The following is a 144,179-nucleotide window of genomic DNA, read 5'->3' as shown; positions in this document are numbered from 1 at the left end:
TTACAATTGCCTATAGACTTAATAATGATTATTTTGCATGAAGTAACAATTATTTTACATACTTCCCATATACTGTAACTGTTATTTCTGAATTCTCTTGGTTCCCTGTATGGACTGGATTGAACACTTTAGCTGGACCATGCTGCTGTATTTTTTGGTCTATTTAAAATCTGAAATGCTGTGGGCTATATTTGTATTACATCTCAGTGATTCTTACTAGTGTAATTTTTTATTTTATATTTGCTTCATGAAAAATTTAGAAATCACAGATATACCCAATATATCGTTATTTAATCGATTCGGCCCCGGAAGATTTGGCTGCTGAATGACCAGGCCATTTTTGCGATACGGCACTGCGTCGCTTTAACTGACAATTGCACGGTCGCGCGAGGTCGTTCCCAAACAAAATTGACGTCCTTTTTTCCCACAAATAGAGCTTTCTTTTGGTGGTATTTGATCACCTCTGCGGTTTTTATTTTTTTGTGCTATAAACAAAAAAAGAGCGATAATTTTGAAAAAAGACACAATATTTTGTACTTTTTGCTATAATAAATATCCCCATTTTTTTTAAAAAAAAAGCTAATTTTTTCTCAGTTTAGGCTGATAAGTATTCTTCTACATATTTCTGGTAATAAAAATCAAAATAAGCGTATATTGATTGGTTTGCGCAAAAGTTATAGCGTATACAAAATTTGGGGATAGATTTATAGCATTTCTATTATTATTTTTTTTTACTATTAGTGGCGGCGATCTGCGATTTTTATCGAGACTGTGACATTATGGCGGACACATCGGACACTTTTGACACATTTTTGGGACCATTGGCATTTATACAGCGATCAGTGCTATAAAAATGCATTGATTGCTGTAAAAATGTCACTGGCAGTGAAGGGGTTAACACTAGGGGGCGATCAAGGGGTTAACTGTGTTCTCTGCTACGTGTTCTAACTGAAGGAGGGATGGGACCTGCTAGGGAAATAGATAGATTGGTGTTCATACTTTGTATGAACACAAGATCTGTCTCTTCTTCCCTCAGAGAAATGGTTCTCGCCATGTCACCAGCGATCACGAAAGCCCAGCGGTCATCGCGACCGCCGGGCACTCACATCGGCTCCGGGGGCAAGCAGCGGGCACGTGCACATGCTCCTAGTGGCCACAGGGTGAAGCGACATAAGGTAACGTCGTTTCGCCCAGCCGTGCCATCCTGCCACAGTACAACTGCGGCGGCTGGTAGGCAAGTGGTTAATTTAATTTATTGTTATTACATGTATGCACACCACTCAAAAGCACTATAAAGCTTAATATCGAAACTAAAAAATGTCCAACGAAAGACCAAACTATTTATGTATCCATCGATCTTAAAGCAGTAATAAGCCCAAAAGGAAACAATTTTTTTTTATATTGTAGCTTACCAATTCTTCCATGTGATGGCTGCATTCCTTTTCTTTTTTAGGTCTTCTTTCTTTTATTTGGCGATCCGACCAGTAAGTCTGTTGTTTTTCAACAGAACAAGCTTTCCTGCAGATCTAGCAGTTAGAGGGTTGAGGCAAACCACGGCCCAGGGGGATTACAACAATCAGCTGTTTTTATTTATGTAAAACTTTTATCTCCAAAGGAACAAAACCGTTTGCTGTAACTGCCTATAAAGTGTTAGCTGGGTTTGGCTTCAATTTGTTAGTGTATTTAAATATGAGCTAACATCTAACAAATGCCCCCCCCCCCCAGGACTGACAATGCTGTCCAAAGGTCCCTCTGTTGCTCCAGAGTGGGGGAGCTCTAATACAGGAGGTGTGTTACTGCTCACATCACCAGGTAAAAACAGAGGGGAAAAAAGCCCAAAAAAGAAAATGAATGCAGCCACCGCATCTAATGATTGGTAAGCTGCAATATATTACACTTTTCGTTTTGGGTTTAATACCACTTTAACCTGTTTCCGCCCGGCCTATGGGTAGATGATGCCTGAACCGGGTGGACGTCATATGACATCCTCCGAGATCGCACCCCATGCGCCGCCGTGGGCCCATGCAGCAGCAGCACGTTTTTTCACTGGCTGCGTCCACCAGGCGATAACTAATCACTGTACCGGCCCGCTGCGGGTACCATGTGACTGCTGTAACCAATCAAAGCAGGTCACATGATAGTTGTAAATAATGGATGGCTTACCGTCAAGCCATCCATTGTATACAATTGTGTTGCTAGCTGTGATTGGTCATGGTGATCACATGGCTCAAAATGGGCCATTTACGGCCCATCTGTGCCATGTGATTAGCCAATCACAGCTAATCACAACAAACAAACTAAATCATTCAGTAAAATGCTTGCATATAGCAATGAAATTCATTGCTACAGATATATGCAAACATAATGTGTGAAAAAAATACCGATCACTTCCCCAGAGTAGTATGGTAACATTATATTGCGTTGGTCAAAATGTGTTTAAAAAAAAAATCGTAAAAAAAAAAGAAAATATATAATAATTTTTTTTTTTTTTTAAACGTAATGTCACCAGTCAGTGTCCTTGATCCCCGCCACACCAGTTATATGACAACACTGAACTGCACTGGTGACACTAAGTAAAATAAAAAAATTTAATTTCTTAATTTTTCAAAAATTATGACAAAAAATGACAACTTCAAAAAACCCGCCATGCCTCTTACTAAATACCTTGGTCTACTTTCCAAAAATGGGTCATTTGGGGGTATCTGTACTGTCCTGGCATTTTTGGGTCTCAAGAAATGAGATCGGCTGTCAGTACATAAGGATTGATCGATTTTCAGATATACAGTGCCTTGAGTAAAGATCAGCAATACAGCGTTGAGTACAGAGCAGTAAAACAAAAAGAAAAGTTTACATTTGAGTGCAGTAATATGCTCGTGTGTTTACTCATTCAATGTTTTTTATTTTTTTATTTGAGCGTAAATTGTTTTCACTCATATGTTATTAAGGTTTTCGGATGTAGAAAAGACAGAGCTTAAAGTAAAACAACTCATTCACTTGAAAAGAGAAATGAAAATAGAAATGCCACAGATTCTCAATTGGATTTAGGTCTGGACTGTGACTGGGCCATTCTAACACATGAATATTCTTTGATCTAAACCATTCCATTGTAGCTCTGGCTGTATTTTTAGGGTCGTTGTCCTGCTGGAAGGTGAACCTCCACCCCAGTCTCAAGTCTTTTGCAGACTCTAATGCCGCGTACACACGGCCGGACTTCCCGACAGAAAGAGTCAGATGGGAGCAGGGGCGGACTGACCATTCGGGCATATCGGGCACTGTCCGAGGGCCCTGAGGCCAGCAGGGGGCCCGCCCCTGACTGTCACCAAACATCCGGAGCAGACACAGAGAGAGAGCTCTGCTGTCTGTCAGCATATATCCCCGATCTGCAGGTTTCCCGGATACTGCATGCACACTGCTGACATTTCACTCCCTCCAGCACTACTTTGGGCAGAACTACAAGAGCTGTGAGTACCCCCGCTCTCACACCAATTCAGCCTGTCACTGTCTCTTGTAGCCCTGCAGCCGCAGCACAGATGCCTCTGTGATCTTTCCTGCACACTCACCCTCCTCTCCCTGTGATTGATGAAGGAGGTGAAGCCCATTTTGGCCAGCTACTGTCTCTTCTGGTCTCCCGGGAGTCCCAGTCACTGCACGTTTCTCTGTGTTCCTTCCCGTGCTCTCCCCCTCCTCTTCTCAGGCTTGATAAGAGGTCACTGCACTGGCTCCTTCTCAGCATTCCAGCCAGCACATCTCCCACCCCTGCGTTCTGTGAATCTCCCTGAGCTCCCTCAAACACCACAATAGGATTGGGGTGGGGGGTCATTTAGGGGTGAGCAGCAGGTACATCTGGCTCCCTTGCTGGCCTGGCCACATGAGGAAAGGAGAGGAGAGCTGATAACCAGGTTCTGTAAAAGGGACATCTACACTGATATGTGCAGTTCCAACAGTGCCCACCAATGCTGCCAATCAGTGCCACCTACCAGTGCCTCCTCATCAGTGGAGCCTATCAGTGCCACCCATAAATGGCTTTTGCTATTTATTTTTCAAGTGCCCATGAGCTCATCAGTGACGCCTATCAGTGCAGGTTCATCAGCAGACAGCAGTGAAAGAGAAAAATTACCTGTTTGCTAAATTTTTTTGTGTGAAAAGAATGTAAAAAAAATATTAAGAGTGCGCATGCGCGCGGGCACGGGAGCGGACATGTTCTGACCTGCTCCGCACGCCGCCGGCCTTTCATAGCTAAAACGAGCCGGAGGGAAGCCGTAAAACCCGCCGCCGGTCAGCGGATCAAGCGATGAATCGCAGAGGAGGGGGCACAGCTAAGAAAAAGCCCCCACAAACAAGCTACTCGTTCCGTTCTGGGAACACAGCAGCACGGACCCCCCCATCCAAGATGGCGACCGGCAGGAGGACAGATACACACTCAGTAAAGCAGGTGAGCGGGGCCCAGAACACTCAATCCCCCCCTGCAAGAACCTCCTTTCAAACTACTGCAGCTGCAGACATGGATGGTGCACGGGACCCCTTCTCCTCCCAATCACAGGAAGACACGATAAGACCACAGAAGGGTGAGTCCCCACACTTCTCTCTTTCCCCCTCCCATACCTATCAGGGAGAGGGAATAGACGGTGCAATCTCCCCAGCGTCCTCCATGGAGAGGAATATGGCTGAAATAGCTGAACTTGCCCTAAGCCAAAACAGCACAGCAAGTGAACAACCTCCCCCACCTCCAGCACCATACTCAGGAGATTCTGTCCTCCTTGCTCGCTTTTCAGCACTATTGCAACAAGAACTGACCAAAGCCTGTCAATCAATCACTGCCGAAATGAAGCATGATTTTAATGATATAGGAGAAAGGCTGGATCATATTGAATCTAAAATGGATGGCACAGTTTGGAGAGTTAACCAGAACTCAAGCATGATATCCTCACTGCAGGAGGAGTTAGATGAAGCCAACGCCAAAATCGAAGATCAAGAAAACAGATCCAGGCGCTACAACTTCCGCATACGCGGACTACCAGAAACAGTAACAGATTTGGAAGAAGTAGTGCATACATTAATGCAAGATTTGATTCCAGACATCACGTCACAGCATATGGAAATTGACAGAGTGCATAGAGCACTAACAGCCCCAAGACAAGATGGCCCCCCGAGGGATGTGATAGTCAATCCACACTTTTACAGAATAAAGGAGCAAATAATGACCGCAGCCCGCGGTAAGAAGGAAATCAACCTCATGGGTCACCCAATATAAGATTTTCGCGGACATTTCACAAATGACTATCCAAAAAAGACGGGCCCTGAAGCCGTTATTGGCGCAGCTTACTAACCGCCAAATCAAGTATCGATGGTCATTCCCTTTTCGTCTGTCATTTACTTTTAAGGGAAAGACACATTCCTTTACCAACTTTCCGGATGGAGAAGACATCCTTATGGGCCTAGGCATAATCTCCAGAGAACCATCATCCCCAAAATCTCGATCAGAATTAGATCGCCCAGTCTCACCTATATGGGAACAACATCGCCCACGATACTCCTCAAGAAAATGACACCCAGCAACAGGACCAGACGGTTGACGGAACAGAACATCCTGATGATCAGCTTTTTTCCCTTTCTGCTCCTGCGGTGACAAATACTATCACTGCACGGACCCCCCTGAGGGACTTGGAACTCATACGGTTGGCTACGTTTGAGCCAGTTCAATATGTCACCATGACATTAATGAGACTTCCTTATGTTTGGAGGAACATAGTCTCCTCCACTTTTTGAGAGATTAGTTTAAAATTCCTCTATCAATATCTGCTAGTTTAAAATGCAGGCGTTATAAATTTTTTGCAAATGATTCCTCAGTTTTGATTGGTTGAGCTTAGTGAGATTTCAGCTAATAACGAATATTAGCCTATTAGTTTAGATAGGATTCCCTCCTTACAGGAACAATATTTTACACTGAAGGAGCCGGGGCGGAACCGCATGCCACTTTCTAGCGAGCTTGCCGTCACCGGTTGGGTGGCGATAACCTCGCTCCACTAGACGGAGATTATGATCTCCAGGACCTTGAACTATATGCCCTTAATTTTATATCAGATGCTTATGTACTTATTTTCTAGGGGGACGGGTGGACAGTGGTCCAGTTCATCTTACCCCAACATTGTTTTCTCATCTCCTCTCTCTTTTTCTTTTCTCTTTTTTCTCTCCCGGAGTGCACCCCGAGATCCGAATAATGATGAAGAATCATATCGAGACATCCCCAGGCGGACGGAGATGGCAAACAACTACAACGGGCAAGTGCAGACTGTCGAACCATAATGTTAAGTTCACTAGTACACACATCCCATACTCGCATTTTAACACATAATGTCCAAGGATTAAATTCCCCTACAAAACGTGCCAAGGCCTTTCAAAATTACCACAATTTGAAAGTAGATTTCCTACTCCTCCAGGAGACACATTTCTCGCGCACTTCAGCTCCCCGTTACCTAAATTCTAGATATCCCACTTTTTACTTGTCAAATGGTCCAGATAAAAAGAGAGGGGTGGCAATTTGTATCGCCAAGAGAGTACCATTTACCCCTAACATGGTCATTAAAGACAAGGAAGGAAGATATATCATGGTTGTGGGCATAGTTAATGAAAGTGCTCTCACACTTATATCATACTACGCGCCTAATACGGGTCAAGTAACATTCTTCGAAAATATGCTGAAAATCCTACTCCCGCATATACAAGGCAAAGTAATACTGGGAGGAGATAGTAATGTCTCCCTGGACCAAATTTTGGATAGATCTAATGTAAACAAACCCATTGTGAAACATATTCCCAAACAAGGCGTTAAACTAGCTCGGATACTACATTCCCATGATCTAGTAGATGTATGGAGAGACTTTCATCCCACAACTAGAGATTTTACACATTACTCCCAAGTCCACAAAACATATTCCCGCATAGATCATTTATTCATACAATCCGCATTACTGCCATCGATTATTTCCGCTGAAATAGTTCCCAACTCATGGTCAGACCACTCACCAGTTTTAATGTCACTATCCGATCTCTGGATGAGACCACAACCCTCAACCTGGCGGCTCAATGCTTCACTACTAAATGACCCCATAATATATGCTGAACTAGAGAAAGAACTCAGACAATATTTCATTGATAACCATCCTAGCGCCACTTCCCCCGGCATTAATTGGGCAGCACATAAAGCCACTATTCGTGGTAAACTGATCCAAATAGCCTCTAGAAATAAGCGAAACAATATGCAGAAGATACAGCAACAGGAAGAAGAATTACATAAAATAGTCCAGGAACAAAAAGCTAACCCTCAACTAGATTTACGACATAAAATAGATATAGCACGGTCAGCACTAAATTATAGTCTCACAACCAAGGCTGAAAAATACCTCCGCTGGGCTAGACATCGCTTCTATACCAGGGGAGATAAACCTACGACCCTTTTAGCAAGAAAACTTACCCCCCGTCCATTTAACTCTGCCTTGCCGAGAATTCGCACGAGAGAAGGGAAACATACCCAAAACCCCCAATTGATAACACAAGAATTCTCAAGGTTCTTCACCAAATTATATAACAAACCTAACCCATTTCCCAAAACCAGAGCAGACGAATTTTTCCATGATATCTCATTACCACAAGTTGCACGAGAACATATAGAGCTAATGGAAGCAGATTTTACTGAGGGGGAAATTTTAGCAGCTATTAAGTGTCTGAACCCTTCAAAAGCACCTGGCCCGGATGGCTTTACGGGCCACTATTATAGAAAATACGCAGCCATATTGACCCCGCACCTATGTTCATTTTTTAACGCAATAAGGAAAGGTGACACATTAGGTACATACGAAAATGAAGCCCTCATACAAGTAATCCCTAAACCGGGGAAGGATCATGGAGACCCGGCCAATTACCGCCCTATATCGCTAATTAACACGGATCTCAAATTGATGACTAAAGTGTTAGCGACCAGAATGAACACCTTCTTAGCTAATTATATTCACCCAGACCAGGTGGGCTTCGTCCCCGGCCGACAGGCCCCAGACCAAACCCGTCGGGCGATAGATATTATAGTTGCGCTTAATTCCAACTGGGATAATTTTGGAACACGGAAAGGTATGCTACTTTCATTAGATCTTTGTAAAGCGTTCGACTCGGTCACATGGGAATATATATATTACGTATTAAGGAAGTACGGATTCGGACCCCATTTTCTAACAACATTACAGACATTATATAATACACCTACAGCTAGAATTCAGATAAAAGGCTATAAATCACACACAATAAACATACACAGAGGAACAAGGCAGGGATGCCCTTTATCACCTATACTATTTATTTTAGCATTAGAACCCCTAGCGATCAAAATAAGATGCAATAAAGATGTAAGAGGCATACATTGCGGAAATGGCGAGCAGAAATGTGCTCTGTTCGCCGATGATGTCTTGATGTTCATCTCCTCTCCGATTACTTCTCTTCCCAACCTATTTCAAATCCTACGACGCTTTTCGGTGTTTTCGGGTCTTACCATTAATCATTCCAAATCTGAGGCCTTGAATCTTACATTAGAACAGCAGACAGTCCAACAACTACAAACGTCATTACAATTTAAATGGCAGAAAGATAAACTCCCATACCTAGGTATATTTCTAACCCCCACCTTACAGACCCTCTATAAAGCCAACTACCCTCCTCTGTATGGAAAGTTAACAACAGACTTATCAAGATGGGCTGTCAGCCCTCCATCATGGTTCGGCAGACTGTACTCCATAAAAATGAATCTTTTACCAAGATTGTTGTATTTGTTTAGGACTCTCCCGATTGCTATCAACAGATCTGATCTAGAGGTGTTTCAGAAAAAAATAATGAAGTTCATTTGGGGGAACACAAGACCTAGGGTGAACAAACTAACTCTCAATGCCCCCAAAATTAATGGAGGCTTGGGAGCCCCTAATTTGATAAAATACTTCGAAGCAGCCCAATTGGCTCAATTAATCCGCTCTCACTCGGGAGCACCTGTACCGTCTTGGATGAAAATGGAATCAGCCCCTTTCCCCACAAAACCCATCAGCCACTTGATGTGGCTTAACATGAAAGACAGACCAACCTTTATGTGCCCCACACTATCCTTCTCAATGAGTCTGTGGGATAGATTACAAAAACCTTTTGCTTTCCGCTCCATACATTCTCCCATGGCCCCCTTGGCGGGGAACCCAGATTTCACCCCGGGTCTTAATCCCCAAAGCCTATCATGGTGGACTAATAAAGGCCTGATACGCATAGCCGATATATGTGACCATAAAGGTATATTACCGAAACAAGCACTAATAGAAAAGTATCAATTACCTAACACAGAGTCTTATCGTTATCTCCAGATAGTTCATTTCCTGCATACTCTACAGCGTAAGACTGACATTCTATCTTCCACCCCAATGGAATACCTATGCAAGTCTTATGATAAACACAAAGGCCACATATCACTAATCTATAGCATTCTGACTTCCAAAACGGGGAAATTACCCTACATGCTAAGGTGGGAACAAGATTTGGAGATAACGATGGAAACTGACAAATGGTATAAAATGGCACAGATGGCTTCAAAAGGCTATATTAATACATCCCTGATAGAAGCGAACTACAAAGTTATATTAAGGTGGTACATGGTCCCGGCCAGAATCGCGACATATATTGCCGACGCCTCTCCTTTGTGTTTCAGAGGATGCGGCAAAGAAGGTACAATGTACCACACTTGGTGGACCTGTCCTAAGGTCAAACAATTCTGGATACGGATTTATAACTTCATATATTCACTGACCCAGGTTAACCTTACCAAATCCCCACAACAAGCTTTATTGGGAGATCAAGTAGAAGGAATACCTAGTCATACCAGGAAACTCATATCTTTTATATTTACAGCATCTAGAATAGCGGTGGCGGGAGCCTGGAGAAAGCCTCTGATTCCTTTTGAAATGGTTAAAGCAAAACTGACATGGATCATGATTAATGAACGCCTATCGGCAATTCTCTTAGATAAACAGAGGGCTTTCGACAGGATTTGGGAACCATGGTTGTCCTATTTATCAACAGGTTTTGAAAACTAACGGATCCTGAGAGGGATCCCTTGGGGTGCACTCCACCCGAACTTCTCCCTCACTCTTCTCTCTCTCTCTTCTACTTTTCTCTCTATTATTCCTATCCCTTTTCTTTTACTGCTCTACTTCTTTAATAATCTATGCAGGACCTCCTACCCAAGACGTTACCATGGGAACAGAAATGAAAAATCTGACATATGAGTGACAAGGGGAGGGTGGTGTGGGGCGGGGGCCCCTGGCCCACAGTAAAGACCCCAATTGGGGTGGGCAGTCGGGTCCCGGCGGCACACTTCCCCTCCACATAATGCAATAAAGTGGGAGATAAGTGCTTGAACTGATGAATAAATATAATAAATAAAACATATACCCAAATGTATTATGTTAGGTATTTAGCCAGGATACACATGTAAGTTGGAAACATCTGACTGAGTGGGTACAGATGAATAGATATCCCTGTGATAAAAAGAAATAATGCATAATATGGAATGTTTATAGGAGTCCTGTAGACCATATAGGTCGAAATATGTAACCCCCCCCATTCTTTCCCCCTCCCCTTTCTTTTTTCCCATACAATTTTAAACTGTATGTGTTGTGCAATTTGTACATGTTATTCTATATATTTTTTCAATAAAAATCATTGAAAGAGAAAAAAAATATTAAAATGAATTAAACATTAGAATAAAAAAACTGTAGAAAATCAGACTAAAATTTCTAATTAGATTAGACTGATTTTAGTCACACTAAATACATGGCATAGTTTAGCCACACATACTGTGTGCCACAGCACGCTATGCACACTGCAGGTCACTTTAATGTTGCGTTATAAAGATGGCTGCTGCGTGGTGGCCATCTTTAACCACTTCAGATCCGCGATATAGCCGAATGACGGCTACAGCACAGACCTACTTTGCCAGGAGGACGTCTATTGTGCTCGAGCGGCCTGCACACCCCCTGCAGGGCGTGCGCGGCACACTCTGTGATCAGCGAGTCTATGAGATCCCGACCCCTTACTACGTGATCAGCTGTCAGCCAATGACAGCTGATCATGTGATGTAAACAAAGCCAGTAATCAGCTATTTTTTATCCTCATGCTGACAGCCTGAGGAGAAAAAAAGCCGATCACCGACGGCTGTCAGAGGGACATAGGTCCCGATCAAGGAGAGCAGCCCCCAGGTCATCTGTGCCCACCTGTGCCACCTACCAGTGCACAACAGTGCTGCCTACCAGTGCCCACTAGACATGTGCACATTGAAATATTTCGTTTCGGAATTTTGTTTTCGTCCGAAAAATAAATTTATTTAGTTACTCCCAAAATTCGTTTTTCTTTATTTCGTTTTTCGTTAAAAACTTGCATTCGTCCGAAAATCCAAATTAATTAAGGTTGAATCTGACATTGAAGGCTTATGGTGTCTGTCGAATGTTCAAAGAAGATTCGACGGAGCAGCTAAACTGTACGACGCCGTATAGTTTAGTGGCTCTGTCGAATCTTCTTAGAACTTTCAACAGACACCATAAGCCATAATCCTCTTTGGTTATAATCAGCCAATAACATTCATCATCATCATTATTTTTATTTTTATTTTACTTCCCCCACCCAATTCCAGCAGCGATCTTTTCTCCCCTATGTCAAATCTTTTCTCTCTATGTCGAAACTTTTCTCTCTATGTCAAATCTTTTCTCTCTATGTAGAATAATCTTGGACTAATAGAGTTAAGGTTAGGCACATTCGACCACAGGTTTGATGGGCACAGATTGTTATTGTCAGCATCATGTCGAATCTCCTATCTATATCGAACTGTTGTAGCAACGAAAACGAAAATAAAGCATTCGTTTATGTCGGATCTTTCGTTTTTCGGATTCTGCATTTCTGAAATTCGGACGAAAATGCATTCGGATGAAAACTAATGCACATGTCTAGTGCCCACCAGCGCCACCCATCAGTGCCCACAGTGCCACCCATCAGTGCCCACAGTGCCACCTATCTATGTCACCAATCAGTGCTTCATCAACAGTGCTTCCCATCAGTGCCACCTAGCAGTGCCATCCATCAGTTACTTATCAGTAACACCTATCAGTGCCACCCATCAGGGCCCATCAGTGCCATCTTATCAGTGGCCATCAGTGCCGCCTTCTCTTTGCCCATCAGTACCGCGTTATCTGTGCAAATTAGTGCTGCCTTATCTGTGCATATCAGTGCCGCCTTATCTGTGTCTATCAGTGCCCATCAGTGCAGCCTATTAGTGCCCACCAGTGCAGCCTATCAGTGCCCATCAGTGATGCCTCATCAGTGCATATCAATGAGGGAGAAAAATTACCTGTTTGCAAAATTGTATAACAAACTATGAAACTTTTTTTTTCAAAATTTTCCATCTTTTTTTGTTTGTTTAGCAAAAAGTAACCCCAGTGGTGATTAAATACCACCAAAAGAAAGCTCTATTTGTGTGAAGAAAATGATAAAAATTTCATTTGGGTACAGTGTTGTATGACCGCGCTATTGTCATTCAAAGAGTGACAGCGCTGAAAGCTGAAAATTGGTCTGGGCAGGAGGGGGGTTTAAGTGCCCAGTAATCAAGTGGTTAAACCTGGGGGCCCCACGATCTCCTATTGCCCGGGGGCCCCATGAGTTGTCAGTCCGCCCCTGGATGGGAGCTTTCGGTCGGACATTCCGACTGTGTGTATGCCCCATTGGGCTTTTTCTGTCGGCATTTCCGGAGGACTCAGATATAGAACATGTTCTAAATCTCTCCGTCGGAAATGCCGACAGAGTTTAGCTCGTTGGCAAGTCCGGCCGTGTGTACGCGGCATTACAGGTTTTCTTCTAAAATTGCTTTGTATTTGGCTCCTTACATCTTCCCATAATTTCTGACCAGCTTCCCTGTCCCTGCTGAACAAAAGCATCCTCACAACATGATGCTGCCACCACCATGTTTCACAGTGGGGATGGTGTGCTCAGGGTGATGTGCAGTGTTAATTTTCCGTCACACATAACGTTTTGCTTTTAGTTCAAGTTTAGTTCAAGTTCAAAGTTCAATTTTGGTGTCATCTGACCAGAGCACCTTCTTCCACATGTTTGCTGTGTCCCCCACATGGCTTCTCGCAAACTGCAAACGGGACTTCTTATGGCTTTCTTTCAACAATAGCTTTCTTCTTGCCACTCTTCCATAAAGGGCAGATTTGTGGAGAACACGACTAATAGTTGTCCTGTGGACAGATTCTCCCACCTGAGCTGTGGATCTCTGCAGCTCCTCCAGAGTTACCATGGACCTCTTGGCTCTTCTCTGATGAATGTTCTCCTTGCCCGGCCTGTCAGTTTAGGTGGACAGCCATGTCTTGGTAGGTTTGCAGTTGTGTCATACTCTTTTCAGATGATGGATTGAACAGAGCTCTGTGAGATGTTCAAAGTTTGGGATATTTTTTTATAACCTAACCCTGCTTTAAACTTATCCACAACTTTATCCCTTACCTGTCGGGTGTGTTCCTTGGACTTCATGATGCTGTTTGTTCACTAAGATTCTCTAACAAACCACTGAGGGCTTCACAGAACAGCTGTATTTATACTGAGATTAAATTACACACAGGTGGACTCTATTTACTAATTTGTTGACTTTTGAAGGCAAATAGTTCCACTAGATCTTAGTTAGGGTTATTGAAGTAAAGGGGGATGAATACAAATGCATGCCACACTTTTCACATATTTATTTGTAAAAAAAAATTGAAGACTATTTATCACTTTCCTTCCACTTCACAATTATGTTCCACTTTGTGTTGGTCTATTACATAAAATCCCAATAAAATACATTTACATTTTTGGTTGTAACATGACAAAATGTGGATAATTTCAAGGGGTATGAATACTTTTTCAAGGCACTGTATACTCATACCATAGTTTGAGGTCTGTATAACTTCCCTACAAACTTGGGTTATTTTCACCAAAGAAATGTAGTAGAATACATTTTGGCCTAAATTAAGGAAGAAAGATTATTTATTTGCAAAATGTTATAACAGAAACAAAAAAAATCATTTTTATTTTTTTTTTGGTCTTTTTTCATTTATTTAGCAAAAAATAAAAAATACCACCAAAGCAAGCTATATTTGTGTGAACAAAATGATAAAAATGTAGTTTGGATATAGTGTTGCATTCAAAGAGTGAGAGCCCTGAAAGCTAAAAATTGGCCTGGGCAGGAAGGGGGTAAAAGTGGGCGGTATTGAAGTGGTTAATTACTACTTACTGCTGACCAGTCTTTATTACATTCAACAGTCAAGAAAGAATATAAGGCTCTATTCACACTAATGCGTTTTTTGATGCATTTTGCAGAAATGCATGGGAATTTTTTAACATGGGTTCCTATGGAACATGTTCACATCAATGCATTTATGTGCCTCTGCGTTTTTGGAAAGGGTTGGGGGCTTTTTTTTCATGCAAAATGCAGCGTTTTGCATGTAATATAAGGCTGGATTCACACTTATGCATTTTTAGTGCTTTTTGCATTTTGCAGATTTGCACTACAGAACGTGTTCCATAGGAAACCATGGTAGATGGACTGTAGTGAAAATCTGCAAAATGCAAAAAGCACTAAAAATGCATAGGTGTGAATCCAGCCTAATTCAATGGATCTGCATTCAAAAATGCAAGTAACGCGTTTTTGAAGCATTTTGCATTTTTTTTCTTTCTTTTTTTTAAATAGTGTATACACTATTAAAAAAAAAGAAACACTGTAAAAAAAAAAAAACCTGCAAAACGCGGCAAAAACGCATGTTCAAAAACGCGGCAAGCACCGCAAAAAGCACTGTAGAAACGCTCAAAAGCAACATGGATAGATGTGAATCGAGAATAAGAAGGGAGACCGGAACACAGAAAAACTAAAGACTTACCAATCTAAGCTGTTCATGATTGTTAACGTGTATCAAAACCCAAAGGGAAATGTAATATATTGCAGATTACCAATATTTAGATGTGATGGCTGGTAAGTTGCAAAATTTTTTTTTGTTTGTTTTTGAATTTATTATTATTATTATTATTATACAGGATTTAGATTTACAATTTACAGGAAACCTCTCATGAAAGAAAATTATTACAGAGTGTAGAAAGATTTCTGTATTTCTTATTAAAGCAATAAAGATAATGGTGTAATGGTAACTGTCGCTCAATTAACATTTTTAGAAGGAGTTCAGCTGTGGCAGCTCCTGTATAATTTTTAATCAGAGGTTTACTTTGTACGATTGATGATTTACCCGGGGTAGGAGGATTCAGCGGAGAAAAAATTAATTCATCAAGCCCAGATGTAAGATTTCATGACGGTCTGATGACTGAAAGTCTTCCTCTCGTGGTTTAGCGGTGGATAAGGCGAAGCCAAATAAATGATCTGTACGATTAATATTTCTCGGTGCTTCAAAAAACACAGACAGGAGGGCACAGAGCCAGTTCTTTAAATGTATGACTGTTTGTTTCTGACTGTAGATTAAATAATATGTTGGTGGTTTGGGAACAAATCCCTATCAGGACATAAAGACTCAGAGGATCCCTGGTTTAACTGGGTAATGTCTGTCGGAAAAATAAATCTATTATCTAAGAACAGCCTAATTAAGATTCAGTTCACACCACATGCAGTCCAGTGCATTTTTTTTTAATCAAAGACGCATGGAAAGTAGGTTATATGGTTTTCAGTGGCATAGTTCACACCAGTGTGGTCAGTTCCAGTGTGTTACAGTTCCAGAAAAAAAAGTAGAACATGATGTATTTTTTCTTCACTGAACTGTACTGGAATGCTGTAAAATGCATCAAAAATGCACCGGAACGCACCTAAATGCACCAAAAACGCACTGCAACACACTTGTCCTTACTTAAGGTTAAGAAAAAAGAGAGGGGAAAAAAAGCACTGTACTACATCAAAAACGCACCAAAAACGCACTGGAACGCATCAAAAACACGCAAGCAGAAAAGCACCTGGAATGCATCCGGACTGCTTTTCTATGGTGTGACCTGGCCTTAAGGGCCAGGTCACACCATAGAAATGTAGTCCGTATGCGTTTTTAATGCTTTTTTGCATGTGTGTTTTTGATGCTTTCCGGTGCATTTTTGATGCAGTCCTGTACATTTTTTCCTCCTCTTTTTTCTTAAAGTGGAGTTCCACCCACTTTTACAACTCTTCAGCATCCCTCACTAAACTGTGCACTGTAAACGAATTGGATATTTAAAAAAAAAAAAATTCAGCACCTACTGTATATCTGCTGTATTCATTTTTCACTTCCTCCTCCCTGGCCGTGGCTCATCGCATCATTTCCTGTTTGCAATGCCTTCTGGGAAGGGGCGGCAACTTCCTCTGACACTGCCGTTGCTATGGAAACCTGACCTGAAACCTATTACACTGCTTGTGCTGCACTGAGCATGTGCGAGATCTGCAAGGATGAGATCCAGGAAGAAATACAGTCTGGCTTCAGATGCCCACACTTAAAATGGCCACGGCCTGCTGTAAGTTTATAAAATTACAAACTACTGCTATAAGCTAACAAAACAGACTTTAGTCTACAGACTAACTTTACTAGAATACGTTAAGCTTGTGTATTATAGGGGTATTTTTATTTAAAAAGTATAATTTCGTCTGGAACACCACTTTAACCTTACATAAGGACACGTGTGTTTCAGTGCATCTTTTGATATGTTTTACAGCGTTCCAGTCCAGTCCAGTGCATGTTGTACTTTTTTTTCCCTGGAAGTAGAATGCACTGGAACTGCAAGCACTGGTGTGGACTGTGAGATCCGGAAATAGGGAGTGGCGCTGTGTTGTGCAGAGGGAGTATTGGTATAAAATGATTCTACTCTCTAAAGTGACAAGTGCACCAGTGCGGTGGTTCAATCTCTTCACAAATGTGAATAGACAGGTGTAATAGTAAATTAAAATAAAAAGAACCAAAAATGCAATAGTGTATATTGTAAATATAAAGTGATAAGTGCTTAGTTTAGTGCAAGAGAAAATTGTAAACTGTATTTACATACATTAACACAATTCCATATAGTGGGAAAAAACAGAAAAAATTACTCAATATAAATACTGTAAACCATGTGCTGGTAAAACTTATATAGATTCGTTCCCCTGTTTGGGAATACAAAGTGACAAGTGACAAGTTATACTAAATAAATGCCGTGGTGTTCAAACCACTGTGCAATAATGTGCAAAAAACTAAAAATATATATAATAATTTGTTATAACAAATCCTCAGTTGACTATGTATCAAGAAAAAGTCCCATATGATGTGCAGCAAAAAAATGTTCATAAAGGTGATATAACGTGTCTTCCAAGAAATCTCTCCTTTATAATAGAAAAACTGTGCAGTAGTTATTAACAATCTCCCCCTGATGTGATTGCACTCACCGGAGCGCTCTGCCCCTGCAGGGGTATGAGCGTGGGATGTTAATCCTCAGGTGTTACTATCCTTCTGATTCCTCAGGTACCGATGTCCTTCCAAGTAGCCCAATCCGGGTCATCCACTCACAAGGGGGAGGGGGGGGGGGGGGCGGACTCGCTATCCCCTGTTGAAATGCAGTTCCCAGCCGGACATCCACTTTAGTGTTTTGTATAAAAAATAAAAAATTTTCCACATAGCGTGACTCTGTTTTGATTAATTTATTTATAAATATGCTAGACAGTCCGAGCAGTACGACTGAATAAACTTGAAATTGATATTTAAAAAGAGGAGAGGGAGCTCGCAGGCTCACTGTCTCTCCACGCGATCCGGGGAAGCAGCGCTGCCTAGGACCGCCGCTTGCGTTCCACCCATGAATGAAGAGATTGAACCACCACACTGGTGCACTTGTCACTTTAGAGAGTAGAATCATTTTATACCAATACTCCCTCTGCACAACACAGCGCCACTCCCTATTTCCGGATCTCATTATCTCGGGGTTTCACTGAGGTGTTCCCTATTTACATAGGGGGGCAGCAGTTGTTAAAATATCCTGAAGCGTGGATCCATTGGTATATCACTGGTGTGAACTGTGCCATTGAAAACCATTAGGGGGCAGCTCACACCATAGAAACTCAGTCTGGATGCATTCCGGACCCTTTTCGGCATGCTCATTTTTTAAACGTTCCAGTGCATTTTTTGCCCCTTTTTTTTCTTCACTTTAAGTGCTAGTTCACACCAGACACAGTTCCGTTCAGTTCCGTGTGTTTTTTTCTGCACAAAATGCATGCACAGCGTTTTCCATGTATTCCAATGGCTCTAGTTTACACCATGAAGTCAGTTTCCGGTCAGTTTCTGCACCGAAAACTGACCGGAAACTGACTACATGGTGTGAACTAGAGCCATTGGAATACATGGAAAACACTGTGCATGCATTTTTAGTGCAGAAAAAAAAAAGCGCACGGAACTGCATCTGGTGTGAACTGGCCCTAAATAAGGACATGTGTGTTCCAGTGTGTTTTTGGTGCAGTTAGGTGCGTTCCGGTACCTTTTTGATGCGTTTTACCACGTTCCAGTACAGTTCAGAGCGGAAAAAATGCAGCATGTTCTACTTTTTTTTCTGGAACTGGAGCGTCCTGGAACTGACTGCACTGGTGTGAACTATGCCATTGAAAACCATATAACCTACTATCTATGTGTTTTTGATGCAGAAAAAAATGCACCGGACTGCATGTGGTGTGAACTGGCCCTAAAGAATATTTAGCAATAACTCTTTCAGGGCCAGTTCACACCACATGCAGTCCAATGCGTTTTTTTCTGCAACAAAAACGCATGTAAAGTAGGTTATATGGTTTTCAATGGCATAGTTCACACCAGTTCTTGCAGTTCCAGTGTGTTCCAATTCCAGAAAAAATGTAGAACATGCTGCACTTTTCTTGCATTTATCTGTACTGGAACTCTGTAAAACACTTACTAAATGCACTGGTATGCACCTAAACGCACCAAAAATGCACTGTAACACATTATTTACAGTTGAGAAAAAAGAGGGGGAAAAATGCATTGGACTGCATCACAAACCCACTGGAACGCATCAAAAATGTGTGGCCAACCACAAGCAATGGACTTTATCCCCCTGATGATGTCACATATGATGAAACGAGTTGGGTGGCGCTAACGCACTTGATGTTGCTACACTTACTTGAATGGGTAATTTTTGTGAAGCATTGTTTGGAACCTCTATCATGCATCTTGTAATGCACTGTAATGCATACAAAGCACATATTGTTTTTATCCATATGAGTAGTATTCATACTTTGAAGTGCAATGAAATCTTTTAGGCCAGGTTCACATATGCGCGTCCTTGGTTCCCAGCATGGGGTCTGGTGCGTCCTTGTTCACTGGTTCAGATGCAAATCAGGTCCGAATTTTTGCCTGAAATCTCACCTGCACCAGACCTAATGAAGCACAGGGCCCTTTTGGAATGCGGACTGCAGCCGCCCCGGACCTGTGTGAACCGGCCCTATTGAGAGCCGGTCACACTCGCCTGTCATGTGAATTGGATGCAGGGAACCCAGCCGTAGTTTTACAATGTGGATTATTCTATTTTGATTATATGTGGAATGTCATCCTTTTATGGTTGCTATTAGAGATGAGCTCGATGTTCGGGTCGAACATGAGTTTGACTCGAACATCAGGTGGAAACGGGTGGCCCCGCCCCCTCTGATGCCACGGGGAAGCCATTGGGAAGTCCCTGTGCGTCAGAGGGGGGCGGGGTCACCCGGGTACGTAAACGGGTGGCCCCGCCCCCTCTGACACCACGTGGAAGCCATTGGGAAGTCCCCGTGCGTCAGAGAACTGTTACCTGAGAGGATGTTCATTACGGCGGATGCCTCCCATGGAGGCGGATCGGTGGCGGCGTGCTGGGTTTTTTTTTAGGTCGGAGTTTGGAGCGAGAGAAGAAGATGAATGGACTTCGTGGGACATTTTTACATTTTTATTTTTTTATTTTTTAATAAAGGACTTGTCCTAAGATGTGTCTTGTGGTTTTTTAACATTTTGACACTTTTTTGTGAAACGGTAGGGGTACATTTGTACCCCGTTACCATTTCAAACAGGGGGGGGGCGGAATCTCTGGGTCCCCTTGTTAAAGGGGGCTTCCAGATTCCAATAAGCCCCCCCGCCCGCAGACCCTCACAACCACCGGGCATGGGTTGTGGGGATGAGGCCCTTGTCCCCATCAACATGGGGAAAATGTGCCACTTTACAGGCATACTAAAGACACCTCCCCAGGTATGAAATTTAAAGGAATATTTCACTTTTATTGTTTCACTTTAAGCATTAAAATTTACTGCTCCCGAAAAAAACGGCCTTTCTTAAAACTTTTTTTGAATTGATACATGTCCCCTGGGGCAGGACCCAGGTCCCCAAACACTTTTTATGACAATACCAAGCATATAAGCCTTTAAAATTAGCACTTTAGATTTCTCCCATAGACTTTTAAAAGGTGTTCCGCGGCTTTCAAATTTGCCGCGAACACCCTAAATTTTTCGCTATTCGGCGAACATCGCTTTCATCCCTATTAGATTAGACTTTCAACTACTGTGTTAAAGCTTTCACTCATGGTCAAAGAACTCTCATTTAACCCAAATCATATCTGAGATATTACATCTCAAATATAGTATACGTGAAACAAACTGCATGGGAGGTCGTCATATGTCTGGTCAAGCATGTAGTGCCCAAGCGGATGCTGTTGTGGTCACGCTTGATACGCTTCAGACATAGGTTGCAAACAGCAACGGTGCGATCTGCTGTACACGTGTCCAAAAAGGCCCACACCAAGGAACTTTTCAAAATCAGTGGGGAGTCAGCAGTGCCCTGCACCTGCGGAGCTCTGCAGTGTGATGCAATAGGGAGGCTGCCCTTAAGCTGCCCCCTAGAGGACATCCTGCCTCGGAGTTGTGCCTCCTCCTCCTCCCTTCTATCAGGCACCCAAGTAGAGTCAGTGACCTCATCATCACCTCCCTCCTCTTCACTGGAGAAAACTTGGCAGTATGCTGCAGCTGGGGGGAACACGACTGCCAGTTTCTTGTCCTTCTTGGGCACCCCCTCTCTCTAGGCTCATGTTACTCCCTTCCTCAAGATGGGAACCAACATCGGAGCCTTCAAATCGCTGCGCATCCTCCAGCAGCATGTACCAGACACTTTGGTCGAATAGTTTGTGGGACTCCTCCGTGTATGATGGTGGGGCTACGGAAGGAGTGACTGTGGACAAGGAGCCAGTAGAATAGGCCGCTTTGGCAGCTGCATAGGAAGACAAACTACTCTGAGCCTGGGTGACAGAGGATGAGAACGGCTTTGTTATCCACTCCACCAACTGGTCTGCATGATCTAGTTGCAATCTTGAAACACCCAATACGAGGACAATATGCGACCGGTCTAAACTATGTGGCATGTTCACCAATGCCAGGAGCATGGCGGACAAGATGGGTGAACTAGAGATACTGTTGTACAAGGAGGATTTGGATTTTGTGGGAATTTCAGAGACCTGGTTCAACAGCTCTCATGATTGACTGGCAAACATTCAAGGGTATACCCTATACCGCAAGGATAGAGAGGGTAAAAAAGGGGGAGGGGTATGCCTATATATCAAGAATAATGTACAAGTGAATGTGAGAGATGACATCACTGAGGGAGCTAGTGAGGAGGTGGAATCCTTATGGGTAGAGCTCCAAAGGGATGAAGCTAAGGGGAAAATAATACTGGGAGTATGCTATAGGCCCCCTAACCTGAGGGAGGAAGTGGAGAAGGATCTCCTATCACAATTTGATTAGCAGCAAGGATGGGAAGTGTTATCATAATGGGGGATTTTAATTATCAAGACATAGACTGGGCGGAGGGAACCGCGCATTCATTTAAGGCTCGCCAGTTCCTTAATGTCTTGCAGGACAATTTTATGGGTCAGATGGTAGACGCACCAACTAGAAATAAAACATTACTGGATCTACTGATTACCAACAATACAGACCTGATCACAGATGTGGAAATACGGGGCAATTTAGTTAACAGCGATCACAGGTCAATTAGTTTCAGTATAAATCACACAAATAGGAAACATGAAGGGAACACAAAGACACTGAATTTCAAAAGAGCCAACTTCCCTAAACTACAAACCTTGCTAAAAGGCATAAATTGGGATAAAATATTAGGAACAAAGAATACGGAGGAGAGATGGGTTTGCTTTAAGAGCATATTAAATAAGGGCATTAGCCAATGTATCCCATTGGGTAATAAATTTAAAAGAGCGAACAAAAATCCTGGATGGCTTAACTCCAATGTAAAACTGCATATAAAAGCAAAGGAGAAGGCCTTCAAAAAATACAAGGTTGAGGGATCATCCTCAGCATTCAGACTTTATAAAGAATGCAATAAGAAATGTAAGGGTACAATTAGGACGGCTAAGCTAGAACATGAAAGACACATAGCGGAGGAGAGCAAAAAAAATCCCAAGAAATTCTTTAAGTATGTAAACAGTAAAAAAGGCAGGACAGACCATATTGGCCCCATAAAGAATGAGGAAGGACATCTGGTTACAAAGGATGGGGAGATGGCAAAGGTATTGAATTTATTCTTCTCCTCAGTATTCACGAGTGAATCGGGGGGCTTCAGTAACCAAAACTGCAGTGTTTATCCTCATGACACAACACAGGAAGCACCTACATGGTTAACAGAGGACGGAATTAAAATTAGACTTGAGAAACTTAACATTAATAAATCACCGGGACCAGATGGCTTGCATCCGAGGGTACTTAGGGAACTCAGTCAGGTGATTGCCAGACCGTTGTTCCTAATTTTTACAGACAGTCTATTGACTGGAATGGTACCAGCTGATTGGAGAAAAGCCAATGTAGCACCAATATTTAAAAAGGGCCCAAAAAACATCCCTGGGAATTACAGACCAGTTAGCCTAACATCAATAGTATGTAAACTCTTGGAGGGGATGATAAGGGACTATATACAAGATTTTAGTAATAAGAATGATATCATTAGCAGTAATCAGCATGGATTCATGAAGAATCGTTCTTGCCAAACCAATCTATTAACCTTCTATGAGGAGGTGAGTTGCCATCTAGATAAAGGAAGGCCCGTAGACGTGGTGTATCTGGATTTTGCAAAAGCATTTGACACAGTTCCCCATAAACGTTTACTGTACAAAATAAGGTTTGTTGGCATGGACCATAGGGTGAGTACATGGATTGAAAACTGGCTACAAGGGCGTGTTCAGAGGGTGGTGATAAATGGGGAGTACTCAGAATGGTCAGGGGTGGGTAGTGGGGTTCCCCAGGGTTCTGTGCTGGGACCAATCCTATTTAATTTGTTCATAAACGACCTGGAGGATGGGATATACAGGTCAATCTCTGTATTTGCAGACGATACTAAGCTAAGCAGGGCAATAACTTCTCCGCAGGATGTGGAAATCTTGCAAAAAGACCTGAACAAATTAATGGGGTGGGCGACTACATGGCAAATGAGGTTCAATGTAGAAAAATGTAAAATAATGCATTTGGGTGGCAAAAATATGAATGCAATCTATACACTGGGGGGAGAACCTCTGGGGGAATCTAGGATGGAAAAGGACCTGGGGGTCCTAGTAGATGATAGGCTCAGCAATGGCATGCAATGCCAAGCTGCTGCTAATAAAGCAAACAGAATATTGGCATGCATTAAAAGGGGGATCAACTCCAGAGATAAAACGATAATTCTCCCGCTCTACAAGACTCTGGTCCGGCCGCACCTGGAGTATGCTGTCCAGTTCTGGGCACCAGTCCTCAGGAGGGATGTACTGGAAATGGAGCGAGTACAAAGAAGGGCAACAAAGCTAATAAAGGGTCTGGAGGATCTTAGTTATGAGGAAAGGTTGCGAGCACTCAACTTATTCTCTCAGGAGAAGAGACGCTTGAGAGGGGATATGATTTCAATTTACAAATACTGTACTGGTGACCCCACAATAGGGATAAAACTTTTTCTCAGAAGAGAGTTTAATAAGACTCGTGGCCACTCATTACAATTAGAAGAAAAGAGGTTTAACCTTAAACTACGTAGAGGGTTCTTTACTGTAGAAGCAGCAAGGATGTGGAATTCCCTTCCACAGGCGGTGGTCTCAGCGGGGAGCATTGATAGCTTCAAGAAACTAGTAGATAATCACCTGAATGACCGCAACATACAGGGATATACAATGTAATACTGACACATAATCACACACATAGGTTGGACTTGATGGACTTGTGTCTTTTTTCAACCTCACCTACTATGTAACTATATGTAACTATCTGGCTCAATAACACAGCCAGCAGCAGAGAAATAGGACCACCTGCAGAGGATGCACCATGTCCGCGACCAGCACGAACAGCTTGTGAGCATCTGCCTCTCCTTGGTGGCCTTCCGGACATGATGTATATGTTGTTTTGCTACACCACACTACACTATATTGTGTACTGTGTACACCACCAGAAAAGTAGTAGCAACTGCACTACAGCTGCACTGTATTGTAATTACAATTTTTATCTAATATTTCACAGCAGGGCCCATTCCTGCGCCCAACAAGAGTATCTGTGAGGGGCTACAGTGTTGTGGCACCACCACCACCACCCAAGGCCCAATTTTTCTGCCCCTGTTTAACAGGGGCATGTAATTACAATTGTTGATATAATATTTAACAGCAGGGCCCGTTCCTGCACCCAACAAGAGTATCTGTGAGGGGTTAGTGTTGTGGCACCACCACCGACACCGAAGGCCCAATTTTTCTGCCCCTGTTTAACAGGGGTATGTAATTACAATTTTTGATATAATATTTAACAGCAGGGCCCGTTCCTGTGCCCACCAAGAGTATCTGTGAGGGGTTACAGTGTTGTGGCACCACCACCCAAGGCCAAATTTTTCTGCCCCTGTTTAACAGGGACATGTAATTACAATTTTTGAAATAATATTTAACAGCAGGGCCTGTTCCTGCGCCCAACACGTGTAACTGTGAGGGGTTACAGTGTTCTGGCACCACCAACACCACCAAGGCCCAATTTTCTGCAGAGTATATAGGGCAGGCCATATAGTATATATACTTCTGTTCAGAGTATAGTGCCTGGGGCCCCCCACGCCATTTTTTTAAACATTTGGGTGCAGGGTTCCCCTTAATATCCATACCAGAACCAAAGAGCCTTGTAATGGGCTGGGGGGGACCCATGTTGTTTTTCTCAATGATTTTCATCTGTATTGCCAGGACCAGACAATACATTACAGCCGCAAGAAGTTTTAAATGACTTTTTTCCCTTTAGAAATGTCATTTTGCTGTGGTATTGTTCTAAACATGGGAGAACTGTGCCACTTGAAAGGCTACTACCCAGGCACGATATTTAAAGGAATATTTCATTTTTTTGTTTCACTTTCTTAAACTCACTGCTCCCGAAAAAACGTCCATTTGTAAAACTTTTTTTGCATTGATACATGTCCCCTGGGGCAGGACCCGGGTCCCCAAATACTTTTTAGTGGAAAAACTTGCATATAAGCCTTTAAAATTAGCACTTTTGATTTTTCACGTTCGTGTCCCATAAACTTTATTGATGTTCGCGTGTTCGAACAAACTTTTTTTTATGTTCGGATGTTCTGGTGCGAACAGAACAGGGGGGTGTTCGGGTCATCCCTAGTTGCCATTGATGTTACCATTGATTGAATTCACAATATAATATATGCTGATATAATAATATAATATATAATATAATGCTGAACTCCAGCCAAACAATATGAACCAGATCTCTGCTTAATGGGATTGTTATATTTATGCTGATTTGACTCTGTAGTGGAGTCCTCATGTTCTGTTAAGAGTCCATTGCTTGTGGTTGGTGAGGGCTAAATTAGTGTTTGTCAAAGTGGATTGAACACTCCCATTATGAAGCCTTCCACCAGATGCACTTACCATTATAAAGTCTTCCACCAGTTGAAGCTTGTCACTTACCATTATAAAGTCTTCCACCAGATGCAGCTTGTCACTTGCCATTAGGGATGGGCTGAACGGACCCCTGTTCGGTTCCCACCACAACTTTTGAACACCGCAAAAGTTTGGACCCCCATCAATGGGACCCGAACGTCAAGAATCAAAAGTGCCCATTTTGAAGGTCTAAATGCAAGTAATTGGGCATGCAATGGTTATAGGTGTCCTGGTCCTGCCCTGGGGGACATGTATAAATAAAAAAAGTTTGTGAAAAACATAATTTTTAAATGAGTAGTGATTTTTTGATTTTTAAAGTGAAAGCATAAAAATGAAAAATTCCTTCCAATATAGTGCCTGGGGGGTCCCCTTAGTCTACCTGTAAAGTGGCAGATCTGTACCATGTCTACAATCTGCTGCAGCAATAATTGCATTTATAAAGCCAAAAAAACGACAATTCCCTGCAAGCTGCCTTTATTTTGCTCAGCAACAGCTGGGGAGCCAGTGTGTATGATGAAGCCACAATGTACTGCACTGGGAACAAGATTAGAGATTTTTTGGATACATTCTGGTGTCATTTTGACTTTGGATAGAAGTAACGGGTGCGTAAAAATTGGTCTTTGGGTGTCGGTGGCGCCTTCCCACCGTAACCCTATAAATTAGAGGTCTGTTTTGCAAGCGGTTGCCATGACACCGCATCAACATCTCCTGGCAAAATGGACTATAAAAACCACTGCAAATATGGCCACAGCTATTGCCCGATGAAGGAGCATGCATGCGCAGAATGAGCACTCCTCCTCACTCCCTCTTCATCCGGCAGTGATGTGTCCAGCCGCCCCTGAGCCGATTCTGAGAACCAGGAAGTGTTGGAAGCCACCAGTGCAGCTGGGAACATCAGCTGTCTCTTCACATATGAGCCTACCGCCTTCCCCTAAGAGTGGATGAACCTCTTAAACCTCTTATACCTTCCTACATGCGCTGTGATCTCTTGTGAGTTCCAAATTGTCTCTCCTATATTAAAAATGTTTTAACATTGCTGCACTTAGATGGCGCCGCTCTCTTTTGTGTTTATTTGTGTTTCACCTCTGGGCCTGTCCCTGCAGAGCTACAAGAATCTCTACTCCGGTGTGGTTCCTGTCCCCTAAACACACCAGCTGAAGCACTGCATGGCACCTTTTAGCCTGACTCATGGAATAGTATCAGGAACCATGAATCAGACCGAGACAGAAGTATAGTTAAATCACACTTGTTTAATAATAATAATAAAAAGGTAAACAGAGTAAGCGTGGTCAAAACAAGCCAGAGTTAATTAACTGGATCGGGTAGTCATCCAAGCCAATGTCAGAGAGCCAGAGATGAACGTAGTAGTACAGCAAGCAGGATCAGGAGCCAGAAGGGACGTCAGCCAAGCAAGTCTTCAATAGGAACGCAGGAGAAAGTCTCTGTGATGTTGACAAAGGTGAAGGCAGAGATCAAGTGAGCTGGATGGCTTTAAGTAGGCAGGACTGACGAGCAGAATCAACAACAGCAGGGTAACTGTGGAGAGAGATGGGAGCTGGCAATTAGCCGACAGCTGCGCGGCCAGCTCAGAGAAGGAAGGCCTGAGCCCAGCCCTGACAAATAGCCCTTTGAACGCTTAGAGGGTACCTGATATTCATAGGACAATTTTGCAGAGGAGGGCATGGAGGTGGTGGAGGAGGGGGTAGAGTTCACAGGTCTGGCATCATCACCACCAGCTGTATGGAGACGTGGGGGCACAACAAGCTGCAGCACCAAGCCCTGTCCTGCATCCTTTTGAGTTGCAAGCAGAATTATCCAGTGTGCTATGAACAAAATATATTGTCCCTGCCCATGCTTGCGGGACCACATGTCAGCAGTAAGGTGGATTTTTACGGCTGACTGACTTGCCCAACAATGCCAGAACATTCCCTTTCAAAAGATGGTAGAGAGGTGGAACGGCCTTATGTGAAAAGTAGTAGCGACTGGGAATCTGCCATTGTGGTACAGCACATTGTGCAAAATCATGTAAGGGAGCAGAATCCACCAGGCTGAAAGGCAGAAGTTGGAGAGCCAACAGCTTTGACAAGCTTGCATTAAGACACTGGGCATGTGGCTGGCAGGGACTGTATTTTTCTTTTCCGCTGCAGCAGATGGGGCAGAGAAATTTGCTGGCTACAGTCTACAGCTAGTGGTGTGCTGCTGGCAGATGTGCTGCTAGGATCTTGGACACCCTGTGCTATACCATCATCCCTGTCATTGGAGGCTGCTGAAACTTAATGACTAGGGATGACCTGAACACTCCCCGGTTCAGTTCACACCAGAACCTGCGAACAGACCGAAAATTTGCACGAACGTTAGAACCCCATTGACGTCTATGGGACCCGAACGTTCGAAATCAAAAGTGCTAATTTTAAAGGCTAATTTGCATGGTATTGTCCTAAAAAGGGTTTGGGGACCCGGGTCCTGCCCCAGGGGAAATTTATCAATGCAAAAAAAAGTTTTAAAAATGGCAGTTTTTTTGGGAGCAGTGATTTTAATAATGCTTAAAGTAAAAAAATAAAAGGGAAATATTCCTTTAAATATCATACCTGGGGGGTGTCTATAGTATGCCTATAAAGTGGCACGTGCTTCCTGTGCTTAGAACAGTCCCTGCACCAAATGACATTTTTAAAGGAATAAAAGTCATTTAAAACTGCTTGCGGCTTTAATGTAATCCTGTCATCCTGGCAATATGGATGAAAATCAGTGAGACAAACGGCATGGGTACCCCCCAGTCCATTACCAGGCCCTTTGGGTCTTGTATGGATATTAAGGGGAACCCCGCACCCACATTAAAAAAAGGAAAGGTGTGGGGCCACCAGGCCCTATATACTCTGAACAGCAGTATACAGGCGGTGCAAACAAGACAGGGACTGTAGGTTTGTTGTTAAGTAGAATCTGTTTGTAACTTTGAACTGGTACATTTTTAACGTGTTTAGCTCAAGCCAAAAAATCTATTTTAAGCTTTTTAGAAAACATAGGGAAGGGTTATCACCCCTGTGACATTTGTTTTGCTGTCTGTGCTCCTCTTCATAAGATTTCACCTCACTTTCTGTCCCAATAACAAATGTTTTTAGAAAATTTGGGGGTTTTAGTGAAACAAGGATTGGTGATAAAGCATCAGTGGAAAGGAGAAACGTTTTTCCCATATTAACTCTTACAGGAGAGATTTTCCCTTCCTAGGGGTAGACTTCATCTCACTTCCTGTTGTCTCCTTCCGTTTGCAAGTAGGAGTCATTTGTAAGTTGGATGTTTAAAAGTAGGGGCCTGTCCTATATACTCTGCAGAAATTTGGGCCTTAGGTGTTGGTGTTGCCACAACACTGTAAGCCCTCACAGGGCCCTGCTGTGAAATATTAGATCAAGAATTGTAATTACATACCCTAGTTGAACAGGCGCAGAAAAATTGGGCCTTTGGTGATGGTGGTACAATAGAACATTGTTTTCCTCTAAATGGGACTTTATAAGGCAAGAGGCTTCAAACAGTATATCAAAATCACATATATAATTTTATTATCAAAAATGTTTAAAATCATGACAGGGGACATGAAAAAGACTTGATAAAAGAATGAGGATGCTTGACAATACAAATGGTGATCACAATGATAGTAGCATATAAAGGTACAATGATTATCACAGGACACCACACCGACTAATGCGGCTGGGGTCTGCACATACAAAGAGTCCGACGCGTTTCAAGGTTTTAATTGGGTTGGAGCCTCTTCTTCAGGGGAAGATGATGAGATAGGTGGTTATCTGTACATTTACAAAAAGAAGGGCAAGACATCTTAAAGAACGTTCATGGTATGAGAAACGGCATATAGTAAAAACAATCAAAAATATTTAATATATTATTAGATAATATTCTCACCATGTAGTTTTTTGAACACACATTAGAGAGCATCCAACTTTAAAGGGAAAAACAATGGGTACGGTAGCCTGCCAGCAGGAAGCGGACACGTGGATCAACCCTAGCACCAAGGACACGGTATAGGCATGCAGCCCAGAAACAGGACACAAAGGGCGTCCTCCCACCCGCAAAATAACGTCACTGAAGACAGCTGTGGTGAATAATGTATGTCACCTAGGACAAAGGGAAGAAACAGTCTAATAGGATCCAATCCATAGATATAAAAGGAAGAGAGTAATCAATATCAAAAACAAAAACAAAGAAGATGAACCTTATATCTAGTGTATATGGATATTAACAAAACCAACCCCATTCGGATTATAACTAGGTATTCCAACCAACACAGGACCGTAAAAAACATTGTTGAAAGATATTGGCATGTCTTAAAACTAGATCCCACTATTGGCTCCTTTGTGCAGGACAAACCATCCTTCACTTTTAAGCGGGCCAAGTCCATCAGGGACAATTTAATATCCAGTGAATTCTCAGGGGGAGGTGTCGGTAAACGGGACCCCTGCAAACGCCCTGGCACCTTTCGGTGTGGCGGATGCCCATACTGTCAGTTCATGAACATCAAACCTAGTATTAAACTACCGAATGGAAACAAGTATGCTCCCAAACACTTCGCAAATTGCAAAACAATAGGTGTGGTATACCTGCTGATTTACGAGTGTGCATGCTACTATGTGCTATGTGGGCAAAACTAATCAGGAGTTCTGGTGGCGGGCATACCGCCATATAGCCGCTATGAAATCCTGCAATCCCAGCTTACCACTGGGAAGACATGTCTCGGCGTTTCACGCAGGCAACATCCCCAAAGTGTCCTTTTTGATTTTGGATCGTGTTCATCCAGGGTTACGTGGCGGGGATTGGAATAAAATCCTGTTGCAGAAAGAACAGAAATAGATCTATCGCCTACAGGCTACCAAGCCCCCTGGCTTGAATGATACCATCTCATTCTGACCCTTTTTGGAGGGTTTTACCTCCGGGGGCCCCGAGTGGGACCCCTCTGAGGTAAATACACCTCTGTTTTTGTAAAACTAGTACCAATCACGATTCAATACTATATGCATGTCTTTCCCTGCAAGCCATATAATTCCTATTCGCTTTTCAGCGAATCGGGCAGGCTGGTCATCATTAGACTTTATATCAATACAGGCCAATTAGGTTAAATTTATGCTGGATTTTCCAATTTAATTATGTGCATATGCTTTAATTGGATTACATGCCCGCTATATATAGATATATATATATATATATCTATATATATATATATATATGTTGGCATCAGCCTACATTTTGGCGATTAATCTTTTGTTATTTTGTATATAACAATTTTTTCATATATGCTGTTATTGACATTATTTTGTCTGTCTGTTTGCTCCTTGTAGGTTTTCCTGTGTCCTTTCTGGTATGCTTTTTCAACTGTCGTGGATTCTTATTATACATTCTTTCTTCCCTCACATAGTCCTGGGTACAATTGCTCTGCTATGTTGTGGATCTGGCTCCCGGACTAACACCGCACTCGAGGGACCGTCGGCATGCGCCTTAGCGGTCCACTCAGCACACGGGGGCCAATGTGCCATTTTTCCCTTTTGGCGCTCTTTGGCCTCCCGTTCCAGTGATCGCACATGATTGGGACAATGTGTCTGTCCCATCACCATGGCGATCAACGCGCCGTGGGTCCCCGACGTGGACGCCGGTCCCCTCCCAGCACGTGTCAGCTGTTGCCAGAGTTGGATGGCCCCTCCCTCTGTGCTCTGATACGTGGGTGGGACCAAGGAGGCGGGCCTGTGCACCGGGGATTCGGAGGGCGATCCCTCCCCCCTCCCCACCCACTGTCCATGACGTTCACCAGCTCATCGGCTGTTGCTGATATTTACACTAATGAGCCGCATTATAAAAGCCTTATGCCTTGAATGGCCAGTCTCATGCCTGTATAGGCGTCGGACCGGCCGCTCATCCTGACCACCCTTCAAGGTAACCAGCTCATCCCTATCCTTATAGATTGTAGGCTCTGTCTAGAGACAGGGGTTAGGTGAGACCAGCACACGCAAGCCAACCCACACATCAGTATGATGTGGATTGGCTGTGCTGGGACACTGCTTGCAGCAGTACTTTTTGTATATTGGTTCCCTTGCGATTTTAATTAATCACACAATATATTTTTTCTTTTTGTTTCTGTTTTTCAGCCACTATATACTGATGGGTCCAATTATGCTGTTTTTCCCTCTGATGTGAGACCTGGTCACACAGAGGGATTCAACATTCATCCCTACCCTGCCAAGTTATATGCGATCTCCTCCTACCTGCTAGGAGTGATCTTCACTTTATATAAACCTATAGGTAAGCTGGTGGACGGATTGATATCCCCATTATACTAATATCCATATACACTAGATATAAGGTCCATCTTCTTTGTTTTTGTTCATCCCCTCCCTCCTCATCACTGGAGCAAACCTGGCAGTATGCTGCAGCAGAGGGAACATGACTGCCAGATTGCTGTCTTTCTTGGGCACCCCCTGTCTGGGCTCACGTTACTGCCTTCCTCTAGCTGGGTACCATCATCGAAGCCTTCAAAATGCTGGGCATCCTCCTGGAGCATGTACCCAACACTGTGGTCAAACAGTTCGAGGGACTCCTCAGGAGGACATGGTGGGGCTAGGGAAGGAGTCATTGATGCCACTGAGCCGAGGGAAGAGGCAGCGTTGGTAGCTGCTTTGCCAGACAAAGTACCCTGAGTCTGGGTGAGAGAGGCTGAGGACGATGAGGACGGCTTGGTCATCCACTAGACCAAGTCTTCCGCATGTTGCGGCTCAACACGGGCAGCTCCCGAAAAAAAGGCCAAGCGTGTCCCACGGCCATGTGCTGATGAGGATGCACCGTGTCCACGACCAGCACTGTTGCCTCTAGACACAGAGCCTGCTTGCCCTCTTTTATTGGCTTGTGACTGTCTGCCTCTCCTTGTTGGCCTTCCAGACATACTATTGGCCTGCAGTGAGCTGCACAAAACTGGGATGTATATGTATATATATATATATATATATATATATATATATATATATATTTATATACCGATTATACTGCAGCTAGCAGAATCAACTGCCTGCCTGTAGTATAATTAGTATGATAACACCTGCACTTGTCTTCAGGTAGCTATACTGTAGGTGCAACTGTGCAGGGTACACAGTACAGTAACTGGAAATACTTCAAAGAGCCTACACAAGCACATGGCTGCAGGTAGCTATACTGTAGGTGCAACTGTGCGGGGTACACAGTACAGTAACTGGAAATACTTCAAGACCCTACACAAGCACCTGGCTGCAGGTAGCTATACTGTAGGTGCAACTGTGCGGGGTACACAGTACAGTAACTGGAAATACTTCAAAGAGCCTACACAAGCACCTGGCTGTCTATCTCTCTCTCAAGCCGGAACACACTACACAGGGCCGACATGCAGGCGGCCTTATATAGTGTGGGGCATGTACTAAACCCCCTGAGCTAATTGGCCAAAGCCTCCTTGGCTTTGGCCAATTACGGCTCTCTGTGCACACAGCGCTGTGATTGGCCAAGCATGCGGGTCATAGTGCATGCTTGGCCAATCATCAGCCAGCGATGCACTGCGATGCCACAGTGAATTATGGGCTGTGACGCGCCACTCGAATTTGGCGCGAACGGCTCATATCGTTCGTAATTCAGCGAACGACCGAACACACGATGTTCGAGTTGAATATGGGTTTGACTCGAACACGAAGCTCATCCCTAGTAATGACTCAGTATCGCAGGGGCAGACAGAAGTAAGGGGGAGGAGGAACAGATTTGTGCCCTTTTTGTGTGTCTTTTAGGACAACGGGCTGAGTGGTTGGACGTTAAATGCATTGTCAAGTATGTAGTACCCAAATGGTTGGTGTTTTTGCCACGTTTAATGTGTCTGGGACACAGTTTGCAGATAGCAACAGTGCGATCTGCTGCAGATGTGCTGAAAAAGGCCCAGACAGCTGAGCTTTGGGGAGTGGGCCGGGAGATAACAGCTGCAGAATGTGATGGAATAGGGTGGCTGCTCTCTACTCTTTCTTGATGTCGGCCTCCTCGGGGTTGTGCCGCCTCACCTTCAGTTTCCTCCTCTGCTCTATCTGGCACCCAAGTCACATCAGTGACCTCATCATCATCATCTCCATCTCCTCCATCTTCATCATTACCACTGGAGACAACTTGGCAATATGCTGTGGCTTGGGGAACATGAATGCCAATTTGTCTACCAGTGTTCCTCCCTCTCTCTAGGCTCATGTTCCTGTTATCCTCAATCTCAGAACCAACATCTGAATCCAGTAATGGCTGGGCATCATCAAGGAGCAATGCTGTGGTCAAATAACTCAGCTGACTCCTCAATGGCTGATGTTTGGGCTATGGTAGAAATAGATGTGGACAAGGAGGCAGGTTTATCCACTCTGGCAACTGCAGGGGACTGCATACTTGTCTCTGCTTGTGTGACAGAGGATGAGGAAGGTTTAATAAGCCATTCCACTACATTCTCTGCATGCTGTGGCTGGATAACACAGCCAAATTCACTAAACAGGAATTATGCCCTGCCCTGCACCACGTCCACCTTTGCCTGTGGACACATTTGTTGCTGGCCCCCTTACAGTAGCAAGGGAACGTCTGCCTCTCCTTGTTGTCCTCCCAGACATTATTGGGAGGGAGGGGGCAGTGCATATAAGCAAATGTAAAGTAGAAGCTGAAATGTGAACGTAGATGCACTTTAATCAATGTAAAGAGGTGTTTGGTGCACTTTAATTTGAGTAATCACACTACACAGGCACACTCCACAGGTACACTATAATATACTGCAATATAATGCGCCAAACATACAGTGACGCACAGAACTATATGGCGTTAAACTGGCAGTAACGCACACAGAACTATATGGCGTTAAACTGGCAGTAATGTGCACAGAACGTTATGGCGTTAAACTGGCAGTAACGCATGCAAAACTATATGGCGTTAAACTGGCAGTAATGTACACAGAAGTAAATAGCATTAAACTGGCAGTAACGCACAAAACTATATGCCGTTAACTAGTTGCTTCCGGCAGCTGTGAGCCGACCGGCTCACAGCTGCTGCCCGTCGCTTCCGGGATCAGCGGTGGATGGTGGTGACGTCAGCACGTCGCTCCTCCCTACGCCGTTTCGACAAACCTGTCGTCTTCCTGGGGTGAAGACGACAGGTTTGTCGAAACGGCGTAGGGAGGAGCGACGTGCTGACGTCACCACCATCCACTGCTGATCCCGGAAGCGACGGGCAGCAGCTGTGAGCCGGCCGGCATAGTTTGTGTACACACGCGATTTTAAAACTACAACACTGTAAGTGCATTTCTTGTGATTTTTTAATAAATAATATCAGTATTACGCTATGGAGCTCTTTCTTTTATCCTTGGGATTTGAGTGCCAGTATATCATCCAGCGGACCCCCTGAGAGGTGACCCTTGGAGCCATATTTCTGCCAGAGACCCAGTGGCTGGGGGATACAGCCACCTGCACATACGATGTCCTTAAACAAGAGATCAAAAGATCTGGTAAGGGGCAGATCGTTCTTTTTGGTGGAGGAATTTCCCTATCATCACACTCTTCAGGGTGACAACATTGCATGCTTCACATCATCAGAAGAGTGGTGTTTTATTTTTTATTTTTCATTTTTTACTGGTGAAAGACATTTTCAGCAAAGGAACGTTTGTGTATGGACTTTGCTTAACATACTGGATGTTTGATTGTTCATATATATATATAGAGTAATCATATATGTTCCAAATTTGTGATAATTAAGTTTAATGTTTGTTCCAGCAATTATCATCCTTTTTTAAATATCGTTAATTGTTTTTTATCAAACATAGGTGCACATGTTATAGTCATATAAATGGTTCATGACCACACTCACTCATTAACAGCAGCGCAGCCTTTCTTTGTATAGTTAACTAGTTGCTGCCTGCACACCATCAAATGACGGCGGGGCGGTGCGGCTCTTGTTCTGGGACGCCGTCACACGGCCCGACCCCGACCTCTGTATAGAGCCGCATCCATGGCTCTTAAACCTTGTATAAAGTCTTCCACCAGATGCAGCTTGTCACTTGCCATTATAACGTCTTTCACTGGATGCAGCTGGTCACTTGCCATTATAAAGTCTTCCACCAGATGCAGCTTGTCACTTGCCATTATAAAGCCTTCCACCCGATGTAGCTTATCACTTGCCATTATAAAGTCTTCCACCGGATGCAGCTTGTCACTTACCTTTATAAATCCTTCCCCCAGATGCAGCTTGTCACTTGCCATTATAAAGTCTTAAACCAGATGCAGCTTGTCACTTGCCATTATAAAGCCTTCCACCTGATGTAGCTTGTCACTTGCCATTATGAAGTCTTCCATTCGATGCAGCTTGTCACTTGCCATTTTAAACCTTTCCTCCCGATGCAGCTTGTCACTTGCCATTACAAAGTCTTACTCCAGATGCAGATTGTCACTTGCTATTATAAAGCCTTCCACTGGATGCAGCTTGTCACTTGCCACTATAAAGCCTTCTACCAGATGCAGCTTGTCACTTGCCATTTTAAAGTCTGCCACCTGTTGCAGCTTGTCACTTACCATTGTATAGCCTTCCACCCGATGTAGCTTGTCACTTGCCATTATAAAGCCTTCCACCCAATCTAGCTTATAACTTGCCATTATAAAGTCTTCCAACCGATGCAGTTTGTCACTTGCCATTATGAAGCCTTCCACCATATGCAGCTTGTCACTTGCTATTATGACTGTGTGAAAAAAGGGGGGAAATACTGCGCTAAAGTCAAATAAACCGTGAATGAAAAGCTGCTAACACACAAACAAACCAAGTCTAAACAAGAGTGCAAACAATAAGTGTAGCGCTAGAAATTAATATATGAGTGAAAACATATAGATAAAATACAAAAACCTGTATGCATCCAGAACGCCTCAATCACGAGAGCAGGATGGGTGCAAAAAATGAAGTGTAGAGTGTCCAATAGAGGGTCCTGCCCCTGTGGAAGACTTGTTAGTCGAAACACGTCGGGCCAGCACCTCCTGCTTCCCACATGCCATTTTATACATTTTGTGATCACCTTTTTTATATGGTAGTTTACCTTCAATAAACCTACCTTGGTTGACCTACGCCATGTGGAGTCCCTTTTTCTTTTGTTTCCTCATGCTGGAGCACTGATGACCACCTGTCAGTTGCGATTATAAAGCCGTTCACCGGATGCAGGTTGTCACTTGCTGTTATAAAGCCTTCCACTTGATGCAACTTGTCACTTGCCTTTATAAAGCCTTCTAGCAGATGCAGCTTGTCACTTGCCATTATAAAGTCTTCCAGCAGATGGAGCTTGTCATTTGTCATTATAAAGTCTTCCACCGGTTGTAGCTTGTCACTTGCCATTAGAAAGTCTTCCACCAGATGCAGCTTGTCACTTACCTTTATATATCTTTCCACCATATTCAGCTTGTCACTTACCTTTACAAAGCCTTCCACCAGATGCAGCTTGTCACTTTCCATTATAAAGCATTCCACCAGATACAGCTTGTCACTTGCCATTACAAAATCTTCCACCAGATGCAGCTTGTCACTTACCTTTATAAGTCTCCTTCCACCAGATGCAGATTGTCACTTGCTATTATCAAGTCTTCCACCGGAAGCAGCTTGTCACTTGTCATTATAAATCCTTCCCCCCAGATGCAGCTTGTCACTTGCCGTTAGAAAGTCTTCCCCCAAATGCAGCTTGTCACTTACCGTTATAAAGCCTTCCCCCAGATGGAGCTTTTCACTTGCCATTGTAAAGCCTTCCACCGGATGCAACTTGTCACTTTCCATTATAAAGCCTTCCACTAGATACAGCTTGTCACTTGCCATTACAAAATCTTCCACCAGATGCAGCTTGTAACTTACCTTTATAAGTCTCCTTCCACCAGATGTAGCTTGTCACTTGCCATTATAAAGTCTCCACCCAATGTAGCTTGTCACTTGCCATTATAAAGTCTACCACCAGATGTAGCTTGTCTCTTCCCATTATAAATTCTTCCCCCCAGATGCTGCTTGTCACTTGCCATTATAAAGCCTTCCCCCGGATGCTGCTTGTCACTTGCCATTATAAAGCTTTCCACTGGATGCAACTTGTCACTCACCTTTATAAAGGCTTCCACCAGATGCAGCTTGTCACTTGCCAATATAAGGCCTTGTAGCAAATGCAGCTTGTCACTTGCCATTATAAAGGCTTCCACCAGATGCAGCTTGTCACTTGCCATTATAAAGCCTTCCCCCAGTTGCAGCTTGTCACTTACCATTATAAAGCCTTCCACTGGATGCAACTTGTCAGTTTTGATTACAAAACCTTTCACCGGATGTAGCTTGGCACTTGCCATTTTAATCCTTCCTCCCAGATGGAGCTTGTCCCTTGCTGTTTTAAAGCCTTCCCCCAGATGCAGCTTGTCACTTGCCATTATAAAGCCTTCCACTTCATGCAACTTGTCACTTGCCTTTATAAAGCCTTCCACCAGATGCAGCTTATCACTTTCCATTATAAAGCCTTCCACCAGATACAGCTTGTCACTTGCCATTACAAAATCTCCACCAGATGCAGCTTGTCACTTGCCATTATAAAAACTTCCACCCAATGTAGCTTGTCACTTGCCATTATAAAGCCTTCCATCAGATGGAGCTTGTCATTTGCAATTACAAAGTCTTCCCCCAGATGCAGCTTGTCACTTGCCGTTATAAAGCCTTCCCCTGGATGCTGCTTGTCACTTGCTATTATAAAGCCTTCCATTGGATGCAACTCGTCACTTGCCATTATAAAGCCTTCTAGCAGACGTAGCTTGTCACTTGCCATTATAAAGCCCTCCACCCAATGTAGCTTGTCACTTGCCATTATAAAGCCTACCACCAGATGCAGCTTGTCACTTCCCATTATAAATCCTTCCCCCAGATGCTGCTTGTCACTTGCCATTATAAAGCTTTCCACCTGATGCAACTTGTCACTTGTCATTATAAAGCCTTCCACCTGATGTAGCTTGTCACTTGCCATTATAAAGTCTTTCACCAAATGCATCTTGTCACTTACCTTTATACATCTTTCACCATATTCAGATTGTCACCTATCTTTACAAAGCCTTCCACCAGATGTAGCTTGTCACTTGCCATTATAAAGGCTTCCACCAAATGCAACTTGTCACTTGCCATTATAAATCCTTTTAGCAGATGCAGCTTGTCACTTGCAATTATAAAGTCTTCCACCGGTTGCGGCTTGTCACTTGCTATTATAAAACCTTCCACCCGATGTAGCTTGTCACTCACCTTTATAAAGGCTTCCACCAGATGCAGCTTGTCACTTGCCAATATAAAGCCTTCTAGTAAATGCAGCTTGTCACTTGCCATTATAAAGGCTTCCACCGGATGCAGCTTGTCACTTGCCGTTATAAAGCCTTCCCCCAGTTGCAGCTTGTCACTTGCCATTATAAAGCCTTCCACTGGATGCAACTTGTCAGTTTCGATTACAAAACCTTTCACCGGATGTAGCTTGGCACTTGCCATTTTAATCCTTCCCCCCAGATGCAGCTTGTCACTTGCCATTATAAAGCCTTCCACCAGATACAGCTTGTCACTTGCCATTACAAAATCTCTACCAGATGCAGCTTGTAACTCACCTTTATAAGCCTTCTACCACCAGATGTAGCTTGTCACTTGCCATTATAAAGCCTTCCACCCAACGTAGCTTGTCACTTGCCATTATAAAGCCTTCCAGCAGATGGAGCTTGTCATTTGCAATTATAAAGTCTTCCACCAGATGCAGCTTGTCACTTCCCATTATAAATCCTTCCTCCCAGATGCAGCTTGTAACTTGCCGTTATAAAGCCTTCCCCTGGATGCTGCTTGTAACTTGCTATTATAAAGCCTTCCACTGGATGCAACTCGTCACTTGCCATTATAAAGCCTTATAGCAGACGTAGCTTGTCACTTGCCATTATAAAGCCTTCCACCAGATGCAGCTTGTTACTTGCCATTATAAAGTCTTCCACCGAAAGCAGCTTGTCACTTGCTATTATAAAGCCTTCCACTGGATGCAACTTGTCAGTTGCGATTATAAAGCCTTTCACCGGATGTAGCTTGTCACTTGCCATTATAAATCCTTCCCCCCAGATGGAGCTTGTCACTTGCCGTTAAAAAGCCTTCCCAAGGATGCAGCTTGTCACTTGCCATTATAAAGCCTTCCACATGATGCAACTTGTCACTTGCCTTTATAAAGCCTTCTAGCAGATGCAGCTTGTCACTTGCCATTATAAAGCCTTCCACTGGATGCAACTTGTCACTTGCCATTATAAAGCCTTCCCCCAGATGCAGCTTGTCACTTTCCATTATAAGGCCTTCATCTTGATGCAACTTGTCACTTGCCATTATAAAGTCTTCCAGCAGATGCAGATTGTCACTTGCCATTATAAAGCCTTCCACTGGATGCAACTTGTAAGTTTCGATTATAAAACCTTTCACCGGATATAACTAGGCACTTGCCATTTTAATCCTTCCCCCCAGATGGAGCTTGTCACTTGCCATTATAAGGCCTTCCACTTGATGCAACTTGTCACTTGCCATTATAAAGTCTTCCAGCAGATGGAGCTTGTCACTTGCCTTTATAAAGTCTTCCACCAGATGCAGCTTGTCACTTATCTTTATACATTTTTCCACCATATTCAGCTTGTCACTTACCTTTTAAAAGCTTTCCACCAGATTCAGATTGTCACTTTCCATTATAAAGCCTTCCACCAGATACAGCTTGTCACTTGCCATTACAAAATCTTCCACTAGATGCAGCTTGTAACTTACCTTTATAAGTCTCCTTCCACCAGATGTAGCTTGTCACTTGCCATTATAAAGCCTTCCACCCAACATAGCTTGTCACTTGCCATTATAAAGCCTTCCAGCAGATAGAGCTTGTCACTTGCCATTATAAAGCCTCCCACCCGATGTAGCTTGTCACTTGCTATTATAAAGTCTTCCACCGGAAGCAGCTTGTCACTTGCCATTATAAAGCCTTCCACTGGATGCAACTTGTCAGTTGCGATTATAAAGCTTTTCACCGGATGTAGCTTGTCACTTGCCATTATAAATCCTTCCCCCCAGATGGAGCTTGTCACTTGCCGTTAAAAAGCCTTCCCAAGGATGCAGCTTGTCACTTGCCATTATAAAGCCTTCCACTTGATGCAACTTGTCACTTGCCTTTATAAAGGCTTCTAGCAGATGCAGCTTGTCACTTGCTATTATAAAGCCTTCCACTGGATGCAACTTGTCACTTGCCATTATAAAGCCTTCCCCCAGATGCAGCTTGTCACTTTCCATTATAAGGCCTTCCACTTGATGCAACTTGTCACTTGCCATTATAAAGTCTTCCAGCAGATGCAGCTTGTCACTTGCCATTATAAAGCCTTCCACTGGATGCAACTTGTAAGTTTCGATTATAAAACCTTTCACCGGATGTAACTTGGCACTTGTCATTTTAATCCTTCCCCCCAGATGGAGCTTGTCACTTGCCGTTTTAAAGCCTTCTCCCAGATGCAGCTTGTCACTTGCCATTATAAAGCCTTCTCCCAGATGCAGCTTGTCACTTGCCATTATAAGGCCTTCCACTTGATGCAACTTGTCACTTGCCATTATAAAGTCTTCCAGCAGATGGAGCTTGTCACTTGCCTTTATAAAGTCTTCCACCAGATGCAGCTTGTCACTTACCTTTATACATTTTTCCACCATATACAGCTTGTCACTTATCATTACAAAATCTTCCACTAGATGCAGCTTGTAACTTACCTTTATAAGTCTCCTTCCACCAGATGTAGTTTGTCACTTGCCATTATAAAGCCTTCCAGCAGATAGAGCTTGTCACTTGCCATTATAAAGCCTTCCACCAGATGCAGCTTGTCACTTCCCATTATAAATCCTTCCCCCCAGATGCTGCTTGTCACTTGCCGTTATAAAGCCTTCCCCGGATGCTGTTTGTCACTTGCCATTTTAATGCCTTCCACTGGATGCAACTTGTCACTTGCCATTATAAAGCCTTCCACCCGATGTAGCTTGCCACTTGCCATTATAAAGTCTTTCACCATATTCAGCTTGTCACCTACCTTTACAAAGCCTTCCACCAGATGTAGCTTGTCACTTGCCATTATAAAGGCTTCCACCAATTGCAGCTTGTCACTTGCCATTATAAAGCCTTCTAGCAGATGTAGCTTGTCAATTGCTATTTTAAGGCCTTCCAACAGATACAGCTTATTATTTGCCATTATTAAGTGTTCCACCAGATGCAGCTTGTCACTTGCCGTTATAAAGGCTTCCACCAGATGCAGCTTGTCACTTGCCGTTATAATGCCTTTCCCCAGTTGAAGCTTGTCACTTGCCATTATAAAGCCTTCCACTGGATGCAACTTGTCAGTTTCGATTATAAAGCCTTTCACCAGATGTAGCTTGTCACTTGCCATTATAAATCCTTCCCCCCAGATGGAGCTTGTCACTTGCCGTTTTAAAGCCTTCCCCCAGAAGCAGCTTTCCACTTGCCATTATAAAGCCTTCCACTGGATGCAACTTGTCACTTGCCATTATAAAGCCTGCCCCAGATGCAGCTTGTCACTTGCCATTATAAAACCTACCACTTGATGCAACTTGTCACTTGCCATTATAAACTCTTCCAGCAAATGGAGCTTGTCACTTGCCATTATAAAGTCTTCCACCAGATGCAGGTTGTCAATTACCTTTATATAGGCTTCCACCAGATACAGCTTGTCACTTGCCATTACAAAATCTTCCACCAGATGCAGCTTGTAACTTAACTTTATAAGTCTTCTTCCACTAGATGTAGCTTGTCACTTACCATTATAAAGCCTTCCACCCAATGTAGCTTGTCACTTGCCATTATAAAGCCTTCCAGCAGATGGAGCTTGTCATTTGCAATTATAAAGTCTTCCACCAGATGCAGCTTGTCACTTCCCATTATAAATCCTTCCCCCCAGATGCAGCTTGTCACTTGCCGTTATAAAGCCTTCCCCTGGATGCTGCTTGTCACTTGCTATTATAAAGCCTTCCACTGGATGCAACTTGTCACTTGCCATTATAAAGCCTTCCACCCAACGTAGCTTGTCACTTGCCATTATAAAGCCTTCCAGCAGATAGAGCTTGTCACTTGCCATTATAAAGTCTTCCACCAGATGCAGCTTGTCACTTGCCATTATAAAGCCTCCCACCCGATGTAGCTTGTCACTTGCCATTATAAAGCCTTCCACCAGATGCAGCTTGTCACTTCCCATTATAAATCCTTCCCCCCAGATGCTGCTTGTCACTTGCCGTTATAAAGCCTTCCCTGGATGCTGTTTGTCACTTGCTATTATAATGCCTTCCACTGGATGCAACTTGTCACTTGCCATTATAAAGCCTTCCACCCGATGTAGCTTGTCACTTGCCATTATAAAGTCTTTCACCATATTCAGCTTGTCACCTACCTTTACAAAGCCTTCCACCAGATGTAGCTTGTCACTTGCCATTATAAAGGCTTCCACCAATTGCAGCTTGTCACTTGCCATTATAAAGCCTTCTAGCAGATGCAGCTTGTCACTTGCTATTTTAAGGCCTTCCAACAGATACAGCTTATTATTTGCCATTATTAAGTGTTCCACCAGATGCAGCTTGTCACTTGCCGTTATAAAGGCTTCCACCAGATGCAGCTTGTCACTTGCCGTTATAATGCCTTTCCCCAGTTGAAGCTTGTCACTTGCCATTATAAAGCCTTCCACTGGATGCAACTTGTCAGTTTCGATTATAAAGCCTTTCACCAGATGTAGCTTGTCACTTGCCATTATAAATCCTTCCCCCCAGATGGAGCTTGTCACTTGCCATTTTGAAGCCTTCCCCCAGAAGCAGCTTTCCACTTGCCATTATAAAGCCTTCCACTGGATGCAACTTGTCACTTGCCATTATAAAGCCTGCCCCAGATGCAGCTTGTCACTTGCCATTATAAAGCCTACCACTTGATGCAACTTGTCACTTGCCATTATAAACTCTTCCAGCAAATGGAGCTTGTCACTTGCCATTATAAAGTCTTCCACCAGATGCAGCTTGTCACTTACCTTTATACGTCTTTCAATTAAATTCAGCTTGTCACTTACCATTACAAAGCCTTCCACCAGATGCAGCTTGTCACTTTCCATTATATAGGCTTCCACCAGATACAGCTTGTCACTTGCCATTACAAAATCTTCCACCAGATGTAGCTTGTAACTTAACTTTATAAGTCTTCTTCCACTAGATGTAGGTTGTCACTTACCATTATAAAGCCTTCCACCCAATGTAGCTTGTCACTTGCCATTATAAAGCCTTCCACCAGATGCAGCTTGTCACTTCCCATTATAAATCCTTGCCCCCAGATGCAGCTTGTCACTTGCCGTTATAAAGCCTTCCCCTGGATGCTGCTTGTCACTTGCTATTATAAAGCCTTCCACTGGATGCAACCTGTCACTTGCCATTATAAAGCCTTCTAGCAGACGTAGCTTGTCACTTGCCATTATAAAGCCTTTCACCAGATGCAGCTTGTTACTTGCCATTATAAAGTCTTCCACCGGAAGAAACTTGTCACTTGTATTATAAATCCCTCCCCTAGTTGCAGCTTGTCACTTGGCATTATAAAGCCTTCCACTGGATGCAACTTGTCAGTTGCGATTATAAAGCCTTCCACTGGATGCAACTTGTCACATGCCTTTAAAAAGCCTTCTAGCAGATGCAGCTTGTCACTTGCCATTATAAAGCCTTCCACTGGATGCAACTTGTTACTTGCCATTATAAAGCCTTCCACTGGATGCAAGTTGTCAGTTGCGATTATAAAGCCTTTCACCAGATGTAGCTTGTCACTTGCTATTATAAATCCTTCCCCCCAGATGGAGCTTGTCACTTGCCGTTAAAAAGCCTTCCCAAGGATGCAGCTTGTCACTTGCCATTATAAAGCCTTCCATTTGATGCAACTTGTCACATGCCTTTAAAAAGCCTTCTAGCAGATGCAGCTTGTCACTTGCCATTATAAAGCCTTCCACTGGATGCAACTTGTCACTTGCCATTATAAAACCTTCCCCCAGATGCAGCTTGTCACTTGCCATTATAAGGCCTTCCACTTGATGCAACTTGTCACTTGCCATTATAAAGTCTTCCAGCAGTTGGAGCTTGTCACTTGCCATTATAAAGTCTTCCACCAGATGCAGCTTGTCACTTACCTTTATACATTTTTCCACCATATTCAGCTTGTCACTTACCTTTACAAAGCCTTCCACCAGATGCAGCTTGTCACTTTCCATTATAAAGCCTTCCACCAGATACAGCTTGTCACTTGCCATTACAAAATCTTCCACCAGATGCAGCTTGTAACTTACCTTTATAAGTCTCCTTCCACCAGATGTAGCTTGTCACTTGCCATTATAAAGCTTTCCACCCAACGTAGCTTGTAACTTGCCATTATAAAGCCTTCCAGCAGATGGAGCTTGTCACTTGCCATTATAAAGCCTTCCACCCGATGCAGCTTGTCACTTACCATTATAAAGTCTTTCACCATATTCAGCTTGTCACCTACCTTTACAAAACCTTCCATGAGATGTAGCTTGTCACTTGCCATTATAAAGGCTTCCACCAATTGCAGCTTGTCACTTGCCATTATAAAGCCTTCTAGCAGATGCAGCTTGTCACTTGCTATTTTAAGGCCTTCCAACAGATACAGCTTATTATTTACCATTATTAAGTGTTCCACCAGATGCAGCTTGTCACTTGCCATTATAAAGGCTTCCACCAGATGCAGCTTGTCACTTGCCATTATAATGCTTTCCCCCAGTTGCAGCTTGTCACTTGCCATTATAAAGCCTTCCACTGGATGCAACTTGTCAGTTTCGATTATAAAGCCTTTCACCAGATATAGCTTGTCACTTGCCATTATAAATCCTTCCCCCCAGATGGAGCTTGTCACTTGCCATTATAAAGCCTTCCACTGGATGCAACTTGTCACTTGCCATTATAAAGCCTTCCCCCAGATGCAGCTTGTTACTTGCCATTATAAACCCTACCACTTGATGCAACTTGTCACTTGCCATTATAAACTCTTCCAGCAAATGAAGCTTGTCACTTGCCATTATAAAGTCTTCCACCAGATGCAGCTTGTCACTTACCTTTATACATCTTTCCACCAAATTCAGCTTGTCACTTACCTTTACAAAGCCTTCCACCAGATGCAGCTTGTCACTTTCCATTATAAAGCCTTCCACCAGATACAGCTTGTCACTTGCTATTACAAAATCTTTCACCAGATGCAGCTTGTAACTTAACTTTATAAGTCTCCTACCACCAGATGCAGCTTGTCACTTGTCATTATAAAGTTTTCCACCGGAAGCAGCTTGTCACTTCCCATTATAAATCCTTCCCCCCAGATGCTGCTTGTCACTTGCTATTATAAAGCCCTACACTGGATGCAACTTGTCACTTGCCATTATTTTTTTTTGTAATCTTTGTTTTATTTTATATATTAAAAAGAACATACAAACATATGGTCTATGGTCAGTCTTACCACATTACAGTGCGTTTCTTACAGTGCAGACCTAGATGTTTTTGGCAAAAACAAATTATCGAACAGATCACAGAACAAATTATAAAACGGAGGGGTAAGGGAAGGAGGAGGAGGGGGGTGAGGGATTAAAACATCTCCAAACTGTATTACACTGTTAAACAGTCATAATGAGTCCCAGAGGGGGTCCTGCCGTAGCAGCTTTGGCCGGACCCATCTTTTTTAGCCCTCCATTCTGATACCGGAGGGGGGTCTCGTCCCTGCTTTAAGGCCCTGAGATGCCCACTGGGCGGGTCCCTCGGGAGGGGGGCCACAGGCCTCCAACTAACCTCCACCAAGAGGGAGACGCCCCACGGGCATCCCTTTGGGCCAATGCATTCAAAAGGTGCTGTGTCACCAGGCGGAGCCCCTATCCAATACGTCTACACCAGTAACGACTTTGTAACATTTAGCAGATGGAGCAGATGGAGCTTGTCATTTGTCATTATAAAGTCTTCCACCGGTTGTAGCTTGTCACTTGCCATTATAAAGCCTTCTAGCAGATGCAGCTTGTCACTTGCAATTATAAAGCCTTCCACCAGATGCAGCTTGTCACTTGCTATGTTAAGGCCTTCCAACAGATGCAGCTTATTATTTGCCATTATTACGTCTTCCACCAGATGCAGCTTGTCACTTGCCATTATAAAGCCTTCCCTCAGTTGCACCTTGTCACTTGCCATTATAAAGCCTTCCACTGGATGCAACTTGTCAGTTGCGATTATAAAGCCTTCCACTGGATGCAACTTGTCAGTTGCGATTGTAAAGCCTTTCACCGGATGTAGCTTGTCACTGCCCATTATAAATCCTTCCCCCAGATGGAGCTTGTCACTTGCCCTTTATAAATCCTTCTAGCAGATGCAGCTTGTCACTTGCCATTATAAAGTCTTGCAGCAGATGGAGCTTGTCATTTGCAATTATAAAGTCTTCCAGCGGTTGCAGCTTGTCACTTGCCATTATAAAGTATTCCACCAGATGCAGCCTGTCACTTTCTATTATAAAGCCTTCCACTAGATACAGCTTGTCACTTGCCATTACAAAATCTTCCACCAGATGCATCTTGTAACTTACCTTTATAAGTCTCCTTCCACCAGATGTAGCTTGTCACTTGCCATTATAAAGCCTTTCACCCAACGTAGCTTGTCGCTTGCCATTATATAGCCTTCCACTGGATGCAACTTGTCACTTGCCATTATAAAGCCTTCTAGCAGACGTAGCTTGTCACTTGCCATTATAAAGCCTTCCACCAGATGCAGCTTGACACTTGCCATTATTAAGTCTTCCACCGGAAGCAGCTTGTCACTTGCCATTATAAATCCTTCCCCCCAGATGTAGCTTGCCACTTGCCGTTATAAAGCCTTCCACCAGATGCAGCTTGTCACTTCCCATTATAAATCCTTCCCCCCAGATGCAGCTTGTCACTTGCCATTATAAAACCTTCCCCCAGATGCAGCTTGTCACTTGCCATTATAAGGCCTTCCACTTGATGCAACTTGTCACTTGCCATTATAAAGTCTTCCAGCAGTTGGAGCTTGTCACTTTCCATTATAAAGCCTTCCACCAGATACAGCTTGTCACTTGCCATTACAAAATCTTCCACCAGATGCAGCTTGTAACGTACCTTTATAAGTCTCCTTCCACCAGATGTAGCTTGTCACTTGCCATTATAAAGCTTTCCACCCAACGTAGCTTGTAACTTGCCATTATAAAGCCTTCCAGCAGATGGAGCTTGTCACTTGCCATTATAAAGCCTTCCACCCGATGCAGCTTGTCACTTGCCATTATAAAGCCTTCCACCCGATGCAGCTTGTCACTTACCATTATAAAGTCTTTCACCATATTCAGCTTGTCACCTACCTTTACAAAACCTTCCATGAGATGTAGCTTGTCACTTGCCATTATAAAGGCTTCCACCAATTGCAGCTTGTCACTTGCCATTATAAAGCCTTCTAGCAGATGCAGCTTGTCACTTGCTATTTTAAGGCCTTCCAACAGATACAGCTTATTATTTACCATTATTAAGTGTTCCACGAGATGCAGCTTGTCACTTGCCATTATAAAGGCTTCCACCAGATGCAGCTTGTCACTTGCCATTATAATGCCTTCCCCCAGTTGCAGCTTGTCACTTGCCATTATAAAGCCTTCCACTGGATGCAACTTGTCAGTTTCGATTATAAAGCCTTTCACCAGATGTAGCTTGTCACTTGCCTTTATAAATCCTTCCCCCCAGATGGAGCTTGTCACTTGCCGTTTTAAAGCCTTCCCCCAGATGCAGCTTGTCACTTGCCATTATAAAGCCTTCCACTGGATGCAACTTGTCACTTGTCATTATAAAGCCTTCCCCCAGATGCAGCTTGTTACTTGCCATTATAAACCCTACCACTTGATGCAACTTGTCACTTACCTTTATACATCTTTCCACCAAATTCAGCTTGTCACTTACCTTTACAAAGCCTTCCACCAGATGCAGCTTGTCACTTTCCATTATAAAGCCTTCCACCAGATACAGCTTGTCACTTGCTATTACAAAATCTTCCACCAGATGCAGCTTGTAACTTAACTTTATAAGTCTCCTTCCACCAGATGCAGCTTGTCACTTGTCATTATAAAGTTTTCCACCGGAAGCAGCTTGTCACTTCCCATTATAAATCCTTCCCCCCAGATGCTGCTTGTCACTTGCTATTATAAAGCCCTACACTGGATGCAACTTGTCACTTGCCATTATTTTTTTTTGTAATCTTTGTTTTATTTTATATATTAAAAAGAACATACAAACATATGGTCTATGGTCAGTCTTACCACATTACAGTGCGTTTCTTACAGTGCAGACCTAGATGTTTTTGGCAAAAACAAATTATCGAACAGATCACAGAACAAATTATAAAACGGAGGAGTAAGGGAAGGAGGAGGAGGGGGGTGAGGGATTAAAACATCTCCAAACTGTATTACACTGTTAAACAGTCATAATGAGTCCCAGAGGGGGTCCTGCCGTAGCAGCTTTGGCCGGACCCATCTTTTTTAGCCCTCCATTCTGATACCGGAGGGGGGGTCTCGTCCCTGCTTTAAGGCCCTGAGATGCCCACTGGGCGGGTCCCTCGGGAGGGGGGCCACAGGCCTCCAACTAACCTCCACCAAGAGGGAGGCGCCCCACGGGCATCCCTTTGGGCCAATGCATTCAAAAGGTGCTGTGTCACCAGGCGGAGCCCCTATCCAATACGTCTACACCAGTACCGACTTTGTAACATTTAGCAGATGGAGCAGATGGAGCTTGTCATTTGTCATTATAAAGTCTTCCACCGGTTGTAGCTTGTCACTTGCCATTATAAAGCCTTCTAGCAGATGCAGCTTGTCACTTGCAATTATAAAGCCTTCCACCAGATGCAGCTTGTCACTTGCTATGTTAAGGCCTTCCAACAGATGCAGCTTATTATTTGCCATTATTACGTCTTCCACCAGATGCAGCTTGTCACTTGCCATTATAAAGCCTTCCCTCAGTTGCACCTTGTCACTTGCCATTATAAAGCCTTCCACTGGATGCAACTTGTCAGTTGCGATTATAAAGCCTTCCACTGGATGCAACTTGTCAGTTGCGATTGTAAAGCCTTTCACCGGATGTAGCTTGCCACTGCCCATTATAAATCCTTCCCCCAGATGGAGCTTGTCACTTGCCCTTTTAAAGCCTTCCCCCAGATGCAACTTGTCACTTGCCTTTATAAATCCTTCTAGCAGATGCAGCTTGTCACTTGCCATTATAAAGTCTTGCAGCAGATGGAGCTTGTCATTTGTCATTATAAAGTCTTCCAGCGGTTGCAGCTTGTCACTTGCCATTATAAAGTATTCCACCAGATGCAGCCTGTCACTTTCTATTATAAAGCCTTCCACCAGATACAGCTTGTCACTTGCCATTACAAAATCTTCCACCAGATGCATCTTGTAACTTACCTTTATAAGTCTCCTTCCACCAGATGTAGCTTGTCACTTGCCATTATAAAGCCTTTCACCCAACGTAGCTTGTCGCTTTCCATTATATAGCCTTCCACTGGATGCAACTTGTCACTTGCCATTATAAAGCCTTCTAGCAGACGTAGCTTGTCACTTGCCATTATAAAGCCTTCCACCAGATGCAGCTTGACACTTACCATTATAAATCTTTCTACCAGATGCAGCTTGTCACTTGCCATTATAAAGTCTTCCACCGGAAGCAGCTTGTCACTTGCCATTATAAATCCTTCCCCCCAGATGCAGCTTGCCACTTGCCGTTATAAAGCCTTCCACCAGATGCAGCTTGTCACTTGCCATTATAAAGCCTTCCACCAGATACAGCTTGTCACTTGCCGTTATAAAGCCTTCCCCCAGATGCAGCTTGTCACTTACCATTATAAATCCTTCCCTCAGATGGAGCTTTTCACTTGCCATTATAAAGCCTTTAACTGGATGCAACTTGTCACTTGCCTTTATAAAACCTTCTAGCAGATGCAGCTTGTCACTTGCCATTATAAAGGCTTCCACCAGATGCAGCTTGTCACTTGCCGTTATAAAGCCTTCCCCCAGTTGCAACTTGTCACTTGCATCAGTGGAAGGCTTGTCACTTGCCATTATAAAGCCTTCTAGCAGACGTAGCTTGTCACTTGCCATTATAAAGGCTTCCACCAGATGTAGCTTGTCACTTGCCTTTATAAATCATTTCAGCAGATGGAGCTTGTCACTTGTCATTATATAGCCTTCCAGCAAATGGAGCTTGTCGCTTGCCATTATAAAGTCTTCCACCAGATGGAGCTTGGCACTTACCTTTATACATCCTTCCACCATATTCAAATTGTCACTTGCGAATATAAAGTCTTCCACTGGTTGCAGCTTGTCCCTTGCCATTATAAAGCCTTCCACCCAATGTAGCTTGTCACGTGCTATTATAAAGTCTTTCACCAGATGCAGCTTGTCACTTACTTTTATACATCCTTCCACCATATTCAGCTTGTCACTTACCTTTACAAAGCCTTCCACCAGATGTAGCTTGTCACTTGCCATTATAAAGGCTTCCACCATATGCAGCTTGTCACTTGCCAATATAAAGCCTTCTAGCAAATGCAGCTTGTCACTTGCCATTACAAAGCCTTCCATGGATGTAGCTTGTCACTTGCCATTATACATCCTTCCCCCCAGATGCAGCTTGTCACTTGCCGTTATAAAGCCTTCCACCAGATGCAGCTTGTCACTTGCCATTATAAAGCCTTCCACTGATGCATCTTGTCACTTGCCATTATAAAGCCTTCCCCCAGATGCAGCTTGTCACTTGCTGTTATAAAGCCTTCTAGCAGATGTAGCTTGTCCCTTGCAATTATAAAGTCTTCCACCAGATGCAGCTTGTCACTTGCCATTATAAAGTCTTCCACCGGATGCAGCTTGTCATTTGCCATTATAAAGTCTTCCACCAGATGCAGCTTGTCATTATAATGTCTTGCACCAGATGCAGCTTGTCATTATAATGCCTTGCACCAGATGCAGCTTGTCACTTGTAGTCTGCTCCACGTGATCCAGGAGGACGTTATATGATGGCCACCCAGATTGACGAAAGTCCCGCTCGGCCGTCAAATTTTAAAAAGTATAAAAAATATTCCTGTTGTACTGCTGGCCATAGTTGATGCGGCCTACCAATTTACATACAATGATGCGAGATCCTACGGTAGAAGCAGTTATTTGGCCATCTTTCAACACAGCAAATTTGACACACAGCTAAGGGAAAACCAACTCGGCCTTCTACAGGATAAGCTATGGACCGTAAGAAGTGAGTCAGCTTATCCTTCAGTGTCCATTTGCTATAGGGGAACATCTAATGCACCCCATTCCCATGAAGGCCTGAGCCCACAAAAGCACATTTTCAATTATAGACTACAGTGGCCACACAATGGTGGAAATGCTCTTTTGGCTTCCTCACCAAGTGTAGAATACACCATTCTTCCTTTAATTTAGATGTTGATAATGCAGTGACTGTGGTTAAGGCTACCTGTTTGCTGCACAACTATGTGCGTGGACAAGAGGGACACAATACAGAGGATATTGCTTACACCTTGGCCTTTTCAGACTTTTTTCACCACTTCTGAATTTTGAAAATTTTTCCCTTTTTTGACAATATTGGGAACATAATTTGCACTAGCGCTGCACCCACATCTTTTTCCACTTATTTGAGTTTTGTATTTAAAACTTTTGGTGCTGGCAGCTTTTTTTTTTACTTGATTAACTTTTAGTTTTTTATATTTATTTCTAGCAGAGCGTTAACCTTCGTTTTTTTTTACCATTTATTGATAACAGCCCGGACTTCGCCACCCCCCCGCCAACCCTCCCAAGAGGGTGGAATGATGTGATCTCTACCACCACTTAAATCCCCTTTCTTCCCCTTCCTGATTCTCTGTTTGAACTTCAGCAAGTCGCCTTCACCATTAATGGATTGAGTTGCTGCCATGTGATTGGCTAATTAGCAATTTGTGTTACCAAGCAATTAAATAGCAGTGGCGATGCTAGGGAGCGACTTCTGGGGCTATAGCCCAGATTATGGGGCCCATAGCCCTCAGTCTCTTATCGGGTGCAGCAGTGGCGGCCCTGGTGATCTGCCACTGGTGGGGGGGGCCCCCAAGACCCGTCGTCTCCCCCTGCATCTCTGGCTGTCAGTTTAGTATGCAGTGGGGGGAGTTTGGAGGGGGCGATCGGCAGCTCTGTGGTGCCCTCGAGATCTTCCTGGGGCTAGTAGTTCTTTTCCCGAGTGTATACAGTGGAGAGGGGAGGGGCCCCTGACCAGGCATGTATCGGCTTCACTCTTCAGTGTACAAGTGAGTCGCTCTGCTTGTACACTCTTGCTGATACATGCCCGGGTCAGAGGCCCCTCCCCTTTCCACTGCATACACTCAGAAAGGGAAATACTAGCCCCAGTAAGATCTCATGGGCAACACAGAGCTGCCGATCGCCCCCTCCAACCCACCCCCCACTGCATACTAAACTGCAACATTAGTAATCTGGGGTGCAGGGGGAGATGCTGACCATAGACTGTCATCAACATTCAGGTGAGTGACCATGGGGTGAAAGTGTGGGGGGTACAGAGATGTGCTGGGGGTTGGAGGTGCACAGCGGAGACCAGCCAAGTACAGGGGGAACCTCTGGAAGGGGGTGGGGGCTGCTGTCTGGAGACCCTGATGTAAGGGGGAGGCTCTCTGTTGACCCTGATGTAATGAGAGGGGCTCTGGGGACCCTGATGTAAGCAGGGAGGCTCTTTGGGGACTCTGATGTAAGTCGGGAGGCTCTCTGGGGGCCCTGATGTAAGTAGGGAGGTTCTCTGGGTAACCTGATGTAAGGGGGAGGCTCTCTGGGGACCCTGATGTAAGTAGGGAGGCACTCTGGGGACCCTGATGTAAGTAGGGAGGCACTCTGGGGACCCTGATGTAAGTAGGGAGGCTCTCTGGTGACTATGATGTAAGGGGGGGCTCTCCGTGGACCCTGATGTAAGGGGGAGGCTCTCCGTTTACCCTGATGTAATGAGGGGGGCTCTGGAGACCCTGATGTAAGTAGGGAGGCTCTCTGGGGACCCTGATGTAAGGAAGGGGCTTTCTGGGTTCCCCCATGTAAGGAAGAGGCTCTCTGGGGACCCTGATGTAATGAGTGGGGCTCTGGGGACCCTGATGTAAGTAGGGAGGCTCTCTGTGGACCCTGATGTAAGGGGAGGCTTTCTGGGGACCCTAATGTAATGTGGAGGCTCTCTGGTGACCCTAATGTAAAGAAGTGGCTCTCTGGGGACCCTGATGTAAGAAAGTGGCTCTCTGGGGACCCTGATGTAATTAGGGGGGTTCTGGGAACCCTAATGTAAGTAGGGAGTCTCTGGGGGGGACCCTGATGTAAGGGGGAGGCTCTCTGGGGACCCTGATGTAAGGGGGAGGCCCTCTGGGGACCCTGATGTAAGGGGGAGGCTCTCTATGGACCCTGATGTAAGGAAGGGGCTCATTGGGGACCCTGATGTAATGAGGGGGCTCTGGAGACCCTGATGTAAGTAGACAAACTCTTTGGGGACCCTGATGTAAAAGGAGGCTCTCTGGGACCCTGATGTAAGTAGGGAGGCTCTCTGGGGACCCGGATGTAAGGGGAGCCTCTCTGGGACCCTGGTGTAAGTAGGGAGGCTCTCTGGGGACCCCAATGTAAGTATGGAGGCTCTCTGGGGACCCTGATGAATCGGGGAGGCTCTCTGGGGACCCTGATGTAAGGGGGAGGCTTTCAGGGGACCCTGATATAAGGGGGAGGCTCTCTGGGGACCCTGATGTAAGGGGGAGGCTCTCTGGGACCCTGATGTAAGTAGGGAGCCTCTCTGGGGACCTAGATGTAAGGGGAGCCTCTCTGAGGACCCTGGTGTTAGTAGGGAGGCTCTCTAGGGACCCTGTTGTAAGGGGGAGGCTCTCTAGGCACCCTGATGTAAGGAAGAGGCTCTCTAGGGACCCTGATGTAAGTAGGGAGCCTCTCTGGGGACCCGGATGTAAGGGAGCCTCTCTGGGGACCCTGGTGTAAGTAGGAGGCTCTCTGGAGACCCCAATGTAAGTAGGGAGGCTCTCTGGGAAACCTGATGTAAGGGGGAGGCTCTCTGGGGACCCTGATGTAAGTAGGGAGGCTCTCTGTGGGCCCTGATGTAAGTAGGGAGGATCTCTGTGGGCTCTGATGTAAGTAGGGAAGCTCTCTGGGGACCCAGATGTAAGGGGAAGCTCTCTGGGGACCCTGATATAAGGGGAGGCTCTTTGGGGGCCCTGGTGTAGGGGAAGCCTCTCTTGGGACCCTGATGTAATGAGGGGGGCTCTGGGGACCCTGATGTAAGGGGGGCTCTCTGGGGACCCTGATATAATGGGGGATCCACACTCAGATTTGTATTGATGTAAGTAGGGAGGCTCTCTGGGGGCCCTGACGTAAGTAGGGAGGCTCTCTGGGGGCTCTGATGTAAGTAGGGAGGCTCTCTGGGGACCCAGATGTAAGTAGGGAGCCCCTCTGGGGACCCAGATGTAAGGGGAGCCTTTCTGGGGACCCTGGTGTAAGTAGGGAGGCTCTCTGGGGACCCCAATGTAATTAGGGAGGCTCTCTGGGAACCTGATGTAAGGGGGAGGCTCTCTGGGGACCCTGATGTAAGTAGGGAGGCTCTCTGGGGGCCCTGATGTAAGTAGGGAAGCTCTCTGGGGGCTCTGATGTAAGTAGGGAGGCTCTCTGGGGACCCTGATGTAAGGGGAGGCTCTCTGGGGACCCAGATGTAAGGGGAGGCTCTCTGGGGACCCTGATGTAAGGGGAGGCTTACTGGGGACCCTGGTGTAGGGGAAGCCTCTCTGGGGACCCTGATGGAATGAAGGGGGCCCTGGGGACTCTGATGTAAGGGGGGCTCTCTGGGAACCCTGATATAATGGGGGATCCACACTCAGACAGGGGCGGATCCAAAGTCTAGTCTCGAGAGGCGCAGTGCCAGAAAATATATTTTTTTGGGGTAAATCTTTCGGGAAAATGGCTGGTGTTGGCGCTTCAATCATCAGGGCACCATAGTTGTTATGGTGTCAGGATGATTGAAGCGCATTATTACTATTATTACATTGTTATAAAAAATTAAATAGTTTAACTCACCATAATGCAGAATCAGTGGGAGTTCCGAGTGTGTCACTTGCCACGTCACCTGTCACCAGATGCAGATTGTCATTTGCCACGTTACCTGTCACCAGATGCAGATTGCCACTTGCCACATCGCCTGCCACGGATTGTCACTTGCCATGTCACTTGCCACGTCACCTGTCACCAGATGCAGATTGTCACTTGCCACGTCACCTGTCACCAGATGCAGATTGTCCCACCCGCCGGCTCCCTGATTGGCCAGCAGCCCGCTCACACATCGAGCCGCACAGCTGCTCATCCGCGCTCTCACCTTCCCGCTCACCAACTGAGCCGCCGGGCCAGCCCGCTGTCTCTCTCCCGCGGAGCTGCCCGCCGGCTCTCTCACCTACGGAGCCGCCCGGTGGCTCTCTCATCCCTCATCCGCGGAGTTGCCCACTGGCTCTCTCACCCACGGATCTACCCGCTGGCTCTCTCACTCACCCTCATTCTCGGAGGGGGCAATTGCCCCGTTGCCCCCCCCCCCGTATCCACCCCTGCACTCAGATTTGTATTGATGTAAGTAGGAGGCTCTCTGGGGGCCCTGATGTAAGTAGGGAGGCTCTCTGGGGGCTCTGATGTAAGTAGGGAGCCTCTCTGGGGAACCGGATGTAAGGGGAGCCTCTCTGGGGACCCTGGTGTAAGTAGGGAGGCTCTCTGGGGACTAAAATGTAAGTAGGGAGGCTCTCTGGGGAACCTGATGTAAGGGGGAGGCTCTCTGGGGACCCTGGTGTAAGTAAGGCGGCTCTCTGGGGGCCCTGATGTAAGTAGGGAGGCTCTCTGGGGGCTCTGATGTAAGTAGGGAGGCTCTCTGGGGACCCTGATGTAAGGAAGGGGCTTTCTGGGGACCCCCATGTAAGGAAGGGGCTCCCTACTTACACCAGGGTCCCCAGAGAGGCTCCCTACTTACATCAGGGGGCTCTGATGTAAGTAGGGAGGCTCTCTGGGGACCCAGATGTAAGGGGAGGCTCTCTGGGGACCCTGATGTAAGGGGAGGCTCTCTGGGGGCCCTGGTGTAGGGGAAGCCTCTCTGGGGACCCTGATATAATGGGGGATCCACACTCAGATTTGTATTGATGTAAGTAGGGAGGCTCTCTGGGGGCTCTGATGTAAGTATGGAGGCTCTCTGGGGAGCCAGATGTAAGGGGAGGCTCTCTGGGGACCCTGATGTAAGGGGAGGCTCTCTGGGGTCCCTGGTGTAGGGGAAGCCTCTCCGTTTACCCTGATGTAATGAGGGGGGCTCTGGAGACCCTGATGTAAGTAGGGAGGCTCTCTGGGGACGCTGATGTAAGGGGAGGCTCTCTGGGGACCCTAATGTAATGTGGAGGCTCTCTGGTGACCCTGATGTAAAGAAGTGGCTCTCTGGGGACCCTGATGTAAGGAAGTGGCTCTCTGGGGACCCTGATGTAATTAGGGGGGTTCTGGGAACCCTGATGTAAGTAGGGAGGCTCTCTGGGGACCCTGATGTAAGGGGGAGGCTCTCTATGGACCCTGATGTAAGGAAGGGGCTCTTTGGAGACCCTGATGTAATGAGGGTGCTCTGGAGACCCTGATGTAAGTAGAGAGGCTCTTTGGGGGACCCTGATGTAAGAGGAGGCTCTCTGGGACTCTGATGTAAGTAGGGAGGCTCTCTGGGGACCTGGATGTAAGGGGAGCCTCTCTTGGGACCCTGGTGTAAGTAGGGAGGCTCTCTGGGGACCCCAATGTAAGTATGGAGGCTCTCTGGGGACCCTGATGTAACGTGGGAGGCTCTCTGGGGACCCTGATGTAAGGGGGAGGCTCTCAGGGGACCCTGATGTAAGGGGGAGGTTCTCTGGGGACCCTGATGTAAGGGAGAGGCTCTCTGGGACCCTGATGTAAGTAGGGAGCCTCTCTGGGGACCCAGATGTAAGGGGAGCCTCTCTGGGGACCCTGGTGTAAGTTGGAGGCTCCCTAGGGACCCTGATGTAGGGGGAGGCTCTCTAGGGACCCTGATGTAAGGGGGAGGCTCTCTAGGGACCCTGATGTAAGGGGGAGGCTGTCTGGGACCCTGATGTAAGTAGGGAGCCTCTCTGGGGACCCGGATGTAAGGGGAGCCTCTCTGGGGACCCTGGTGTAAGTAGGGAGGCTCTCTGGGGACCCCAATGTAAGTAGGGAGGCTCTCTGGGGAACCTGATGTAAGTGGGAGGCTCTCTGGGGGGCCCTGATGTAAGCAGGGAGGCTCTCTGGGGGCTCTGATGTAAGTAGGGAGGCTCTCTGGGGAACATGATGTAAGGGGGAGGCTCTCTGGGGGCCCTGATGTAAGTAGGGAGGCTCTCTGGGGGCTCTGATGTAAGTAGGGAGGCTCTTTGGGGACCCTGATGTAATGAGGGGGCTCTGGAGACCATAATGTAAGTAGAGAGGCTCTTTGCGGACCGTGATGTAAGAGGAGGCTTTCTGGGACCCTGATGTAAGTAGGGAACCTCTCTGGGGACCCAGATGTAAGGGGAGCCTCTCTGGGGACCCTGGTGTAAGTAGGGAGGCTCTCTAGGGACCCTGATGTACGGGGAGGCTCTCTAGGGACCCTGATGTAAGGGGGAGGCTCTCAGGGGACCCTGATGTAAGGGGGAGGCTCTCTGGGACCTTGATGTAATTAGGGAGCCTCTCCGGGGGCCCTGATGTAAGTAGGGAAGCTCTCTGGGGGCTCTGATGTAAGTAGGGAGGCTCTCTGGGGACCCTGATGTAAGGGGAGGCTCTCTGGGGACCCTGATGTAAGGGGAGGCTCTCTGGGGACCCTGATGTAAGGGGAGGCTTACTGGGGACCCTGGTGTAGGGGAAGCCTCTCTGGGGACCCTGATGGAATGAAGGGGGCCCTGGGGACTCTGATGTAAGGGGGGCTCTCTGGGAACCCTGATATAATGGGGGATCCACACTCAGACAGGGGCGGATCCAAAGTCTAGTCTCGAGAGGCGCAGTGCCAGAAAATATATTTTTTTGGGGTAAATCTTTCGGGAAAATGGCTGGTGTTGGCGTTTCAATCATCAGGGCACCATAGTTGTTATGGTGTCAGGATGATTGAAGCGCATTATTACTATTATTACATTGTTATAAAAAATTAAATAGTTTAACTCACCATAATGCAGAATCAGTGGGAGTTCCGAGTGTGTCACTTGCCACGTCACCTGTCACCAGATGCAGATTGTCATTTGCCACGTTACCTGTCACCAGATGCAGATTGCCACTTGCCACATCGCCTGCCACGGATTGTCACTTGCCATGTCACTTGCCACGTCACCTGTCACCAGATGCAGATTGTCACTTGCCACGTCACCTGTCACCAGATGCAGATTGTCCCACCCGCCGGCTCCCTGATTGGCCAGCAGCCCGCTCACACATCGAGCCGCACAGCTGCTCATCCGCGCTCTCACCTTCCGCTCACCAACTGAGCCGCCGGGCCAGCCCGCTGTCTCTCTCCCGCGGAGCTGCCCGCCGGCTCTCTCACCTACGGAGCCGCCCGGTGGCTCTCTCATCCCTCATCCGCGGAGTTGCCCACTGGCTCTCTCACCCACGGATCTACCCGCTGGCTCTCTCACTCACCCTCATTCTCGGAGGGGGCAATTGCCCCGTTGCCCCCCCCCCCCCCGTATCCACCCCTGCACTCAGATTTGTATTGATGTAAGTAGGAGGCTCTCTGGGGGCCCTGATGTAAGTAGGGAGGCTCTCTGGGGGCTCTGATGTAAGTAGGGAGCCTCTCTGGGGAACCGGATGTAAGGGGAGCCTCTCTGGGGACCCTGGTGTAAGTAGGGAGGCTCTCTGGGGACTAAAATGTAAGTAGGGAGGCTCTCTGGGGAACCTGATGTAAGGGGGAGGCTCTCTGGGGACCCTGGTGTAAGTAAGGCGGCTCTCTGGGGGCCCTGATGTAAGTAGGGAGGCTCTCTGGGGGCTCTGATGTAAGTAGGGAGGCTCTCTGGGGACCCTGATGTAAGGAAGGGGCTTTCTGGGGACCCCCATGTAAGGAAGGGGCTCCCTACTTACACCAGGGTCCCCAGAGAGGCTCCCTACTTACATCAGGGGGCTCTGATGTAAGTAGGGAGGCTCTCTGGGGACCCAGATGTAAGGGGAGGCTCTCTGGGGACCCTGATGTAAGGGGAGGCTCTCTGGGGGCCCTGGTGTAGGGGAAGCCTCTCTGGGGACCCTGATATAATGGGGGATCCACACTCAGATTTGTATTGATGTAAGTAGGGAGGCTCTCTGGGGGCTCTGATGTAAGTATGGAGGCTCTCTGGGGAGCCAGATGTAAGGGGAGGCTCTCTGGGGACCCTGATGTAAGGGGAGGCTCTCTGGGGTCCCTGGTGTAGGGGAAGCCTCTCCGTTTACCCTGATGTAATGAGGGGGGCTCTGGAGACCCTGATGTAAGTAGGGAGGCTCTCTGGGGACGCTGATGTAAGGGGAGGCTCTCTGGGGACCCTAATGTAATGTGGAGGCTCTCTGGTGACCCTGATGTAAAGAAGTGGCTCTCTGGGGACCCTGATGTAAGGAAGTGGCTCTCTGGGGACCCTGATGTAATTAGGGGGGTTCTGGGAACCCTGATGTAAGTAGGGAGGCTCTCTGGGGACCCTGATGTAAGGGGGAGGCTCTCTATGGACCCTGATGTAAGGAAGGGGCTCTTTGGAGACCCTGATGTAATGAGGGTGCTCTGGAGACCCTGATGTAAGTAGAGAGGCTCTTTGGGGGACCCTGATGTAAGAGGAGGCTCTCTGGGACTCTGATGTAAGTAGGGAGTCTCTCTGGGGACCTGGAGGTAAGGGGAGCCTCTCTTGGGACCCTGGTGTAAGTAGGGAGGCTCTCTGGGGACCCCAATGTAAGTATGGAGGCTCTCTGGGGACCCTGATGTAACGTGGGAGGCTCTCTGGGGACCCTGATGTAAGGGGGAGGCTCTCAGGGGACCCTGATGTAAGGGGGAGGTTCTCTGGGGACCCTGATGTAAGGGAGAGGCTCTCTGGGACCCTGATGTAAGTAGGGAGCCTCTCTGGGGACCCAGATGTAAGGGGAGCCTCTCTGGGGACCCTGGTGTAAGTTGGAGGCTCCCTAGGGACCCTGATGTAGGGGGAGGCTCTCTAGGGACCCTGATGTAAGGGGGAGGCTCTCTAGGGACCCTGATGTAAGGGGGAGGCTGTCTGGGACCCTGATGTAAGTAGGGAGCCTCTCTGGGGACCCGGATGTAAGGGGAGCCTCTCTGGGGACCCTGGTGTAAGTAGGGAGGCTCTCTGGGGACCCCAATGTAAGTAGGGAGGCTCTCTGGGGAACCTGATGTAAGTGGGAGGCTCTCTGGGGGGCCCTGATGTAAGCAGGGAGGCTCTCTGGGGGCTCTGATGTAAGTAGGGAGGCTCTCTGGGGAACATGATGTAAGGGGGAGGCTCTCTGGGGGCCCTGATGTAAGTAGGGAGGCTCTCTGGGGGCTCTGATGTAAGTAGGGAGGCTCTTTGGGGACCCTGATGTAATGAGGGGGCTCTGGAGACCATAATGTAAGTAGAGAGGCTCTTTGCGGACCGTGATGTAAGAGGAGGCTTTCTGGGACCCTGATGTAAGTACGGAACCTCTCTGGGGACCCAGATGTAAGGGGAGCCTCTCTGGGGACCCTGGTGTAAGTAGGGAGGCTCTCTAGGGACCCTGATGTACGGGGAGGCTCTCTAGGGACCCTGATGTAAGGGGGAGGCTCTCAGGGGACCCTGATGTAAGGGGGAGGCTCTCTGGGACCTTGATGTAATTAGGGAGCCTCTCCGGGGGCCCTGATGTAAGTAGGGAAGCTCTCTGGGGGCTCTGATGTAAGTAGGGAGGCTCTCTGGGGACCCTGATGTAAGGGGAGGCTCTCTGGGGACCCTGATGTAAGGGGAGGCTCTCTGGGGACCCTGATGTAAGGGGAGGCTTACTGGGGACCCTGGTGTAGGGGAAGCCTCTCTGGGGACCCTGATGGAATGAAGGGGGCCCTGGGGACTCTGATGTAAGGGGGGCTCTCTGGGAACCCTGATATAATGGGGGATCCACACTCAGACAGGGGCGGATCCAAAGTCTAGTCTCGAGAGGCGCAGTGCCAGAAAATATATTTTTTTGGGGTAAATCTTTCGGGAAAATGGCTGGTGTTGGCGCTTCAATCATCAGGGCACCATAGTTGTTATGGTGTCAGGATGATTGAAGCGCATTATTACTATTATTACATTGTTATAAAAAATTAAATAGTTTAACTCACCATAATGCAGAATCAGTGGGAGTTCCGAGTGTGTCACTTGCCACGTCACCTGTCACCAGATGCAGATTGTCATTTGCCACGTTACCTGTCACCAGATGCAGATTGCCACTTGCCACATCGCCTGCCACGGATTGTCACTTGCCATGTCACTTGCCACGTCACCTGTCACCAGATGCAGATTGTCACTTGCCACGTCACCTGTCACCAGATGCAGATTGTCCCACCCGCCGGCTCCCTGATTGGCCAGCAGCCCGCTCACACATCGAGCCGCACAGCTGCTCATCCGCGCTCTCACCTTCCGCTCACCAACTGAGCCGCCGGGCCAGCCCGCTGTCTCTCTCCCGCGGAGCTGCCCGCCGGCTCTCTCACCTACGGAGCCGCCCGGTGGCTCTCTCATCCCTCATCCGCGGAGTTGCCCACTGGCTCTCTCACCCACGGATCTACCCGCTGGCTCTCTCACTCACCCTCATTCTCGGAGGGGGCAATTGCCCCGTTGCCCCCCCCCCCCGTATCCACCCCTGCACTCAGATTTGTATTGATGTAAGTAGGAGGCTCTCTGGGGGCCCTGATGTAAGTAGGGAGGCTCTCTGGGGGCTCTGATGTAAGTAGGGAGCCTCTCTGGGGAACCGGATGTAAGGGGAGCCTCTCTGGGGACCCTGGTGTAAGTAGGGAGGCTCTCTGGGGACTAAAATGTAAGTAGGGAGGCTCTCTGGGGAACCTGATGTAAGGGGGAGGCTCTCTGGGGACCCTGGTGTAAGTAAGGCGGCTCTCTGGGGGCCCTGATGTAAGTAGGGAGGCTCTCTGGGGGCTCTGATGTAAGTAGGGAGGCTCTCTGGGGACCCTGATGTAAGGAAGGGGCTTTCTGGGGACCCCCATGTAAGGAAGGGGCTCCCTACTTACACCAGGGTCCCCAGAGAGGCTCCCTACTTACATCAGGGGGCTCTGATGTAAGTAGGGAGGCTCTCTGGGGACCCAGATGTAAGGGGAGGCTCTCTGGGGACCCTGATGTAAGGGGAGGCTCTCTGGGGGCCCTGGTGTAGGGGAAGCCTCTCTGGGGACCCTGATATAATGGGGGATCCACACTCAGATTTGTATTGATGTAAGTAGGGAGGCTCTCTGGGGGCTCTGATGTAAGTATGGAGGCTCTCTGGGGAGCCAGATGTAAGGGGAGGCTCTCTGGGGACCCTGATGTAAGGGGAGGCTCTCTGGGGTCCCTGGTGTAGGGGAAGCCTCTCCGTTTACCCTGATGTAATGAGGGGGGCTCTGGAGACCCTGATGTAAGTAGGGAGGCTCTCTGGGGACGCTGATGTAAGGGGAGGCTCTCTGGGGACCCTAATGTAATGTGGAGGCTCTCTGGTGACCCTGATGTAAAGAAGTGGCTCTCTGGGGACCCTGATGTAAGGAAGTGGCTCTCTGGGGACCCTGATGTAATTAGGGGGGTTCTGGGAACCCTGATGTAAGTAGGGAGGCTCTCTGGGGACCCTGATGTAAGGGGGAGGCTCTCTATGGACCCTGATGTAAGGAAGGGGCTCTTTGGAGACCCTGATGTAATGAGGGTGCTCTGGAGACCCTGATGTAAGTAGAGAGGCTCTTTGGGGGACCCTGATGTAAGAGGAGGCTCTCTGGGACTCTGATGTAAGTAGGGAGTCTCTCTGGGGACCTGGATGTAAGGGGAGCCTCTCTTGGGACCCTGGTGTAAGTAGGGAGGCTCTCTGGGGACCCCAATGTAAGTATGGAGGCTCTCTGGGGACCCTGATGTAACGTGGGAGGCTCTCTGGGGACCCTGATGTAAGGGGGAGGCTCTCAGGGGACCCTGATGTAAGGGGGAGGTTCTCTGGGGACCCTGATGTAAGGGAGAGGCTCTCTGGGACCCTGATGTAAGTAGGGAGCCTCTCTGGGGACCCAGATGTAAGGGGAGCCTCTCTGGGGACCCTGGTGTAAGTTGGAGGCTCCCTAGGGACCCTGATGTAGGGGGAGGCTCTCTAGGGACCCTGATGTAAGGGGGAGGCTCTCTAGGGACCCTGATGTAAGGGGGAGGCTGTCTGGGACCCTGATGTAAGTAGGGAGCCTCTCTGGGGACCCGGATGTAAGGGGAGCCTCTCTGGGGACCCTGGTGTAAGTAGGGAGGCTCTCTGGGGACCCCAATGTAAGTAGGGAGGCTCTCTGGGGAACCTGATGTAAGTGGGAGGCTCTCTGGGGGGCCCTGATGTAAGCAGGGAGGCTCTCTGGGGGCTCTGATGTAAGTAGGGAGGCTCTCTGGGGAACATGATGTAAGGGGGAGGCTCTCTGGGGGCCCTGATGTAAGTAGGGAGGCTCTCTGGGGGCTCTGATGTAAGTAGGGAGGCTCTTTGGGGACCCTGATGTAATGAGGGGGCTCTGGAGACCATAATGTAAGTAGAGAGGCTCTTTGCGGACCGTGATGTAAGAGGAGGCTTTCTGGGACCCTGATGTAAGTAGGGAACCTCTCTGGGGACCCAGATGTAAGGGGAGCCTCTCTGGGGACCCTGGTGTAAGTAGGGAGGCTCTCTAGGGACCCTGATGTACGGGGAGGCTCTCTAGGGACCCTGATGTAAGGGGGAGGCTCTCAGGGGACCCTGATGTAAGGGGGAGGCTCTCTGGGACCTTGATGTAATTAGGGAGCCTCTCCGGGGACCCTGATGTAAGGGGAGCCTTTCTGGGGACCCTGGTGTAAGTAGGGAGGCTCTCTAGGGACCCTGATGTAGGGGGAGGCTCTCTAGGGATCCTGATGTAAGGGGGAGGCTTTCTAGGGACCCTGATGTAAGTTGGAGGCTCTCTGGGACCTTGATGTAATTAGGGAGCCTCTCTAGGGACCCGGATGTAAGGAGAGCCTCTCTGGGGACCCTGGTGTAAGTAGGGAGGCTCTCTGGGGACCCTGATGTAAGGGGGAGGCTCTCTGGGGGCTCTGATATAAGTAGGGAGGCTCTTTGGGGACCCTGGTGTAATGAGGGGGGCTCTGGGGACCCTGATGTAAGGGGGGCTTATATTTTATATATATATATATATATATATATATATATATATATATACACATGTATATTATATACATGTGTATTCCCGCCCAAGTGTATGACTTTCTTTACATTATTGCTATGGGCTCTAGCCCCAGATCCCAGATCTTTTGTAGACCTAGCAACGCCCCCAGGTGTCCATAATAAAGTGGCTGGTGTGTGTGTGTGTGTATGTATGTGTGTATATATATATATATATATATATATATATATATATATATATATCTATATAGATATATATCTATATAGATATAGATATATATCTATATATACTGTATACCATATACATTTTTTCCTGCATTAAAAATACTTAAACACAGTACACATTTTATTCAGTATATATATATATAAATGTTTTTAGTGTATTTTTTATGAAAAAAATAGGTATTTAGATATTTTAATCACTTGGCGACCACCTGTCACAGTTATACTAAACCTATTGCCATAAGTGTAAGTCGGCTTGTGAACTCGCTTTTGCGGGTGCGCGAGAGAGCCAATCAGCGGGTCCGGCAGACTCGATGTCTGCCAGCCACCCGCGATCGTTCCCCGCAGTGACAGAACGGGGATCTGCCTGTGTAAACAAAGCAAACCTCTGTTCTGACAGGGGAGATCACACAGATCCCGTCTTTCTGCTAAGCAGGATGATGGATCTGTGTATTTCCCCAATCACACCGTCCCCCCCCCCCATACAGTTAGAACACACACACATGCAGGGAACACATTTAACCCCTTGATCACCCCTGATGCTAACCCCTTCCCTGCCAGTGTCATCAGTACAGTAACAGTGCATATTTTTAGCACTGATCACTGTAATAATGTCACTGGTTCCCAAAAAAGTGTCAAAAATATCAGTTAGGTGTCCGATCTGTCTGCCACAATGTCGCAGTCCCGCTAAAAATCGCAAATCGCCGCCATTACTAGTAAAAAATAAATAAATAATAAAAATGCCATAAATCTATCCCCTATTTTGTAGAGGCTATAACTTTTGTGCAAACCAATCAATATTATGATTTTTTACCAAAAATATGTAGTAGAATACATAATGGCCTAAATTGGTGAAGACATTTTTATTTATTTATTTTTTTTTAATGTTTTAAAGCAGAAAGTAAAAAAAAAAAAACATTTTGTTGGTCTTTTTTTTTTTATAGCGCTAAAAATAAAAACCGCAGAGGTGATCGCCAATTTTATTTGGGTGCCGCGTCGCGCAACCGCCCAATTCTCAGTTAAAGTGACGCAGTGCCAAATGGCAAAAAATGGCCTGGTCATTAAGGGGGTAAAACCTTATATATATATATATATATATATAGATGTAACATAAATAAAAGGTCTACATCCCCTTCTCTCCATACATCTATATGACTATCAGTCGCTGCCTCGTCTGCACAGCGCCTCCTCTCACCATTCACCACAGGAGACTCCGCCGCGTCTCCCCTCGCCCGTTCCTGATTGGTCGCCGAGGACCCCGGCCGCCCCCAGAGGGAGGTCGCGCGCGTGCACGCTCAGCCATCTGCTCCGGCGTGGGGCACGCGCCTTTCCCAGCGGCTTTGCGTAACTGCAGCGCCTGTGCGCCGCAGCCAATCGCCATCCGGCGCGTCCGGCCACGCCCCCTGCGTGGATGACTGCTGAGTGATGGACGCTGCAGGTGAGCGGCTGTCCCGCGGTGAGCAGTGAGAGGAGCCGGAGACACCCCCCTCCGGGGGGAGGGGAGGACGGTGCATGGAGGCAGGTGAGGCTCCCTGTGTGCGGGGTGGGTATGGAAGAATTTACCCCACATGGGGAATTGTTTAGCCCTCAGGGGGGAGAGGGGGTGCTGAGGGCACATGACACCAGTCTGGGGGGTGAGGGGCAGCTGATGTCCGGGGCTGCATGGACTGTGACAGACATATGGAAGGAGTGCAGGGATGGGGGAGGGGATCTAGAAGTATAAACACCCACACTCAATGTATCCCCCTTCCACCCCATCATAGGAGCCATGTGTGACCTGACTGTCCACCACCTGTGCTGGGAGAGGAGGTGAGCGGTGGAGGAAGAGAGGAGCGTCAGGTAGAGGAGGTGAGCGGTGGAGGAAGAGAGGAGCGTCGGGTGGAGGAGGAGAGGAGCATCCAGGGAGGAGCAGTGGAGGAAGAGATGAGCGTCCAGGGAGGTGGTGGAGGAAGAGGAGCGTCCAGGGAGGAGGTGAGCGGTGGAGGAAGAGAGGAGCGTCCAGGGAGGAGGTGAGCGGTGGAGGAAGAGAGGAGCGTCCAGGGAGGAGGTGAGCGGTGGAGGAAGAGAGGAGCGTCCAGGGAGGAGGTGAGCGGTGGAGGAAGAGAGGAGCGTCCAGGGAGGAGGTGAGCGGTGGAGGAAGAGAGGAGCGTCCAGGGAGGAGGTGAGCGGTGGAGGAAGAGAGGAGCGTCCAGGGAGGAGGTGAGCGGTGGAGGAAGAGAGGAGCGTCCAGGGAGGAGGTGAGCGGTGGAGGAAGAGAGGAGCGTCCAGGGAGGAGGTGAGCGGTGGAGGAAGAGAGGAGCGTCCAGGGAGGAGGTGAGCGGTGGAGGAAGAGAGGAGCGTCCAGGGAGGAGGTGAGCGGTGGAGGAAGAGAGGAGCGTCCAGGGAGGAGGTGAGCGGTGGAGGAAGAGAGGAGCGTCCAGGGAGGAGGTGAGCGGTGGAGGAAGAGAGGAGCGTCCAGGGAGGAGGTGAGCGGTGGAGGAAGAGAGGAGCGTCCAGGGAGGAGGTGAGCGGTGGAGGAAGAGAGGAGCGTCCAGGGAGGAGGTGAGCGGTGGAGGAAGAGAGGAGCGTCCAGGGAGGAGGTGAGCGGTGGAGGAAGAGAGGAGCGTCCAGGGAGGAGGTGAGCGGTGGAGGAAGAGAGGAGCGTCCAGGGAGGAGGTGAGCGGTGGAGGAAGAGAGGAGCGTCCAGGGAGGAGGTGAGCGGTGGAGGAAGAGAGGAGCGTCCAGGGAGGAGGTGAGCGGTGGAGGAAGAGAGGAGCGTCCAGGGAGGAGGTGAGCGGTGGAGGAAGAGAGGAGCGTCCAGGGAGGAGGTGAGCGGTGGAGGAAGAGAGGAGCGTCCAGGGAGGAGGTGAGCGGTGGAGGAAGAGAGGAGCGTCCAGGGAGGAGGTGAGCGGTGGAGGAAGAGAGGAGCGTCCAGGGAGGAGGTGAGCGGTGGAGGAAGAGAGGAGCGTCAGGTAGAGGAGGTGAGCTGTGGAGGAAGAGAGGAGCGTCAGGTAGAGGAGGTGAGAGGTGGAGGAAGAGAGGAGCGTCCAGGGAGTAGGTGAGAGGTGGAGGAAGAGAGGAGTGTCCAGGGAGAAGTGAGCAGTGGAGGAAGAGAGAAGAGCCAGGTAGAGGAGGTTAGCAGTGGAGGAAGAGAGGAGAGTCCGGGGAGGAGGTGAGCGGTGGAGGAAGAAAGGAGAATCCAGGGAGGAGGCGAGCTGTGGCGGAAGAGAGGAGTGCCAGGTGGTGGAGGAGTGAGGAATGTCCAGGGAGGAGGTATGCATTGGAGGAAGAGAGGAGCGTTGGGTGGAGGAGAGGAGCGTCCAGGGAGGAGGTGAGCTGTGGAGGAAGAGAGGAGCGTCCAGGGAGGAGCAGTGGAGGAAGAGAGGAGCATCCAGGGAGGAGCAGTGGAGGAAGAGAGGAGCATCCAGGGAGGAGCAGTGGAGGAAGAGAGGAGCGTCCAGGGAGGAGCAGTGGAGGAAGAGAGGAGCAGTGGAGGAAGAGAGGAGCGTCCAGGGAGGAGCAGTGGAGGAAGAGAGGAGCGTCCAGGGAGGAGCAGTGGAGGAAGAGAGGAGCGTCCAGGGAGGAGCAGTGGAGGAAGAGAGGAGCGTCCAGGGAGGAGCAGTGGAGGAAGAGAGGAGTGTCCAGGGAGGAGGTGAGCGGTGGAGAAATAGAAAAGCGTCCAGGGAGGAGGTAAGTGGTGGAGGAAGAGAGAAGCGTCTGGGGAGGAGCGGTGGAGGAAGAGAGGAACGTCTGGGGAGGAGCGGTGGAGGAAGAGAGGAACGTCTGGGGAGGAGCGGTGGAGGAAGAGAGGAACGTCTGGGGAGGAGCGGTGGAGGAAGAGAGGAACGTCCTGGGCAGAGCGGTGGAGGAAGAGAGGCGGGTCCGGTGAGGAGCGGTGGCGGGAGAGAGGAGCGTCCTGGGAGGGGCGGGTGGCGGGAGAGAGGAGCGTGAGGGGCGGTGGCGGGAGAGAGGAGCGTCCGGGGAGGAGCGGTGGCGGGAGAGAGGAGCGTCCGGGGAGGAGCGGTGGCGGGAGAGAGGAGCGTCCGGGGAGGAGCGGTGGCGGGAGAGAGGAGCGTCCGGGGAGGAGCGGTGGCAGGAGAGAGGAGCGTTCGAGGAGGAGCGGTGGAGGAAAAGAGGGACATCCAGGGAGGTGCCGTGGAGGAAGAGAGGAACGTCCAAGGAGGAGGTTAGCGGTGGAGGAGAGCAACGTCCAGGGAGGAGCGGTGGCGGGAGAGAGGAGCGTCCAGGGAGGAGCGGTGGCGGGAGAGAGGAGCATCCGGGGAGGAGCGGTGGCGGGAGAGAGGAGCGTCCGGGGAGGAGCGGTGGCGAGAGAGAGGAGCGTCCGGGGAGGAGCGGTGGCGAGAGAGAGGAGCGTCCGGGGAGGAGCGGTGGCGGGAGAGAGGAGCGTCCGGGGAGGAGCGGTGGCGGGAGAGAGGAGCGTCCGGGGAGGAGCGGTGGCGGGAGAGAGGAGCGTCCGGGGAGGAGCGGTGGCGGGAGAGGGGAGCATCCAGGGAGGATTTGAGCGGTGGAGGAAGAGAGGAACGTCTGGGGAGGAGCGGTGGAGGAAGAGAGGAGCATCCAGGGAGGATGTTAGCGGTGGAGGAGGAGAGCAACGTCCAGGGAGGAGGTGAGCGGTGCAGGAAGAGGGGAATGTCCTGGGCAGAGCGGTGGAGGAAGAGAGGCGGGTCCGGGGAGGAGCGGTGGTGGGAGAGAGGAGCGTCCTGGGAGGAGCGATGGCGGGAGAGAGGAGCGTCCGGGGAGGAGCGGTGGTGGGAGAGAGGAGCGTCCGGGGAGGAGCGGTGGCGGGAGAGAGAAGCGTCCGGGGAGGAGCGGTGGCGGGAGAGAGGAGCGGTGGCAGGAGAGAGGAGTGTTCGAGGAGGAGTGGTGATGGAAAAGAGGGACGTCCAGGGAGGAGGTTAGCGGTGGAGGAGAGCAACGTCCAGGGAAGAGCGGTGGCGGGAGAGAGGAGTGTCCGGGGAGGAGCGGTGGCGGGAGAGAGGAGCGTCCGGGGAGGAGCGGTGGCGGGAGAGAGGAGCGTCCGGGGAGGAGCGGTGGCGGGAGAGAGGAGCGTCCGGGGAGGAGCGGTGGCGGGAGAGAGGAGCGTCCGGGGAGGAGCGGTGGCGGGAGAGAGGAGCGTCCGGGGAGGAGCGGTGGCGGGAGAGAGGAGCGTCCGGGGAGGAGCGGTGGCGGGAGAGAGGAGCGTCCGGGGAGGAGCGGTGGCGGGAGAGAGGAGCGTCCAGGGAGGAGCGTTCGAGGAGGAGCGGTGGAGGAAGAGAGGAGCTTCCAGGGAGTGGGTGAGCGGTGGAGGAAGAGAGGAGTGTCCGGGGAGGAGGTGAGCGGTGGAGGAAGAGAGGAGCGTCCAGGGAGGAGGTGAGTGGTGGAGGAAGAAAGGAGCTACCAGGGAGGAGCGGTGGAGGAAGAGAGGAGTGCTCAGGGAGCAGGTGAGCGGTGGAGGAAGAGAGGAGCGTCGGGTAGAGGAGGTGAGCGGTGGAGGAAGAGAGGAGCGTCCAGGGAGGAGGGGAGCATCCAGGGAGGAGGTGAGCGGTGAAGGAAGAGAGGAGCGTCCAGGGAGGGGGTTAGCGGTGGAGGAAGAGAGGAGCGCTAAGGGAGGAGGTGAGCGGTGGAGGAAGAGAGGAGCGTCCGAGGAGCAGTGGAGGAAGAGAGGAGCTTCCAGGGAGTGGGTGAGCGGTGGAGGAAGAGAGGAGCGTGCGGGGAGAAGGTAAGCGGTGGAGGAAGAGAGGAGCATCCAGAGAGAAGGTAAGCGGTGGAGGAAGAGAGGAGCATCCAGGGAGAAGGTTAGCGGTGGAGGAAGAGAGGAGCGTCCAGGGAGGAGGTGAGCGGTGGAGGAAGAGAAGAGCGTCCAGGGAGGAGGTGAGCGGTGGAGGAAGAAAGGGTCCAGGGAGGAGGTGAGCGGTGGAGGAAGAGAGGAGCGTCCAGGGAGGAGCGGTGAAGGAAGAGAGGAGCGTCCGGGCAGGAGCGGTGGCGGGAGAGAGGAGCATTCGAGAAGGAGCTTCCAGGGAGTTGGTGAGCGGTGGAGGAAGAGAGGAGCATCCAGGGAGGAGGTGAGAGGTGGAGGAAGAGAGGGAAATAAGAGGGAGGTGCGGTGGAGGAAGAGAGGAACGTCCAGGGAGGAGGTGAGTGGTGGAGGAAGAGAGGAGCGGCCAGGGAGGAGTGGTGGAGGAAGAGAGGAGTGTCCAGGGAGGAGGTGAGCGGTGGATGAAGAGAGAAATGTCCAGGGAGTGGGTGAGTGGTGGAGGAAGATAAGCGCGTCCAGGGAGGAGGTGATCGGTGGAGGAAGAAAGGAGTGTTCGAGGAGGAGCGGTGGAGGAAGAGAGGAGCGTCCGGGAGGAGGTGAGCGGTTGATGAAGAGAGGAATGTCCAGGGAGGAGGTGATCGGTGGAGGAAGAGCGGAGCGTCCAGGGAGGAGGTGAGGGGTGGAGGAATTGAGGAGTGGCCAGGGAGGATTGGTGGAGGAGGATGAAGAGAGGACTGTCCAGGAAGTGGGTGAGCATTGGAGGAAGAGAGGAGCGTCCAGGGAGTGGGTGAGTGGTGGAGGAAGAGAGGAGCGTTCGAGGAGCGGTGGTGGAAATGAGGCGCTTCTAGGGAGTGGGTGAGCGGTGGAGGAAGAGAGGAGCGTCCGGGGAGAAGGTGAGCGGTGGAGGAAGAGAGGAGCGCCAGGTAGAGGAGGTGAGCGGTGGAGGAAGAGTCAAGCGGCCAGGGAGGAGCGGTGAAGGAAGAGAGGAGTGTCCGGGGAGGAGGTGAGTGGTGGAGGAACAGAGGAGTGTCCGGAGAGGAGCAATGGAGGATGAGAGGAATGTCCAGGGAGGAGGTGATTGGTGGAGGAAGAGAGGAGCGTCCATGGAGTGGGTGAGCGGTGGAAGAAGAGCGGAGCGTCCAGGGAGGAGCGATGGAGGAATACAGGAATGTACAGTGAGGAAGTGAGGGGTGGAGGAAGAGAGGAGAATCCAGGGAGGAAGTGAGCGGATGAGGAAGAGAGGAGCTTCCAGGGAGGAGGTGAGCGGTGGAGGAAGAGAGGAGCTTTTAAAGAGGAGGTGAGTGGTGGAGGAAGAGAGGAGCGCCAGGGGAAGAGGTGAGCGGTGGAGGAAGAGAGGAGCATCCAGGGAGGAGGTGAGCGGTGGAGGAAGAGAGGAGCATCCAGGGAGGAGGTGAGCGGTGGAGGAAGAGAGGAGCATCCAGGGAGGAGGTGAGCGGTGGAGGAAGAGAGGAGCATCCAGGGAGGAGGTGAGCGGTGGAGGAAGAGAGGAGCATCCAGGGAGGAGGTGAGTGGTGGAGAAAGAGAGGAGCTGTGGAGGAAGAGAGGAGTGTCAGATAGAGGTGGTGAGAGGTGGAGGAAGAGAGGAGCGTCAACTAGAGGAGGTGAGTGGTGGGGGAAGAGAGGAGCGTCAGCTAGAGGAGGTGAGTGGTGGGGGAAGGGAGGAGCGTCAGCTAGAGGAGGTGAGTGGTGGGGGAAGAGAGGAGCGTCAGCTAGAGGAGGTGAGTGGTGGGGGAAGAGAGGAGCGTCAGCTAGAGGAGGTGAGTGGTGGGGGAAGGGAGGAGCGTCAGCTAGTGAAGGTGAGTGGTGGGGGAAGAGAGGAGCGTCAGCTAGTGAAGGTGAGTGGTGGGGGAAGAGAGATGCATCCAGGGAGGAAGTGAGCTGTGGAGGAGGAGAGGAGTGTCCAGCTCAGGTGAGCGTCAGGAGGAGGTGAGTGTCACGGGAGAACATGAACGCCTCTGAGGAAGAGGTGATGATGATGAACTATGTGAACCAACATGACCAGTGAGTGTCCTCTTGCGGCGCGAGTGGTAGGTTAAACTGTGGCTCAAGCACCTATTTTTATTGCCACCCATGTAAACGAGGCCTAATTACACTGACTGGTCTTCCCCCACATGCGGATGATGCTTGTCTCTATCTGCTCACCTCTATACACATTGTAGCCTGATCGTAGTCCAGGAGGAGCTCATCTCTCCTTGTATGTGCATGTTCCTGGTTAGTAATATCCAGTTATATTTCTTTACAATTAAGCATTCAATCAGACCTTTTTAAAAAAAAAATATACTGAGCTGGCCAGAATTAGTTCTTGAAGGGGTCTATTCTATGTCATTACATCTCTTACGGTGAAGAAGCCTTTCCATGTTTGTCAAATCTCTTTTCCTCCAAATGTAGAGAGCGCCCCCTTGTCATTTGCGATGACCTGAAAGTGAATAACTCGCCAAGTTAACTATATGGACCGCTTTTGTATTTATACATGGTCATATCCCCCTTATGTATTTATAAACATGGTGGTCATATCCCCCCCCCCCCCTTATGTATTAGTGGTGCACCGAAATTTCGGCCGCCTATAATTATCGGCCGAAAGGGAAAAAAAATCAAAATGCAGATAATGGAGCGCCGAAAAGGGGGTAGGGGGTGCTGCCTATTGCGGGGGCGTTATCCTGGCGCACCCCTGTCGTCCTCCCTCCTTCATGCAGAGCGGCGATCTCTGTGTGTCGCAGAGCTGAATTGTCCAGGCGGCAGTAACCATGTCCCGTCTCCTGTGATAGATGGCACACTGATACAATGGCGGGACATTGAATCAGTGTGACGTGATCGCAGAAGATGGGACGTTACTGCGGCCAGGAAATTCAAATCCAGCTCCATGACACGCGGAGATCGCCGCTCTGATCCGGGCACAGGTAGGCTGCATCTGACGGGTACAGTCTCCGACCATCTCCGGTATCATGTCTGCTAGAGGTGCACTGAATGAAAAATTTTGCTAATACTATTAGCAGTGTGTTTAACCGCTTGCCAACCAGCCGCCGTCATTATACTGCGGCAGGTCGGCATAATCCTACGAGCCGTCATAAGTGTACATCGGCCCCTTTAAGCAGGATAGCAGGCGCATGCGTGTCCGCTGCACTGCAGGGGTGCCGATGCGTGTGGCCGGCGTGCCTGAGACCAGAACAGGGATGTGTGTGTGTGTGTGTGTGTGTGTGTGTGTGTGTGTGTGTGTAAACACACAAATCCCTGTTCTGTGAGGAGAGACAGATCATTAGTTCCTACTAGCTAAGAACAGCGATATGTATCCTTCTCCATGCAGTCCCCCCCCCACAGTTAAAACACACACGAGGGAACACAACCCTTTGATCGCCCCCTAATGTTAATCCCTTCCCTGCCAGTGACATTTATATAGTAATCAGTGCATTTTTATAGCACTGATCGCTGTATAATTGTCAATGGTCCCAAAAGTGTCCGATGTGTCCGCCATAATGTCGCAGCCCCGATAAAAATTGCTGATCGCCGCCATTACTAGTAAAAAAATAAATAAAAATGCTATAAATCTATCCCCTATTTTGTAGACGCTATAACATTTGCGCAAACCCATCAATATACGCTTATTGCGATTATATTTTTTTTTTTTTTTACCAAATATATGTAGAGGAATACATATTGGCCTAAACTAAGGAAAAAATTAGCTTTTTAAAAAAAAAAAAAAAAAAAAGGAGCGATTTATTATAGTAAAACTACAAAATGTGTTTTTTTGTTTTTCAAAATTGTTGCTCTTTTTTATGTTTATAGCGCAAAAAATAAAAACCACAGAGATGATCAAATACCACCAAAGGAAAGCTCTATTTGTGGGAAAAAAAGAACGTAAATTTTGTTTGAGTACAACGTCGCACGACCGCGCAATTGTCAGTTAGAGAGACACAGTGCCGTATCGCAGAAAATGGCCTGGTCATTGAGCAGCCAAATCTTCCAGGGCTGAAGTGGTTAAGTAAGATTAGACAAGCTGGGTAGAGGCCTGGGACAATGAAAATAAAAGATGAATCAATATGGGAGAGGGACAATATTGGGTTTGGGTAGAGGAGGGGGGGGGGGCTTTTGGGGTCGGGGAGATACAGTAGGGGGAGGAAATCTATTTTTGTTGTCGTTGGGTTTTGCCCCTTTTTTTTGGGGGGGGGGGGGGGGCGCGGGTGAATGTTAGAAGCAAGATTATGTATCCGGAATAAAATGTATGGAGAAATGTATAACTTGTACTGCTATGAAAAGAATAAAAAAAGTACTGAATCGGAAGTAAGATTAGACATGATACATTAGCTGCTTAGAGACTGCGTTTTTCTTGACCTTTCTCGCACTAAGAATAATGGCCAACAATAAATTCATATTCATTTAAAATTTTGATAATTAAAAAGGCGAAAATATATAAATATTTTTTTAAAAACTTATTTTCGGCAAAGTGCATCCTGCATTTTCAGCACCAAAGTTTATTTTCGGTGTACCGCTAGTATTTATACAGTGCCTTGCAAAAGTATTCACCCCCCCCCCCCCCCCCCTTGGCTTTTTACCTATAATGTTATACTACAGCCTTTAGTTCAATGTTTTTTAATCTGAATTATATGTGATGGATCAGAACACAATAGTCTAAGTTGGTGAAGTAAAATTAGAAAAATATATACATAAAACTATTTTTCAGAAATAAAAAACTGATAATTGGCATGTGCGTATGTATTCACCCCCTTTGTTATGAAGCCCATAAAAATCTCTGGTGCAACCAATTACCTTCAGAAGTCACATAATTAGTGAAATGATGTCCACCTGTGTGCAATCTAAGTGTCACATGATCTGTCATTACATATACACACCTTTTTGAAAGGCCCCAGAGGCTGCAACACCTAAGCTAAGAGGCACCACTAACCAAACACTGCCATGAAGACCAAGGAACTCTCCAAACAAGGAAGGGACAATGTTGTTGAGAAGTACAAGTCAGGATTAGGTTATAAAAAAAAATATCCAAATCTTTGATGATCCCTAGGAGCACCATCAAACCTATCATAACCAAATGGAAAGAACATGGCACAACAGCAAACCTGCCAAGAGACGGCCGCACACCAAAACTCATGGACCGGGCAAGGAGGGCATTAATCAGAGAGGCAGTACGGAGACCAAAGGTAACCCTGGAGGAGCTGCAGAGTTCCACAGCAGAGACTGGAGTATCTGTACATAGGACGACAATAAGCCGTACGCTCCATAGAGTTGGGCTTTATGGCAGAGTGGCCAGAAGAAAGACATTACTTTCAGCAAAAAAACAAAAAAATGTATGGAGGAAGGTGCTCTGGTCTGATGAGACTAAAATTGAACTTTTTGGCCATCAAAGAAAACGCTATGTCTGGCGCAAACCCAACACATCACATCACCCAAAGAACACCATCCCCACTGTGAAACATGGTGGTGGCAGTATCATGCTGTGGGGATGTTTTTCAGCAGTCAGGACTGGGAAACTGGTCAGAGTTGAGGGAAAGATGGATGGTGCTAAATACAGGGATATTCTTGAGCAAAACCTGTACCACTCTGTGTGTGATTTGAGGCTAGGACGGAGGTTCACCTTCCAGCAGGACAATGACCCCAAACACAGTGCTAAAGCAACACTTGAGTGGTTTAAGGGGAAACATGTAAATGTGTTGGAATGGTCTAGTCAAAGCCCAGACCTCAATCCAATAGAAAATCTGTGGTCAGACTTAAAGATTGCTGTTCTCAAGCGGAAACCTTTCAACTTGAAGGAGCTGGAGCAGTTTTGCAAGGGGAGATGGGCAAAAATCCCAGTGGTAAGATGTGGCAAGATCATAGAGACTTATCCAAAGCGACTTGGAGCTGTGAGAGCCGCAAAAGGTGGCTCTACAAAGTATTGACTTTAGGGGGGTGAATAGTTATGCACATTGACTTTTTCTGTTATTTTGTCCTATTTGTTGTTTGCTTCACAATAAAAAAAAATAAAAAACATCTTCAAAGTTGTGGGCATGTTCTGTAAATTAAATGATGCAAATCCTCAAACAATCCATGTTAATTCCAGGTTGAGAGGCAACAAAACACGAAAAATGCCAAGGGGGTAAATACTTTTGCAAGGCACTGTACATGGTGATCATATCCCCCCTTATATTTTTATATATATATATATATATATATATATATATATATATATATATATATATATATATATATAGTGATCATATGATAAGTTTACACACCCCTGTTAAAATGTCGGGTTTCTGTGATGTTAAAAAAAAGAGATGATACCTTTTAATACCTCCACCTTTTAATGTGACCTATACAAACTGAAATCTTTTAGGTAGAGGGAGTACAAATATATAAAATATGGTTGCATAAGTGTGCACACCCTCTTATAACTGGGGATGTAGCTGAATGTGATTGCTGAATTAAGCAATCACATTCAAACTCATGTTAAATAGGAGTCAGTACACACCTGTCATCATTTAACCACTCACCGACCACCCGCCGCCGTTATACGTCGGTACTTTGACGTGGAATACCGTTGTTATGGTGGCAGATAGCTGCCATAACCCCAGTATCCTCTTGAACAGCAGGCGGTCCGATTTCAGATAAAAGTGGTCTCTGCGGAGGATTCGCTGCAGGATCACTTTTATCGGCGTCGGGAAAGGTGAAAACCCGCCGCGCTCCAGTAGCAGCAGAGACAGTCCGATCCTATCCCCTCACAGGCCTGGAGCCGAGTGAGGTAAAGCTGGCCCCCACTCTGCTCCATAAGATTGGATGATGGAGGCGACACCAAATGTCACTTCCGCCCAATGGTCTTAAAGGGGAATAAAAAAAAAACAAAAAACGTTTATTTTTTTTATTGTGTAAATGCAAGATCTTTTTGACCCCCAGATCTTATATTAAAGAGGTCCTGTGCTGTCATACTTTATTTCTATTACAAGGCATGTTTACATGCCTTGTAATAGGAATGAAAGTGCCTTTTTTTTTTTTTAAAGGACAGTGTAAAAAGTAAAATAAGAGAAATGTCATACTAACCTCCGCTGTGCAAGGGTTTTGCACAGATTGGCCCCGATCCTCCTCTTCTGGGGTCCCTCCGTGGCGCTTCTGGCTCCTCCTCTTCTCGAGTGCCCCCACACAGAAGTGCTATTGACACCCCCGGCTCCCGTGTCACTAGATTTGATCAGGTTCAGGTAAGAAAAAGGGGGGCTCTGGGGGGGTGCTGAACAACAAAAGGTTTTTCGCCTTTCAAGGTTCAAGGTGAAAAACCTTCTGTAGTGCAGCACCCCCCCAGAGCCCCCCTTTTACTTACCTGAACCCGATCTTTCCAGCGACGGGAGCGAGCACACCAGCTCCAGCTGCTGTCTCGGGTCCTCATTGGATAGATTGATAGCAGCGGGACCCATTGGCTCCCGCTCCTGTCAATCAAATCCAGTGATACGGGAGCCAAGGGGGCAGGACCAAGTCCTGCTATCTGTGTCAATAACACTTCTGTGTGGGGGCACTTGAGAAGAGGAGGAGCCAGGAGCGCCGCGGAGGGACCCCAGAAGAGGAGGATCGGGGTCACTCTGTGCAAAACCCTTGCACAGAGGAGGCAAGTATGACATTTTTTGTTTTTTTAAATGAACCTTTACAACCCCTTTATTGCATAGAATGCATTAAGGTGAAAAACCCACAGGGTTTACAACTCTAACATCGGGCGATCAAAGGGTTAAATGTGTTACCTGGGAGTGCTTGCTTGATTGGGGGAAGACAGAGATCCGTGTTCCTGCTTAGCAGAAACACAAGATCCCTGTCTGTGACAGGAGATCTGCCTTGTTTTACATAGGCAGACCGCCGTTCTGTCTGCCTCTGGAATGATCGACGAGTCCTGGCGGACATGCGGACGCCCCCGACCCAAAGAAGAAAAATCACGTACAGCTGCCGCAGTATATATGCGTGGGAAGCGATTTTATTTATATATAATGTGTGTGTGCTTTATATTTTTTTGTTTTTTGTTTTAACTTTATTGGAGTCGCAAAGGGGATAACGCACCTCTTATGTGATAACTTTTTGCAGGTGCCAGGTCATCTTTATGGGGACATTGGGACTCTCTTAGACCTCCAATGTCTTCCCTGCCATCAAATGCTGCTAATGATATATAGATTGTGCTTTATTAGCTGCATCGTCGGTTACAATAGCTAAGGAGTGACAGCTGTGACCCCAAAAGTGACGTAATACACATTGTTTCAGGTTCTTTAGTCGGGGGGGTATGGCCTCCTGGTCTCACTGCAGGAGCAGTTTCCCGTAGGGGCCTGTTAGTAATCGAGCGCCCGGATCACTTTTATCAGAAAGCTTTTTGCCGGCTGTTAAAGCCGATACCAAGCTCATGGCTGCGGGAATAGTTGTAAACTTGCTTTGACCAATTGTCTACCATCTTGTTTATAAGCATGTCTTGGTAGACAAGTGATCGTGGGTTGCATTAACGTGAATGGGCCTTCAAGAAGTTCCCAGCCATTATAATGCTTGCTGAAATTTGTATTGAATCTGAGAAAATCAGCACACGCAAAAATCGGCTCCTTTTGGTCCTTTCTGGAAGATATTTTTTTTTTCTTTACAGTTCCCATTGGTAATGCAATGATTGTTATGCTACGACCTTCTCCCTGCAACCCATGTAAGGATTGCACCTGCGGCAGCACTGACTTGTGAACAGACTCCTAGCTGCTATAACCACTTCCTTACCGCCCCCAAAGCAGATATACTGATACAGGGCGGCCGTTTTGCTAGTTCTACGTGTGTGTATATATACACGTTATTTCGCACTATTGCCTAGGGGGCGCGCACCACCTCTGTTGTGATTACTAACAACAGGACCGACCTGCGATGTCCGCCGGCACCCACCGATCGCCGGGCAGGTACATGGGACGGAGCTGTGTAAACAAGGCAGAGTTCCGTTCCGACAGGGAGGAAGTGATGAATTTTTTGAGTTCTTGCAAAGCAGGGAATAAAATCAATTACTTCCCTTAGTAAAAGGAGCACACTGTTTACACAAAAACACTGGCTAGGCACACATTTAACCCTTTGATCGCCCTAGATCTGGGATATGCAATTAGCGGACTTCCAGCTACAAAACTACAAGTCCCATGAGGCATAGCAAGACTGACAGCATGACACCCAGAGGCATGATGGGACTTGTAGTTTTGCAACAGCTGGAGGTCCGCTAATTGCATATCCCTGCCCTAGATGTTTAACTCCTTCCCCAGCCAGGGTCATTAATACAATGACAGTGCATATTTTTTAGCACTGATCGCTGTATTAGTGTCACTGGTCCCCGAAAAATGTTTAAAAGTGTCAGTGTCTGATTGTCCGCCGCAATATCACAGTCCCGCTATAAGATGCTGATCACCGCCATTACTAGTATAAAAACAAAATAATAAATTACAGTAAATATATCCTAGTTTGTAGACGCTATAACCAATCAATATAGGCTTACTGGGATTTTTTTTTTTTATCAAAAATATGTAGCGGAAACCTAATTTTATGAAGGAGTTTTGTTTACCGGTATGTTTTATAGCAGAAAGTAAAATGTGTTGTGTTTTTTTTTTTTTTATTTTTTATATTTTTTTCAAAAACTGTCGGTCTTTTTTTTAAGATCAGGAAAAAAGAAAAAAAATCCCAGAGGTGATCAAATGCCACCAAAAGAAAGCTCTATTTGTGGAGAAAAATGACATAAATCATTTTTGGGTTACATCGTTGCATGACAGCGTGATTGTCAGTTAAAGTAGCACAGTGTCGTATTGTATAAAATGGCCTGGTCACGAAGGGGGGGGGGGTAAATCTTTCAGGGGTCACGTGGTTAAGAGCTGGGAGTTTGTTTACATTTTCACACTGCACTGTGGACTCTCTGGGGGAAGGGATTCGCTTCCCAGATTACTTCTACATGTACTACCGGTATTTTATGCTACCCCATGTTTCACCCGGGATCACCTGTCCCTCCTAGGATCATCATGGTGGGTGTCAGAATGGAAAGTTGCGGGAGACATTATACAGTGTTTATCCTCCCGGTGTGAAGTATGAATCCGGAAGTGATCAGTTCTGATCACTTCCAGGTTTGGTGCTGTCATTCCTCAGGGAAGAAGCTTAATTGGGCACAGACCAAACAAATAAAAATAAAAGCAGTGGTGACATTAGGGGTATACTAGACCCCTAATGCTTCCCTAAAGAGAACATGTCACCTGCTAACACATAGGATGCTTACCCTTGTTATAGCAGTAAACTAGAAGAAGTTATTAAAAAAAATTAAAGTTGAATCAAATTAAACAACAAGAATTGATTCATTCCTTCCCCATACAATCACAAGAAATGCATCAGCTGAGCCTGCATTGAAAAAATAAGTGAGTGAGATCCATAATTCTAGGTCCATCCTTCACTGTTGACTCTAAATTGTTGATCTGTAAAGGCTTTACCACTTGCCGACTGCCTAACTGGGAACTTACATCATGACTTTTTTTTTTTTAAATCTTTTTATTGATTTTCAAAGAGAAAAAACAAAGAGAGAACAAACACTCAAACATACATTGGTCTTATATGTAGGAGTCACGCTATCACCGCATCATACGTAGATATCTGGCATGAAATACATTAGTATGATAATGGTTATACCGGCACAGTTCACTGGGTCGCTAGATGATGCTATGAATATTTGTACATGATATGGTATCATATTATAGATTCATTGTGTACACCTGGCACCCGCTTGGGGGTTATTTCGTGATTGGGATCTACTGAGAGGTCTCCGAAGCAGTGAAGGGATCTGCCAGCCATTTAGACCAGACTTTGTTGTATTGTGTCTTTATACAGAGGTAAGCTATTGTTAATTAATTGTTTCCACAGAGAAAGAGGAGGGGGGGTTGATTTGCGCCAACTAAGGGCGATGGCTTTACGGGCATAGAACAGGAGCAATCCCACCAGTGTGCGTCCTGCCACCGTAGGAATTAGTTGTTCAGTCAGGCCTAGTATGCAGATTGACATTGATGGTTGTAGTGGCACAGAGGTGATTTGTGTGATAAAGTCTAATATCTCCCGCCAGTAGCTGACAACTGCCGGACAGGTCCAGAAGATGTGGGTGAAGTCCCCAGGAGTTCCACCACATCTCCAACATTCGGGAGGGGAGTCAGGGTTCAGCTGCTGTCTCGGGTCCTCATTGGATAGATTGATAGCAGCGGGACCCATTGGCTCCCGCTCCTGTCAATCAAATCCAGTGATACGGGAGCCAAGGGGGCAGGACCAAGTCCTGCTATCTGTGTCAATAACACTTCTGTGTGGGGGCACTTGAGAAGAGGAGGAGCCAGGAGCGCCGCGGAGGGACCCCAGAAGAGGAGGATCGGGGTCACTCTGTGCAAAACCCTTGCACAGAGGAGGCAAGTATGACATTTTTTGTTTTTTTAAATGAACCTTTACAACCCCTTTATTGCATAGAATGCATTAAGGTGAAAAACCCACAGGGTTTACAACTCTAACATCGGGCGATCAAAGGGTTAAATGTGTTACCTGGGAGTGCTTGCTTGATTGGGGGAAGACAGAGATCCGTGTTCCTGCTTAGCAGAAACACAAGATCCCTGTCTGTGACAGGAGATCTGCCTTGTTTTACATAGGCAGACCGCCGTTCTGTCTGCCTCTGGAATGATCGACGAGTCCTGGCGGACATGCGGACGCCCCCGACCCAAAGAAGAAAAATCACGTACAGCTGCCGCAGTATATATGCGTGGGAAGCGATTTTATTTATATATAATGTGTGTGTGCTTTATATTTTTTTGTTTTTTGTTTTAACTTTATTGGAGTCGCAAAGGGGATAACGCACCTCTTATGTGATAACTTTTTGCAGGTGCCAGGTCATCTTTATGGGGACATTGGGACTCTCTTAGACCTCCAATGTCTTCCCTGCCATCAAATGCTGCTAATGATATATAGATTGTGCTTTATTAGCTGCATCGTCGGTTGCAATAGCTAAGGAGTGACAGCTGTGACCCCAAAAGTGACGTAATACACATTGTTTCAGGTTCTTTAGTCGGGGGGGTATGGCCTCCTGGTCTCACTGCAGGAGCAGTTTCCCGTAGGGGCCTGTTAGTAATCGAGCGCCCGGATCACTTTTATCAGAAAGCTTTTTGCCGGCTGTTAAAGCCGATACCAAGCTCATGGCTGCGGGAATAGTTGTAAACTTGCTTTGACCAATTGTCTACCATCTTGTTTATAAGCATGTCTTGGTAGACAAGTGATCGTGGGTTGCATTAACGTGAATGGGCCTTCAAGAAGTTCCCAGCCATTATAATGCTTGCTGAAATTTGTATTGAATCTGAGAAAATCAGCACACGCAAAAATCGGCTCCTTTTGGTCCTTTCTGGAAGATATTTTTTTTTTCTTTACAGTTCCCATTGGTAATGCAATGATTGTTATGCTACGACCTTCTCCCTGCAACCCATGTAAGGATTGCACCTGCGGCAGCACTGACTTGTGAACAGACTCCTAGCTGCTATAACCACTTCCTTACCGCCCCCAAAGCAGATATACTGATACAGGGCGGCCGTTTTGCTAGTTCTACGTGTGTGTATATATACACGTTATTTCGCACTATTGCCTAGGGGGCGCGCACCACCTCTGTTGTGATTACTAACAACAGGACCGACCTGCGATGTCCGCCGGCACCCACCGATCGCCGGGCAGGTACATGGGACGGAGCTGTGTAAACAAGGCAGAGTTCCGTTCCGACAGGGAGGAAGTGATGAATTTTTTGAGTTCTTGCAAAGCAGGGAATAAAATCAATTACTTCCCTTAGTAAAAGGAGCACACTGTTTACACAAAAACACTGGCTAGGCACACATTTAACCCTTTGATCGCCCTAGATCTGGGATATGCAATTAGCGGACTTCCAGCTACAAAACTACAAGTCCCATGAGGCATAGCAAGACTGACAGCATGACACCCAGAGGCATGATGGGACTTGTAGTTTTGCAACAGCTGGAGGTCCGCTAATTGCATATCCCTGCCCTAGATGTTTAACTCCTTCCCCAGCCAGGGTCATTAATACAATGACAGTGCATATTTTTTAGCACTGATCGCTGTATTAGTGTCACTGGTCCCCGAAAAATGTTTAAAAGTGTCAGTGTCTGATTGTCCGCCGCAATATCACAGTCCCGCTATAAGATGCTGATCACCGCCATTACTAGTATAAAAACAAAATAATAAATTACAGTAAATATATCCTAGTTTGTAGACGCTATAACCAATCAATATAGGCTTACTGGGATTTTTTTTTTTTATCAAAAATATGTAGCGGAAACCTAATTTTATGAAGGAGTTTTGTTTACCGGTATGTTTTATAGCAGAAAGTAAAATGTGTTGTGTTTTTTTTTTTTTATTTTTTATATTTTTTTCAAAAACTGTCGGTCTTTTTTTTAAGATCAGGAAAAAAGAAAAAAAATCCCAGAGGTGATCAAATGCCACCAAAAGAAAGCTCTATTTGTGGAGAAAAATGACATAAATCATTTTTGGGTTACATCGTTGCATGACAGCGTGATTGTCAGTTAAAGTAGCACAGTGTCGTATTGTATAAAATGGCCTGGTCACGAAGGGGGGGGGGGTAAATCTTTCAGGGGTCACGTGGTTAAGAGCTGGGAGTTTGTTTACATTTTCACACTGCACTGTGGACTCTCTGGGGGAAGGGATTCGCTTCCCAGATTACTTCTACATGTACTACCGGTATTTTATGCTACCCCATGTTTCACCCGGGATCACCTGTCCCTCCTAGGATCATCATGGTGGGTGTCAGAATGGAAAGTTGCGGGAGACATTATACAGTGTTTATCCTCCCGGTGTGAAGTATGAATCCGGAAGTGATCAGTTCTGATCACTTCCAGGTTTGGTGCTGTCATTCCTCAGGGAAGAAGCTTAATTGGGCACAGACCAAACAAATAAAAATAAAAGCAGTGGTGACATTAGGGGTATACTAGACCCCTAATGCTTCCCTAAAGAGAACATGTCACCTGCTAACACATAGGATGCTTACCCTTGTTATAGCAGTAAACTAGAAGAAGTTATTAAAAAAAATTAAAGTTGAATCAAATTAAACAACAAGAATTGATTCATTCCTTCCCCATACAATCACAAGAAATGCATCAGCTGAGCCTGCATTGAAAAAATAAGTGAGTGAGATCCATAATTCTAGGTCCATCCTTCACTGTTGACTCTAAATTGTTGATCTGTAAAGGCTTTACCACTTGCCGACTGCCTAACTGGGAACTTACATCATGACTTTTTTTTTTTAAATCTTTTTATTGATTTTCAAAGAGAAAAAACAAAGAGAGAACAAACACTCAAACATACATTGGTCTTATATGTAGGAGTCACGCTATCACCGCATCATACGTAGATATCTGGCATGAAATACATTAGTATGATAATGGTTATACCGGCACAGTTCACTGGGTCGCTAGATGATGCTATGAATATTTGTACATGATATGGTATCATATTATAGATTCATTGTGTACACCTGGCACCCGCTTGGGGGTTATTTCGTGATTGGGATCTACTGAGAGGTCTCCGAAGCAGTGAAGGGATCTGCCAGCCATTTAGACCAGACTTTGTTGTATTGTGTCTTTATACAGAGGTAAGCTATTGTTAATTAATTGTTTCCACAGAGAAAGAGGAGGGGGGGTTGATTTGCGCCAACTAAGGGCGATGGCTTTACGGGCATAGAACAGGAGCAATCCCACCAGTGTGCGTCCTGCCACCGTAGGAATTAGTTGTTCAGTCAGGCCTAGTATGCAGATTGACATTGATGGTTGTAGTGGCACAGAGGTGATTTGTGTGATAAAGTCTAATATCTCCCGCCAGTAGCTGACAACTGCCGGACAGGTCCAGAAGATGTGGGTGAAGTCCCCAGGAGTTCCACCACATCTCCAACATTCGGGAGGGGAGTCAGGGTTCAGCTGCTGTCTCGGGTCCTCATTGGATAGATTGATAGCAGCGGGACCCATTGGCTCCCGCTCCTGTCAATCAAATCCAGTGATACGGGAGCCAAGGGGGCAGGACCAAGTCCTGCTATCTGTGTCAATAACACTTCTGTGTGGGGGCACTTGAGAAGAGGAGGAGCCAGGAGCGCCGCGGAGGGACCCCAGAAGAGGAGGATCGGGGTCACTCTGTGCAAAACCCTTGCACAGAGGAGGCAAGTATGACATTTTTTGTTTTTTTAAATGAACCTTTACAACCCCTTTATTGCATAGAATGCATTAAGGTGAAAAACCCACAGGGTTTACAACTCTAACATCGGGCGATCAAAGGGTTAAATGTGTTACCTGGGAGTGCTTGCTTGATTGGGGGAAGACAGAGATCCGTGTTCCTGCTTAGCAGAAACACAAGATCCCTGTCTGTGACAGGAGATCTGCCTTGTTTTACATAGGCAGACCGCCGTTCTGTCTGCCTCTGGAATGATCGACGAGTCCTGGCGGACATGCGGACGCCCCCGACCCAAAGAAGAAAAATCACGTACAGCTGCCGCAGTATATATGCGTGGGAAGCGATTTTATTTATATATAATGTGTGTGTGCTTTATATTTTTTTGTTTTTTGTTTTAACTTTATTGGAGTCGCAAAGGGGATAACGCACCTCTTATGTGATAACTTTTTGCAGGTGCCAGGTCATCTTTATGGGGACATTGGGACTCTCTTAGACCTCCAATGTCTTCCCTGCCATCAAATGCTGCTAATGATATATAGATTGTGCTTTATTAGCTGCATCGTCGGTTACAATAGCTAAGGAGTGACAGCTGTGACCCCAAAAGTGACGTACTACACATTGTTTCAGGTTCTTTAGTCGGGGGGGTATGGCCTCCTGGTCTCACTGCAGGAGCAGTTTCCCGTAGGGGCCTGTTAGTAATCGAGCGCCCGGATCACTTTTATCAGAAAGCTTTTTGCCGGCTGTTAAAGCCGATACCAAGCTCATGGCTGCGGGAATAGTTGTAAACTTGCTTTGACCAATTGTCTACCATCTTGTTTATAAGCATGTCTTGGTAGACAAGTGATCGTGGGTTGCATTAACGTGAATGGGCCTTCAAGAAGTTCCCAGCCATTATAATGCTTGCTGAAATTTGTATTGAATCTGAGAAAATCAGCACACGCAAAAATCGGCTCCTTTTGGTCCTTTCTGGAAGATATTTTTTTTTTCTTTACAGTTCCCATTGGTAATGCAATGATTGTTATGCTACGACCTTCTCCCTGCAACCCATGTAAGGATTGCACCTGCGGCAGCACTGACTTGTGAACAGACTCCTAGCTGCTATAACCACTTCCTTACCGCCCCCAAAGCAGATATACTGATACAGGGCGGCCGTTTTGCTAGTTCTACGTGTGTGTATATATACACGTTATTTCGCACTATTGCCTAGGGGGCGCGCACCACCTCTGTTGTGATTACTAACAACAGGACCGACCTGCGATGTCCGCCGGCACCCACCGATCGCCGGGCAGGTACATGGGACGGAGCTGTGTAAACAAGGCAGAGTTCCGTTCCGACAGGGAGGAAGTGATGAATTTTTTGAGTTCTTGCAAAGCAGGGAATAAAATCAATTACTTCCCTTAGTAAAAGGAGCACACTGTTTACACAAAAACACTGGCTAGGCACACATTTAACCCTTTGATCGCCCTAGATCTGGGATATGCAATTAGCGGACTTCCAGCTACAAAACTACAAGTCCCATGAGGCATAGCAAGACTGACAGCATGACACCCAGAGGCATGATGGGACTTGTAGTTTTGCAACAGCTGGAGGTCCGCTAATTGCATATCCCTGCCCTAGATGTTTAACTCCTTCCCCAGCCAGGGTCATTAATACAATGACAGTGCATATTTTTTAGCACTGATCGCTGTATTAGTGTCACTGGTCCCCGAAAAATGTTTAAAAGTGTCAGTGTCTGATTGTCCGCCGCAATATCACAGTCCCGCTATAAGATGCTGATCACCGCCATTACTAGTATAAAAACAAAATAATAAATTACAGTAAATATATCCTAGTTTGTAGACGCTATAACCAATCAATATAGGCTTACTGGGATTTTTTTTTTTTATCAAAAATATGTAGCGGAAACCTAATTTTATGAAGGAGTTTTGTTTACCGGTATGTTTTATAGCAGAAAGTAAAATGTGTTGTGTTTTTTTTTTTTTATTTTTTATATTTTTTTCAAAAACTGTCGGTCTTTTTTTTAAGATCAGGAAAAAAGAAAAAAAATCCCAGAGGTGATCAAATGCCACCAAAAGAAAGCTCTATTTGTGGAGAAAAATGACATAAATCATTTTTGGGTTACATCGTTGCATGACAGCGTGATTGTCAGTTAAAGTAGCACAGTGTCGTATTGTATAAAATGGCCTGGTCACGAAGGGGGGGGGGGTAAATCTTTCAGGGGTCACGTGGTTAAGAGCTGGGAGTTTGTTTACATTTTCACACTGCACTGTGGACTCTCTGGGGGAAGGGATTCGCTTCCCAGATTACTTCTACATGTACTACCGGTATTTTATGCTACCCCATGTTTCACCCGGGATCACCTGTCCCTCCTAGGATCATCATGGTGGGTGTCAGAATGGAAAGTTGCGGGAGACATTATACAGTGTTTATCCTCCCGGTGTGAAGTATGAATCCGGAAGTGATCAGTTCTGATCACTTCCAGGTTTGGTGCTGTCATTCCTCAGGGAAGAAGCTTAATTGGGCACAGACCAAACAAATAAAAATAAAAGCAGTGGTGACATTAGGGGTATACTAGACCCCTAATGCTTCCCTAAAGAGAACATGTCACCTGCTAACACATAGGATGCTTACCCTTGTTATAGCAGTAAACTAGAAGAAGTTATTAAAAAAAATTAAAGTTGAATCAAATTAAACAACAAGAATTGATTCATTCCTTCCCCATACAATCACAAGAAATGCATCAGCTGAGCCTGCATTGAAAAAATAAGTGAGTGAGATCCATAATTCTAGGTCCATCCTTCACTGTTGACTCTAAATTGTTGATCTGTAAAGGCTTTACCACTTGCCGACTGCCTAACTGGGAACTTACATCATGACTTTTTTTTTTTAAATCTTTTTATTGATTTTCAAAGAGAAAAAACAAAGAGAGAACAAACACTCAAACATACATTGGTCTTATATGTAGGAGTCACGCTATCACCGCATCATACGTAGATATCTGGCATGAAATACATTAGTATGATAATGGTTATACCGGCACAGTTCACTGGGTCGCTAGATGATGCTATGAATATTTGTACATGATATGGTATCATATTATAGATTCATTGTGTACACCTGGCACCCGCTTGGGGGTTATTTCGTGATTGGGATCTACTGAGAGGTCTCCGAAGCAGTGAAGGGATCTGCCAGCCATTTAGACCAGACTTTGTTGTATTGTGTCTTTATACAGAGGTAAGCTATTGTTAATTAATTGTTTCCACAGAGAAAGAGGAGGGGGGGTTGATTTGCGCCAACTAAGGGCGATGGCTTTACGGGCATAGAACAGGAGCAATCCCACCAGTGTGCGTCCTGCCACCGTAGGAATTAGTTGTTCAGTCAGGCCTAGTATGCAGATTGACATTGATGGTTGTAGTGGCACAGAGGTGATTTGTGTGATAAAGTCTAATATCTCCCGCCAGTAGCTGACAACTGCCGGACAGGTCCAGAAGATGTGGGTGAAGTCCCCAGGAGTTCCACCACATCTCCAACATTCGGGAGGGGAGTCAGGGTTCAGCTGCTGTCTCGGGTCCTCATTGGATAGATTGATAGCAGCGGGACCCATTGGCTCCCGCTCCTGTCAATCAAATCCAGTGATACGGGAGCCAAGGGGGCAGGACCAAGTCCTGCTATCTGTGTCAATAACACTTCTGTGTGGGGGCACTTGAGAAGAGGAGGAGCCAGGAGCGCCGCGGAGGGACCCCAGAAGAGGAGGATCGGGGTCACTCTGTGCAAAACCCTTGCACAGAGGAGGCAAGTATGACATTTTTTGTTTTTTTAAATGAACCTTTACAACCCCTTTATTGCATAGAATGCATTAAGGTGAAAAACCCACAGGGTTTACAACTCTAACATCGGGCGATCAAAGGGTTAAATGTGTTACCTGGGAGTGCTTGCTTGATTGGGGGAAGACAGAGATCCGTGTTCCTGCTTAGCAGAAACACAAGATCCCTGTCTGTGACAGGAGATCTGCCTTGTTTTACATAGGCAGACCGCCGTTCTGTCTGCCTCTGGAATGATCGACGAGTCCTGGCGGACATGCGGACGCCCCCGACCCAAAGAAGAAAAATCACGTACAGCTGCCGCAGTATATATGCGTGGGAAGCGATTTTATTTATATATAATGTGTGTGTGCTTTATATTTTTTTGTTTTTTGTTTTAACTTTATTGGAGTCGCAAAGGGGATAACGCACCTCTTATGTGATAACTTTTTGCAGGTGCCAGGTCATCTTTATGGGGACATTGGGACTCTCTTAGACCTCCAATGTCTTCCCTGCCATCAAATGCTGCTAATGATATATAGATTGTGCTTTATTAGCTGCATCGTCGGTTACAATAGCTAAGGAGTGACAGCTGTGACCCCAAAAGTGACGTAATACACATTGTTTCAGGTTCTTTAGTCGGGGGGGTATGGCCTCCTGGTCTCACTGCAGGAGCAGTTTCCCGTAGGGGCCTGTTAGTAATCGAGCGCCCGGATCACTTTTATCAGAAAGCTTTTTGCCGGCTGTTAAAGCCGATACCAAGCTCATGGCTGCGGGAATAGTTGTAAACTTGCTTTGACCAATTGTCTACCATCTTGTTTATAAGCATGTCTTGGTAGACAAGTGATTGTGGGTTGCATTAACGTGAATGGGCCTTCAAGAAGTTCCCAGCCATTATAATGCTTGCTGAAATTTGTATTGAATCTGAGAAAATCAGCACACGCAAAAATCGGCTCCTTTTGGTCCTTTCTGGAAGATATTTTTTTTTTCTTTACAGTTCCCATTGGTAATGCAATGATTGTTATGCTACGACCTTCTCCCTGCAACCCATGTAAGGATTGCACCTGCGGCAGCACTGACTTGTGAACAGACTCCTAGCTGCTATAACCACTTCCTTACCGCCCCCAAAGCAGATATACTGATACAGGGCGGCCGTTTTGCTAGTTCTACGTGTGTGTATATATACACGTTATTTCGCACTATTGCCTAGGGGGCGCGCACCACCTCTGTTGTGATTACTAACAACAGGACCGACCTGCGATGTCCGCCGGCACCCACCGATCGCCGGGCAGGTACATGGGACGGAGCTGTGTAAACAAGGCAGAGTTCCGTTCCGACAGGGAGGAAGTGATGAATTTTTTGAGTTCTTGCAAAGCAGGGAATAAAATCAATTACTTCCCTTAGTAAAAGGAGCACACTGTTTACACAAAAACACTGGCTAGGCACACATTTAACCCTTTGATCGCCCTAGATCTGGGATATGCAATTAGCGGACTTCCAGCTACAAAACTACAAGTCCCATGAGGCATAGCAAGACTGACAGCATGACACCCAGAGGCATGATGGGACTTGTAGTTTTGCAACAGCTGGAGGTCCGCTAATTGCATATCCCTGCCCTAGATGTTTAACTCCTTCCCCAGCCAGGGTCATTAATACAATGACAGTGCATATTTTTTAGCACTGATCGCTGTATTAGTGTCACTGGTCCCCGAAAAATGTTTAAAAGTGTCAGTGTCTGATTGTCCGCCGCAATATCACAGTCCCGCTATAAGATGCTGATCACCGCCATTACTAGTATAAAAACAAAATAATAAATTACAGTAAATATATCCTAGTTTGTAGACGCTATAACCAATCAATATAGGCTTACTGGGATTTTTTTTTTTTATCAAAAATATGTAGCGGAAACCTAATTTTATGAAGGAGTTTTGTTTACCGGTATGTTTTATAGCAGAAAGTAAAATGTGTTGTGTTTTTTTTTTTTTATTTTTTATATTTTTTTCAAAAACTGTCGGTCTTTTTTTTAAGATCAGGAAAAAAGAAAAAAAATCCCAGAGGTGATCAAATGCCACCAAAAGAAAGCTCTATTTGTGGAGAAAAATGACATAAATCATTTTTGGGTTACATCGTTGCATGACAGCGTGATTGTCAGTTAAAGTAGCACAGTGTCGTATTGTATAAAATGGCCTGGTCACGAAGGGGGGGGGGGTAAATCTTTCAGGGGTCACGTGGTTAAGAGCTGGGAGTTTGTTTACATTTTCACACTGCACTGTGGACTCTCTGGGGGAAGGGATTCGCTTCCCAGATTACTTCTACATGTACTACCGGTATTTTATGCTACCCCGTGTTTCACCCGGGATCACCTGTCCCTCTTAGGATCATCATGGTGGGTGTCAGAATGGAAAGTTGCGGGAGACATTATACAGTGTTTATCCTCCCGGTGTGAAGTATGAATCCGGAAGTGATCAGTTCTGATCACTTCCAGGTTTGGTGCTGTCATTCCTCAGGGAAGAAGCTTAATTGGGCACAGACCAAACAAATAAAAATAAAAGCAGTGGTGACATTAGGGGTATACTAGACCCCTAATGCTTCCCTAAAGAGAACATGTCACCTGCTAACACATAGGATGCTTACCCTTGTTATAGCAGTAAACTAGAAGAAGTTATTAAAAAAAATTAAAGTTGAATCAAATTAAACAACAAGAATTGATTCATTCCTTCCCCATACAATCACAAGAAATGCATCAGCTGAGCCTGCATTGAAAAAATAAGTGAGTGAGATCCATAATTCTAGGTCCATCCTTCACTGTTGACTCTAAATTGTTGATCTGTAAAGGCTTTACCACTTGCCGACTGCCTAACTGGGAACTTACATCATGACTTTTTTTTTTTAAATCTTTTTATTGATTTTCAAAGAGAAAAAACAAAGAGAGAACAAACACTCAAACATACATTGGTCTTATATGTAGGAGTCACGCTATCACCGCATCATACGTAGATATCTGGCATGAAATACATTAGTATGATAATGGTTATACCGGCACAGTTCACTGGGTCGCTAGATGATGCTATGAATATTTGTACATGATATGGTATCATATTATAGATTCATTGTGTACACCTGGCACCCGCTTGGGGGTTATTTCGTGATTGGGATCTACTGAGAGGTCTCCGAAGCAGTGAAGGGATCTGCCAGCCATTTAGACCAGACTTTGTTGTATTTGTTGGGACAGCCTCTGTTGTCATATGTGTCTTTATACAGAGGTAAGCTATTGTTAATTAATTGTTTCCACAGAGAAAGAGGAGGGGGGGTTGATTTGCGCCAACTAAGGGCGATGGCTTTACGGGCATAGAACAGGAGCAATCCCACCAGTGTGCGTCCTGCCACCGTAGGAATTAGTTGTTCAGTCAGGCCTAGTATGCAGATTGACATTGATGGTTGTAGTGGCACAGAGGTGATTTGTGTGATAAAGTCTAATATCTCCCGCCAGTAGCTGACAACTGCCGGACAGGTCCAGAAGATGTGGGTGAAGTCCCCAGGAGTTCCACCACATCTCCAACATTCGGGAGGGGAGTCAGGGTTCATTTTGTGTAGTCTATGAGGAGTGAAATATGCCCGATGGACTATTTTGAATTGGATCAGGCGATCTCTCAGAGAGACCAGGGAGCTAAATGGGAAATCCCATACATCATCCCAGTCATCACTGTCAAAATCGGGGATGTCATGGGACCATTTAGATCTTAGGTTTTCCAATGTCGGGAGGGAGGTGATAGTCAGGTGTGAATATAATTGAGAAGTGGGTTTTTTTGTACAATCCGACCGAAGAAGGTCTTCCAGTGAAGATTGGACTAGTTGAGGAGGGGAGCTGGAGAATTGGCAGCCAAAGGCATGGGAGAGTTGAAGGAATATGAAAAAATAGTACTGCGGTATATTAAAATCGGTGTTCAGTTTGGAGAGCGGTACTAGGGATTGATTGGAAACAATCTGTGTCTACATCATGACTTTGGCATTAAATACTGGGGTTATGGCTGCAGCTAGATGCAGCACAGTGGTGTAGTGGATAGCACTCTCGCCTAGCAGTAAGAAGGGTCACTGGTTCATATCCCAACCACGACACTACCTGCTTGGAGTTTGCATGTTCTCCCTGTGCCTGCGTGGGTTTCCTCCGGGTACTCCGGTTTCCTCCCACACTCCAAAGACATGCTGGTAGGTTAATTGGATCCTGTCTAAATTGTCCCTAGTATGTATGAATGTGAGTTAGGGACCTTAGATTGTAAGCTCCTCGAGGGTAGGGACTGATGTGAATGTACAATGTATATGTAAAGCGCTGCGTAAATTGACGGCGCTATATAAGTACCTGAAATAAATAAATAAATAAATATCACTGGTATTTTTCTTTTCCTTTAGGTGGCCGGCTTTCAGATAAAAGTGGTCCCTGCGCCGGATTCCCCTCAGGATCTCTTTTAGAAGCAGTGGAAGAAGAAGCGGTGGGAGCACTGGTCCTTTTTATAAGTCAGTGTGCCGAAAGACCTTGTCTTGTGTACACCGGGGGCTGTGCAACTGGTACTACTCTGACCGCGTGCGTTACCACGTCTGCGATTTCATCATGGACAGCAAGTTAGGACAAAAAAAGCAAACGTGAAATTCTGCGTGAAACTGGGAAAATCTGCCACAGGCGTTTGACGTGATTTGGCAAGTTTACGGCGATGTCGCAATGAGTCGTTCGAAAATGTTTTGAGTGGCAGGCGCGATTGTTCTCCAACGATCATCCTGCTCAAGTTGCCGAATCGTTTTGACATTTTTGGGGGTTGAGCTCAATGGAGGTCTTCCAGTGATGTTCTTCCACTCTTGAAGCGCGCATGCCACTCAAAACACCTCGAAATTACTCATTGTAGCATCGCCTCCTGTAAACTTGACGAATCGTCTCAAACGTCTCTGTGGCAGATTTGCCCAGTTTCAAACAGAATTTCACGCTTATCCTTTGTTCTAACTTGCTGTCCATGATGAAATCGTAGACGTGGTAACGCACGCGGTCAGAATAGTACCAGTTGCACAGCTCCCAATGTACACAGGACAATGTCTTTCGGCAGACTGACTTATGAAGGACCTGTGCTCCCACGGCATCCTCTCCCACTGCTTCTAATAGTGATCCTGAGGCGAATCCGATGCAGGGGCCACTTTTATCTGAAAGCCGGCCGCCTAAAGGAAAAGAAAAATACTGGTGTTATGGCATCTAGCTGCAGTACACAGGACGAGGTCTTTTGGCACACTGACTTATAAAGGTCGGTGCTCCCTATGACTGCGCGTGCAGCCTTGTTATACAACTAGTCTCAACTTTTTGATACCTCCTCGTTTTGACATAATTTGCCTGGGCAAGGAGCCAGGAAGTAAATCGAGAAATGTAAAAACAAAAACAAAAAAAAGTTTAAAACATGTAACTGATATATTTTCCCATGTACTAATGCTAGCACTATGATAATCAAAGCTGATTCGGAGAGCTGTGGAAGGAGATAGAAGTTCTTGGAGGAAAAAAAATCAGACATGTAGTTCGGTGCCGCAGAACCAGGTGGCTGCTGAGAAAAAGCCGGTGTTAGAAATTCAGGTCAGCAATGCGAATGGAAAGGAAGAAAAATCAATTCAGTGTATTATGCTTGCAAGACATATGAGGCCCATTTTTAGGACATCTTTCTGCATAGTGCTGTCCTGTATCAGTCTCCCTCCAAACCTGTAGTCCAGCCTTTCTCAACCTTTTTTTTTTTTCGCAATAATTTTCAGATATGGGGGAACCCCTGCTAAAACCAATTAATTGGGGGTCATTGGTAAACCAACCCCCCCCTCCTTTTTTTACAGCAGTGGTCCTTCCTTACAAGCTGCTAACTAGATTATTGGCGTTGTGCCGCTGACCCTGCCAAGTTGTGTTGGCCCTGGTGGCTTCCATATTGTGTCCGTGCTGCTGCTGCTTCCCAGATAACATGAATGGGACTGCCTGCACCAAAATGCACAAAACACCTGTACATCGATGTGCGGTAGAGCTGTTCGATTAAAAAAAATTGCAATCAGGATTTTAATCCGGCATTTCCACAATTCTCACATTGCAGAGCCGTTTTCTGCTCACTCACCGCTGTCAAAAAAAAAAAGGGGGGGATGAACTTCGGTCTGCAAACGAAGTCAGTTTAACCACTTAAAGACCAGGCCTTTTTCTGACACTTGTTGCTTACAAGTTAGGCCCCTTTCACACGATTGGCCCACAAAGATCGGCCTATCCGTATTTTCAGGCAGATCTGAGCGGGCCACCCATTGACTTGTATAGGCAGGGTATAAGCAGGCGGATGTCAGCCAAGATGTGTCCACTGACACCCATCTGCCATCCAATCCGCTCAAAACAGAGATATGGCGATTCATTCCCTATCCGCCTGTGCCGTTTCTTTAGGGCCTGTGCCGTGACCGGCAGCTCCCACACACATGCATGGGAGTGATGTAATTGCGACTCCTGTTAAATCACAGCGCTGGAGCCCGCGAACCTGGAAATAACCCCAGGAAAGATGTCAGCGGTGTGCGGACGCCGCTGCAGTGTTTCTTTATAAGACAAGTATTTCATAGGGATCTAGTATGCATAGTTGTATATAGTAGGTGAGGTTGAAAAAGACACAAGTCCATCAAGTCCAACCTCTGTGTGTGATTATATGTCAGTATTACATTGTATATCCCTGTATGTTGTGGTCGTTCAGGTGCTTATCTAATATTTTTTTTTTAAACTATCGATGCCCCCCGCTGAGACCACCGCCTGTGGAAGGGAATTCCACATCCTTGCCACTCTTATGCCCGTACACACGGTCGGACTTTGTTCGGACATTCCGACAACAAAATCCTAGGATTTTTTCCGACGGATGTTGGCTCAAACTTGTCTTGCATACAAAAAAAAATTGGCTTGGGCAGGAAGGTGTCTAAGTGCCTGGTATTGAAGTGGTTAAAGAATTTCTTGGGATTTTTTTTGCTCTCCTCCGCTATGTGTCTTTCATGTTCTATCTTAGCCGCCCTAATTGCACCCTTACATTTATTGTTGCATTCTTTATAAAGTCTGAATGCTGATGATGATCCCTCAACGTATTTTTTGAAGGCCTTCTCCTTTGCTTTTATATGCATTTTTATATTGGAGTTAAGCCATCCAGGACTTTTGTTCGCTCTTTTAAATTTATTACCCAATGGAATGCATTGCCTAATGTCCTTATTTAATATGCTCTTAAAGCAAACCCATCTCTCCTAAGATTTTATCCCAATTCATGCCTTCTAACAAGGTTTGTAGTTTAGGGAAGTTGGCTCTTTTGAAATTCAGTGTCTTTGTATTCCCTTCATGTTTCCTATTTGTGTGATTTATACTGAAGCCAATTGACCTGTGATCGCTGTTACTAAATTTCCCCGTATTTCCACATCCGTGATCAGGTCTGTATTGTTGGTAATCAGTAGATCCAGTAACGCTTTATTTCTAGATGGTGCGTCTACCATCTGACCCATAAAATTGTCCTGCAAGACATTTAGGAGCTGGCGAGCCTTAGATGAATGCGCGGTTCCCTCCGCCCAGTCTATATCTGCATAATTAAAATCCCCCATTATGATAACACTTCCCATCCTTGCTGCTAATCTAAATTGTGATAGGAGATCTGTCTCCACTTCCTCCCTCAGGTTAGGGGGCCTATAGCATACTCCCAGTATTATTTTCCCCTTAGCTTCATCCCTTTGGAGCTCTACCCATAAGGATTCCACCTCCTCTCTAGCTCCCTTAGTGATGTCATCTCTCACATTCAATTGTACATTATTCTTGATATATAGGCATACCCCTCCCCCTTTTTTACCCTCTCTATCCCTGTGATAAAGTGTATACCCTTGAATGGTTGCCAGCCAATCATGAGAGCTGTTGAACCAGGTCTCTGAAATTCCCACAAAATCCAAATCCTCCTCGTACAACAGTATCTCTAGTTCACCCATCTTGTCCGCCATGCTCCTGGCATTGGTGAACATGCCACATAGTTTAGACCGGTCGCATGCTATCCTCTTATTGGGTGTTCCAAGATTGCAACTTGGACTTGTTACTATACTTAACTTGGGTTTATGTGCTTTAGTCAACCTACCACTAATGCCCCCAATACTACCCTCTGGAATATGTTCCACGCTGACTATCTCTACCTCTGGTCTGGACCCCCCCCCCCCCCCCTCCCCGATTGCCTAGTTTAAAAACCCCTCTAACTTTTTGGCCATCTTTACTCCCAGCTGATCTGCACCCTCCTCATTTAGGTACAGTCCGTCCCTTCTATAGTACTGGTGATAGACTGAGAAGTCGGCCCTGTCCTCCAGGAACCTCCTTTTTTTTTTTTTTTTTTTTTTTTTTAGCAGAGACCCTAGAGAATTAAATGGTGGTCGTTGCAATATTTTTCTCTCACACTATTTGTGCAGTGGTCTTTCAAACACAATTTTTTGGGAAAAAATACACTTCAATGAATTTTAAATAAAACCTAAACAATAACGTTAGCCCATTTTTTTTTTTTTTTTTATAATGTGAAAGATGATGTTACGGCGAGAATCGTGATCTTTATTCCAAGCAAAAAAATTGTCAATCTCATTTTCTTCCAGAATGATGCAGCTGTAATGTGCGGGCATACAACAGCCCAAGCACAGGCATATGCTCTAATACGCCTGTCTGAGCGAGGCCTTATCATTCCTTCTCCACATTCACAGTCTCTTCTCTTGCTCGTTTGTCATCTCCCTGTTTTAATGAATTTTGTGATTTCCATATAAATAATGAAGAATTATTTCCTGCGTGTGCTGCTTATACCTTTTTTTTTTTCTCTACTGCTCCTAGTCCGACCAGAAATGATTGAGCCTGATGGGTTAAAGGATAAGATGCACATTTTTTTTTTTGCAGGTAAAAAAGAGTGCATTATTTTACTTTTGAGCCTGTAAAGCATTCTTCAAAAGATTGACAGGTCTCCTGCATACCTGTCAGTATATCTGTGTACCCGTACATACCGTACAGCCAAGCAGATACGACGGGAAGAAATCCATGAACTACCACGGCGTTCCACAGCGCCGTGGTAGTTCATTGAGATTTACAAGCCAACAACCGCAAAGGATGCTGGGGCTTGTAGTTCATTCAGACACATAGCTGTGTGAATGAATGATGCGGCCGTGTGGGGCGGAGCCCCGCGCGGCCGCGCTGACTTTAAAAAGGGACAGCTAGCACAGGGAACTTCTTCCCGTACTGCTGCCACAGGGAGAGGGGGCAGCGGGCAGTGGCTTCAGCATTGGGAACATGTTACATGTTCTGCTCTAAGGCCTCCTGCACCCTGGACGTTCTAAAAACGGCAGTAGCGTTAGCTGTAGAAAGCTGCATCTGTACAATGAGTTTTGCAGTAGTTTTTTTTTTTTTTTTTTTAGCGTCTTTCAGCAAAACTATACTCGCACAAAAGCTTATGGCTCTAAAACGCTGATAAACACCAAATAGCTGCGTTTTTAAGAGTTAGCACGTCTGGGGGTTTTATTAACTTTTGTATTGACACCCACAGCGGTTTGCAGAAGGAAATGCGAACCGCAGGCGATTCAGGTGCGAAATGCGGGAACCCGCAGTGGATTTGCAGGGTTTCCCGCATCGCACCAGTGTGAACCAAGACTTAAAGTGGTTGTAAACCTTTGTTTTTTGTTTAATAAAAATAACAAACATGCTTATACTTACCTGCTCTGTGCAAGGGTTTTTTGCACAGGGCAGTCCCAATCCTCCTCTTCTGGGGTCCCCCGCCGGCACTTCAGCCCCCTACTCTTCATCGGGTGCTCCCATGGAGTCCAAGTCGCTTTTCATGGGGCACCTGTGCGGGCTTGCTGCCGCTCCCATGTCACGGGATTTGATTGACGGCAGCGGGAGCTGAAGGCTCCTGCTGCTTTCAGTATGTCCAATGAGGAGAGAGACAGCAGCTGGACCTGCTGCTGTGCTCTTGCACATCGCTGGATCGAGCTCAGGTAAGAAAAAGGGAGGGGGGGGGTCACCTTAATGAATAGTATGCATTAGGCCCCTTCACACGATAAGACCGATTGGATCCGCCTGTCCGTTTTTCAGGCGGATCCGAGTGGGCCACCTATTGACTCCTATGGGCAGGCGGATGTCAGCGGAGAGATGTGTCCACTGACACCCGACTGCCATATGATCCGCTCAAAACAGACGTATGGTGATACGTTTGCCATCCATCTCGGTAGATTGGATGAGATCTGATTTTGTCCGATCTCACCATAGAAATCAGCGGTGCTTTGACAGGTCCGTCCCCGCTCAGTGAGCAGAGACGGACCTGTCATCCGCTGGCTCAGCGGAGATCAACAGAGCGATCCCTCGCTGAGCTGGCAGACTCCGCTCAGCTAAATCCACCCTGTGTTAAAGGGACCTAAAGGTGAAAAACCTTAACCACTTGCCAACCGCTGCACGCCGATATACGTCAGCACAATGGCAGCAGTGGGCAAATGGGCGTACCTGTACTTCCCCTTTAAGAGCCAGGGATAGCAGCTGTGAGCGCCCGCCGCATGACTGTGCCCGCGGAGTCCGCCGGTCTCCCAGCGATCGTGTTATGGAGCCTCAAAACGGGGAAGTGCCTATGTAAACAAGGCATTTCCCCCGTTCTGTCTTGTGATATGACAGAGATCACTGCTCCCTATCATGTGACTTGAAGCCCATCACCCCCACAGTTAGAATCACTCCCTAGGACACACTTAACTTCTTCATTGTCCCCTAGTGGTTAACCCCTTCCCTGCCAGTGTCATTTACAAAGTAAGCAGTGCATTTTTATAGCACTGATGGCTGTATAAATGACAACGGTCCAAAAATAGTGTTAAAGTGTCCGACGTGTCTGCTAAAATGTCGCAGTCCCGATACAAATTGCAGATCGCCGCCATTACTAATAAAAAAAAAAATGTAATAAAAATGCCATAAATCTATCCCCTATTTTGTAGACGCTATAACTTTTGCGCAAACCGATCAATATGTGCTTATTGCGGATTTTTTTTTATACCAAAATTATGTAGAAGAATACTAATCGGCCTAAACTGAGAAAAAAAATTGTTTTTTTATATATTTATTGTAGCAAAAAGTAAAAAATAATGCTTTTTTTTTTTTTTCAAAATTGTCGCTCTTTTTTTTGTTTATAGCGCAAAAAATAAAAACCGCAGAGGTGATCAAATTCCACCAAAAGAAAGCTCTCTTTGTGGGTAAAAAGTGATGTTGATTATGTTTGGGTGCAACATCACACGACCGCGCAATTGTCAGTTAAAGCGACGCAGTGCCGAATCGCAAAAAGTGCTCTGGTCAGGAAAGGGGGTAAAATCCTTTGGGGCTGAAGCGGTTAAATGGGTTGTAAACCCTTTGTGTTTTTTTCACCTGAGTGACGGGTGAAAAACCTGTCACTCAGCAGCCCCCCCCCAGAGCCCCTGTTACACTTACCTGAGCCCTGTGTTTCCAACAATGGGAACGAGCACACCAGCTCCAGCCAGTGTCTCGTGTCCTGATTGGATAAATTGATAGCAGCGCAGCCATTGGCTCCCGCTGCTGTCAATCAAATCCAATTACGCACGGGCGGGGCCGAGTCCTGCCCCCAACGGAGCACTCGAGAAGAGGAGGAGCCGGGAGCGCTGCTGAGGGACCCCAGAAGACGAGGATCGGGGCCACTTTGTGCAAAACCAACTGCACAGCGGAGGTAAGTATGACATGTTTGTTTGTTTGTTTTTTAAACCCTGAACCTTTACAACCCCCTTAAGGCTTTGAAACCACTTTAAGTCTGTGTGTGTGTGTATGGAGGTTGCACATATCTATAAGAAAAATTTTGAACGTCACATTTAAAAAAAATCTTTTACTTTACAATGACAGAAAAGACGTAATGCCATCTCCTAATTCTGCAGTTTTAGGGTACCTTCACACTGAGGCGCTACAGCGCTAAAAGTAGCGCCTGTAAAGAGTCTCTCCTGTCCCTCCAGTTTGAAGGCCCGAGGGCTTTCACACTGGAGCGGTGCGCTTGCAGGACGGTAAGACCCCTTTCACACTGGGGCGGTTTGCAGGCGGTATTGCGCTAAAAATACCGCCTGCAAACCGCCCCTAAACAGCCTCCGCTGTTTGTTCAGTGTGAAAGCCCGGGGGCTTTCACACTGAAGCGGTGCGCTGGCAGGACGGTGAAAAAAGTCCTGCAAACGCTTCTTTTGAGCGTCGAAGGAGCGGTGTATTCACCGCTCCTAAACCGCTCCTGCCCATTGAAATCAATGGGACAGCGCGGCAATACCGCAGCTATAGCCGCGCTGTACGAGTGATTTTAACCCTTTTTTGGCCGCCAGCGGGGGTTAAAACCGCACCGCTAGCGGCCGAATACAGCTGCAAGAACGACGGTACAGCAGCGCTAAAAATAGCGCTGTTGTACCGCCGACGCCCCCACTGCCCCAGTGTGAAAGGGGCCTAAAAAAAGTCCTGCAAGCAGCATCTTTGGAGCGGTGTATACACTGCTCCTAAAGCACCCTTGCCAATTGAAATCAATGGGGCAGCGCCAACAAAGCACCGCTGCAGTGGTGCTTTGCGGGCGGTTTTAACCCTTTTTTGGCCGCTGGCAGGGGTTAAAAATGCCCCGCTAGTGGCCGAATAGCGCTGCTAAAACGACGGTAAAAATAGCGGCGCTTTACCTCCGACGCCCGCCTGCCCCAGTGTGAAAGTAACCTCAGAAACAAGTCAACAGCTCCAATGCCTTCTGTTCTCACACGCTTATTGTAAACACAATAAAAGTGGAACTGGGCACTTTTATTTTATAGGGATAATTTTACACCCCTATTTAGAAAGCAAGCAAAGACTTATAGAAGGAAGGCGCTGAATGCGGAGCTTTCAGTCTGCTGTTTACTGGAAAAGTCCTGAGGCTGTTTTTTTTTTTTTTTTTTTTTTTTTGCATGGCTGCTCTGTGGCTTCAGCCTTAGCAGACGATTAACAACAAGCTATTATCCAGAGGCGAGAGCAAAGAGAGAAAGCGTGTCATGTGAAGTAGGCTGGAAAATGGATCAGTTCAATCTCTCACAGTATGATCTGGCCTTGGAAGCCAGAGGAATGCAGATTTCGGACAAAGCCTGCAAAAGGGGGGTTGGATGAACCGCCAGCTGATCAAGATCCCAGAAGGCCCCAGTATAACTAGCCTGACGGCATGCTGGGGCATGTTACCCTACTGCAGCCTAGGGACCTCCCATTAGAGTTTTGCTGCACTTTGGGTAGTAATGGATGTGATATTTTAACCATTTCAATACAGAGCACTTATACCCCCCTTCCTGCCCAGGCCAATTTTTTAGCTTTCAGCGCTCTCACACTTTTGATGACAATTGCACGGTCATGAAATGCTGTACCCAAATGAAATCTTAATCTTTTTTTTTTTTTTTTTTGAGACCGACAGAGCTTTCATTTGTTGCTAAACAAGTAAAAAAAGACCGAAAGTTTTGAAGGAAAAAAAAAAAGTTTGTAAAGAAGTAATATTTCTCCTTCACGGATGTGCACTGATCGGCAGCACTGATGGGCAGCCTTTATGGGTGCCACTGATGAGGAGGCACTGAAAGGCATCACTGGTGGGCACTGACGGGCATCACGGATGGGAATGCACTGATTATCAGTACAGATTCCCCCCTGTGAGGAAAGCCGCTTATCGGCTCTCCTTTACTTACGCACTGTCAGCATGAATAGAGGAATGCTAATATAGTGGAACCTTGGATTACGAGCTCAATCTATTCCAGGAGAATCCTTGTAATCCAAAGCACTCGCATATCAAAGCAAGTTTCCCCATAGAAGTCAATGGAAACTAAGATAATTCGTTCTGCATGGACTTCTATTACATGCAATAAAGCATGTGGCCAGAAGGGGGGGGGCGCGGGTGCGCCGGAGAGCCTTGGAAATACTCGGGGACAGCTCGGGAAACTGAGTATTTCCGAACGGCTCCGAACCATTCCGAGTGTCCCCGGTGCCCCCCGCACCTCTGGCCAAATGCGGTACTGCACACCCTATTAGCTTGAATTCAACACTCGCAAACCGAGTCAGAATTTAAAAAAAAAAAGTTACTCGTCTTTCAAAACGCTCATTAACTGCGTTACTTGTAAACCAAGGTTCCACTGTAACTGACACTGTCATGAGCTGTGATTAAAATGAAGAATTGCTGTCCCCAGAAGAAAGCACCTTCACACGTGCACAGAGAGAGAGGGGGGACATCATCTGAGGGTCAGATTATGTCGTGAATGACGAAACGCGTCACGGTGGAGCCATACGACGTACGTAGTCACATCAGTTAGCCCAGGAACACAGCACAGACCCTTGAAGGTTACATATGCCAAGAGCGGTAGGAGACTCTGTACGATACCTGATGTTATCTGATGTCATGTTGTAAACATTGCCATAATATATGTGATTTCTTTTAAGTGTACATCATGAAGGGGGGTTTGCTTTTTAATGGTATTAAGAAAAGTTTTTGAAAACGAGATTATGTCCAATCCCTCTTTTCTTCATCTGATTAACTGAGCGATCTGAGTGGCTGTCACGAATTGAACAGGGAAGGAAGATACCTGCAGAGACGTTCCACTGCTTTGAGATATACATGCAAAGATTAAGCTCTTATCTGGTAAGAGTTTTTTTCAAGAGGGGGTCTTCCTGCACACCCCCCCCCCCCCCTCTCTCTCTCTGTGCACCTGTGAAGGTGCTTTCTTCTGATGACAGCAATTCTTCATTTCAAGTGACTTTATCTTAAACGATTTCAAAGGACTGGCTGTTTCTCTGCAACAATCGATGACAAACTCCTGAGATAGATATATATATATATATATATATATATATATATCTATCTCTATTTGTGTACGGACTACATAGATTAGACATATATTGAATAGATTGCTCATGTCATATGATTAATCGTGTATATATAAGCGCTGCCCGAATCCATTGGACTTTGTTTGTTTTAAACAGCTGATCACATGCTAAAGAGCCTACATCATAGGCTCTTTACCATGATCGAAGCTGCTCGTGTACAGATATCTATGCAAGTCGCACATGAAATCACCAAAAATGGTGTAGGAATTTTTTTTCCAAATCGGTGTTGTACCGATTTGAACAGTTCCATTGGCGACAATAGGGTGCGACTTGTGCGATTTGGACCTGTCAGATCGCATGACAAGTCACACCAGCGTGACTAGGGGGGGGGGGGCTAAGTTTCCAAAGCAGCAGCTTTTCCAGTTTGGTAAGGTTTTTGCTCCCTCCTGGGAAATTACTGTCAGCTGTTCCGATCTATTCCAATTCACAACACAGCAAACTGGCGAAAAGGCTGATGGGAAAGCAGACTTATAGGGAGCTGGTACATTTGCAAAACCCAATCATTGGCTACACTATGCTACTTGACGCAGCCCGTGCAGTGCATTATGGGGGATTTGGCTTTTGTGCAGAAACAAACTATCCCATAAGTCTGCTAATCGAGTGAATAGCGAACAGGCAAAGTTTGGGTAAAACTTTGCATCGACTCAAACTCGAATTTCAGCCCTACAGCCAATCAGGTGTGCTGCATTGACAGCAGCAGAGTGACACAGAGATGAGCTCATCCGTGTGCTGCATCTCCTTTCACTGTCCAGTCACAGACCGGGGAACGGGCTGGAGTGAGGCTTTACAATAATAATAATCCTGGTCATTAAAGTGATTTTAAAGGATTGTGTTGTTTTTTTTTTTTTTTTTGTTTGTTTTAATACAAAACATGCTATACTTACCTGCTGTGTGCAGTGATATTGCACAGAGCAGCCCCGATTCTCCCCTTCTGGGATCTCCCACCGGTGCTCTTCACTCTTCTTGCTCTTCTTTGAGTGTCACCATTATAAGCCACTTCCTATGGGGATGCACCTGCGAGCTCGATCCTGAGCTTGGGCTGTGTACCTGTGTTGATGCACACATGGCTTAGCCCCGCCCCCTGCTCACAGGATTTGATTGACAGCAGCAGGAGCCAATGGCTCCCACTGCTGCCACTGTGAGCATGGAGAGAGCTGCTGCAGATGGGATCAAGCACAGCACTGGATCAAGAGAGGACTCGGGTAAGTACACAGGGGGGGTGAGGGGACAATACAACAGCAGAACATTTTTTACCTTAACCACTTGCCGACCGCCTACCACAGATGTACTGTGGTAGATTGGCTCTATTGCTTGTACGTGTACATAATTTTGTGCAATAGACACTGGGGGGGGGGGGGGGGGGCACGTGCCACCGCCGGATGTGCGATCACGTGCTGATTGGACACAGGGAATGCCAATCAGCTAGTCTGGCGGACCCGATGTCTGCTGGCCAAACGTGATCGTTCCTGAAAGATGCAGAACAGCAATCTGCCTAATGTAAACAAGGCAGATCGCCGTTCTTACAGGGAAGAAGATGGAGATCTTCATAAGCAGCAACATGGAGCTCTGCCTTCCCACAGTCAGAGCAACCCCCACACAGTTAGAAAGCACCCCCTACAGACACACTTAACCCTTTGATCGCCCCTGGTGTTAACCCTTTCCCTGCCAATGTCATTAGTACAGTGACAGTGCATATTTTTTTAGCACTGATCACTGTATTGGTGTCACTGGTCCCCAAAGTGTCAAAAATGTCAGGTGTCCGACTTGTCCTCTGCAATGTCGCAGTCCTGCTAAAAATCACTGCTCGCCGCCATTACTAGTAAAAAATAAATAAAAATGCCATAAAATATCCCATAGTTTTGTAAACATAACTTTTGTGCAAACCAATCAATATAAGCTTTCTGGGATTTATTTTCACCAAAATATGTAAAAGAATACATAGTGGCCTAAATTGATAAAGAAATTAGATTTTTCAAATTTTTTTTTTTGGCAGTTTGAAAGGGCTCGGGCCATCGGTGCACCCAGCCCGGTGGCAAAAACATGAAAGCGCTGCAAAGAAGCTGCTTGCAGGAATTTTTTTGACGCCCAGCCAGCGCAGCGCCCCAGTGTGAAAGCACTCGGGCTTTCACATTGGGATTGCAGATGAGGCTTCTTTCAGGCGCTTTACAGGCGTTTTTTTTGTGCTAAAGCGCCTGAAAAATGCCCCAGTGTGAAAGGGGTCTCAGTGTGAAAGCACTCGGGCTTTCACATTAGGATTGCAGATGAGGCTTCTTTCAGGCGCTTTACAGGCGCTATTTTTAACGCTAAAACGCCTGAAAAACGCCCCAGTGTGAAAGGGGTCTAACTGACAATTGCGCGGTCGTGCGACGCTGTACCCAAAGAAAATCGATTGGTGGTATTTAAAGCAGAGGTCGCCCACCCCTTAAAGGATTAAAAGTCAGTAGCAACAAATACTGCAGCTGCTGACTTTTACCACTTGCTTACAGGGCACTTAAACCCCCCTCCTATCCAGACCAATTTTCAGCTTTCAGCGCTGACGCATTTTGAATGACAATTGCGCAGTTATGCAAAACTGTACCCAAATGAAATTTTTATCATTTTTTTTCCCCACAAATAGAGCTTTCTTTTGGTGGTATTTGATCACCTCTGCAGTTTTTATTTTTTGCTAAAAAAAATTTAAAAAGACTGAATTTAAAAAAAAAAAAAATTTTATGTTTTGTTATAAAAAATTTAAAACAGGTAATTTTTCTCCTTCATTAATGTACGCTGATGAGGTGGCACTGATGGGCACCGATAGGTGGCAGTGATGGGCACTAATGGGTGGCACTGATTGGCACTACTGGTGGGCATTGATAGGTGGCACTTGTGGGCATTGATAGGTGGCACAGATGAGGCAGATGTGCCTCTTCCACTTCGGGACCGATGTCCCTTGCAGCTGAGCCGGTGTTCGGCTTTGTTTTCTACTCACGCGATCTTTTGTTTACATCATGTGATCAGCTGTCATTGGCTGACAGCTGAGCACATGTTAAGGGGCCAGGAACAGCCCCTTACTCGGATCGGTGATCACCCAAGTCTCAGTGACTCTGTGATCACAGCGCGCTCGACGCACGCCCTGCAGGGCGCATGCACAGGGGAGGCCATAATATGACGGCCTCCCGGCAATTCAGGTCCGCGCTGTGGCTGTCATTCGGCCATAGCGCGGATGTCAAGTGGTTAATATATGGACACTTACCTGTCCAGAGAGCCTGGTATGTCGGCAACCCCAGCCGAGCTTCCCCCTCCCCCCTGAAAGGTGCCAAATGTGGCATCAGGGGGGAGGTTGGGAAGAGGAGTAAGCGGAAGTTCGGCTTTTAATCACCTGAGTTTTTTTTTTATTTTTTGCGCAAAAAAAAAAGCCCCCAAAAAATATTGTTTGCTTTCTGCTATAAATCATATCCAAAAAAAAAGTTAAAAATCAAATTTCTTCATCAATTTAGACCAATATATATTCTGCTACATATTTTTGTTAAAAAAAAAAAATCCCAATAAGCGTATGATTGGTTAGCACAAAGGTTATAGCATCTACAAACTATAGGATATATATATACCCTGTTTCCCCGAAAATAAGACCTAGCGTGATTGTCGGTGATGGCTGCAATATAAGCCCTACCCCCCCAAATAAGCCCTACCCTGTTTCCCCGAAAATAAGCCCTACCCTGAAAATAAGACCTACAAGGACTTTAACTAGGGCTTATTTGGGGGGTAGGGCTTATATTGCAGCCATCACCGACAATCACGCTAGGTCTTATTTTCGGGGAAACAGGGTATGTGTGTGTGTATGTATGTGTGTGTACATATATATATAATTTGTTTTTTTACTAGTGACTTACAGCAGGACTGCAATACTGCAGCGGACAAAATATATATATATATATATATATATATATATATATATATATATATATATATATATATATATATATATATATATATAATTATAATTTATTTGTTTTTTTTACTAGTAACGGTGACAACCAGCGACTTACAGCAGGACTGCAATACTGCAGCGGACAAATCGGACACCTAACTTTTGACTTTGACACTTTTTTGGGGACCAGTGACTCTGATACCGTGATTAGTGCTGAAAATATGCACTGTCACTGTACTAATGACACTGGCAGGGAAGTAGTTAACAAGGGCGATCAAAGGGTTAACTGTGTGCCTAGCCAGTGTTTCAGTGTATTGGGGGAGGGGCTTTTACTAGTGGAAGATATAGAGCAGTGTGTTTTTGCTTTACAGGAACAAAGGATCCATGTCTTCTGTACTGACAGAATGACAGTCTGCCTTGTTTACATAGACAGACTGGCATTGTGTCAATGTACCGAACGATCAGCAGGTGCCGGCGGACTGCGGGACCCGCTGTGTAAAATCACAGGGGGGAGCAAGCGGCGCGCACACGTGCTCAAAACCCAAAAGTACAGAATCGCCTGTATATATGTGATTCTGCACAGCGTGGCCGTCCTGTAGCAGTAAATTTGCTATGGGGCGGTCGGCAAGTGGCTAAGGTCACTTTTGCCGTAAAAGCAAAGAAGCATAAAAAATCTCTGTAGAGTATTAATATTTTTACTAAACAAAACAGTGCAGCACATACAATTGTAGGGAAAAAAAATGTTCACAGCATACAAAGTATGGCAAAATATGCATACAGTATACACATGCCCAAACACTCTATCCTTTCCAGCGAATTCGCACAGACTATGTATGCTACAAGGATACTAAACGGCTACTTTAAATTGGGTTTTCCTGGTGATGGAGTCCTCTTGCTGCTTCTTCCTTCTCAGAGCCCTCCAGAACTACTACCGGTAGTGCTGCTACTTTGTCTTAAGGACATGGTTGTCCAAGTCCTCCTTCATCTCCACCCTACTTCCTGTGGCATCACCTTCTGTCCTGAGCGCATGAACCAGTCCAATAAGTTCATTAGCATTGAACCAAATGTTATGCATATATATCTATAAACCTCACTAAAGTAGCCACAGTAACACATCCGTAGATCAACCTGTTTATTTTTCTGTGATTTCAGGAGCGGTTGGAGTTTAATGAACAACTTGTAGAATATACCACCTGAACAGAAGTCCCTTTTCCTATCAGAAGTAGCTGACTTTAAGCAGTGATGATGGAGCATTACCATACCATCAAGCCCCTTGGTAAGCACCCCAAGTTTTTTTGTTTTTGTTTTTCCATACTGGTATTTGATCATTAGAGATGGTTATGCTAAGATGTGTTTCTTCTTGCAGAATGTACTGTGGTGGGGCCAGGGGTGGTGGTAAAGGTAGAGGAGGAAGAAATCTACAATCCTCAGAATAACCAGATTCCAATGACCAATACAGGTAAGTCATTTCTGCTATCAGGAATCCTATATATCTAAATAATCTGGTCATGTAGAAAAACAAGAGTGAGCACCATTTCAAAGGGATGCTGTCACCTGCCCATTAGTGAATGTGCCTTCAGATAGCCAACCCTGCCCAGCAAAGTATGCCCCCCCCCCCCCCAATCCATGCTCTCTCACCCCAATGCAGGAGTCTGCCCTAAGTATGCTGTAGTGTTAGAACCTCCACAGTCAGATGACATCATTGCCACCCCCCCAGCAGGTGGCTGCTCAGGTCCAATGCACTGGTCATGTTTATCCTCATACAGTGGAACCTTGGATTACGAGCATAATCCGTTCCAGGACAATGCTTGTAATCCAAAGCACTCGCATATCAAAGCGAGTTTACCCATAGAAGTCAATGGACACAAAGATAATTCGTTCCGCATTGACTTCTATTACATGCAATACCGCATGTGGCCAGAGGTGGGGGGGGGCACCGGAGAGCCTCGGAAATACTCGGGGACGGCTCGGCTGAACTCAGAAAGGCTGGGAAACACTTAGGAACGGAGTGTTTCCAAGTATTTCTGAACCGTTCCGAGTGTCCCCGGCGCCCCCGCACCTCTGGCCAAATGCAGTACTGCACACCCTATTAGCTTGAATTCTGCTCGTTTTGCGAGACAACACTCGCAAACCGAGTCAGAATTAAAAGAAAAAAGTTGCACGTCTTTCAAAATGCTCGTTAACTGCGTTACTCTTAAACCAAGGTTCCACTGCACTTGGTAGCCCTGCCTGCTCCATTAGAACCTTAGATGGGGCTCTAGTGGGAAGCAAAGTCACTTTGTCCTGAATAGAAAGTAACCCAGCCGCTCTTAAACTTCTGGCAATACATAGCCTTTTACAAAGAACCCATCCTATGCATCGCATATTTGCACAATCTCGTGCTTTAGTCATTCATTTGGTCAGGCTTTAAAGGAGTGGTAAAGTCTCATGGTTTTTTCACCTTAATGCATTCTATGCATTAAGGTGAAAAACCTTTTGTGGTGCAGCAGTCCCCCTTTTACTTACCTGAACCCGATCGTTCCAGAGAACGAGCAAAGCCGCTCCAGCCGCTGTCTCTGGTCCTCATTGGATAGATTGATACCAGCAGGAGCCATTGGCTCCCGCTGCTGTCAATCAAATCCAGTGACACGGGAGCCGAGGGGCGGGGCAGAGTCCTGCTCTCTGTGTCGATGGATGCAGCAGCAGGACACGGGAGCGCGCCTGCACCAGGTGCCCCCATGGAAAGCGGCTCTCTGTGGGGGCACTTGTTGCGGGGAGGAGCCAGGAGCGCTGCTAGGGACCCCAGAAAAGGAGGATCAGGGGCCACTCTGTGTAAAACCCTTGCACAGAGCAGGTAATAACATGTTTGTTTTTTTTTAACACGAACCTTTACAAGCCCTTTAAAAGGGAAAATGCTCAATCTGTGAAACCTGTAGCCTGAAAAACGCTTTTAATCTTTCTTTCTATTCAAGGTGGTAATCGTATAAAGTGTGAAGTGGACATCAAGGCTGAACAAAGCGAAGAAACCTATACCCGAAGAAAACGGAAATCTGATCGTAGGAAACGCATCCCTGAAAATCACATCGGTAATATCTGTGTATTTTATTGTGAGGCCCGTGTGTTATGCTGTCTTGTGGTCACACAGTTAACCCCTTGATCGCCCCCTAGTGTTGACCCCTTCCCTGCCAGTGACATTTATACGGTGATCAGTGCATTATTTTTTTTTTTTTAGCAGTGATCACTGTATTGGTGTCACTGTTCCCCAAAAAGTGTCACTTGGGGTCAGATTTGTCCACCGCAATGTCGCAGTCCCGCTAAAAATCGCTGATCGCCGCCATTACTAGTAAAAACAATTTTCAAAAAGTCCATAAATCTAACCCATAGTTTGTAGACGCAATAAATTTTGCACAAACCAATAATAAACAAATCAATAAACGCTTATTTGGATTTTTTTTTTGTCAAAAATATGTAGCAGAATACATATTTGCAAAGAAATTAGATTTTTTAAAATTTATTGTTGGATATGCATTATTGCAGAAAGTAAGGAATATTGTTTTTTTTTATTCAAAATTGTTGCTTTTTTTTTTTGTTTGTTTATAGCGCAAAAATAAAAACCGCAGAGGTGTTCAAATACTGTACCTCCAAAAGAAAGTTTTATTTGTGGGAAAAAAAAGGACATCAACTTTATTTGGATACAGTTTTGCACGACCGCGCAATTGTCAGTTAAAATAACGCAATGCCGTAACGCAAAAAATGGCCTGGTAAATCCTTCCGGGGCTGAAGTGGTTAAAATGCGCAGCTGACGTGTGTTTTGATTGATTTCAGCAGAGAGCATATCTGGAGAAAAACGTATAAGTGTGTGAATAGGACAGGCAGAGGGATGGGCAGCACTGGGTGCCAATTAATTGTACTACAGTGCATATGAGCTGGGCAGGAATATTTTGTCAGGAAGAGAGAACAAAGTGAGCCAAGAGAGGATTTCACCAATGATGCTTTCCCTTTGGTGTCCATTCACAGGCTGGGGGCAGGGAGTGACCAGGCTACATTTTCTTAAATACAGTAGGCAAAAGTAAGGTCACCAGCCTTTATCTGTTGTCTGGTTTAGTTAGAAAAGGACAAAAAAACAAACCCTTTTGGACTGAAAAAACTTCCATATACAGTATGTATTTCAAGCAATATACTTTATTTACTAGTTCATTTTTCTTTTTTTTTTTTTTACCCACCCAGAGCTTTTCTTTGTGTATTTTAGGGCCTGGTAATCCAAAAGCAGAAGTTGTAATCAAGACTGAAGATGATCAGGACGACTCTTACATGAGGAATGATAAATCCGTGAAACATGACCAAAGTCCCAGAGCAGGTAATGGGCTGCCATTGCACATAACGAGAAATAGGTAACAGAAACTTTAAAAGCGTAATTTTTACGTACAGTTAAGCCTATAATAAGACTTACCTGAGGTAAAATGAATATCTCCTAAAAGTGTTCCGTTTAGGAGATATTCACCCTGCATGCAGCCGCTGACGTAAGCGGCGCATGCACCCTGAAGGTCCAGCGGATCGTGCTGGAACTTAAGCTCCTTGCCAGAATGGAGGACCCCCCCGCACGCATTCCACTCACAGCGCTGGAGCCAGCGAACGCAGAAGAAACGCTGAGGGAACATAGCCCCCTCAACGGTGACTGGGTGCGCTGCGGGGGCCTCGTTCTAAGGTAAGTATTAGTAGATGCATACTAGCACATTATTATTATTGTCTTGCAGGGTTTTTTTCTTTTTTTTTTTTCCCGAGTATAAGACGAGGGTGAGAAATGCAGAGGGTCAACAATGCCCATCTGCAGCTGCCTGCCTCCCTGTGTCCTGTGCAGCCTACCTGTACCCTGTGCATGTGTCCTGTCCTGTACATGTGTGTCCTGTGTTCCTGTGTGCATGTACAGCCTACCTGTGTCCTGTGCAGCCTCCCTGTGGCGATTTCCATCCTCAAGCGGCGGCCGGCGTGTGATGATAGTGTTCGGCGGCCATTCCACAGTTCAAAAGCCGTGCCTCCTCCTCGTCTGTGATAGGCTGACCGCTGACTGCCTATCACGGACATTCTCTCATTCTCATACCACGGACGAGGATGAGAGAATGTCCGTGATAGGCTGTACACTGACAGCTGTTCAGCCTATCACAGACGAGCAGGAGGCGCGGCTTTTGAAAGCTGCAATAGCCGCCGAACATTATCATCACACGCCGGCCGCCGTCTGTCTGCATGACACGCTGATCATGCAAACAGACGGCACTGACTCAAGTATAAGTTGAAAAAGGGCTGAAAAATTCGACTTATACTCGAGTATATATGGTACCTTAATGCATTCCTTGCATTAAGGTAAATGTTTAGGCATCAGTATACCCCTTCACCCCCCCCCCCCCCCCCCCCACCCACCCCAACCCATTTACAGGCGGTCCCCGAGTTACAAACATCCGACTTACAAACGGAGGGAGACAACAGGAAGTGAGATGAAATCTACCCCTAGGAAGGGGAATTCGCTCCTGCAAGAGTTATTATGGGGAAAAAGGTGTCTCCGCTCATGCTTTATCACCAAGGCTCGTTTCCACAACAACCCAAATTTTTCAAAATCCAGTTGTCATTGGGACAGAAAGTGAGGTGAAATCTTCTGAAGAGGAGCACAGACAGCAAAACAAATGTCACAGGGGTGATAACCCTTCCCTATGTTATCCAAAAAGCTGAAAAATTGTTTTTTTGGCTGGAGCTACACTTAAAAAATGTACCTGTTCCAAATTACAAACAGATTCAACTTAAGAACAAAACTACAGTCCCTGTCTTGTTTGTATCCCGGGGACTGCCTGTACTTACCTGAGCCCTCATTTAATCCAGCCCGGTGCCCATCTGCAGCCCTTTTCCCCCCTCACTCCCTGGCCTTTGCTGAGGCAGCGGATGCCATTGGCTCCCACTGTTGTCAATTAAAGCCAGTAAAGGATGCATCTGTTTATATCGGTCAGCCATTATCTATGTAGCTTTGTTCGCTGTAATAACTCCTGATTCTGACCGCTATTTCGCTTCTCTTGCCTAAATATATCATTTGATGTGTACGTACTATATTTCATTTTTCACTTTTGTTTCAGCTTTGCTGTATTGTGAAAAATTTGAATAAAAATGTATTTATAAAAATTAAAAAGCCAGTGACAAGGGGCAGGGCCGAGTCTGCGCCTGTAGACACGGACAGCGAGGCTTGGGAGTGGGCCTGCACAAAGTGCCCCCCATAGAAAGCGGCTTTCTATGCAGGCACTCGCCAGACAGCAGAAGCCAACAGTGCCAGCGGGCACCTGAGGAAGTTTGGTAAGCAGGTAAGTATAAACCTGTTTTTTTTTTTTTTTTTTTAATAACGAACAGCAAAAAAAAAACTTTTACCTCCTGCCAATCACATGCATGTGTGTGGCAGGTGGGCTTATGAGTCCATGGAGACTGAGGTCTCTGTGCTGAGAGCATAATAACTCCGTGCTCCCAGAGCAGTGACCAAGCTGTCAGAGCTGCCAGTCTGTTTCTGATCCGAAGGCAGCAGGAGTGGTTCCTGATCAGGTGACCTCCATAAATCTGTGATCATGTGGTGAGAAGTTTGTCCTGCTTCCTGGCATTAAAGTGTTTGTAGCCCTAACCGTTAGGGGCTGGCAACATTACATTGCCAGCCCCTTACTTGTATGCATCCATAATGTACTCTATACGTTTTTGTTAAAATCCACACCTCTAAATACCTTTTTGCATGCATCTTCAGGCCGGTCACGTGACTCGCGGGCGCTCTACACCTCCGATCCAGGGCTACAGCAAGAGAAGCCGAGATCTCCCTCTGACGTCAGCCGGGGGAGGTCATGTGGCCACTCAGTCCTTCCTGCTGTATCCATGTATCAGAGGTGTAAAGGGGCTTCAAGTCACGTGACCGGCCTGAAGATGCATGCAAAAAAGTATTTAGAGGCATTTATTTTAACAAAAAATGTATACAGTACATTATGGCTCCATACAAGTAAGGGGCTGGCAGTGAATTTTTTTAAAAGTTTAACTTTTCCACTAACCGCCGCAGGAGTGGGGGGTGGAGACAGCTCTCACAGAAGACACACAAGCTGACAGGCAAGTATGAGGGGGGGGGAGAACACAGGAGAGCTGCGGATGACAGAGGGACATAAACTGACCACGGTACCAGGGCTCAGCAGCCATGATATACCGTGGTCAGTTTACATGGGGGAGGGACGAAACTGGCAGGATCAGCCAGGTATTTTACAGCTTCCAGGGGGAAAAGGTTAGACAGCACATGCTGTTTAACCTGCTATAAGGAAACAGGATCTCCTATATATATATATATATATATATATATATATATATATATATTTCTTTTTACAGTTACAAACACTTTAAGACCACTTAAGAGGCCACTGGAAGGGGTTAAACTGGGGTCTCATGTTTCCAAGTGTGCACATTTCCCTGCTTCTGCAGCTGTGTAATGATGATAGTGAATTTCCTCTACACTACATCTCCTTAACCACTTTTTGACCACCCATCGTAGATATACTGCGGCAGGGCGGCTGCTCTGTGGTATGTGATCCGCACGCTAGGGTAAGGAGCGCCCCCTCCACTCCGGTTGTGCTGCGATAGGCTGCAGCACCAACCAATCAGCGGGTGCCAGCCGCTGACTGGTCACCGGCACTTGCCCATCGGCTCTGGACATTACCTAAGACAGCCCTGTGTAGTAAAAAAAAAAAAAAAAAACACAGGGCTCACTTCTGACAGCAGAAATGTGAACATTGCTTAGTAAAAACAGCACACACAGTAACACTTGTTGGCCACACATTTAACCCCTTGATCGCCCCTAGACGTTAACCCCTTCCCAGCCAATGTCATTAGTACAGTGACAGTGTATATTTTTAGCACTGATCACTGTATTGATGTCACTAGTAAAAAAAAGTCCCAAAAAGTGTCCGTGTGTGATTTGTCCGCCGCAATATCGCAGTCCCGCTATAAGTTGCTGATCGCTGCCATTACTAGTAAAAAAAATAAATAAAAATTTCTTAAATATATTCCATATGTTATAATTAATAAAAACAAACATATATATATATATATATATATATATATATATATATATATATATATATATATATATATATATATATATATATATATATATAATTTTTTTTTTTTTTTTTTTTTTTTTTTATAGTGCAAAAGATAAAAGCCGTAGAGGCGATCAAATACCACCAAAAGAAAGCTCTATTTGTGGGGGAAAAAAGGACATCAATTTTATTTGGGTACAACATCGTGCAATTGTCAGTTAAAATAACACAGTGCCGTATCGCAAAAAATGGCCTGGTCATGAAGGGAGGGGGTAAATCTTCCTTAGCTGAAGTGGTTAGACTACAAGTTTTGGCTCCATCATCCAGGATTGACAGTAACACGTGAGCTGCCATATCTCTGCCCATGTGTTCCCAGTGACCAGGTGGGCAGGCAGCTACAATGCCCTGCTCCTTTAGCACCAATGCTAAGGAATAATATACATTTTTTTTTTTCCCCAGGGTTTGGGCTTTAAATGGTTAATTTGGACCAGGCTGAATGCTGCTCAACCATTCAAAGGAAGCCTTCGATTTTTATCAAAGGTTTTCTCTGAATGGCTGAGGTGGAGAGTTGGGTGGATGACGTCATATTCTCCACCTCCACAAATCAGAGAAAGCCTCTTATTCATTCATAAAATGCAGATTCCTCTGAATGGCTGAGCAGCGCTCAACTCGATTTTGTTCCAGGAACGGGACAGGAAGTCTTTGTCCTGCTGCCGGAACACATCGCTGTATACTGTATGGAACTGATGTCACATATGGTTTATTATACATGCGCTCCCAGCAAGTGCATCTGTTAGTGAAGGAAATAGCTTGGTCCAAACTAATTACTTAAAGAGGAAGTAAACCCTGATGAATTTGTCTTCCTTTCTTCTTCTTTGCAAGGTTAAGGCATAATGTGCTAGTATGCATCACATACCAGCACATTATGTGACACTTACCTGCAAGTGAAGCCCGCGCTGTCCCCACTGCATGCCGCATACATCTTCACCCCTCTTCCTCCTGGGGCTGCGGACTCTGTCTCTGGCCGGAGCCGCGTGACGTCACTCCCACGCATGCGTGCGGGAGCCACCAGTCACGGCACACGATCCTGACGAAACGTCACGGGCGGCCGTTCCTGCAGAGCGCATGTGCCGATGACCAAAGTCAGATCAAAAGTCGCACCAAAGTAGTGCAGGCAGATCATCAAAGTTGCTGTGACTCTAAAGTAGAACTATAGGCAAAAGTGTTTGTTTTTTTGGGGGGTTTTTGGGATTGAGTAAGGGAGGGTTATAACCCCTGTCAGATTTTTTTTTTTTCGCCATCTCTGTTCCATTGCAGAGATTTCCCTTCACTTCCTGTCCCATCGCCAAACAGGATTTAAAGAAATCCCTGCAAATTTAAGGGAACTCCTTGGTGACCCCCAGATCACCAGAACTAGTGTCCCCATGGGAAGATTTCCAATCTATTAATTTTCTGGGGACAACCCAAAATTTGGGAGTTAATTTTACTTTCAATAATAATGGTAAACGGGACAAATCGAGAGGGGGAATCTCCCTAATGGGGACAGACAATAAAAAATGGAGAGTTGTTCTAATCCCTCTCCACTCTAAAATGTTTAAAAAAAAGTTCTGCCTTTTAGTTCTAATTTAATTGGCACCTATTTGGACGGGTGCCATTGAAAAGAATGGGCTGCGAACTTGTCATGCAACTTTGTTGGCCAATGGCGCATGACAAGTCGCACAAGCATGAATGGTGCTTTTGTTATATCAAACCTGGAGTTTGGCATCGGGCAAACTGCTACATTATATCTTTTGTAGTTTTGGGAAAATAAACGTGCAGCTGTTCATTTCTATTCTTTTGTAGGTCACAACATGAATCCTGAAATCGAGGTGAAGCTTGAAGATGATGACAAGCGTTATGTAATGGTGGGCGATCCGCATTTGGAGGAGAGAGACAGCTCGCCTGCCGTGAGTCCAGGTACCCATGTATACTTTGTGGTCACCTGACCATCGCACCTGTAACGAGCTTGTCAGATATCTCCCTCTAAAACCATGGAAATGAATATGACATAGCCTCCAACCTTCTGGGAAGGCTTTCATAAGATTTTGGAGTGTGAATTTTTGTATCCATTCATTCAGCTAAAAGAGCATTTGCAAGGCCAGGTAATGATGTTGGATAGGAAGACCTGGATGACCATCTGTAAAGCGATACACCCCCAAATGTATTCATGAGGGTTGAGTTCAGGGATCTGTACAGACACACTCAGATTTCTCCACACCAAACTCCTTGGACCATGTCTTTAATGGAGCTATAAAGACGCTGGAACAGAAAGAGGGCCTCCACCAAAAGAGTTGTGACAAAGTTGGAAGCTCACAGTTGTATAAAATGTTTTTGCATGATAAAGCATTAAAGTGATTGTAAAGTCTCGTCCTTTTTTTAACCACTTGCCCGACCGCCTTCTGCATATATACTGCAGCAAGGCGGCTCGGCTGCGCTAACCGGAGTACCTGTACGTCGGTCTGTGCATGTGGTAGTGTGGGCGGCGTGCGCGCCACGCAAGCTTGCCCACGGGTCCGGCGGACGCGATGCCTGCCGGCCACCCGCAATCGCAGTAAAGAGAGGCAGAACGGGGATCTGCCTATGTAGGGCTGGGGAAAAAATCGTTTTGAATCTTGAATCGAGTTGAGAGGTCAAATCGATTCAAATTTTCAGCAAATCAATTTTTTAGATTTTTTTTTTTTCACCAACATGTCCATCAAAAAAAAGATTCGAATTGTGAATCGAGTTTTTTTTTTTTTTTAAAAATCGCAGATTTTTTGGGGGGAGAAAATCGCCCAGCTCTGTGCCTATGTAAACAAGGCAGATCCCCAATCTGACAGGGGGCAATACTGAGGTCTGCTGTTCCTAGTGATCAGGAACAGCGATCTCTGTCATGTCCCAGTGAGCCCAGCCCCCACACAGTTAGAACACACCCAGGGAACACCCCCCCCCTTTATAACCCTCTAGTGTTAACCCCTTCCCTGGCAGTGTCATTTTTACAACGATCAGTGCATTTTTATAGCACTGATCACAGTATTGGTGTCACTGGTCCCCAAAAAGTGTCACTTGGGGTCAGATTTGTCCGCTGCAATGTCCCAGTCCCACTAAAAATTGTAGATCGCCACCATTACTAGTAAAAAAAAATAAAAGTCCATAAATCTGTCCCATAGTTTGTAGGTGCGATAACTTATGCGCAAACCAATGACTATACACTTATTGCGATTTTTTTTTTTTTTTTTTTTTTTACAAAAATATGTAGAATACTGTATATAGTTTTTTATATATATATATATATAATTTTTTATTTATTTTTTGGATATATATTTTAGCAGAAAGTAAAAAATACTGTTTTGGTTTTTTTTTTTTTCAATATTGTCGGTCTTTTTTAGTTTATAGCGCAAAAAATAAAAAACACAGTGGTGATCAAATACCACCAAAAGAGAGCTCGATTTGTGGGAAAAAACAAATTTTGTTTGGGTACAACGTCGCACGCCCATGCAAAAAAATGGCCTGGTCATTAAGGGGGTAATCCTTCCAGGACTGAAGTGGTTAAAAAAAATAACAAACATGTTATACTTACCTGCTCTGTTGCAGTGGATTTGCACAGGGTAGCCCGGATCCTCCTCTTCTCAGGTCGCTCTTCGCTGCTCCTGGCCCCTCCCTCCTGTTGGGTGCCCCCACGGCAAGCAGCTTGCTATGGGGGCACCCGAGCCGAGCTGCAGCTCCCTGTATCTATTTAGACACACAGCTGCGGTTTGGCCCTGCCCACTCTTTTGATTGGCTGAGAGACAGCGGCGGCGCCATTGGCTCCTACTGCTGCCAAAGTCAGTCAGCCAGCCAATCAGGAGGGAGAGTCCTGGACAACCGAGGGACTCATGGAAATCGCTGGCTAGAGATGGGGCTCAGGTAAGTATTAGGGGGGGGCTGCTGCACACAAGATTTTTTTAACCTTCATCCATAGAATACATTAAGAAAAAAAACCTTCTGACTTTACAACCCCTTTAACAGTCCTCTGATACTACTTGATGTGTTGGATGTGAAGTTTCTTCAAGCAGCAATACAGCAGTGATAGGCAGCTGGAGACGTAAACATTAATGTAATTCCAGCCAAAAATGTAAACCAAAAAAAAAAGGCCTAAAAAAACAGTAGTAAACCACTGGGAGATTTTTTTTTTTTTTTAAATTTGACCTGAAAGGTAAAGGCATAATGTGCTAGTATGCATAGCATACTAGCACATTATGTGAAACTTACCTGAAAACAAAGCTTTCCAGCGATGTGCTGTCACCGCTGAAGGCCGCTTCCATCTTCACCCGTCTTCCTTCCGGGTCCACTGACTCTGGCTCTGTGACTGTCCGGAGCCGCGATAATGTCACTATTGCGCATGCGTGGGGGAGCCACCGTTTACGCCACAGGCACAGGACTCTGAAGAAACGGCCTAAACAGTCATTCCTTTAGAGCGCATGCGCCAATGACGTCATTGGCTGCATATACAGTTAATATCTCCTAAACGGTGCAAGTTTAGGAGGTATTTACAGTACCTATAGGCTTACCTACAGGTACAAGTCAGAGATGGGAGTTTACTCCGAGAACCACTTCCCGACCAGCCGCTGCAGTTCTACTGCGGCAGAATGGCACGGCTGGGCGAAACAGCATTCTGTAACGTCGCTTTGCTCTGTGGCCACTAGGGGCGCGCCGCCTATGCGAGTGCCTGACGGTCGCGATCACCGCCTGGCTCCCGCGATCGCTGGTGACACACCGAGAACCAGGATCTGTGTGTGTAAACAGTTTACGGTTTACAAAGTATGAACAGCGATCAGTCATCTCCCCTAGACGGTCCCATCCCCCCATAATTAGAACACAGAAAGGGAACACAGTTAACCCCTTGATCTCCCCCTAGTGTTAACCCCTTCCCTGCCAGTGACATTTTTACAGTAATCAGTGCATTTTTATAGCACTGATCGCTGTATTCATTCCAATGGTATCAAAAATGTGTCAAAAGTGTCCGATGTGTCCGCCATAATGTCGCAGTCCCGATAAAAATCGCAGATTGCCGCCATTACTAGTAAAAAAAAAAAAAAATAATAAAAATGCCATAAATCTATTCCCTATTTTGTAGATGCTAAAACTTTTGCGCAAACCAATCAATATACGCTTATTGCAATTTTTTTTTTTTTTTTTTTTACCAAAAATATGTAGAAGAATACATATCGGCCTAAACTGAGGAAAAAATAGTTTTTTTTATATATTTTTGGGGGATATTTATTATAGCAAAAAGTAAAAAATATTGAGTTTTTTTTTTCAAAATTGTCGCTCTTTTTTTGTTTATAGCGCAAAAAATAAAAACCGCAGAGGTGATCAAATACCATCAAAAGAAAGTTCTATTTGTGGGGAAAAAAAGGATGTCAATTTTGTTTGGGTGCAACGTCGCACGACCGCGCAGTTGTCAGTTAAAGCGACGCAGTGCAGAATCGCAAAAAGTGCTCTGGTCAGGAAGGGGGTAATATCTTCCGGGGCTGAAGCAGTTAAGATAGAAGAAAAAAAAAAAGCTTTTGGTGCAATACTCACCTGTTTGCTGTATAGGGGACTGCACGAGGCTGACAACAGGTCAAATTTAACCCCTTGGCGCGAAGTGTACGCAAATATGCAGCCCCACTGGACTGGGCTTTTTTCCCGTGTCGCCACATATTTGCGCGTCGGTCCTTGCGCTGGGAGCGAGCCGCAAGGAGTCACAGAAGTGCAATTAGTTCTGCACTCCCGTGATCCGTTTTCAGCCGACAGCTAAAGGCCACTGTTGGCTGACATCACTCAGGCGGTCCAGGCTCTGGGGAGATCCCAACCTTACTGTCGGGATTCCCCCAAATAGTTGGGCCAGCAGTTGGTGCAGCTTCTCAGTGTGCTGCTGGGAGACTGAGCCAGCCACTCCCCCCCCCCCCCAACAGCTCGGCGCTCCAGTGAGTGCTGGAGGGGGGAAGAGCAGAGAACCGCTAACAGTAACTGGCTTAAAGCGGAGCTCCACCTTAAAAAAAAATATTAAAAGCCAGCAGCTACAAATACTGCAACTGTTGACTTTTAATAAATGGACACTTGCCTGTCCCAGGGTCCAGCGATGTCGGCAGCCAAAACCGATCGATCGCTCGTCTCTCGGGTGCCCCCGCCGCCATCCTCGGTCAGGGAATCAGGAAGTGAAGCGTTGCGGCTTCACTGCCCGGTTCCCTACTGCGAATGCGCGAGTCGCGCTGCGCGTCTTCACTGGTCCACGTTGTGTTCTGGGAACTGTGTGTTATCTGCGGGGGTTATCTGCGGCTATCTATGCCCGGAAGTGGGTGCAGATACCTGTATTATACAGGTATCTGCACCCCCCTCCCCCCTGAAAGGTGCCAATTGTGGCACCGGAGGGGGGGGAGGAATCCGATGAGCGGAAGTTCCACTTTAGGGTGGAACTCCACTTTAATGAAGACCAAGAACTGAGCAGTCAGCGGTGGTCTTTGGTGCTCTTTATTCAGGGGGACAGATGCAGTATTGGACCAATGCTGCATCCACCTTGTTTAGTTTATATTCCAAACTTCTGTTTTAATTATGCATTTAAGAATATAGAATGCCATTAGCTTGCGTTCTGTCTAGTATTCGATAGGCACTTTTTTATTCTAGTAACTATAAATAGCCTATCTTCTCAGGGCTTGTTTGCACCAGTGTGCTGGTACTTTTTACTTTGTTGTCTACATGAAAGAATAGTCGTGTGCCCGATATATAGTTAAGCCTCGTACACACGATCGGATTTTCCTGACGGGAATTGTGTGATGAATTGTGCGGTTGTTTGAAAATCCAACCGTTTGTACGCTCCATCAGACAATTGTCGGATTTTCCGCGGACAAACGAGTGTACACAAGACCGTCGGATAAAAGTCCAAAGTACATACACGCATGCTCTGAAGCAGAAGCGGTCGGTCTTGTAAACTAGCGTTCGTAATGGAGAATTAACATTCGTGACGTGGCAAATTAAGAAATCTGGAAATGCAGCGCACAATTCTCTTCTTCTTTAATGGGATAATAATGAAGCTGCTTTGCTGGTGATACTGATGGAGTTATTGCAAACTAATTTTCGAAGGCTTTTTTTTTTTCTAGTGATATCAACAATAATATTATTATGCTTTTTTTGGGGGGGGGGGGGGGGGGGCAAGTTACCACAACACCATTATTCCGTAGTTTTTATGATCAAAGATACAACTATGTTGGTGTCCCTTGTCACTTTTACATTATATTTTTTTTTAATGTAACTGCCTACTCCCAAACTGTCATTTGAAGTAAAACACACAGCCAAGTATTATTCTTCACAATTTTTTTATTGTGCATTAAAAAAGAAAACAAATAAAATTAGACATGATATCTGCCATTAGAACGTAACCAAAAAGTGCATTCTATGCATCCAAAAATATAGAAAATATACCAAATAAAATCATTATTCAAGCAAAAAAATAATGTCAAAGCAATAACTCCAAGGCCAATAATAAATAACACGTTATCTCCTCCAATTCCGCAACATGGCTGGTTGACGAACGGGTGTTCAGAAACAAACTGAAAAGCAGGAAATGAAAAGCGTGAAAAGAAAAGTGCGAATCAACACTCACCAAACTTCTGCTAACACTAAATAAGCAGAAGGAGCCCAAAGGGTGGCGCTAAAGAGCTGAAAAACAACATAGTACGTCACTACGTTCGTATTTGCGTGTATGCAAGACAAGTTTGGGCCAACGCTCTTCGGACAAAAGTCCACGGTTTTGTTGGCCAACATTCCGATCGTGTGTACGAGGCTTAATGCCCCGTACACACGATCGGACATTCCGACAACAAAATCCTTGGATTTCTTCCGACGGATGTTGGCTCAAACTTGTCTTGCATACACACGGTCACACAAAGTGGTCGAAAAATCCGATCGTTCTGAACGCGGTGACGTAAAACACGTACGTCGGGACTATAAACGGGGCAGTGGCCAATAGCTTTCATCTCTTTATTTATTCTGAGCATGCATGGCACTTTGTCCGTCGGATTTGTGTACACACGATCGGAATTTCCGACAACGGATTTTGTTGTCGGAAAATTTTATATCCTGCTCTCAAACTTTGTGTGTCGGAAAATCCGATGGAAAATGTGTGATGGAGCCCACACACGGTCGGAATATCCGACAACAAGGTCCTATCACACATTTTCCATCGGAAAATCCGACCGTGTGTACGGGGCGTAAGACTGCAGCATGTAGCAGCTGGAGAATGAATGGCTAGAATAAACTTTGGGATCCAATTCATTCTAGGAGGTTTCTGTGGATAAACTTGTTAAAGGAATACCTTCCTCCAAAAAATATGACTCTTCTCTTGTGTTTTTATAGATTATTTTCTTGTACAGATAAAAGAGGAAGAAGAGGAGGACATGTCATTTGGGATGGATTATCAGCAACACGGGGATCAGGTGGTTCATCCTCAGCCAAGTTCAGGTAGGCTGCTGTTTTTTATTTTGACGATCAAAATGTTTAGTTTTATTATAGACCAGAAAATAGTGTGTTTAAATATGTGGACTGAAGTACCATGAGAAAATGAAAGAAAGTGTCTGGTTGCTAATGGCAACAGATGATCAATGCGGCCGGATGTGATTTAGAAGTGTAAGTGAAGTTGTTTTTGCAAAAAGTGCTGACAGGCCTTTTCTATGACAGAAGACACTGTGTGTATATATATATATATATATATATCTTCTGTCAGATGTGCTTCTATCTGCTTATCGGCACTTTTTCCGTTTGTGTACACTGAGCTGTGCATGTGTAGCTCAGTGTACAGTCTCTGCACAGTTCTGTGCTGGGACCATGTAACTCCATTACACATGCGTGGGAGTTACCTCAATTTAGCCTGGCCAATCAAGATGGCCAAAGACTCCAAACCCCAGTTGAAGATGGGTGCAGCGCTGGAGGGGAACTTGCTATTAGGCGTATATGCTGTAATGTGCAAAAATGCTGTGACCCAACATTGTACATTATGTTTGACAGTTTACTTAATTTTAACCACTTTCAGCCCAGGCCAATTCTGAAAAAATACAATTTAATGAATTGTAATGCACTTAAAACACAATATAATACTTAACTGTTTGCTAAAATATAAAAAGATGATGTTACATCATAGACATAGATGCCAAACAACTTGTCATACATCAAAAATTGGGTCTGCCCGTGGAACAGCGCCAAATGACGTTACCTAAAAATCCCCATAGGCAACACTTTAAAAGCCTCTCTATGGAGCCGGTTCACATATCTCCGATGCGGCTCTGGTGCGAATTTGCACAGGAATGCTGTGCGTCATTTGGTCCGCTTCAGGTCTGAATTTGGTCAAAAATTTGGGCTGAAATCGGACCTGAAATGACGAACCAGCACGCACCGGACCCCTGCTGAGAGACGCATCAGTATTTAGGTGTGAACCCAGCCTTACAGTTTACCATTTTAGAGTTGCACAGGTCTGTCACTAAAATAATTGCTCTCGCTTTTACGTTCGTGGCGATGGCTCACATTTGGTGCAATCACCGTTTTACATATGCGTGCGGGACCTATGTGCACATTTGCGCGTTAGCACAGGGGAACAGGGGTTAAAAAAATAATAATAATAAAAATTATATACACACGCGCACACAGTGCTGAAAAAATGTAAATACATTTTTTTTTTTTTTTATCAACTTCATTGCTTTTACAAGGGATTAACAACATCCCTTGGGCTGTGACAGGTCCTCTTTATGGAGAGATCTGGGGTGTATTAGACTCCAAATCTCTCCTCTGGCCTCCCATGCAGCCGATCAGACACAGATTGGTCTGATCAGCTGCTTTACTGGCTGTTAACGGCCAGGTACACAAAGAACTGAAACCGGAAGGAAATACCGTATTTATCGGCGTATAACACGCACCCCAATTTAAGAGGGAAGTTTCAGGAAAAAAAAACTTTTTTTTTAAACTAAACCACTTTGAAGCAAAATAATGGTCATTGAACATCAATGTAGCCTGATCGGTGCCCATCTGCAGCTTCAGTGCAGCCTGATCGGTGCCCACCTGCAGCCTTGCTGTTATATATACTGCCATCGAGGGATAGGTGGGGACGAGCGCTGCCGAAATAGGCTGGATCTCCTGTGTACTCGGCTCGGCGTCCCGCCCCTTGGCCCGGATCCTATGATGGACATAACGCCGGTCCAATGCTGGGACGTCCATGCTAGGAGCCGTCCAGGAGGCGGGACTGATCGTGACTGCGAGCAGAGCGGAGTACACAGGAGATCCGGCTCTATTTCTGCAGCGCTCGTCCCCTCCTTCCCCTCGATGGCAGCCTATATCGGCATATAACATGCACACACGATTTTTCCCCTATTTTAGTGGATAAAAGGTGCGTGTTATACTCCGATAAATACAGTACTCCTCGTCTCCTGCTTCTGATATCACACAGTGGGAGGGACAACATCTGTTCCTCTTGCTGCGTCCCAGAGTTGGATGCTGCCGGTCGCATCCTTACTGGGCTTTCTGACCGCACAGGAGAGTCTGGTAAAGACAGCAGTGGAAAGGGGTTGGGACCCCCTTCTGTTACCTGCAAAAGTATTTCAGAGGCTCGTCTATTCGACCCCCAGATCCTTCCTCTGCCTATAAAAAGCATTTGATCACAACAAGATCGATGTGATCAAATGCTTTTCAATTTTAAAAATGTAGATTTTTTTGGAGAAGGTGCTATACACCTCTCCTTCACCGCTCCTGCCCACTGAAATCAATGGGGCAGCGCGGCTATACCGCCGGCAAAGCCCCTCTGCAGAGGCGCATTGCGGTGGTTTTTAACCCTTTCTCGGCCGCTAGTGGGGCGGTTTTACCGCCGACGCCGCCCCCGCCCCAGTGTGAAAGGGGCCTAAGGTAGACACACAATTAATGAGAATTTGTTTAAGAAAATATTAAATTTATTATAGCATGATAGCATAAAAAATACACATAATTAAAGTTACACATAAACCATAGGTGATGCTGGATACATGAAATAGCAAGATGCTGGAGTATGCAGAAGGGCCAACATGTTTCGCAGATTCCTGCTTCTTCAAAGGCACCACATACATCTGTAATTTCATCTGGATTACATAAAACATATTAATAATTTCATCTTGAGAGTCATACATGGTAATCACTTTGTTGCTTAGATGTGCGTGCTTACCCAGTTTGAGAGCAGAGATGCTTGCACGGACGTGTGCGGTATGATGCCATGATTAGTACTCAGCCAAGGAGAGCCAACCGGCTATGACAATTACCCAGTGGAAGCCAGATCCATCAGGGTTGGACAGTGGGGGTATCTCAAGACACTCTCCTATAAACTTAATTTAAATTTTCAGAATATTGGCACTAATTTTTACCCTGGTACTAGCGCGATCCGATACCCCCAAACTGGGTAAGCAACAAAGTGATTACCCTGTATGACTCCCACTCCAAAGACATGCTGGTAGGTTAATTGGCTTCTGTCCAAAAATTGGCCCTAGTATATGAATGGGGACCTTGCATTGAGGGTAGGGACTGATGTGAGTGTGCAATGTACAGGGTTAGGGACAAGGGTCAGGATTGTAGACACACACTCACTCAGGTTGAACTGGATGGACTGGTGTCTTTATTCAACCTTACTAACTATGTAACTATGTAAGATGAAATTATTAATAATAAGTTTTATGTAATCCAGATGAAATTGCAGATGTATGCGGTGCCTTTGAAGATGTAGGAATCTGCGAAACATGTTGGCCCTTCTGCATACTCCAGCATCTTGCTATTTCACGTATCCAGTATCACCTATGGTTTATGTGTAACTTTAATTATGTGTATTTTTTATGCTATCATGCTATAATAAATTTAATATTTTCTTAAACAAATTCTCATTAATTGCGTGTCTACCTTAGTAACAGTTTTTGTTGCCTCCATCAAAAATCCCATTCCCTTGGAGGAAGCTCTGTCTTTCTCCAAAAAATTTTATTCACAATTTTTTCAGGGATTTGGAGACATCTATCTGTTCCTGGAAACAGTCCAACAACAATTTTCCTCTATAGATTTTAGAAATGTAGTCGTTTACATCCGTTGAAATCAGGAATGTGATGTATGCTCTTGATTTCTGGGTTCCTGTATCATAGAGGTGAACAGTATTGATCTGGCCTCTGTTTGCCTCTTATGATTACTTGGCAGAAGCACCGGCTTGTCAATCAAGTGTCAATCGGGCGGGACAGCCTGAAAAAGCTGTGGGAGGGGGAATAACGTCCCCCTCCTCCTGCTTGGAAAAGCAATCCAGCAGCTGGTTAGCCGCTAGGATTGCTTTTTCAAGAGGGCCGATGGTCGACTCCAAAAAAAAAATGATACCAGGGTGATGCCTCCATCCTTCATCCCGGTATAGCCACTTGAAGTCAAGCGATGTACCAGCATGTTGATAGTCGTCAAGTGATTATAATATGCAGGCTAAAAAGTACTTGCAGGCAACACACAGTACAATGATTTGAAATGGAGGAAAAGAAAGATGCTTCCACTATTTTTCTGTAGAACTGCCTTTCTCAATCCCTAGGGATTCTGCAGAGATTGCTAGGGGTTCCTTGAGCAGTTGGAAACATCCGCCTCCTAGATGAGTAACCATTGATGCTTTTAAGCTATCTATAAGAGAGAGATTCTTCCCACTGATCCCAAACATAAGGGGCATTCTTCCCACTCACCATCACACTAATTAATATATCATTAGATGTAGATATAGTCATTCCTAATGCTGGTTCTCTGAGACCAGAATGGCTGCTCCCTATAGACTGCTGACAATCACCATGAACAGTAAATGGGTTCCACAGCGATTACAAAGATTTATTCAGGATCCTAAGATATTGAATAGCATGTTAGCTTCTTTCCCATTGCAAATCAATGTGTTATTCTAGCAGGCTGTAAATACAACCAATAACGTTTTTTGCCTAAAATTGACTCTAGAGCATGTGCAAGACAGTTCTTATTATACAGGATTTATATAGCACCAACAGTTTGCACATTGCTTTACAATATAAAGGGAGACAATACAAGAGGGTTAGGAGGACCCTGCTCCTGGGAGCTTCCAATCTTAAGGGAGGGGCTGGTGGATCAAAAGGTAATAACTGATGGGAGAAATAGGAGATTTGGTTATTTAGCTGGAGGCAGGATAGGCTTCCTTTGAAGAGATGAGTTTTCAGGGATCGCCTAAAATTGGACAGAGTAGGAGATAGTCGGACAGATTGGGGTAGGGAGTGCCAGAGGATGGGAGAGGCTCTGGAGAAGTCCTGGAGACAAGCACGGGACGAGTGATTGAGATATTAGATTGTCCTTTTGGTAAAATCAGCAGCTTGTCATTTTAAAGCAATATTCTGCTTCAAAGAGACTGTCACTTTGTGCATTTAGGGCAAAGTGATAGTGGAGTTTCAGAGAGAGGAGTGCAGAGTGGCCAGGGGAGATGATTTACACAGACACTAACGATCTTTTTAACTGTCATAGCCACCAGCAAAATACCTGATGTCAGCTAGTGTCTGGCGTTGACTGATGATATCACCGCCTACAGTGCCTTGCAAAAGTATTCACCCCCCTTGGCTTTTTACCTATTTTGTTACATTACAGCCTTTAGTTCAATGTTTTTTAATCTGAATTATATGTGATGGATCAGAACACAATAGTCTAAGCTGGTGAAGTAAAATTGGAAAAATATATACATAAAACTATTTTTCATAAATAAAAAACTGATAATTGGCATGTGCGTCTGTATTCACCCCCTTTGTTATGAAGCCCATAAAAAGCTCTGGTGCAACCAATTACCTTCAGAAGTCACATAATTAGTGAAATGATGTCCACCTGTGTGCAATCTAAGTGTCACATGATCTGTCATTACATATACACACCTTTTTGAAAGGCCCCAGAGGCTGCAACACCTAAGCAAGAGGCACCACTAACCAAACACTGCCATGAAGACCAAGGAACTCTCCAAACAAGGAAGGGACAATGTTGTTGAGAAGTACAAGTCAGGGTTAGGTTATAAAAAAATATCCAACTCTTTGATGATCCCTAGGAGCACCATCAAATCTATCATAACCAAATGGAAAGAACATGGCACAACAGCAAACCTGCCAAGAGACGGCCCCACACTAAAACTCACGGACCGGGCAAGGAGGGCATTAATCAGAGAGGAAGCAAAGAGACCTAAGGTAACCTTGGAGGAGCTGCAGAGTTCCACAGCAGAGACTGGAGTATCTGTACATAGGACCACAATAAGCTGTATGCTCCATAGAGTTGGGCTTTATGGCAGAGTGGCCAGAAGAAAGCCATTACTAAAAACAAAATGGCACGTTTTGAGTTTGCGAAAAGGAATGTGGGAGACTCCCAAAATGTATGGAGGAAGGTGCTCTGGTCTGATGAGACTAAAATTGAACTTTTTGGCCATCAAAGAAAACGCTAAGTCTGGCGCAAACCCAACACATCACATCACCCAAAAAACACCATCCACACCGTGAAACATGGTGGTGGCAGCATCATGCTGTGGGGATGTTTTTCAGTCTGAATTGATGGAAAGATGGATGGTGCTAAATACAGGGATATTTTTGAGCAAAACTTGTACCACTCTGTGTGTGATTTGCAGCTAGGACGGAGGTTCACCTTCCAGCAGGACAATGACCCCAAACACACTGCTAAAGCAACACTTGAGTGGTTTAAGGGGAAACGTGTAAATGTGTTGGAATTGCCTAGTCAAAGCCCAGACCTCAATCCAATAGAAAATCTGTGGTCAGACTTAAAGATTGCTGTTCACAAACGCAAACCATCCAACTTGAAGGAGCTGGAGCAGTTTTGCCGAAAGAGAAAAAAGACCGAAAATTTGGCGGGGCTATGCCCCCCGCCCCTGATGCCGCTCATTACGGGGGTGTCGTATAGCGCAGAAGAGAGGAGAGCCGCTGCCGCCTAGTTGATTAGAGCCCCGGGAACATCACAGCTTTTATTTCAATAGCTGTGTGTTCCCGCCGTGCGCCGTCACATACAGCCCCTTCTCTTTTGTCCGGGCACTTTGATAGACAGATCACCCGTCCAATCCCTGTATGTGACAGCACATGGCGGGAAACACACAGCTATTGAAATGAAAGCTGTGATGTTCCCGGGGCTCTAATCAACCTGGTGGCGGCTCTCCTCTCTCTTCCCCTGCACATGTGGGCTGCACTGGGGACACGCAGGCTGCATCTGACGGGGACTGGTGAGGCTGCATTGATCTCCTGTACCATGTCTGCAGTCTCTGACCATCTCTTGTATCATGTCCCCAGTCTCTGACCATCTCCTGTATAAAAATTTTTTTTTTAAAGATTCGGTATCGGTCGGTTTCGGCCTAGTGTATTTTTCATTTTCGGTATCGGTTTTTAGCACCAAAGAACCCATTCGGTGCACCCCTAAACAAAACGAAAAAAAAAAGGGGGGGTGAATACTTTTGCAAGGCACTGTACATCATGTGACATTGTTGGCCATTGTGTCCAAATGCTAAGTATTTTGCACCTGCAACTGCAGCTTGCAGCATCATCCGAGACATGGAGAAGATAAGGTGGTCGGGGGTGTGAGGCACTTAAATGAGTAAGGTGAATTTTGTAAATGCAATTGAATATTGATTTTACAATGCTTTTTTTTTTTTTTTTTTTTTTTTTTTTTTTACTCTAGGATTTGGTGAAGCGGTAAGAGAAAAAGATGGGAGAATCCACAGAATGTCTTCCAAAATGTTCATCGACATTACCCAGCTGATTCAGTTGGTGCAGGAACGTCCTGAACTCTACAACCCCAAAACGCCTTCCTATGCTGATAGGTACAAGAAGAAGAAGGCTTGGGATGAAATCTGTGCCGTTGTGGTTCCAGACTGGGAGCTGTGTAGTGAAAAAGAGAAAAACATCAAAGGTGATATATATGTATTAACTGCTTGCCGACCAGCGCACAACGATGTACGTCGGCACAGTGGCACAGCCGGGCAAATGGGCATACCTGTATGTCCCCTTTAAGACGCGGCTTAGTGGGCGCGCGGGTCCCGCGGACTCGATGTCTGCCGGGGGCCCGCAATCGTGACACGGAGCTGCAGAACGGGGAGATTCCTATGTATATAAGGCATTTCCCTGTTCTGCCTAGCAACATGACAGGGATCTACTGCTCCCTGTCATTGGGAGCAGTGATTTCTGTCGTGTTCTAGTGAGCCCATCCCCCTTACAGTTAGAATCACTCCCTAGGACACACTTAACCCTTGATCGACCCCTAGTGTTTAACCCCATTCCCTGCCAGTGTACTTTACACAATAATCAGTGCATTTTTATAGCACTGAGCGCTGTATGAATGCCACTGGTCCCAAAATAGTGTCAAAAGTGTCCGATGTGTCCGCCGCAATGTCACAGTCCTGATAAAAATCGCCATTACTAATAAAAAAAAAAAAAAATGCCATAAATCTTTCCCCTATTTTGTAGACACTATAACTTTTGCGCAAACCAATCAATGCTTATTGCGATTTTTTTTTTTTTTTCCAAATATATGTAGAAGAATACGTATTGACCTAAACTGAGAAAGAAATTTTTTTTTTATATAAATATATTTGGGGGATATTTATTATAGCAAAAATTAAAAAATATTGCTTTTTATTTTATTTTTTCACTCTTTTTTTTGTTTATAGCGCAAAAAATAAAAAAGCGCAAAGGTGATCAAATACCACCAAAAGAAAGTTCTATTTGTGGGGGGAAAAAAAAGGATGTAAATTTTGTTTGGGTGCAACGTCGCACGACCGCGCAATTGTCAGTTAAAGCGACGCAGTGCCGAATCGCAAAAAGTGCTCTGGTCAAGAAGGGGGTTTCTTCCGGTGGTTAAATGGACATTTAATTTTCAAGAACAAGTTTGCTTTACTACATGTGTCTTTCTCACGTGATGCTTGTTGTGACTTACAAGATAGGGGATCTGGCGTTCCAAATGGTATATGTCTCTCAAAAAATCAGATGCTAAAAAGGTGAATAAAAAGTCTAGTCCAAGTGAAAAGATAATAAAAAAGGCAGCCGTCCTCAGAGTGTGTCCAGGGACTCTGTAAGACATGTGGGAAGTGAGAAAAGGGGGGAGGAGCCACCTAAGTGTAGTAATTAACATGTCAGCATTTATTGCACAAGGTTTAAAAACACCTGGCCAGTAGAAGGAGCTGTGAGTTCCGAGCGCATAGCCTTTATTATTGATAGCCCTGATCCCTACTTTCGCCTCTTTCTGGTGACGTCACTTCCGCAATCCGAAGCCCACGCTAAATAGCGTGGAGGTCTCTGCAATCCCTGGACGGAGAGATGTCTCAGCCTGCTCACATCTCACCCCGGCCCTCGGGACCGCTTGTGGAGCCTGCAGGACGACGGAGGTCGCAAGACTGCTCACACACTGCTGAGCATGAATTATTCTGCTTCCTGTAAGTGTTTTTAAACCTTGTGCAACAAATGCTGACATATTAATAGTACACTTATGTGGCGCCTCCCCCTTTCTCATTTTCTTGTTGTAACTTGCCACTTACTTTTTACTTGCTAACCTACCTGGTGGATGAGCAGTCCTACAAAGTCAATTCTGTTAAAGGAGAAGTCCAGCCTGAGCTTTTTAGGCTGGGCTTCTCCTATGGGTCACAGGAGCGCAATTCGTTTTGCAGTCCTGTGACCCGTTTTCAGCGGAGGGCGGTCTGAAGTCCGCTCTCTGCTGACGTCACAGGAATCGGTCGAGGCATCGCGTCGTCCCAAATTCCCAAGTCTGGATCCCCAAGCTGCCTGGACTGATGGGAGTCTCAGCAAGCCGCTCCCCGCCCCTCCACAGCTCATCGCTCCAATGAGTGTGGAGAAGCAGAGAGGAGAGCTGCTGACTGACAGTCAGCAGCTCTCCTCTCGGGGATCTGAGAACCGAGCCATCGGCGATGTTCGGTGGCTCGGGGGACAGCTGCAGCATCTGTGTCATGCTGCATCCACCTAGGTAAGTATGAATATGAAAAAAAAAATACTTCTCTTTTAACCTGTTATAGGGCCACCCACCTGCTGACATTGGGTACAATGCAGGACCAGTGGTCCTGCATTGTACAGGAGGACATCAAGGACTTGCGCTCATTCCAGGAGGAGAGGAGAGCACTGGCTTTTGGACAAGCAAGAAATTGTTTTCTTCTCTCCTATAAGCTCCCTCTAAGCTAAACCAGTAATTATAACTGGGTGTGAGAAAAAAAAAATCCTTAGTTTTTGTTTTTTTTTTTCCCTTTCATGCCGACGTAACACAAATATGCAGCCCCACTAGACTGGGCTTTTTTTCTGTGGGGGCCACATACTTGCGTAACTCCCTTTTGCACTGGGGGCACGCCAGCTGTGCTGTGATTAGTCACAACACAAGCCGATCAGCGGGTGCCGGCCAATCATTGACTACCAGCGCCTGCTGATCGGCAAAGAGGATGACAGGACAGAGCTCTGTCCATGTAAACGATACAGAGCTCTGTCCTGTCAGCGGGGATGTGATGGATTTTGTTTCCCTGCTAAGCAGGAAGTAAAAACCGGCACATCCCTGCCCAGCACACAGTGAATGCACCAAGCACTGTTAGGCTTACATTTAACCCTTTGATCACCCTAGATATTAACCCCTTCCCAGCCAGTATCATTAGTACAGTGACAGTGTATATGTTTAGTACTGACCACTATTTTCGTGTTACTGGTCCCCAAAAAGTGTCAGATTGCCCGCCATACTATCACAGTCCTGCTATAAGTCGCTGATCGCTGCCATTACTAGTATAAAAATAAATAATCAATTCCAGTATGTATCCCATAGTTTGTATACACTATACTTTTCATGCAGACTAATTATTATACGCTTATATGTAGCAGAATACATTGTGAGGATCAAATACCACCAAAAGAAAGATCTATTTGTGGGGAAAAAAATGTATATAAATTTTGTTTAACCACTTCCTGACCGGCTCACACCGATATACGTCAGCACTTTGAAGAGGGATATCAGTGTTATGGTAGCAGCTAGCTACCATAACCCCGGTATCCTCTTCTTCGGTGAGCGGTCCAGTTTCCGATAAAAGTGGTCTCTGCGGCTTACCGGAGTGCCCTCCGCCACTTACCGGAGCCGTTGTTGGCGACAGAGGCGATTGGGTTCTTCTCCCTGGCTTGGTATGTAAGCGAGGTGGTAAGTGAGGGGAAGATGGCCCCCACCCGTCTCCATATCATTGCAGGGCGGAAGCGTCGTCAAAACGTCACTTCCGCCCATAGCTCTTAAAGAGACTTTTTTTTTTTTTTTAAATGACATTTACATTTCTTTATTTTTTTTTTTTTTTTTTTTGCATTTTAGTGTAAATATGAGATCTGAGGTCTTTTTGACACCAGATCTCATATTTAAGAGGTCCTGTCATGCTTTTTTTTTAAATAAAGGGATGTTTACATTCCTTGTAATAGGAATAAAAGTGGCACAATTATTTTTTTTTTTTTTAAAGAACAGTGTAAAAATAAAAAATAAAATTTTAAACGCGCCCCGTCCCGCCGACCTCGCGTGCAGAAGCGAATGCACACGTGAGCAGCACCCGCATATGAAAACGGTGTTCAAACCACACATGTGAGTTATCACCGCGATCGGTAGATCGAGAGCAATAATTCTGGCCCTGGACCTCCTCTGTAACTCAAAACATGCAACCTGTAGAATTTTTTAAACGTCGCCTATGGAGATTTTTAAGGGTAAAAGTTTGTCGCCATTCCACGAGCGGGCGCAATTTTGAAGTGTGACATGTTGGGTATCAATTTACTCGGCGTAACATTATATTTCACAATATAAAAAAAATTGGGCTAACTTTACTGTTGCCTTATTTTTTAATGAGAAAAAATTTATTTTTTCCAAAAAAAGTGCGCTTGTAAAACCGCTGCTCAAATATGGTGTGACGGAAAGTATTGCAATGACCGCCATTTTACTCTCTAGGGTGTTAGAACTTCCAAACATTTTTTTTTTTTTAAGTTCTAGCAAAAAAAACAGTTTTTAACTTGTAAACACCAAATCTCAGAAAGAGGCTCGGTCCTTAAGTGGTTAACTGACAATTGGGCGGTCATGCAACGTTGTACACAAAGTGACACAGTGCCAAAAATGACCTGATCATGAAGGGGAGTAAATCTTCCAATGCTCAAGTGGTTAAAGATGTGTTTTTTGGGGGTTTTTTTATTGTTTTTTTGTTTTTGTTTTTTATAATAATCACATTTCCTAAAAATATTCCTGCTTTTTTTTTTTTTTTTTTCGTTTTCTCCGTAGCTAAAGAAGTTCAGACCCGATGGAGATCTCTTAAAGACTGCTTCAGGAGGGAGCTCACGTTACAGAAGAAACTAGAGAAAAGTGGAATACCGACAAATCGGAGGAGGAAGTATATCCACTATGATGGCCTTCTGTTTCTGGAACCCACCATGAAGCTCAGAGAGTAAGTGAAATACATACAGAGTTTTATTTTTATTATTTTCTTCTCTGATTTAACCTCTTCCCGCCCACGCTATAGCCGAAATACGGCTACAGCGCGGACCTACTTTGCCGGGAGGGCATCCATAGACATTCTCCCGTGCTCGAGCAGCCCGTGCGCCCCCTGCAGGGAGCGCATGCGGTGCGCTCTATGATTCAGCGAGTCTGAGACTTGGCTGATCACAGATCGGAGTAAGGGGTCGATCCCAACCCCTTACCATGTGATCAGCTGTCAGCCAATGACAGCTGATCATGTGATGTAAACAGATCCGGTAATCGGCTAATTTTTCTCCTCGCGCAAGTAACATGAGGAGAAAAAAAAAAAAAGCCGATCACCGGCAGCTGTGAGGAACATCAGTCCCAATTGTGGAGAGCCTCTGCAGAGGCTTCTGTGCCCACCAGCGCCATCTACCAGTGCCCGCAGTGTCACCTATCAGTGCCACCTATAAATGTCACCAATCAGTGCCTCATCACCAGTCCTGCCTATCAATACCACCTACCAGTGCCCATCAGTGACATCTATCAGTGCCATCTTATCAGTGCAGCCTCATCAGCGAATATCAATGAAGGAGAAAAATTAGCCCTTTGCAAGATTTTATAACAAACTATGAAACTTTTTATTTATTTTTTCAAAAATGTCTGTCTTTTTTTCTCTTTATAAAAAAAATAAAAACCCAAGTGGTGATTAAATACCACCAAAAGAAAGCTCCATTTGTGTGAAAAAAACGATAAAAATTTCATTTGTGTACAGTGTTATATGACCGCGCAATTGTCATTCAAAGTGTGACAGCGTTGAAAGCTAAAATTTGGTCTGGGCAGGAGGGGGTTTAAGTGCCCAGTAAGCAAGAGGTTATAAACCCTGTTACACCACTTGTGCCTACAGGTAAGGCCTATAATGTAAGCCTATAAGGCTTACCTGTAGGTACTGTAAATATTTCCTAAACCTATACGGTTTAGGAGATATTTACCATATACGCTTGCACTGACATCATCGCCGCATGCGCACTGAAGAAACGGCTCGCACGTAATGTTTCTTCAGGGCCGGTATCATGACCGGCGGCTCCCGCGCGCACTCGCGGGAATGAAGTCGTCACGGCTCCGGCCAGTCACAGCGCCGGAGTCCGCGAACCCGGAATTAACTCCGGGAGACATGTTGCCGGTTGCAGCGGTGTGCGGGGACCACTGCAACAGCTTTGATCTAAGGTAAGTATTTCATAATGAGCTAGTATGCGATGCATACTAGCTCATTATGCCTTTGTCTTACAGGGGCTTTTTTTTTTTTGTTCTGTTTTCGGTTTACAACCACTTTAATAAATTGTTTTATTTTTCAGCTCGCTTAACACTGCACCTGCTGCTCCCAGCGTCACCAAGGATCCGATTGACATCCAGCAGCCAATCGATGTTGATCAAGTAGCAGCCAGCCCCACGATACAGCCGCCGCTTCCGCTGCCACTCCGGCTGCCGCCGGCTCAGACCTTGGTGCGCGCCTCGGCCCTGTCATCGCCAAAAAAGAACAAGAAAAAAGCGGCAAACAAAAATGAGAACGAGTGGGAGAAGCAGCTGCTCAGCGTCATGAGCACGCTTAGGAAAAAGACGGATGAGAAAATGGATTCGGACGAGATTTTCCTAAAAAGCTTGCTGCCGTTCGTCAGAAAAGTTCCCGAGGACAGAAAGATCGACATGCAGCTCAGCTTGATGCACGTGGTGAAAAAGTTCATGGAGCCGCCGGCACAAAAGAAACCACAAACTCCAAAATGGCAAAACTCCACATACGTTCCCCAGCACGCGCAGGCTTGCAATAAAAACTCGGCCACGCCCTCCCGTACAAAGCTCAGCCATCCCCCGACATCACCTCAACCCTTGTGTCCTGCCTATGAACCTTCCCCCACCACTCGGTCACAAGCGCCATCATTTAATTACTCTCAGGAGCAAAAGGCATTACCCGCCCCCCAGCCATATTCATCCCCATCGTCATCCTCCTCTTCCAACCGGTCCCCCCAAAGTCATCAGGACTCTCCGTACTACTTCGATTTATAGTACAGGAACCTCTCTATCGCAAACATATTTTTTTATAGATCTATATTATTTTTTTTATATTGTTATTTATATTGCCCTGACATTTCTTAGAGGTTGTTTCACTGGGCAGTTGTAGAGAAACGATCGTTTAACACCCACCCATTGTTTGCAGCTACCCTCCTGTATTGCAGTAGGAAGGTATCAAGTAAAATGGTGTAGAATGAATTTTCAGTCTTAGTGGGGTTATTTAATGCAAAAAAAAAAAAAAAATGCACTCTGTAAGACTTTGGACAAATTTTATTACACAGGATAAATCGATCACAGGGCACTGCATCCCAATCATTATTGGACAGGCTACAAGAAAAATGCTCTCAAAAAGAGCTGGGATTTTTTTAGGTGCCAAATGACTAGGGTCACAACATATGCTAAAAATTCAATCCATTTATTCAGATATATTGAAAAAAAAAACAAAGTGATTTGAAAAATGTTAACAAGCATTGGATCGTTTCATATTTGGTATTCACATAAAGAAACTGGTTACAATTGCTTGTCATGTTGCAGCAATCCCGACATATTTTGCCATTTAACTACCACACTGTAGCCGAGTGATGTCTACAGAGCGGTTGTCTAGTTCTGGGACACCATCCTATGATGGCATCCCATGAACACGCCCACTGCTGGGTACTGGTGGCGTTCTCTGTGATCAGTGTCCTCTGTATAATCCTGATCACATATTGTGGTAAAGCGCCAATCGGCAGCTCTTTACCACCTGATCAGCTGTGTCCAATCACAGTTGATCACGGAAGTAAACAGATGCCGGCACGATGATCGGCACTCCTTTCCTCATGCTGTCAGCATGAGGATCGGAGAAGAGAGCTGATGACCGCCATCTCTAAAAGGAACATCTACACTGATTATCAGTGCAGTGCTGCCAGTCAGTGCCTCCTCATCAGTTTCACCTATCAGTGCCCACCATTGCAGCCTATTCTTGCCCATCAGTGCCTCCTCATCAGTTTCACCTATCAGTGCCCACCATTGCAGCCTATTCTTGCCCATCAGTGCAGCCTCATCAGCACACATCAATGAAAGCGGGCAAAATTCTATAACAAATTATGAAAACCATTTATTTTTATTTTTTTCGGGGTTTTTTGTTCATTTACCAGAAAAAAAAGTGGTGATTAAATACCACAAAAAGAAAGCTCAATTTGTGTATAAAAAAAAAAAAAAAAAGTGTCATAAGTGTACAGTGTAGCATGGCCGCGCAATTGTCCTTCTAAGTGTGACAGCGCTGAAAATTGGCCTGGGCAGGAAGGGGGTGAAAGTGCCCAGTAGGCAAGTGGTTAAACATCTTCCTCAGGAGATGTATGCTACCACACACTCGGGCAAATTAATCAAATACATAAATATGAATTTAAACGTAAGTGTGTGCAGCCCAAAGCTCAAACGCACATACCTTTCTCTGCAGCCTTAGCTGCACGCGACAGTAAATGAATGGGAAGTGCTCTGTGCTGAGCGGCTTCCTGTTCATGAACAAACCGAAGCATAGTAAATAGTTTACTATGCTTCAGCTATGATTATGAACGCAATGAGTGTGTTCACTACGTTCATTTAGAAAAGGAAGACGCTGGTAAATGACATATTTACTAGCCCCTTAACCCACTCCCCATCCTGCAACATCCCCCGCAGTAGCTGGGGGGGGGGGAGAGGAGGGAAGCCAGCAGCACGGTGGGGGGGGGGGGCAACACAGGTGGGAAGCCCAGGCAGTAGGGGCTCAGCATCGCATGTAGTTAGGGTGTGCCCTGCACACGCCTATGCATGCAAATAATTATGACATCTAAGAAAGTACACCAGATGAATGATATTTCCATTCAAAAAGTTTTTTACAAAATACATTTTAATCATATATAAAACTAAGCAGGGAGACTGATGAAGGACATCCTACCAATTTCCAAATTTCATAATACAGACACTGATCCAAAGAGATTAATCCTCAAATAGAGGGACTAAAGTCCAAACTGAGCAGAAGGAGGAGGAAATAATTTTCCATCCATACTATCCACAGAAGAGGGAGCTGCTCCTCTGTGGATTGTATGGATGGAAAATTATTTACAATCACTTTAATCCTTTTGGATTAGTGTAATTAAAAAGTCTTGTGGGTTGTTTTTTTTTTTAAATAACAAACATGTCTTACTTATCTGCTGCTACACACAGAAGGTTTATTTTATCTTAATGCATTAAGATAAAAAGAAAAAAAAAAAAACCTGACTTTACAACCACTTTAATCTTTTTGGATCGATCGAAATTTGGAAACTGGTAAGATGCTCTTCATCAATCTTCCTGCTTGGTTTGATTATGAAAATGTATTTTGTTGATGTTGTAAAAAATGTTTTTGAAAGGCTACATTTGGTGTATTTCCTATATTTAAAAGCAGAAAGTGTAACCGCGCTAAAGCTTCAAAATAATATAAGCTCAAAGCTGCACGGATATAACACCAATATCAGTGTAAACAACAATCAAATAAACAAAAACGTGCGCTAAGAATAGTATATGTGCAAAAAACAAATCGCATTTAAAGCAATCCTCATTAATGTCAATCATATATTGAAATAACCATTGACCAAAACAGCTGAGAATAATAATAAAGTGCAAAATGTGCTATAGTGTTAGCATACGTAAATATATAGAGCAGTTTGTATAAAGTGCAAGGTATACTAGAGAGTGACCAAACATTACCAAACAAGCAGTTTAAATGGTCCCACATTCATTGCAGGGTAGCCCCTGAACAGTCCTGTGAAGAATAAACCACCTCAGCAGTGAAAGGAAAAAAATTAGTCCATAATAGAGTATCAGAAGGAAGAGAGAGGAAAGTTCCATAAACAATGCACCACTTCCAGGGGACAACCGAAAATTCCACGGTCAGTCAGATCACACAGCCCACAAGGTGCATGAAGAGGAAGAAGATGTCTATATGAGAGTTTCCCCGTACTCCAAGGAAGTATCAGATGGACTCTTACCCGAACTGATGGACCTCCCTTCGGGCAAGGTCGTACTGGCAGGCAGACTTAGCCCTCTGCAGGGACAGTGGATGGCTCCGAGTCCTCCGGTGTATCTTCCGTCTACAGCCTGGAACGAACCAATACTTCCTCCAGAAAGCCTGCGACCGCCCTTATTCAGGGGAGTCAAAACAGGCTTAGTAGAACAGCAGGGACAACAGGATACTGCTGGGAACTCACAGGCTTCCTTCAGCAACAGTGAAGAGCACCTTAAACGTTTAAGGTGCTCTTCACTGTTGCTGAAGGAAGTCTGTGAGTTCCCAGCAGTATCCTGTTGTTCCTGCTGTTCTACTAAGCCTGTTTTGACTCCCCTGAATAAGGGCGGTCGCAGGCTTTCTGGAGGAAGTATTGGTTCGTTCCAGGCTGTAGACGGAAGATACACCGGAGGACTCGGAGCCATCCACTGTCCCTGCAGAGGGCTAAGTCTGCCTGCCAGTACGACCTTGCCCGAAGGGAGGTCCATCAGTTCGGGTAAGAGTCCATCTGATACTTCCTTGGAGTACGGGGAAACTCTCATATAGACATCATCTTCCTCTTCATGCACCTTGTGGGCTGTGTGATCTGACTGACCGTGGAATTTTCGGTTGTCCCCTGGAAGTGGTGCATTGTTTATGGAACTTTCCTCTCTCTTCCTTCTGATACTCTATTATGGACTAATTTTTTTCCTTTCACTGCTGAGGTGGTTTATTCTTCACAGGACTGTTCAGGGGCTACCCTGCAATGAATGTGGGACCATTTAAACTGCTTGTTTGGTAATGTTTGGTCACTCTCTAGTATACCTTGCACTTTATACAAACTGCTCTATATATTTACGTATGCTAACACTATAGCACATTTTGCACTTTATTATTATTCTCAGCTGTTTTGGTCAATGGTTATTTCAATATATGATTGACATTAATGAGGATTGCTTTAAATGCGATTTGTTTTTTGCACATATACTATTCTTAGCGCACGTTTTTGTTTATTTGATTGTATTTCCTATATTTGCATGCATATTTGATTCATTTGCCCAGGTGTTGTAGCATACATCTCCTGAGGAAGCCGTTTAAATGGCGAAACATGTCGGGATTGCTGCAATATGACAAGCAATTGTAACCAATTTTGTTATGTGGATATCCAATATGAAATGATCCAGTGCTTTTTAACCTCTTCTTTTTTTTAACACTTTTTATGTTTTTTCAATACAAATGAATAAGTGAATTGGGTTTTGGCATATGTCGTGACCCTATTTATTTGGCACCTAATAAATCCCAGCTCTTTTTCAGAGCATTTTTCTTGTACCTTGCACATGTTTTGATGT

The 144,179-nt window shown here is 45.8% G+C and overlaps 2 protein-coding genes and 1 long non-coding RNA gene across 4 annotated transcripts in view; 1 reads left to right on the top strand and 2 right to left on the bottom strand.

The window, feature by feature from the left end:
* LOC141108870 (olfactory receptor 6C1-like) overlaps positions 1 to 3,599 on the bottom strand; it is a 13,885-nt gene extending 10,286 nt beyond the window's left edge. Inside the window, exon 1 of the mRNA XM_073600839.1 lies at positions 3,561 to 3,599. Within this exon, the coding sequence (XP_073456940.1) occupies positions 3,561 to 3,599 (39 nt within the window). The remainder of the gene's footprint in view (positions 1 to 3,560) is intronic.
* A 31,706-nt stretch (positions 3,600 to 35,305) lies between these two features.
* On the bottom strand, positions 35,306 to 56,377 carry LOC141107134 (uncharacterized). Its single transcript, XR_012235793.1, has 3 exons — positions 56,292 to 56,377; positions 56,207 to 56,255; positions 35,306 to 36,721 (listed from the first exon to the last, which is right to left on the bottom strand). It is a non-coding gene; the product is annotated as an uncharacterized lncRNA (long non-coding RNA).
* A 10,622-nt stretch (positions 56,378 to 66,999) lies between these two features.
* Positions 67,000 to 140,048, top strand: LOC141107448 (uncharacterized). Of its 2 annotated transcripts, XM_073598171.1 has the most exons (11): positions 67,000 to 67,187; positions 67,429 to 67,636; positions 110,374 to 110,497; positions 110,588 to 110,680; positions 112,173 to 112,286; positions 113,450 to 113,557; positions 119,136 to 119,249; positions 125,688 to 125,792; positions 133,011 to 133,241; positions 137,610 to 137,772; positions 139,139 to 140,048. In XM_073598171.1, the coding sequence occupies exons 3-11, from the start codon at positions 110,464 to 110,466 to the stop codon at positions 139,842 to 139,844; spliced, it is 1,668 nt and encodes a 555-aa protein (XP_073454272.1). In that variant the 5' UTR covers positions 67,000 to 67,187; positions 67,429 to 67,636; positions 110,374 to 110,463; the 3' UTR covers positions 139,845 to 140,048. The 2 variants fall into 2 exon arrangements, with proteins under 2 accessions (XP_073454272.1, XP_073454271.1); XM_073598170.1 differs by lacking the exon at positions 67,429 to 67,636.
* Positions 140,049 to 144,179: the final 4,131 nt, after the last annotated feature.

This window comes from Aquarana catesbeiana, linkage group LG09, assembly GCF_042186555.1.
Source record: "Aquarana catesbeiana isolate 2022-GZ linkage group LG09, ASM4218655v1, whole genome shotgun sequence".
NCBI lineage: Eukaryota > Metazoa > Chordata > Amphibia > Anura > Ranidae > Aquarana > Aquarana catesbeiana.
Note: the sequence above shows the minus strand (reverse complement) of the source record. Positions and strands in the feature narration are given on the sequence as shown.

Bases quoted from the DNA above. Each gene is read 5' to 3' on its own strand.
- LOC141107448 (XM_073598170.1), top strand. From the start codon at position 110,464: ATGATGGAGCATTACCATACCATCAAGCCCCTTG. The intron at 110,681-112,172 runs GTAAGTCATTTC...TTTCTATTCAAG, and splicing joins GATTCCAATGACCAATACAG to GTGGTAATCGTATAAAGTGT. The intron at 112,287-113,449 runs GTAATATCTGTG...TGTGTATTTTAG, and splicing joins CATCCCTGAAAATCACATCG to GGCCTGGTAATCCAAAAGCA.